Consider the following 141,061-nt stretch of genomic DNA (forward strand, 5'->3'; position numbering starts at 1 on the left):
AAGGAAATGTCTATTGGTTCGGTCTCCTGGCATTTGCCAAGGGTCTCTAGAGGCTGGGGATAGAGCAGGAACCCCAACCCGGAGGTCAAGTTTATGAATAGATGTCCTACATTCCCCAAGTGCGGAAAGATGAAAGCCTGTTTAGGTGAGTCCGAGTGAAAAACCGAGGAGTCGGTCCAGCTTTCTCTTGGGCCATGTGGAGCTGTCGTGAGGGTGGGTGCAGAGCCACGTCAAGGCCCTCGACGCCCCGTCGGAGCTGGGGGCTGCTCCCAGCATCAGAACACCTGGACCCAGGCAGCTGGAGCAGGGGTCACCTCCACTGCCTGAGCTCCTGGCTGCTCTGCCTGTTGTTCCAGAACCTTCCACGCTGGTGTCTGCCCCCAGCCGGGAGCATGGACCTCCTGTGTGAAAAGCTCGGGTCAGCTGACCCTCCCTGGCTGGGGTGCTGTCAATGCCTGGCCCTGGCACGCAGGACGGACTGCAAGCCTACCTAGCGGGCATGCACCTGAGGCCGGGAGCTCTGATGGGGGGGCCACATTGCTGTCCCCAGGCCCCAAGTGGGGGGCCCACAGCCAGCCCTGGGCTGAAAAGGACATGGAAATGTGGCCAGGTGAACCTGACCAGTCAGTGGCTGTGGCCCAGGGACGTGGGTGCCGGGGGAGACCTGAAAAGAGCCCACAGCTCTGCCCACACTCCGGGTGCGGCTACGCTAGACCCCAACCCCTGCACGTCGCGCTGGGTCTGGCAAGGCCTGGGGACCGGTACACCAGAGAGGGAGTGAGGAGAAGGGGCTGAGGCCTGACCCCCACCCCAGGCCCCAGTCCTGGGCGCCCGCCCCCAGGTGACAAGAAGGATCCTGAGGATCCGACGGAGTGCATGGACCAGGACTTTGTAAATTGCCAAGAACTAAATAAATGTTGGGGTTATTATTATTACTTACCAACTTAACTACCCACATTCCGTAATTACAAAGTGCTTCTGAGCGGAGCAGATCGGGACACCAGTGCTCATCAAAAATGCCAGGCGACTCCATATCATTTTGCTGACCTTTGCATTAATTCTTGCCTTTTCTCTCCTCATTAAATCCTCTTCCTGGAGCTGTTATTAGCTCCCCAGTCTTTCCCCTGATTAAGTAATGACCCAGGATCACTCACGTCGGTGTTTCCTGTTCTCATTACACCAGCAGCCCGAGGCGCCCCCACTTCGGAGGTATCTGTGTTTGCCGTTGGCACTGGCTGGCAAATCACCCCCACTTGTGTGCACCGAGTATGCCTCTCACACCAATTATTAAAAGCTTGCAATTTGGGGGGGGGTTCACTTTTACAAATAATTAGGTTGGGATTTGATCTTCCCTGCAGTGAAAGAACACTAATGACTCCCATTCTATCAGCCAAATTCTTATCTTGAAGTTTGAGGGAGGACGAGGAGTGACTGACAGCAGACAGGAGGCCCTCCTCCTGGTGGTTTCTTTAGAACTGGGTGGAGGCCACCTCGTTAGCCTGTGGGCAAGCGCCAAATGAGCCTCTAACGCAAGTATCTGCCCCCACACAGCCCCCCACCTCCAGTATTTACTGACTTGTACTCGGAATTCCGGACTTGATTCCTTACAGGGGCAAGTACCACAGTGTAGGGTTTTAAGGTGGGTTTGAAGTTCAAGGTGGGTCAAGAACAAAAAAATAAACAGACCAATTCAACAACAAGCAAAGGACTCAAACATTTCTCCAAAAAAATTAGACAAATGGCCAATGAGCACATGAAAAGATGCTCCACATCACTGATCATCAGGGAAATGCAAATCAAAACCACAATGAGATACCACCTCACATCCATTAGGTTGGCTGTTATCAAAACAACCACGACAACCAGAAAACAAGTGTTGATGAGGATGTGGAGATATTGAAGCCCTTGTGCACTGATACGGGAATGTAAAATGGTGCGGCCTCCGCAGAAGGAGTGTGGTGATTCCTCAGCACCCTAAAAACAGGGCCATGTACACATTCCTAATTCCACCTCTGGGCGTGCACCCCCGAGAACTGAACGCACGGACTGGAACAGATGTTTGCACCCCCGTGTTCCCAACAGCATGGTTCACGGACAGCTGGAAGGGGCCCGAGCGTCCACATGGATGAAGGGAGGAAGGGAGGAGGGTCTCAGCCTTGCGAGGAGCAGCCCCGAGGGCCTGATGCCGAGTGAAAGAAGCCAGACACGGAAGGACCAGCACTGCGTGCCCCACCTTCCTGAGGTCCCCGGGGCCGGCACAGTCAGAGACGGAGACGAGACGGTGGGCGCCAGGGCGGGGGAGGGGATGGGGACCGAGCTTCTGTCTGGGAGGATGAGCGAGTTGTAGGGCTGGAGGGTGGGGCTGGCTGCACAACACGGCGAACGTGCTGGATGCCACTGAAATGTACACGTGAAATGGTTAACATAGGGGCACCTGGGTGGCTCAGTCGGTTAAGCGTCCAACTCCGGGTCTCAGCTCAAGTCATGATCTCAGGGTCATGAGATCAAGCCCTGCATTGGGCTCTGTGATCAGCATGGAGTCTGCTTGAGATTTTCTCTCTCCCTCTGCCCCTCCCCCTACCTATGCTTGCATGTGTGCTCTCTCTCTCTCTCAAATAAATAAATAAATCTTTAAAATGGATGAAGAAGGGTGCCTGGGTGGCTCAGTTGGTTAGGCGACTGCCTTCAGCTGGGGTTGTGACCCCGGGGTCCTGAGATCAAGTCCCACATGGGTCTCCCCCTGCTCTGTGGGGAGCCTGCTTCTCCCTCTGCTTGCCACTCCCCCTGCCTGTGCTCTCTCTCTATCTCTCCCTATCTCTCAAATAAATAAATAAAATCTTTAAAAATATAAAAATAAATAAAATGGATGAAGAAGATGTGGCTCATATATACAATGGAATATTACTCAGCCATCAAAAAGATGAAAGCTTGCCATTTGCAACAACGTGGATGGAACTGGAGGGTATTACGCCAAGTGAAATAAGTCAATCAGAGAAAGGCAATTATCATATGATTTTACTCATATGTGGAATTTAAGAAATAAAACAGATTAACATAGGGGAAGGGAGGGAAAAATAAAGGAAGATGAAATCAGAGAGAAGGAGACAAACCATAAGAGACTCTTAACTCTAGGAAATAAACTGAGGGTTGCTGGAGGGGAGGGAGGTTGGGGGAGGGGGTGACTGAGTGGTGGGCATTGAGGAGGGCACGTGATGTGATGAGCGCTGGGTGTTCTGTGCAACTGATGAATCATTGAACTTTACCTCTGAGGCTAATAGTACACTATATGTTAATTAATCGACTTTAAATAAAATGAAATAAAATAAATGGTTAACATAGGAGTTTTTATGTTACATATTTTTTAAATAAAAATAAATAATTAAATAATTAAATAGTAACAATTAAACAATTGTTTAATAACCAATTAAAATTAATAATTAAACAACTAAAAAATAAAGTAAAATAAAATGTACAAAAAAAGGTCAAGGTGGGTCCCTTGGTCACCCCTGGACAGGCCACGGCAAGACTATTCAGATGAGACAAATATATGGGCTCAGGAGCTATGAGGGGACCAGACCCCCACCGCCCACAGCCCGAGGACAGGGGCAGCCTGTGGGCATGGGTCACCATCCCTGCCCAAACCCTCTGAGCCCTGAAATACTTTACAAGCTGACTACAGAGAAGAATGAATATTGCTTTATGTTCTAACAATAATAAACTAAAAGGTTTAGTGGATGGTATTGAAACTGCCCCAAACTTAGGACCCACCACAGTCTGAGATCATGGCCGACTAGACTGACAGGCCCATGCAGCCCAGCAGGTGCTCTGTCCCTCAGGGCCGCAGAGCAGAGCTGGGGCCTTGCCGCCCCAGGCCAGGCCCACTCTGCCCTTTTACACAGAGGAGAGCACCTGTTTCAAGGTCCTCTTCTAAAAAGGTCTCTATTTAAGGGTGAAGAAGAGCTTCTGTACCCAGCCTGAAGAATTGAGGGGGACCCCTGTTTGGACTCTGGAAATAAGAACCTTTATTTCCAACAATGGAAAGAATAGACTGATACCAGGAAACAGCCTTCTGAGCAGACCTTTGCGTTCCAAGTCCTGGCAGGGGGACTGACTTCCCAATGCTTGCCTGCAGAGCAAAGCCTCTGCCATGGGGAGGCTGTGGGACAAAATGACTCGAGGTTTCTTGAGGAACTGAGGACAAATGGGGATATGAGATACACACATCTGTAATAATAATCACAGTCAATTTTGTCCTAATCCTACATTAATGGATATAAAAAGATTTAAGGGGAGCAGGGGAGGACACTGGAGAAAGGCTGAACTTGCCAACACGGTGAGAGTGATCATTCTATGGCCATCTCACCTCTGGCTGGCCCTTCGAGTGCCCCAATTCTCCCAGCATGCACCGCAGTGGCCTGCCCCCCCATCATGGATGCTCCCAGCATGCACCACAGTGGCCTGCCCCTCTCCCCAATCCTAGGATCCTCCCAGCATTCACTGCAGTGGCCTGCCCCCCCATCACGGGATGCTCCCAGCATGCACCACAGTGGCCTGCCCCCCATCCTATTTTCTCCCAGCATGCACAGCAGTGGCTGGACCCTCCCTGGAGGTGGAAATGCAGACCAACTGCCACAGAAGCTCGTTACTCTTCTGTAAAGAGGGGGATGAGCTCCAAGCCTCGTGCTAGAGTGCATCACACAGTACTATGGCCACATGTAACTCTTACATCTAAATTCAAGTTAGTTAGAATCAGATAAAATTTAAAATTCAGTTCTTCAGCCACACTAGCCACATTTCAAAGGTTCCATAGCACCATGTACCCAGTGGCCGCCGATTTGGACAGTGCAAACCTAGAACTTTCCATCTTGGCAGGAAGTTCTGTTCACAGAGTTCTCGTAGGGGTAAAACTATGATTCTGACCCCGGGGCCACATCCCCCCAGTCTGGGTAGTGAGGCTACATCGAGGATGAATTGCTTCATACCTACTCAGTGGCCCTGAAGCAGTGAGCAATTCCAGAAGCAAGAGAAACTCAAGAGGGGTCCCCTTCCTGCCACATGCTCAGTGGATGTTTCCAGAATGTCCACCAATGCGTAGGCAACCAATGATGCCACAGTCACATTGGTGTTCCAGGAAGATGGAGGGCAGCTGGCTCAAGAGAGTGACGTTGCTGGCGCCTGCTGGGGAGCAAGCTCAGAGCCACCAATCCATGTTTACTAATTACCATCACCCTTCGAAGGCATGGAGTTGACTTCACACCCCTGAGGCCTTCCTAATTGCTTTTATTATTGTGCCGGAATTTTATCTCCGTTGAAATTTTTCTTTTTGCATTTTATTACAAGTATTAATAAGCTATATTTAAGACCCAACCTTGCAATTATGTTGAGCAGAGTAAATAAATCAACATTGGCTCTGACTCTGTTCAGTGGAAGAAAATGAACTGCTGCTAATCCAACAAATATTTTAAAAGTCAGAGCTGATGAACACCTAAATACTGTCCAAAATAAGCATATTTAATTTATGGCTATAAACATGTGAGCCCACTACCTGCAAAGTCCTGTGCTGGGGGGTAAGGAAGGCAAGTGGGTGGGCCCCCTGCAAGACCTGGGAAGGGCGTGGAGGGTATAGGAGGGTGAAGCAAAGCAACAAAAAAGCATTTGATGGGGTGCATGTTTCCTCACATACATGTTCATGGAGTCACCTGAGAGCAGCATTTAAAACACTGCCCCCCTTAACGAACACAGGTCCATGCAGTCTGTGCAGGTGAGATGCGGCGGGAAGCCCAGGGTGATGGGGATCTGCACAGACCTCTATGGGGCCCGAGGGTCTCCAGGACACAGTGTGCTGGGCACTTTCCACAGCTCAGCTCATTGTCTCAGATACGGCTTCTCTCTGCCCCCAGACATGACATGGAGATCGCCTTTAAAAGGACAAATGGATAAAGAAGATGTGGTCCATACATACAATGGAATATTACTCAGGCATCAGAAAGGACGAATACCCAACTTCTACATCAACATAGATGGGACTGGAGGAGATTATGCTAAGTGAAATAAGTCAAGCAGAGAAAGTCAATTATCATATGGTTTCACTTATTTGTGGAACATAAGGAATAGCATGGAGGACATTAGGAGAAGAAAGGGAAAAATGAAGGGGGGAGAATCGGAGGGGGAGACAAACCATGAGAGACGATGGACTCCGAGAAACAAACTGAGGATTTCAGAGGGGAGGGGGTGAGGGGATAGGTTAGCCCAGTGATGGGTATTAAGGAGGGGGCGTACTGCATGGAGCACTGGGTGTTATATGAAAACAATGGATCGTGGATCACTACATCAGAAACTAATGATGTAATGTATGGTGACTAACATAACATAATAAAATAAAGTAAAATTTAAAAAAATAAAAGATAAAACTGACCCTAAGACTAAAATCTAAATCAATTCCCAGGCATCAAGTTTTAACATATTCAGACTGTCACATCTTGAATAAACACAAGTTGGCTTAGATCAGAGGCCTGAATGGCTCCATCTGGGGATGCTGTCCAGCCTGGTGGGAGGGATGGAGGTGGGAAGGGCAAGCCTGCCCAGGCATGGGTCCCAGCTCCATCTGCTTATGGGGTCACAGCCAGGAGGCAGCCAAGGAGGCTGAGGCTCTCGGATGCTGAGCTGTTCACCGTGAAGACCTGCAGGATGACACCTAACCCAGGCCTGCTGGAACTTTCTCCAAATTCAGAGGCAAGTGAACTCGCCGCACAGGGATCTAGGGTGTGGCCTGGAGCTGCCTGCCAACACAGAATATATCCTGCAAGTTCTATTCACGGTTTTTTAAAATTCCAACATTTCACTCTATCTGTAATACACACAGTCATTTTAATACAGAACACAGTGTTTAATTAGCTGCCACGGAGTGAGACGATGCACCAGGAAGATGCATCGTCTTTATCCAGATGTGCTGTATGCTTCTGGGACCGCCGCGAGGCCAGGAAGCCATCCAGCCTGAGCAGGGGAGACTGAAGCTCAGACAAGCAGGAGGAGACTTCGCCGAGGACACAGCCTTCCTTCCGCGTAAGCTGCAGCATCAGGATGAGCTGAGGACAAGCCCTGGCTCCCTCAGGCCACTGCGGTTGTGTGTGGGGCTGGGCACACGGCAGGACGGGCCAGGCCTCAGCCTTCCCCTGTGTGTCCAGCTCACGACAATGACAGGGCGCCATTCCAAGCCAGCGTTCAAGTGCTCAGTATTCTGCCAAGCGCCCAAATTACTCATGGATTGTTACTTATATAATTTATGGAGGCTCATTTTTCTAAATCAATTATTTTCTCCACAACTCTGATATATTGGTTTAAAATGACGAGCGTTAAAATGTTGAGCATGAAATGAGCTTCAAATTAAAGAGAAATGAATCTTCAGGCCTAGCGGCAGAAGTTTCTGGAAACCTATTTGAAATCCGTGTATTTGGAATATCAGACAATTGGGAGATGTTAGAGAAATGGTGGTGAAACTGAGTGAGTTATCATGGTCCCTAAAATAGCCTTCTTCTGGGAACCCTGCTGACACTTCTGGTGAAATGTCGGGCCTCCTGTGTTTATGGCACCAGAGGCTCACTCCTCGGCGACGGGGTCAAAACTCCTCACTGGCCACGTGCAAGGAAGGGCAAGCAGGTGGGCTGGTGGGCAAGCAGGGCGCAGGGGGCGCACGGAGGCTGCTCCCGTCCGCAGATGTGTTCCGAGTCCTCCTGCTTGCCCAGCACTGGGGAGACCGGGGCCCCAGGCTTCACAGGCAGGGGCTTACTTAGCGGGTCCCGCACATTCAGCACCATGGAACGGGGGAAGCAAGGACCCACCCTGGCCCTCAGGTTGTTCACGGTCAGGAGGGAAACACAAGACTGTGTGCCTTGTCTTGGGATACAGTTCGTTCAGTTGTCCAAATGTTTTCCCCGAAGCCCAGCCTCTCCGCCCGACCCCCATCCTCAAGCTGACCACTGGGGGGCCTCAGAGGCCATCTGCCCTGGTGGCCACCCCAGCTGGCGTCCCGTGTCGCTGTGGAGATAAGTCCCGGAGGCCCCCTCTAGCCCTCTGTGTGGCCCTCTGTGGCCCCGCTGGCCAGAAGCCCAGGGCCCTGCAGGTGCGTGGGGGCCCCGCCCTGGCTCTCCTCGCCCACTGACCGTCAGCCATCCCGCCAGGGCACCCTGTGTCACCACCATGCCCAGAACAGCAGTCCCCCTGCCAGACACCAGGCTCCCCTTTCCTCTGGTACCCCCGACACCTTCGGTCCTTCCTGCCTGGTGATGTGAATGGGGGCCGTCCCACACCAGCAGAGAGGCTCCCCGATACTCCGCTCCAAAAGGGAAGGGCTCCACAGCCTGACCCCTGTGCTCCAGGAAGGCTCCCAGCCTTCACGTGCAGGGGGGTCCTGCTGCCATGGGGACCAGGGAGTCAGGGCGGCAGGGGGCTTACCCCCCACCTTGCTCCATTTGTATGATGAGGAGGGCTGGTCAGGGGACTCTTCCCAGAGTGGGACACCTAATGTCATCAACCGGGAAGGGCGAGAGTGAGCCCCTACCCCTCAAGCAGCTCCCTGGCAGGAAGCCAGCCAGCCACTCAGAGGACAGATCAAGTAGGTCCCTCCTGGGAGCCTGGCTGGTGGGCCATCCCTGCTGGGGACCTTTATCCTGAGCTAAGAACGACCCACACGTGGCGGCAAGGTCCTCTGACTTAAAGACAGAACAATTGTAGAAACTGGCCTTGGAAAGGGGGGCTTGGCTCCTAGTGGTTCCGACAATACTCTCAGGCCTGGGCCACTGGCTGTACCGGGAGGAGACCCAGAGGGTCTTTCCCACCCCTCCCCCAACCCACTCCCTGACCTTCCTGTCCACTGACCATCACCCCCTGACCACCTCCCCACTGCCCACTGACCACTTCCCCCCTGCCCCTTGACCATCCCCTAACCCACCCCCTGACCACCTCCCTACTGCCCCCCAACCACCTCCTCCTGCCTCCTGACCACCTCCCCTCCTGTCCACTGACCGTCACCCCCCTGACCCCTGACCACTTCCCCCTGCCCCTTGACCATCCCCCAACCCACCCCCTGACCACCTCCCCTCCTGCCCCCTGACCATCCCCCAACCCACCCCCTGACCACCTCCCTTCCTGCCCCCTGACCACCTCCCCTCCTGTCCACTGACCATCACCCTCCTGCCCCCTGACCACCTCCCTTCCTGCTTCCTGACCACCTTCCCGCTGCCCCCTGACCACCTCCGCTCCTATCCACTGACCATCACCCTCCTGTCCCCTGACCACCTCCCCTCCTGCCCCCTGACCACCTCCCCTCCTGCCCCCTGACCATCTCCCCTCCTGTCCACTGACCACCTCCCCTCCTGCCCCCTGACCACCTCCCCTCCTGTCCACTGACCATCACCCTCCTGCCTCCTGACACCTCCTCTTCTGTCCACTGACCATCACCCTCCTGCCCCCTGACACCTCTGACTATCTCTCTGCCCAGGGAGGCCTGGGCCAAAGGTAAGAACAAGGTGCCCAGGGCAGGCCCACTGTGGGGGCAGGGAGATCACAGAGGCTCTGACCCCCTCCCCCAGGGGAAAGCAGAGGAGCATGGGACCCTAACTCCCCAAGCGTCTGCCGCCCCAGAAGGAAACACCTCATCCACTATGCTTATGTCCTTCAGTGTGTCTCCTCTGTCCTAGAAAGTGGATTTGTTCCCCTCGGGTGCTGGAAATCTAACTAAAACGCGAACCAAATGCAATTTTTCCTAGAAAAAGGTGCTTCAGTGGCTGGTCAGGCCATAGGGTCCCCGGACCCTCCCCAGGGCTCCTCATTTGCAGGGATGGGCCCAGCCCCTCCGGTTGCAGAACTAGGGGCCCACGATGGCCTGGAGGGAGGTGCCCAGCATCCTGCGTGCAATTTCATCGTGATTTGGCAAACTTGCCTCTCTCCATTTCCCGGGACTTGTTCTGTGACTCAGAAACCAGAGGAAGTCATAAACCAGCAGTCCCAGACCTTTGAGGCTCAGCAAGGACGGCGTGTATGGGTATAGTGAGAGAGTATAGTGAGAGAGCCGAGGGGTGTTTGAGAGTGTGCCCCAGGGCCGCCCCGGAGGGAAGACTTATGAGAAATGGGCACCGTCCTGGTTTTCGTTCCCAGGGATGACAGGCAGGGCCGCAGGCTCCAGGCAGGAAGGCAGCGGGCGCCCCGAAGACAACGCCGGGGGGGTAACGGGGTGACCTGACGGAGGCTCAGGATGGATTTCAACAACACCGTGTCTCCTTCCACACGTTCTCTGGTTGTCCTCACCCCAGCAGAAGGCCGGCAAATGCGGGGTTGTCTTGGCCAGGGCCCGAGCCAGCCCACAAAAAAGGGACAGGAGTGCCACCCAGTGGCCCGTCCCTCTCCTGGGCATCCGCGCTCACGCCACACTGTGGATGTCCCTCTTGGACTCGGGGCCCCTCACCTGCTCCTTCCTTCATTTGAAGGCCTAGGAGGCCCGCACCCACCAGCCACACCCCACATCCTGCTGGGAGAGCGCGAGGGGGGGCAGGCCGTCAGGGCTCCCCCTTTCTGCTCCGAAGGAGCCCGGCCACCCCAGCCCAGGCATCATCACTCCCAAAAGTGGGGGCTCCGTGGTAAGGGGCTCTCTTCCCTTTGGAAGAGGCTGGAGCCAAGACACGAGTCATGAATCTAATTGGCCAGAGACGGGTCTACTTGGCCGGCCCTGCTCCTCTCTGCCCCAGGAGGACACAGGGGTGGAGCCCAGGCGGTCAGACCCATACCCTCTGACAAGGTCCTAGGGAAACTGAGCCAGAGGCCATGCCCACCTCACACCTTCAGCTGCCACTGCCTTGGGAGAAAAGGCTGCTTGCTGGTTTTTGCATGTTTTCATTCTGTGGGGGACAGCCCCAAGCCCAGTGACAGGTGCGAGGTTTTGTCTCCCATCCTGGGCTGTCAGCATGACCCCAGCTCCAGTCCTCCAGACCTCCCTGGTCACCCAGCACCCAGCAGCTCCTTCATCCTGCAGGGGTGGGCCTCGGCATGAAGCCTTCAGCAGAGGCTCTGTGTGTGGCTCCAGCTGGGGCCTTGGTCCACAACCCTGTCCCCTCCCCACCAGCCCCAGGGTTAGCGATGGGGGACTCCTTCCCTGGGTGGCTTTGAGGACCCAGGAAAGCAGGGGGCAAAACATTCAGAGAGGTCCTGGCTGGGAAGCACGCTTCCCTCCTGACTCCCCAGGGGCAGGGGTGCTGGGCCCCATCGTGGTTAATTCTGGGTGAGGGTCTGGGCCCCAGGCCCAAAAGTGGACCTGAAGGAGGTTAGAAGCGTGTCCCCTGCCTGTAGAGGGGAGGAATGGGGCTCTTGGCTCCCCTCTCTCTTCTCTGTTGCCCCAGGGGCTGGGAGAAGGAGAGGCCTGCAGGCCTGGCCCCCACCCTCTCTCCCCACCGACGCACACCCTCCCCTGGAGGGGCCGAGCGGGGAGGGGTTCAGCTTGGAGGGGAGAGGATGTCTGGAGGCCTCAGGCTCAGAGCCTGTTGCCCTGTGACCTTGGGAAGGCGTGTCTTCCCCCTGTGCTGACCCTTCACCTGTGAGGGAATCCTAGAAGTCCTTGTAAAAAAGTTTGTTTGAAAGGAAATTTGTGGCCTCGGATGTTTGTAGAACTCTAGAATGATCTAGACTATGAATGCTTCATTTTTGACCAGCGTGGTCCTTTGGGGTCACATGAGGTTTGATATGCAAGCATCTCCGGAGCTGAACTTGTACACATGGCTGCATCCTTAATAAACAGCCTGACCGTGAGACGGACTCCCGGCCGGGACGCCCAGGCCGCCACGTTGCCCTCGCAGGCCGCTGGGCCTGGGGCTTGATTCCTGCTAAGGGAGTCTGTCGGCTTCTTCATGCCACAACGTGTCTTCCCGGGCGTCCCGGGAGCGTACCCCTGTGTCCCTTCCCCACTGCTCCGGGGACTCCTGGAGAGCCGAGGCCTCTTCCCAGGGGAGGCGGTCTCCAGGGCCAAGCTGGGCCCCGAGTGCATGGGCACTGAGCTCATGTCCAAAACAGCACCATCACCCCAAATCCCGCCATCACGGGTTCAGGAGGTGGACACAGAACCCCCAGAGAGGGACCCATCTCTGTTCTGTGCAGCGGCTCCTCTGGGGCGAGGAAGAGCCTGGGGTGGAAGGATGGCTGGTCAGGAGAGGGGTGCAGGGGGATGTGAGCGGCCCTGAGGGAGAGAGGGGTGGCCGTGAGGGGGCCAGCTCTCTGCTGGGAAAGCCGATTGTCAGGAAGCTCGCAGTCCTCAGCTCCCCGCAGCCTCACAGAGTGGCCACGCTCCTCCCCGGTCATCCACACTCTGCCACCGTCCCAATGCCCACCTGCTGAGGCCAGAAGGAGGGTGTGAAATCCCACAGGTGGACCACATGCAGGGGTGCCCCCAGTCCTCCCGGGAGCCCAGCTCAGCACCCAGGATCAGCACCCAGGGCCCGGCCATCCCTGGCCTCTGCACTCTGGCCGTGTGAGCCCAGCAGCTCCTTTCTCGGCTCTCTGGCAGAGGGGCTCCACACCAGAGGGTCCCAGCCGGGGCGCACCTGTGTCCCGGCATGCCCTGCAGACCAGCCACTGGCTGGAGGTCCCCCAGTGATACTGCCGTAGACCCCTTACCCAGTGTTTCTTGGGCACATACTTCCTAGCAGTCTGTGACTAGTCTTACTCTCTTGACGGCATGCTTCACAGAGCGCACGCTTTTTTAATTGTAATGAAATCCAATGCACACATTTTTCTTTCATGGATGGTGCCTTCGGCGCTGCATCTAAAAACTCACCTGCAGGGGCGCCTGGCTGGCTCAGTCGGTGGACCGTGCAGCTCTTGGCCTCAGGGTCCTGAGTTCCAAACTCTCCACACATTAGGTGAAGAGATGGCTTTAAAAAAAACTCCCTGCCAACCCAAGGTCAGCTACACTTTCTCCTATTTTATTTCCTAGAAGTTTTGCAGTTTCACGTTTCACATTTAGGTCTGTGATGCATCTTGAGTTAACTTTTGTGAAGGTGTGAGGTCTGCTCTAGATTCATTATTTTGCAAGTGTTCCAGCACCACCTCTTGAAGAGACCATCTTTGCTCCACTGTGTTGCCTTTGATCCTTTGTCAAAAGTCAGTCAACTGTACTTACGTGGGTCCATTTCTCTGATCCGTTGACCCATTTGTCTACTTTTTCACCAACATCACACCATCTTGACTACCGTAGCTTTACAGGGAGTCTCTAGGTCGGGTAATGCCAGTCCCCCAACCTTGTTCTTCGCCTTCAGTATTTGTGGTGATTCTGGGCCCGTGTCTCCTCTCCATCTAAACATTAGCATCAGGTTGTCGACATAACTTGCTGGGATTTTGATTGGGATTGTGTTGAATCTCTAGTCTTCCCGTCCGTGAACATGGGATTCCTCTCCATTCATTTAGTTCTTCTTTGATTTCACTCATCAGTTTTGTTTTTCTCGTATTGATCCTGTACCTATATTGTTAGGTTTGTACCTAAGTATTTCTTTTCTTTTCTTTCCTTTTTTGGTGCTAATGTAGTGTTTTGTCTTTAATCTCGAATCCTATTTATTCACGGATAGGACAGCAGTTGACTTTTGTACATTCACCTTGTATCCCGCAATGTTGCCAACACTGCCTATCAGCTCCAGGAGTTTCTGTGTCAATTTTTTGGATTCTCTACATAGATGATCTTGCCATCCGTGAACAAAGATAATTTTGTTTCTTCCTTCCCAATCTGTATGCCTTTGTCTCCTTTTCTTGGCTTATTGCATCCACTAGTACTCCCAGCATGATGTTGAAGTGGTGGTCAGAGGGGACGTCCTTCCAGTTCCTGACTCACGGAAAGGACCCAGTTTCTCACAGTTGAGCACGATGCTGCCTGTGGATGTCCTTTATCAAGTGGGGGAAGTTCCACTTATTAAACATTTACTAATAGTTACTATTAAAAGATCCTCTCTTTTAAATCAGTTTAAAAGTTATTTTCCAGAATTAGTGGTGGAGGCAATTTTCAGGAAGAATCTCTCCCCAGTTTCTGCCCTGAAGACGCCCTGCTCTGCCCTCGCTTCTCCAAACTCCTCATTCCAGGCAGACCCGCCAGCTCTGGCTCATGGGACCCTCCCCAGCCCCTCCATCAACCCAGACCCTCACCTGCTCCTTCAACACCACCCCCACCCTCACTGCCCCCTCACCCTCACTCTCATCCCCACTGCCTCTTGAGCCTTTCCTTTAATCTGGAAAAATCACCAGGGCATTGATAAGCAAGTTGGATTTACTCACACCATCTTTTTTTAAAGGAAAAACTGCCTTTCTAAGTTACATTTTTAAAACAAATTCTATATACAAGGGGCGCCTGGGTGGCTCAGTCGTTAAGCGTCTGCCTTCAGCTCGGGTCATGATCCCGGGGTCCTGGGATCGAGCCCCGTGTTGGGCTCCTTGCTCAGCAGGGAGCTGGCTTCTCCCTTTGCCTGCAGCTCCCCCTGCTTGTGCTCTCTCTCTCTATCAAATAGATAAAATAAAATGTTATTTTATTTTAAATTAAAATTAAATTTATTTTAAATTAAAATTCTATAAAAATAAAATATTTTTTAAAATAAATAAATTCTATATACCAAGCAGTGCTATTTGTGGGGCTCCTTCAAGTACTCACTAAGGACCAGGACTCAGGGTGTGTCTGACCAGGACTCAGGGTCACCCCTACCCGGGGGGAGCCCCATGCCCACCGAGGATCTCGAGGTAATGGAAGGTGGGGTTCCTGGCAGTCCCAGCAACAACTCTATGGGGTTCTCAGGATGCCCCTGCCTCAGACTCCCCGAACCTGCTTCCTTCCAGGAACCTCCTGGGGTGGTCAGCACCCACGTAGATGACAGGTTGGCACCAACCTCTGTCCCTGGCAGGGGGTGTGGGGTTCTCAGGACACTCGATCTCAATCTTTGTTGTTTTATGGGCTCCCTACTTTCTCTGCCTCAGATCTGGGGGAGTCCTGCTCCCTTTTAGTGGGGACTGTTATTTAGAAGCCAAAATTCAGGCACAGAGATGCTCATGCCATTCAAGAGTCAGCGCTTCTGGGTCGTTCTGCGGACAGAGTCAGGAAGCGTGTGTGTGTGTGTGCGTGTGTGTGAGGCCACAGGCATGTGACATAACTTGACTAACAGGTTTCCATTTAACTTCTTTGATTTATGTTTGTATCTCTCATGTCAAAAACCTTCATTGTTATCAACACCCCTGAATGGCTCATTCACTTTGTCCCTGAAGGAGGCGCTGAGTTCCGGCCCTGCTCTCTCAACGGCGCCAGCGTCCCGGCCTCCTGGGCAAGGGAACAGCCGATATTACTGGCTTCCGGGTGGTTGGGGGCAGAACCACCCCCAGTGGCCCTCCCGGAACATATTGCCAGCCCGTGGTTTTGCCCTGGTGACCTGGGCAGCCCGGGTCTCACGGCAGACAATGCCCCCTGCCTGGGAACTGGGCCTGATCACGTCTGACCTTCTCCACCTAAGTCCCAAGCTTTAACCAGGACAGGGCAACTCACGCCTTCTCCTTCTGGAGTCTAGGCTTGATTTTTAAAATTCAAGTAAGAATAAATTAAAGAATGCCTTTCTTCCCAGGATGTGTATCACATTTATCAAAACATCAAACTCAAGGGGGCACCTGGGTGGCTCAGTCAGTTAAGCGTCTACATTCGGCTCAGGTCATGATCCTGGGGTCCTGGGATCGAGCCCCGGGTCTGGGATCCAGCTCCCTGCTCAGCGGGGAGCCTGCTTCTCCCTCCTCCTCTGTGCTTTCTCTCACTGTCTCTCAAATAAATAATCTTTAAAAAACAACCTCAAACTCACAAACACTTGGCAAGACATTGGCCGTGGGGCCTGCAAGCTGCGGCTGTATTTCAAGAGCCACACCCTTGAAAGCGGTGATGGGAGGACATCCTGTGCCCCACAAAGGGCCAGCCACAGCACAGTCCATGGGGAGGTCCCGTTTCTGCTTTGCTACAACAGTTGGGCACAGGGCAGCTGTTAGAGACAACAGATGACCTGTTCGCTGCCACGCCAGGCCTGGTCCTCACCTGTCCCAGGGCCAAGGTCCGAGGGCTCCAGAGCATCTCTGGTTAACACGTATCCTGACGGCCCTCTAGCCTCCATTTCAGAGGCAGAGACAAAGTGCCCCACCCAGGCGCTCACAACCCCGAGGGTCCTGGGGGCCCCCGTAAACACACACGTCCACGTGGTGCCGGGAGCTCAGGGCATTAACTGGGATGGGCTTTCCATTTCCAGGATGATTTTGGGGGCACAGAGTGACGGCGGCCTCCCTGGAGCGCCCCCTCGCCCGTCCCCGCAGGGCCCTCCTGCTTTCCCTGGCTTGGCCAGCAGAGGGCAGCAGCTGCCAGGGACCCGTCGGCCGAGGCTCAAGCCAAGACAGCCAGGCCCATCTGCCGGCGTTTGCCACGGAGATGTGCACCCCGACACCTGAAGGGCTGGGCCCAGGACGGGATTCTCCAGCTCTCTAAAGCTCAAGGACAAAAACAGGTCACATACATTTAGACGCATGTGACAGTTTTCCGAGCATTAGTCCCTCCATATGACCCTCGGGGCCAGCAGAGCTGGGACGGCCGGTCCTATCTTTCGGGGATGAAGAAACAAACTCAGGCTGGGGACCACGTGAGGTCATCAGGCTGGGGAAGCAAAGGGGGACTGGGAACCTCGTGATGGAGTCCGAGTGCCCGCCGGGGCCCCCCCACCAGCACCTGCTCAGGCTGAGCGCGCCGGCCACCAAGCTCCCCAAGCGTGGATCGCCTGGGGCACGCGCTCCCCCCAGTTGTGTGATCCCAGGAGCTGCTCTAACATGTCCCCCATGTGCATGACCACACGCCGAGCCCTGTTTTCACAGCTCAGACCTGACATGCCCTCCCGTCGAGGAGCACCTGTCTGGGGGGAGAGGGGGAAGGGCACCTTCTTGAATTTTGTGCTTCAGTCGATTCTGGAACTCCGTTTGTTTGAATCTTTGGACGTGAGGTCCATAGCATGCCCCTGAAACGAACCACTCTGGATGATGGCCTGTCTCTGCGGCAGACTCACCGGGGCAGAGAGCACTCGTCACAACGGACCTGACTGACGACACAAGACAAAAAAACAAAGGTGCTCGTCCTGAGCGAGGCCTGTCCCTGCAGCATCTAAGTCATCAGACCCATCAGGCCGACGCCCTCTCCCGCTAGGAGGCAAGAAGCCTCAGACTGGCAAGGAGCCTTTGAAGCACCAAGATATTTTTTCAGTATATGGAATCCCTAAGCTGCTGAGATAAATGGGGGAAGATTTGACATTTATGGTGCATAATTTAAATTCAAATCAGCTCCCAGTGAAGGAAAATTACCAGATTTTTCTGAACTGTGGGCCTTTTGTTCTGAGCCTTTTGCTGACGTGAGGGTACTAACCTGCTTTAGAGCTGCCTTAATTTTTATAATTTATTTTTTTTAAGATTTTATTTGTTCATTTGACAGAGAGAGAGACAGCAAGAGAGGGAATACAAGCAGGGGGAGTGGAAGAGGGAGAAGCAGGCTTCCCACTGAGCAGGGAGCCCGATGCGGGGCTCGATCCCAGGACCCTGATATCATGACCTGAACTGAAGGCAGACGCTTAACGACTGAGCCACCCAGGTGCCCCAATTTTTATAATTTAGAGGGGAAAAAAAACATATCGTGGAATATCGTGAACCTAATGTCTTTATTTTTGAAGTGAAGTTATGGCCATCTGTGAATTATTTCTTTAAAAAAAAAAGAACACTTAAATTGGGCAAGTGTTTTCCCACTTTTAAATACCTGATTTAAAAATAAGAAGCACCAAATGGTTGACAGGGATCCAAACCACAGAGAAATACACAGGTGCAGGTGACTGTTGATTTAGGAAGGAAAGATTTTTGCCCGAGGGCATGTGCAGATTTCTTGCAGGCCCCCGCCGCTCCTGGGCCCACGGAGATTGGGGGCTGGTCACCTGCAGGCCCACGGCCTCACTCTGTTGCTGCAGAATACAAAGCGTACAGAAGCCCGGAGGATTTCTGCACAGGGCCGCGGTGGGAAGTCCCTCTGCCATCTCTGAGCCTGGATGTGGACGTGGAGGGACCACGTGGGCCCCGTGGGTAGTGCCAGGCCAATCCCCGCGAGCCACTCTGCCTCCTCCGTCTCCCGCATCAGAAATGAGGTGCCGTTGCAGCAGGGCAAGGGGAAGACAGCACAGTGTGGTCCTCCCCGGGCTCCCTGGAGCTCAGGAGGATGTGGTGGGCCGCAAAGGCCGGGCTGATCCTACCCAGGAGCTTGTCTGACCCAGTTCCCCGCCTCTGCTCAGTGGAATGTCCCAAACCACCTGACGCTGGAGGCACCATGGCCGTGAGAGTTAGCGACCCATCACACAGCCACACGGGGAGGCAGGTGGGGTCGGGTAGCCTAGGGTTCCAGAGGAGCGGCTCAGATGCCCCCGGGAAAGGCCCACAGCCGGTAGCTCCCTGGGGCCAGCCAACTTCCCAGCGGAGGGGCAGGGAATGAGGTTGGCGGGCAGGGCCCAGCCGGTCACCCCCACAAGGGCTCCTCAAGGCCGTGTGTGCCCTGCAGGTCCTGTTGGGCTGCCGCTGGGCCCAACACCCATCCTGCTTCCCGCCATCTCTTCCCGAGGCCCGCTGCTCAAGAAACTCCCGCATCTTGACCCAGACTCGGGGCCTCAGCCTCGGCTTCGCAGGGAACCCAACCAGGCCCGGAGGCTTCCTGTGTCTGCAGCACCGTAGCTCATCCTATTCGGGTCCCAACGCCTCAGCCTCACAGCAAAAGGGGAGAGTGTGAGCAGCCCAGGTTCACGTGGTACAGCGGGAAAGGAGAAGTGAGCGGGCTGCTTGCAGAGGTAGGTCTCATGGGGCACGCACGATACGGCAGAAGGAGGAACAGGGACCTCCCAGCGAGTCACCAGAGCCTGCCCCATCTCTGCTGTCCCCCTTTATGGGACACCCATCAGCCCCCATTAGAGCACAAGGCCTGGGTAGGGCTCCTGGGACCGGTGTGCCTTCACAGTGACCAATGGCCCCAGCTTGGCGACAGGGACTGTGGGCCTGATGCTCTCTCACCTGCAGCCTGAGACCGCTCAGAAGCAGAGGACTTGGCCATGAGCCCTCGGGAGGACACTCCTGACCTCTGACAGTATTCCCTGCTCACAGACTCGAAGACCAACAGGAGGGTGAGCAGACAGAAGTTTCGTTTTGCTGAGATAACAAATTGCCACCAATGTAATGGCTTAAAACCACACCTATCTAGCATCTCCCACCTCTGGAGGCCGAAAGTCACCCCGGGGGCAGGTCGGCAGCTCTCTGCCAGGGCTGAAACCGAGGCCCCTTGTGGTCCTGTGGTTGGCTGTAGGACTAAGGTTCCGTTTGCCTGTGGGTTCACAGCCGAGACCGGTCTTTGCCCCTACAGGCTGCTTGCATTCCTTCTAGCGCTTTCCACGGGGTCCCTGCCAACAAGGGCAGGTCACGTCCCTCACGCGCTCTGAAGCCCTCTGACCTGCCCTTCCCTGTCTCTCTGACTCCAGCTGGAAAGTCCTCTGCTGTGTTAAAGTACTCTTGTGATTCAATGGGGCTCACACAGATAATCTCAGATAATCTTCCTACAGGGCAGTCTGTAACAGTAATGCCTTCTGCAAAGTCCTTTTTACCCGTAATGTAACGTAGTCCTTTGTTTATCCCTTCCTTCCCTTCCTCATCTGGAGAAAAATTCAGGGAAGAGTAAAGAAAAAAATACGGGATAAAGTTTAATGCCTTGCAGAGCTCCAGCAGGAAGGAGGCAGCGGATTGTGGAGGGAAGGATGTTTATAGCAGCTTTATTCATGATTTCCAAAACCTGGAAATGACCAAGATGTCTTTCGGTAGGTGAATGGATAAATACACTGTGGTTCGTCCAGACTATGGAATATTATTAATGATTAAAAAAAGAAGTTATTTACCAAGCCATGAAAACACATGGAGAACCTTAAATGCATGTTACGAAGTGAAAAAGCAAATTATAAAACATTCTGGAAAAGGTAAAATTATGTAGACAGTAAAAAGGATGAGTGTTTGCAGGGGTGAGTGGGGGAGAGGAACAGGCAGAGCACAGGGGATTGTTAGGGCAGAGAAACTGCCCTGTATGACACCATAAGACACATGCATTCTGCATTTGTCCACACCCAGGGAGCGAGCAGCATGAAGAGTGAACCCCTATGGACCTCAGTTTAATGATACGCCAAGGCAGGCTCGTCCTGGTAAAACACATACCATTCTGATGAGTGACTTTGATAGTGGGGGGGGTGCTGTGCAGGTGCTGGGGCAGTGAGCATGTGGAAAATCTCTATGCCTTCCTTCCCATTTTATTTGTAAGCCTGAAAAACCTGCCTTAAAAAATATTAAGTCCTTTTAAAAAAAGAATCAGAGACGCAACTCCAGGCACTGCACCCTGTCAACGACACGGCTGTGCATCGAATGATGAGGGGAACAGCCAGTGGGACACACACTCTGGGGCTTCCTACGGCCGCTCCCTCTAGCCCACGTGGCCACCCGAGCAGCCCACGGAGGGTGGACCGGGACTCCCTGCACTTGAACAAGTCTCTAAATCCCATGCATTTTACAATGGAGGCCTGTTCTCTCTGCTAGTAGGGCACGTCTCTGAGCTAGCTACTAAATCTGAACTTGAAAACAATCCACACTCAGCATTCTAAATGGCAGGTAGTCACTGAAATCTAAATAAATCAAAGACATTTTAAAAATAAAGGTGTCCAGGGAAGAACAGTGAACAGGGTACCTTCCTCTGTGATTTCCTTCAAACTATTAAGATATATGGTTCTTGTTAGGTTTGGTGGAAAATTAGATGTATGTTAAATTAGACTTAAAAATCAACGTATTGAGACATAACTCACGTAAAATAAAATGGACCCACTTTCAGTGTATAATTCAATGGGTAGTCCGACAGCCATTTCTCCAACAAGATATGGAACATTTCCATCACCCCAGAAAGCTGCCTTGCTTTGTCCCAGTCGATCCCCTCCCTACCCCACGGCCGTTCCTGCCCCATCACTGTAGAGCCATTTAGCTTCTTCTAGACTTCTAGACTTCAGCGTTCTCCAGAGAAAGAGAGCCAACAGGGTCTATGTGTATGTGTTAAGAGGCTCTTATTGAGGAATTGGCTCACATGATTGTGGGTATGCAAGTGTGATATGTGCATGGCAGGCTGCAAATTCAGGCAACAGTTGATGTTGCTGCCTTGAGGCAGAACTTCTTCCCTGGGAAAACCTGTTATGTGTTCACGATGCCTTCCACTGATTGGACGAACCGCCCCCTGCCCCCCATTCTCAAGGGTAATCGCTGCTAATCAAAGTCAACTGACTGTAGGTGTTAATCGCATCTACCAAGTACTTCCATGGCAACATCTATATTGATGTGCGATTAAATAACTAGGTACTGTGCCCTAGTCAAGCTGACCTAAGACTATCACTCATGATAATACAAGTGGAATTACACATCGTGTATGACTTTGAGTCCAGCTCGCTTCATTCAGCATGACATTTCTGAGAGTCATTCCTGCTTGTATCACTACCCCAGTCCTTTTTATTATGGAATCATATCTCTTGCATGAATATTGCAGGCTAGATTCTTTTTTTTTTTTTTAAGATTTTATTTATTTATTTGAGAGAGAGAATGAGAGAGAGAGAGCACATGAGAGGGGGGGAGGGTCAGAGGGAGAAGCAGACCCCCTGCTGAGCAAGGAGCCCGATATGGGACTCGATCCCGGGACTCCAGGATCATGACCTGAGCTGAAGGCAGTCGCTTAACCAACTGAGCCACCCAGGTGCCCTGCAGGCTAGATTCTAATACACGCCAGGCATTTCACAATTTGGCCACGAGATCTCAAAATAATCAAACAAGAAAATTGCCACATTCTGCATGGAGCACTGGGTGTTATGCACAAACAATGAATCATGGAACACTTCATCTAAAACTAATGATGTAATGTATGGGGATTAACATAAGAATAAAAAAAAATGGCAAAAAAAAAAAAAAAGAAAATTGCCAAACGCCAATGAGACTCCAGAGTAACTCACTGAGATATTTAAACCTCTTCAGATCATAAAAGAGCTAAAAATCTCTCACTGGTCAGTGGGCACACAGGGGGACACAAGGAAGGCAAGCACACTGCTTTTGGGAATATGGCGCCTCTGTGTGTTTGTTATTCTGATGCTTGTTAATTCTAATTTAACGACCGCTAATTCATGAAAGAATATGGCCTAAACTGAAGCCAGACACCGTGCTATTGCTTCAAAAGACCTATCTGTAACATGCGTTAGAACAGCATTTTGTGGGAGAGCCTGAGAGTTAGCTAGTCTTCCGACCGCTCAGAGGCGGACTGGCTAAATCTACACATAGAAAAGGAGACTGCAGCCCGTGTCTCTGCTCCTCTTCGCAGCCAAGTGTTGTTACTGCCTCCAACGGCTCTCCTCTCACTTTCTCTGGAACCCTCTCACAACAGATTTGCACGGTCCACTCCACAGGAACCGCTCGTCCCCTCAGCCATGACATCCCAACTGCTACAACCAAACGGCCCATCCTCAGCATTCATCATGCGGCGTTGAGAGCCAGCCACTCCTGCCCCTGTCTTCACTGGGCTCGGGACTCCGTGTGCTTCTGGTTCACCGTTATTCCTCCTCAGCCTCCCTCGGGGTTCCGTCGGGGTCCTCGTCCCCATCCGCCCTCTCTTCTGGGGTGAGCTCGCCCAGTCTCTCCTGGTTTGAAATGCCCGTAGACACTCTCATCCTCTGAATTTATGCCTCCAGGCCCCAACCGCCTTGAGTACCAGACTTCTATGAGCAACTGCCTTTGCCTCAGCTCTGCAAGTTCTCAACCAACCTCCACCCCTGCTCAGCTGCTCCTTCTGCAGCCGTTTCCATCTCTGGGCAAGAAACTCCTTTCCACCAGGTGCTCAGCCCACCGAAGCGCAGCCATTCCTGATTCCCTTCTTTCTCTCACACTGCATCTACCTCATCTGTAAATCCCAGGGGCTCTGCTCTTCAGGTGCTCATCCCTGATATCTGACCTCTTCTCAGCCCCCACCAGCACATTCATGACCACCCAACCCTCATCCCTTTGCCCAGGATGACCCAACAACCTTGTCAGGAGGCTCCCTGATCTGACCGTTGGACCCTACAGTCTCTTCCCTAAAAAGCAGCCACCACACTGGCCCTGTTAGAACCCAGTCATCACAACCGCCCTCTGCTCATGGCCCCACGGCCTCCTCTCCTGTGTGGAGTCCATCCCACTCCCTGGCACACCCTTCTGCGCGTGGCCCCACGGATCGCGCCCTCATTTCCCTGATGTCCTCTCCCATCACCTGCCGCTACACTCCAATCCCTCCTCCCCTGCTTCATTTTTCTATGCAGCCCCCCCTGACTTACTACACATTTTGGGTCTTCTCTCCGTTATTGTCTGTCTACCTGAGACGTACAAGCTCCCTGAGCGCAGGCTTTGTTTGCTCCGTGTACGGCCACATCCCGGAGACGGTGAACAGCCTGTGGCATGTAGCAGGAGCTGACCAGTAAATAGTATCTTCAGAGTGGACAGATGTTCCTATTTGGGAATGATCATCTTCTAGTGGTGTGATACGGTCCCTGCCAAAATTCACAATTTACAATGAAAGAAGGTATGTTTTCAGATTCATAAAACCCACAAATGAATAATCCCTCCACAGGCCACAAAGACAACCACGAACGAGAGAACAATGGGTCACATCGCACTGAAACGCCAAAAGTTTCCCTAAGATTGCATCCCGGGCTCAAAGAACCTCTGAACTAACAACTTGGTAGGCAACGTGAGATCTGTGCAGCGCTGCGGTCAAACGGGGGACACAATTCCCGGGGAGCTCTCGGTGCTCGCGAAGAAGCATTCGCAGCGGGGAGGACGCGCCCCCCGTGCGGCGCGGGGCTCCGGTGCTCCGTGCGCCGGCCTCCGAGCGCGCCCTCCATTGGCTGCTCCGCCCGGGGACCGCGCTCCCCTTGGCCGAGGCTCAACTGGGTGCGGGCCCGGCTCGCGCCGGGGGCGAGGGCCTCCTCGAGCCCTCCCACGACCGCGCGAGAGAGGCTGGCGGCGAGCGGCAGCCTGGCGGCTGGTCCGCGAGGGCGCACCCACCGCGAGCCCCTGCAGCCCCGCCGCCCCAGACGCCCCCGTCCCGCTCGGGACGGTGCCGGGCTCGGGCCGGGGGGCGTGGCGCAGCAGGAGGCGGCTTGCGCAGGCGCAGTCGGCGCGCCCCGCAGCCCCCGGCAGCCCCCGCGGCCGCGCGCCGCCCCGCCCTTGCAGGGTAGCCTCCCGGCGGCCCCGCCCCCGCCCGGGCCTGCGGAGGAGGTGGAGGGGGATGACGTCATCGAGCGGGGCGACGGGCATTGGGCGCCATTTTGAAAAGGGAAAAAAAAAATCCCTCCCCGGCAGCCGCGGCGGCGGCGGCGGCGGCGGCGGCGGCGGCCGGGCTGAGGTGCTCGGGCGGCAGCAGCGCGGCGGCCGCCTCCTTCGTGCGCCGCCGCCTTGGTGCCCGCCCGCCCGCCCGCCGGCCGGCCGGCCATGGCAGGTGAGGGGCCCGGCGGGGCGGGGCGGGCGCCGGGCGGGGGTCCCGGGCGGGGGCTTGGACGCGGGGCGGGAGCGGGGCCCTGACGCGCCCGGTGTGTGTTCGCAGGCGCCGGAGGCGGCGGCTGCCCCGCGGGCGGCAACGACTTGCAGTGGTGCTTCTCGCAGGTCAAGGGGGCCATCGACGAGGACGTGGCCGAAGGTAAGGCCGCGCACCTGGCGCGGGGGCGGCCGGGCTCGGTCGGCGCCCCTCCCCCACCCCGGCCCCCGGGCGGCCGGGGGGCGCCCCGCGGGGTCCTGCGAGGCAGCCAAGGTCACGGAGCCTCGCGGGGAGCGTTCCGGCTCGTCCCGGCCGCGTCCGCTGGAGCTGCGGCGGGCGGGCGCTTGCTCGCGGTTCTCTTCCGCGGGGCTGGCTTCCGAGTTCCCTGGTCGTGACCTTCCAGGACGCGGGCGCGGGGCGTCAGGGTGGCGGGCGGGGAGCGCCGGGCGGTGTCCGGCCCCGGCCCGCACGCGGCTGCCTGTCCGCTCCGCCCGCCTGGGAGCCGGGCTGAGTGTGAGCGCTCGGAGGCTCGGCGGCTCGGAGGCTCGGCGGCTCGCGTTTCGTCGCAGCGACCCGGCGGCCGTCCCCTGGGCGTCGAGCCGTCCCTCGCGGAATTACCCCCCCTTGCCCCAAGTAACGGGACCCTGCCGGGGTTTGTCGCCTTCGCTGAACGTCGGGCCTCCGCGACCTTCGCTCCCCGCCCCTTCACCTCGCGGGCAGCGTGACGTCGGGAGATTTTCGGGCCTGAGACAAACCGCGCTCGGGTTACTAAGCACGTAAAACTGCACTTGAAGAAATTTGTAGGGACGCGTACGGTTTGAGGTTGGGAAGCAGGTGGCTTTGCATGACGTAAGTAATTGGTTTCTCCTCCATTCATCGAAGGCGTGCTGAGGGGGCGACCGTCCAGGTCAACTGTCTCTACCGGAGTAAAGGAAAACGAACTCGTTCGAGTTCGACGCCCGTCTCAGCCTCTGGTTTCCCTTTTCTAAAAAAGTTGCTGGCGAACTGAATGAACTGACGGTGAAAGCTGACTGAAATGGTGTGTTTTCAGTGGCATGTTGCACTTTGAAAATGGTATTCTTCAAAAAATCTTCACAGAAATAATTTTGTTCACTCAATCAAACTGATTGGAGCCTTTTGCAGCTTTAAATCCCTACTTTACAGTTGTGAATACATCTGAAAGTTGGGTGTTGCAGATTACCTTTTCTGGTAAGGTTTCCTTGTGGTCATTACTCAGGTACTTTTTGATTGTTGTGTGTATGGAGCTTTCTCCTGTCTTCCACGTAGGCTTTGGGGCAGACGCCTTGATGACTCCCGTTTTTGTCACGGAGCTGGGGCAGTGTCTGCTGAATTGTGTAATTGCTGTAGAATCAGTGATAAAGGAAGCGGAATCGTTAGCAACTGGGGATTGTTGAGCAAGGAGAATAAAGAAGCTTGTGCGCAAACCCAGCTGTGATGGAGAAATGTTGGGAGGAGATAGTTAAGGTTGGGTAATTTGAAGGAGGTTCTCGCGCCCTGATGTGTGGCACCCTTTATTTGTTGAGATCTGTGGCTTGTGATGGGTTTGTCCTGGTCTGCGCTCCACATGGAAGAGCTCCGCTGGAACCCTACGGGGTGGATGTCTTCCTGCTTCCCGCCACCACGACTGAGGCGCAGGCAGGGGCCCGTCCCCACCTGAGTGAGGGCGGCTCCTGGCAGCAGGAGGCAGTCCAGGGCTGTGCTCAAGCAGTGCGTTCAGTGGACAGAGGCTTTTGATTTCCTTGTCGTTTTTGAAACTGATAGTTCGGGGGACTCGAATCGTAACTCCTGAAGGAAGTATGGTACTGTGTAAAATTTGATGGTTTTTTCTTTTCTAAGAGTGGGGTTTTGCTTAGGCACGGGCCAGGTCAGCATAGCACTGTCAGGGATTTCTCATCTCCTGCAGGTAGGAGTAGAGCTAGGCTCAGAGGGAAACTGGTAATTTTCCTGCTGGTGACAGGATGCAGGAGTGACGGTCACTGCTCCTTCCCCTGCGGCTAGCTGCTTGTGGCTGTAGTCATCACCCTTTGCAGGTGGAATAGGCAAACTTTGATGCCCAGAGAAGCAAGAGTCAAGAGTAAAAACTGGGGGGAGGCTTCCGAAAGGAAGTGAGAAATGGTTTGTTAGCTTATGTTCTAGGTAGTGAGCGTTGTGTGGAAGCTGTTAAGTATTCGTGTAGATTTCCATGTGTGGTGCTCAGTCACCATTGCCCAGTCCCCAGGCCCTACGCCCTTTCCTTGGGCAACTTCCACTGGACAAATGCCTTTTGCAGATGCCACGCGATATTACAGTCCTTTGCTAGTCTGTCTCCTCCAGCTTGAAGTCTGGCTGCCCGCCCCCCCCCCCAAAAACACCTTGTAGAGGACGCCGTCTGCGGTAGTTATAGCCAACAGACATTGAGTGCTCACTGTGCTCCTGATGTGCCTCTGTTACCTGGATCCATTAGTTCCCTCTTCACACAGGCCTAGGAGAATGGGCCTGTTCTTCCCAGTTCTAGATGCAGAAGTTGAGGCACCGAGGGCCGTTAAGTTGGTCAGCAGCCACTGTAACGGCAAAGCCAGGGTTTGAAGCCAGGCCGTCTGGCCCCAGACCCCGTGCATGCTGAACTGCTTCAGGGACCGTCTGTGGCCAGTCCTGCTGCAGCCCTTGCTGGGGGATGTGGCTGCCAGCCTTGGGACGGCTCTTCTAAAGCTCACAGGAGCCCTCACTGGCCGGAATTGTAGGAGATGGCTTCTGACTTCTGAAAGCAAATGAAAATGAGATGCCTTGAGAGGAAGTACCTATCCCAGGGTTGGAAGGTTAGGAACAAGGGTTAAAACATGGCCACCAAAGAGCAGATGTCACAGAGATGATTTGATGGGAAGAGCCTGACACCCCCGCACACCCAGCAGATGATGCAGTAATTTTGCGTGCGAGTTACTTCAGCATGATTGTACTTGCCTTCTTGCAGGGAAGCTTTGGGTCCTGCTGCCTTTGCACATTGATTGCTTTTCCAGAGAAACAGTGGGGAGGGCTGGAGAGGGCTTTGTAGCTATGACCTGGTTTTATAGCTTTCTGTATAGCTTGATGGCCGCTGGTTCATCATCAGTAATTTCATGTGTCTTGACTTTATACTTGATGGTTTTGTTTTAATCTGTTTCTTAATCCGTGATCTGGTCTGTGGTCTTGAATTGGACGTTAATCTTTTCCTAAAGAGATAAAACTAAAGGTTCATCTGTAACTCCAGCTTAAGTCTGGGGAGTTGTATAAATCCTATGGGTATCTCGGTGACGTGGTACGGCCTTTCTAAAGGGGTTTATGGAGATATATTATTAGAGGAAAACCTTGAAGTTGGGGAAGGGAAACAAAAATTAAGGGCACAATACCAGGAAGATACTGTGTTTCATGGGATGTGAGCTACATCTGATTTCAGAAATGTTAACATGTAGGAACCTGTGCTCCCTAGAATCAGTGAAATCCAGTATTTGTGAATGCAAAACTTTTCGATCATATTTATTATTTTTAGGGTATTGTGGGGTTTTTTTCCTGTACATAGAAAATGATCCTTCAGTATTTATCATTGCTTTTTTTTGAAGTTGTGATGGGACACTGTGTCTGGTTATTTAAAGTATTCCTAATCTGATACATTGTCTGCATTCCATTGTAGGATTCCCATTTACTTAATATTTATATCTGTGCCATTGAAAAAGTCTTCCAGGAAAGCATCTTGTGGGGGAAAGCCATCAAACAAGAAAACGATCTAGTAACATTCTTGCTGTTTAATTTAGGTGAGCACTTCATGGGGAGATTGTGTCATTAGGAAATCAGGTATATGTGGTTTTCTTAAGATTAAGGCATTTCACATACTTAGGAGCACAGCTACATTGTAATGCTTCTGAAATCAGGCTGCATGTTCAAGAAGCTGGACTGATTTTAGTTATATAATCAGATGTAAGTGTAAGATTTATGGTAATATTAAATCATACTCCTCAATTTTCTTTTTTATTCCTTGGTTTTAAAAGTCTTGTTTTGATGGGAAATTCTCGGTTTAGTTCATGTCTGCCATTTATCAGGTGTGAAGGCCCATTCTGAACCTCAGCTCACTTATCTAGAAATTATATCAAAAGATTTTTGTCAGGGGGCGCCTGGGTGGCTCAGCTGGTTGGGCATCTGCCTTCAGCTCAGGTCGTGGTCCCAGAGTCCTGGGATCAAGTGCTGAGAGTTCCGAGTCGGGATCCCTGCTTAGTGGGACGTCTGCTTCTCTCTCTCCCTCTGCCCCCCATGCTCACGCTCTCTCTCTCAAACAAAGACATAAAATCTTTAAGAAAAAAAAAAAGAAGAAGAAGATTTTTGTCAGGATTAAACACTCTGCAGTGCTTTTGTTTCCTGCAAAGTGTTGTTTGAGTGTTAGGTACGACTGTTAATTCTCATGTATTTTAGGGTGTTTGGGTTTGGTTGTAGCTATATGTAGACCTAAAAATCAGTTTCTTGGCTTTTCCTGATTTCCCCCGTCTCTTCACTCACCCTAGATCCCTTCAATTAGGCCTAACCTCTTGGCTTTTCCATGATTACTCGGTGCTCCTTTCTTGCTCGTATTTCTTGCTCATACTCTGTGATCCTTGCTCATGTTTCTTTCCCGACTGATAATGTTCTTTGTTTCCTGCCTAACTTCCACACTCTACTTACTAGTCCTTTTCACGGTCCACTTTCTTTACGAATCACTGTTCAGCCACTCTTAACACCTCATGTTCTGTCTTAGAGTGTGACCTTTCTGTTTACTTAGCATATCGTAGTATTTAACCCTCGGCTTTATCCTCCTTGTTGTTCCCCAGTTTAGCACATGGGTTAGGCTTGTCTCTTCAACTTGTTACTCAGGATATGGAAAGGCATTTGGTACAAATCCCAATTCAACCCTCTTACTAGCTTTGTGTTAACTTGACAGGTTACTTCCCTTGTGGTGTTTCTTCTGTACAACTGGGATACTATTCCCTGTGGCCGTTACAGGTTGTTAGGAAGGTTCCACATAAATGCAGGGAAAGCTCTGGCAAACAGGCACACACAGTAACTGATAACTGTGGGAATGTTATCCTAGGAGATGCTCTCGCATAGAAGAGCTTACTCTGTGTTGCTCCCGGGAGCCAAGTGAAGAAAGTGAAGGGTGTTATGGGGACCGGCTTTCAGCTTAGTTCATCTGAAAGTTCACGACTGTGTCCTGAAGGGCAGCCGGTGTGGATGTTGGAATAGAGAAACCCCGTTCCTGTCTCCAGAAGCCCTCTCTTGAGACAGGTCATCGCACCCTCCTGAGAACAGAGCAAGTAGAGGGAACTTGCTTGAAGTATCCCAGACACAGACTTGGGTGGGGAGTGAAGGGGAGGAAATCAGGGTGTGGCAGGGGGAGAAAGGGAAGAGAAGAAGAATGTTCCAGATGGAGGAGGCTCCGAGAGGAGATTGGAGAGAGCATGGTGCATTCTGGGAAACCAGAGTGCTTGGCCGGCTTTCTGCAGAGAGGGGAGTGGCCGGCCGTGTTGAGGGGCTGAGTGGGAGGGCCAAAGAGTGCTGAGTAACAGCCTTGAGCACCATGCTGAGGACTTCAAATTGTATCTGGAAGTGATCTCCTGATCGCAAGCCTTTGAGATTCTAAGCAGAAAAGTGACATCAGCTTTACCTTTTTTAGGGAGGTCACTCTGGCCCTGGGAGAATGGTTGGTGAAGGGGGAAGAATGGAGGCCAATAGGAAGTTACTGCCTGAATAAAAGCTGGAAACGTGGGCTCACTCCAAGTCAGAGGTCTGCAGATTTTTTTTTGTAAAGGGCCAAATAGTAAATATTTTAGACTTTGCAGGCCAGGTTGTCTCTCTTGCAGCTACAGAGCTCAGCTCTGCCTGTGTAGCTGGAAAGCAGCCGCAGACCCCATAGAACCAAGGGGCGCGGCAGTGGGCCAGCATCCCTGTTAAAACAGCGGAGACCGGGTTTCACCCTCAAGTTGTACTTTGCCAGCCCCTGTGCTAAACCAGTGGTTCTCAGAGCCTTTGGTTGCAGGAGGATCAGAAAGCTTTGGTTTGTATGGGTTATATCTGTCAGTATTTACTGTATTTGAATTAAAACAGAAGAACTTAAAACATTTATTATTTCACTTTAAAATAATAATGAGTCTGTTACGTGTGAACATAACATTTTTAATGAAAAACAACTTTCCCAAAACAAACAAAAGATTTAGTGAGAAGACTGGCATTGTTTTACATTTTGGAAACCCTTAAGTATAGGGGTTAATAGAAGACAGCTGGATTTTCAGATGCTCTGCTTCTGCGTTCCGTGTGTTGAAATTATTTTATTGAAATATATGAAGAAAATTTGACCTCACACTTGTATGTAGTTAGAGTAAGAATGAGTTAATAGCCTTTTCATAAAATTCTGGATCTTCTTTAACACTACTGCAAAACTGAGCACGTGGTGGTTTCTTCAAGTTCAGTTATGCTTTAGAACCTGAAACTGTCATTGAACTTTTATTCCCTGTTATGTTAAAATCCATTACTTCTGTCCTGTACTTTGAATGGATCTCTTGTTCATGTATGTGATTTGGTAACATCATACTTTGGTCATTTGGATCAAGTGTTCCAAATACTGGTACACTGGGTTATTCAGATCTTCAAAATGTTGGTCCATTTCATTATAGAAGATCAAAGAAAATCACGTTTGTTAATGTCACAGCTGATTTCCTCAGAAAAGTCTTGAATCGGGAAGTAATAGAAATAGATACAAGTTTTCCAAAATTCAAATTTCTTCTTGAAAGTGTGGATATTAACATTGGCAACAAATGCTGTCAGTTATTTTCTGTGAAGTGAGAGGCTCCCTTTGTTCATTTTCAGGAAACTTCTCTGCCAGATACCCAAGTCTGAATAACCATAGTTGGTGAGTTGTTCTTTCACGTAAAAATGGCATTCCATGGGAAGAGTGACTAGTTCAGCTTGCAATACAAACAACTATGCATGTGCTTTTCCTTGAGACAGTCCCTGTACTTGGAGGTGGAGCAGACGTGATGTATGCATAGTGACCATCTTACCGCAAAGATATTAAAGAAACTCATACCAAAGGATTGGGACTGAGTAAAATTAATGAGTTTGACTGTTTATCAGGACAGCCCTAGGTGAGACTGGCTTGCTTGCTTTCGTGCCTGTGCATGTGCGAGCGTGTGTGCAAGTGCGTGTGCACGCTCCGCTGCCCAGTCGTGCTCTAAGCGAAGGTGCCACCAGTTTCCACCACCCTTGCTTTTGTTCATCCGTGCAGATGGCAACACGTTAGTAGGAAGATAATTTTGATCTCAGGGACCTCTGGAAGGTTCCTGGGGGCCCCCAGGGGTCCACAGACAACACTTTGAGAACTGCTGCTTTAAAGTGAGCTCTAAGCAGTAGGAATAAAAGGGCAGATTTCAAGATGCGCTGTCCTTTCTCATCTTTACTGGATTTTATTGTTTTTGTCACTATGAAAGCAGAGCATCCAATATTTAAAGAAAAATTAAATGACATGGATGTATAAAGAGTAAAAGTGAAATGTCCTCTTCACTGCCGTCCAGGAATCCTCCCCAGAGGTAACTACTCTTAACTGTTGTGTGTGCATTTTTAGACCACTTCCTATGCATTTATTCATTTCTATTTTAAAACTTAGTTTGTATATAAGCAGTTTTTTTTTTTCCCCAAAATGTGAATCCTGTTATAAACGTTGTTTTGCACCTTTTTTGCATCCCTAGTATGTAATTTAAGATTTTATAGTGACCCGGGCTTTCTGCTGATCTGTGTACATACCTGACCTCATCGACTGCGGCAGCCACTCCGTGAGATATAAGTGCTCCTCTTGCCTTTGTCTGGTAAATGAGAAAACTGACTCTCGGGAACATAAGTCACTTTGCCCAAGGTCACAGAGCTAGTGGGTGCTAGCGTCAGGATCCATCCAGTCCAGGTGTTCTGAGTCCAAAGCCCATACTTAAATAATTTTAACCATGCTGTCTTGTGGCATAGCTCTGTTTGGTCTCTTTTGATGGCTGCATATTGTTGCATTATACTAATTAGCTCATCTATTTAACTAGTCTCATTGGTGGTTTCCAGTTTTTGCTGTTACTAAAGATGCCACAGTAAATAGTCTAGTCGCCCACCTGCCCATGCGGGAATTTCTGTGGCTAGATTCCTAGGAATGGACACACTGGCAAATCTTGATGCTGCCAAATTGCCCTCCCAAAGACGATGCCAACTTAAACCTTCCCCAGGAGTTCTCTTTACCCCATTCACTGACTGAGAACATCAGGCTTTTTCATGTTAGCTGTCTTCACGGCAAATCTAATGCTATAATTTGTGTTTCCTTACCAGTTAGCAACAGAGACTTTTTATTGACGATTTGTGTCTTCTGTGAATTGTTAGATCACATCATTTCTCCAGTTTTCGCCTGAGCTTTTTGAAAATCAATTTTTAAATTTTTTTTTTAAGATTTTTTTTTTTTATTTGTGAGAGAGAGAATGAGAGACAGAGCATGAGAGGGAGGAGGGTCAGAGGGAGAAGCAGACTCCCTGCTGAGCAGGGAGCCTGATGTGGGACTCGATCTCAGGACTCCAGGATCATGACCTGAGCTGAAGGCAGTCGCTTAACCAACTGAGCCACCAAGGCACCCTGAAAATCAATTTTTAAAAGCTCTTTATACATTATGAATAGTAACCTCTAAATATTTTTTACTATAAACCTTGAATTTTAATTCTTCTGCCCCCTAGTTCATATGCTCTCCTACCCAGAGTTCAGTTAAGTCTGCTAAACATGGATCTTTTACAAGGGGATTTTTTGTTGCTATTGCTGCTGTTGGAAATTAAGGAAAGTCAGATCTGTGTGTGGGTCAGTAGCGGTTTAGACTGCGAATGGTAAGTGGGACAAGAAAGGTGGCTCATAAATTGAACATAAATAGAAGCTGGAGTTCAGAGCTCAGAGGCAGGGACCAACCCTGAAAACAGAAATCCTGGACAGGGCTTTGGGCTCAGAGCGTGGAACAGACTGTGGCCTGCTTGATCTCCATCCGTCAGAAAACCACAACTAAAATAGGGATGCAGGTGTGTGAATGCACAGAACACGTTTGTCTTTCTTTTTTTTAATATTTTATTTATTTGACAGAGAGAGACATAGTGAGAGAGGGAACACAAGCAGAGGGACTGGTAGAAGGAGAAGTACGCTTCCCACGGAGCAGGGAGCCCGATGTGGGGATCCTGGGATCATGACCTGAGCCGAAGGCAGATGCTTAACGACTGAGCCACCCAGGTGCCCCACGTTTGCCTTTTTCTCAATTTTGCACAATACCGAGCACAATGTTGGCCCACAGGACATGTTTTAATAAATTGTGAGTTCTCAGTGAGTCCTCGTCCTTGCCCCAAAGGTAGCAAGTTCCCAGATGATAATTAGGAAATTTGGGGTGAAAAAAGCAGATGAGAGGTCTTCATCTTTAACCTTATCTATAGGCATGTAATTCATTTTTAAAAGGGATAAGTGAAAGAGTTAATATAAATCATCAAAGAAATGGTATTGAGCAAAGAAATTTTAAAGTAGTGGTGAGGTTTTACTTTTGTTTGACATTTCTGGAAAGAGTATCTATGCTCATTTTTTGGAGGGCAGTTTAGCATATGTGTCTGTTAAACTTTTTTTTTTTAAAGATTTTTAATTTATATATTTGACAGAGACACAGCGAGAGAGGGAACACAAGCAGGGGGAGTGGGAGAGGGAGAAGCAGGCTTCCCGCGGAGCAGGGAGCCCAATGCGGGGCTCGATCCCAGGACCCTGGGATCATGACCTGAGCCGAAGGCAGACGCCTAACGACTGAGCCACCCAGGCGCCCCTGTGACTGTTAAACTTTTTTTTTTTTTTTTTTTTTTTTAAAGATTTTATTTATTTATTTATTTGACAGAGAGAGACACAGTGAGAGAGGGAACACAAGCAGGGGGAGTGGGAGAGGGAGAAGCAGGCTTCCCGCAGAGCAGGGAGCCCGATGTGGGGCTCGATCCCAGGACCCTGGGATCATGACCTGAGCCGAAGGCAGACGCTTAACGACTGAGCCACCCAGGCGCCCGTGACTGTTAAACTTAAAGCCAGGTTGCAACCCCATGATTCCACCTGCAGGAACCCTGCAGGAGCATGCCAGCACTGCAGGATCATGTGTTTACAGAGTTGTGCACTGTGCAGCAAGCAGACATCCGGAAAAACTGAAATGCCCAAAAGTGGTGAAGTGATTAAAAGCATTATGGTAATAAATGAATGAATGAATGAATAAAAGCATTATGGTATGCCCATATTGTGCATTAAAGGGGTCCATACCTGTCGGAAAGCAGTCTGTGACATGAGGTTAAAAACAGCAGCTTGGGGCGCCTGGGTGGCTCAGTTGGTTAAGCAGCTACCTTCGGCTCAGGTCATAATCCTGGAGTCCCAGGATTGAGTCCTGCATTGGGCTCCCTGCTCAGCAGAGAGTCTACTTCGCCCTCTGATCCTAACCCCTCTCTTGCGCTCTCTCGCTCTCTCTCTCTCAGATAAACAAATTCTTTAAAAAAAAACAACAACAGCTTGCAGAACAGCATTCCCCTGTAAAACGGAGCGTGGTTGTAAATGCATAGTGTGAAGGTGCCCTGCCCAGTGGTTCACAGTGGGGGCCTGTGGAGAGCCAGGGCTCACATTTACACGGACGAAGGACGTCTGCTTTTATGCCGTATTCTTCTGTATTGTTACATGTTTCACACCAAGGATGCATTGTGTTTTGTAATGATAAGGAGAAAAGGGCCCCTAAGAAAAGGAAAAGACTAGCTCTCTAAGAATGAACCCAGGAGAGTTCCCCTTGCTGCTCATGAGCACCTGCTGTTTGGGCTGGTCTCACTGTGTGCGAAAACTCCCTGAACACTGTCGCTGACTTTTCATGTTTCAGCTCCCGGCATCTCGAATGGCAAAATAGATATCCATAAAAGCACACCCTTTAAAAAGCACTGGTATCATTAACTAGATATAAAACAAAGCCAAACAATAACCTAGCTAATAATTATTGAAAGGTTGGGGGGGCTTCAATGCCTTTTGTGCGTCCCAGTGCATTCGTAAGTACACCTAACTTCATAAAGTGGTGGGGGCTACGTCCAGCTTTGTTTCTGCTGTTCACAGTAAGCCATCTACCTGCATGTTTTAGAGAAATGTTATGATGTCATTGTTTTCAGGATACACCTTACATGTAGGAGAAGTATTTTAAATCTTCAGACTGTTTGCCACCTCATATTTTGATAAACTCTGTAAGTTACCTTTAAACAAAATAACCTACATACATATTATTAACATGACACAATAATAATAAATAGTCATGCTTTCAATATCTGGCTTATTTGCTTCAGATTTTTTTCTTTTTTTAAAAATTTTATTATGTTATGTTAGTCACCATACGTTACATCATTAGTTTTTGATGTAGTGTTCCATGATTCTTTGTGTGTAGCACCCAGTGCTCCCTTCAGTACGTGCCCTCCTTAATACCCATCACCAGGCTAACCCATCCCCCCACCCCCCTCCCCTCTAGAACCCTCAGTTTGTTTCTCAGAGTCCATCGTCTCTCATGGTTCGTCTCCCCCTCCGATTTTCCCCCCTTCATTTTTCCCTTCCTATTATGTTCTTTTTTTTTTTTTAAGATATAATGTATTATTTGTTTCAGAGGTACAGGTCTGTGATTCAACAGTCTTACACAATTCACAGCGCTCACCATACCACATACCCTTCCCAATGTCTTATCATCCAGCCACCCCATCCCTCCCACCCCCCACCACTCCAGAAACCCTAAGTTTGTTTCCTGAGATTAAGAATTCCTCATATCGGGGCGCCTGGGTGGCTCAGTCGTTGAGCATCTGCCTTCGGCTCAGGTCATGATCCCGGGGTCCTGGGATCGAGCCCCGCATCGGGCTCCCTGCTCGGCGGGAAGCCTGCTTCTCCCTCTTCCATTCCCCCCTGCTTGTGTTCCTGCTCTCGCTGTCTCTCTGTCAAATAAATAAATAAAATCTTTAAAAAAAAAAAAAATTCCTCATATCAGTGAGATCATATGATACATGTCTTTCTCTGATTGACTTACTTCACTTAGCATAATACCCTCTGGTTCCATCCACGTCACTGCAAATGGCAAGATTTTGTTTTTTGTGGGTTTTTTTTTTTGATGGTTGCATAATATTCCATTGCATATATATACCCCACATCTTCTTTATCCATTCATCTGTTGACGGACATCTTGGCTGTTTCCATAGTTTGACTATTGTGGACATTGCTGCTATAAACATTGGGGTGCACGTACCCCTTCAGATCCCTACATTTGTATCTTTGGGGTAAATACCCAGTATTGCAATTGCTGGGTCATAGGGTAGCTCTATTTTCAACTTTTTGAGGAACCTCCATACTGTTCTCCAGAGTGGCTGCACCAGCTTGCATTCCCACCAACAGTGTAGGAGGGTTCCCCTTTCTCCACATCCTTGCCAACATTTGTTGTTTCCTGACTTGTTAATTTTAGCCATTCTGACTGGTGTGAGATGATATCTCATTGAGGTTTTGATTTGGATTTCCCTGATGCCGTGTGATGTTGAGCACTTTTTCATGTGTCTGTTGGCCATTTGGATGTCTTCTTTGGAAAAATGTCTGTACATGTTTTCTGTCCATTACTTGATTGGATTATTTGTTCTTTGGGTGTTGAGTTTGATAAGTTCTTTATAGATTTTGGATACCAGCCCTTTATCTGATACATCATTTGCAAATACCTTCTCCCATTCTGTCGGTTGTCCTTTGGTTTTGTTGACTGTTTCTTTTGCTGTGCAAAAGCTTCTTTCTTGATGAGGTCCCAATAGTTCATTTTTGCCCTTGCTTCCCTTCCCTTTGGCGATGTTTCTAGGAAGAAGATGCTGTGGCTGAGATCGTAGAGGTTGCTGCCTGTGTTCTCCTTTAGGATTTTGATGGACTCCTGTCTTACATTTAGGTCTTTCATCCATTTGGAGTCTATTTTTGTGTATGGTATAAGGAAATGGTCGTTTCATTCTTCTGCATGTGGCTGTCCAATTTTCCCAACACCATTTGTTGAAGAGACTGTCTTGTTTCCACTGGACATTCTTTCCTGCTTTGTTGAAGATTAGTTGACCATAGAGTTGAGGGTCCATTTCTGGGCTCTCTGTTCTGTTCCATTGATCTATGTGTCTGTTTTTGTGCCAGTACCATACTCTCTTGATGATGACAGCTTTGTAATAGAGCTGGAAGTCCGGAATTGTGATGCCTCCAGCTTTGCTTTTCTTTTTCAACATTCCTCTGGCTATTCAGGGTCTTTTCTAGTTCCATACAAATTTTAGGATTATTCGTTCCATTTATTTGAAAAAAAGTGGATGGTATTTTGATAGGGATTGCATTGAATGTGTAGATTGCTCTAGGTAGCATTGACATCTTCACAATATTTGTCTTTCCAATTCATGAGCTTGGAACGTTTTTCCATTTCTTTGTGTCTTCCTCAATTTCTCTCATGGGCATTTTAAAGTTTTCTGAGTACAGATCCTTTGCCTCTTTGGTTAGATTTATTCCTAGGTATCTTATGGTTTTGGGTGCAGTTGTAAATGGGATCGACTCCTTAATTTCTCTTTCTTCTGTCTTGTTGTTGGTGTATAGGAATGCCACTGATTTCTGTGCATTGATTTTATATCCTGCCACTTTACTGAATTCCTGTATGAGTTCTGGCAGTTTTGGGGTGGAGTCTTTTGGGTTTCCCACATAAAGTATATCATCTGCAAAGAGTGAGAGTTTGACTTCTTCTTTGCCGATTCAGATGCCTTTTATTTCTTTTTGTTGTCTGATTGCTGTGGCTAGGACTTCTAATACTATGTTGAATAGCAGTGGTGATAGTGGACATCCCTGCCATGTTCCTGACCTTAGGGGGAAAGCTCTCAGTTTTTCCCCATTGAGAATGATATTCGCTGTGGGTTTTTCATAGATGGCTTTTATGATATTGAGGTATGTACCCTCTATCCCTACACTCTGAAGAGTTTAAATCAAGAAAGGATGCTGTACTTTGTCAAAATGCTTTTTCTTCATCTGTTGAGAGGATCATATGGTTCTTGTTCTTTCTTTTATTAATGTTATCAATCACATTAAATTATCAGTCACATTGATTGATTTGCAGATGTTGAACCAACCTCGCAGCCCAGGAATAAATCCCACTTGGTCGTGGTGAATAATCCTTTTAATGTACTGTTGGATCCTATTGGCTCTATTTTGGTGAGAATCTTTGCATTCATGTTTATCAGGGATATTGGTCTGTAATTCTCCTTTTTGATGGGGTCTTTGATATTGGGATCAAGGTAATGCTGGTGGCCTCATAAAATGAGTTTGGAAGTTTTTCTTCCATTTCTATTTTTTGGAACAGTTTCAGAAGAATAGGTATTAATTCTTCTTTAAATGTTTGGTAGCATTCCCCCTGGGAAGCCATCTGGCCCTGGGCTCTTGTTTGTTGGGAGATTTTTTTGTTTTGTTTTTTAATTGGGAGATTTTTGATTGCTGCTTCAATTTCCTTAGTGGTCATAGGTCTGTTCAGGTTTTCTATTTCTTCCTGGTTCAGTTTTGGTAGTTTATACATCTCTAGGAATGCATCCATTTCTTCCAGATTGTCTAATTTGCTGGCATATAGTTGCTCATAATATGTTCTTATAATTGTTTATATTTCTTTGGTGTTGGTTGTTCTCTCTCCTCTTTCATTCATGATTTTATTTATTTGGGTCCTTTCTCTTTTTGATAAGTCTGGCCAGGGGTTTATCAGTCTTAATTCTTTCAAGAACCAGCTCCTAGTTTCGTTGATCTGTTCTACTGTTCTTTTGGTTTCTATTTCATTGATTTCTGCTCTGATCTTTATTTCTCTTCTCCACTGGGTTTAGGCTTTATTTGCTGTTCTTTCTCCAGCTCGTTTAGGTGTAGGGTTAGGTTGTGTACTTGAGACCTTTCTTGTTTCTTGAGAAAGGCTTGTATTGCTATATACTTTCCCCTTAGGACCGCCTTTGCTGCATCCCAAAGATTTTGAACAGTTGTGTTTTCATTTTCATTTGTTTCCATGGATTTTTTTAATTCTTCTTTAATTTCCTGGTTGACCCATTCATTCTTCAGTAGGATGCTCTTTAGCCTCCGTGTATTTGAGTTCTTTCCAACTTTCCTCTTGTGATTGAGTTCTAGTTTCAAAGCATTGTGGTCGGAAAATATGCAGGAAATGATCCCAGTCTTTTGGTACTGGTTGAGACCTGATTTGTGACCTAGAATGTGATCTCTTCTGGAGAATGTTCCATGGGGACTAGAGAAGAATGTGTATTCCATTGCTTTGGGATGGAGTGTTCTGAATATATCTGTGAAGTCCATTTGGTCCAGTGTGTCATTTAAAGTCTTTATTTCCTTGTTGATCTTTTGCTTAGATGATTTGCCCCTTTTAGTGAAGGGGTTGTTAAAGTCCCCTACTATTACTATATTGTTGTCAATGTGTTTCTTCGATTTTGTTATTAATTGCCTTATATAATTGGCTGCTCCCATGTTAGGGCATAAATATTTACAATTGTTAGATCTTCCTGTTGGATAGACCCTTTAAGTATGATATAGTGTCCTTCCTCATCTCTTATTATAGTCTTTGGTTTAAAATCTAATTTGTCTGATATAAGGATTGCCACCCCAGCTTTCTTTTGGTATCCATTTTAAGTGGTTTTCCACCCCCTCACTTTCAATCTGGGGGTGTCTTTGGGTCTAAAATGAGTCTCTTGCAGACAGCATATCGATGGGTCTTGTTTTTTTATCCAGTCTGATACCCTGTGTCTTTTGATTGGCATATTTAGCCCATTTACATTCAGGGTAACTACTGAAAGATAAGAATTTAGTGCCATTGTATTGCCTGTACGGTGACTGTTACTGTCTGTTGTCTATGTTACTTGTAGGCTCTGTCTTTGCTTAGAGGACCTCTTTCAATATTTCTTGTAGGGCTGGTTTCGTGTTTGCAAATTCCTTTAGTTTTTGTTTGTCTTGGAAGCTTTTTATCTCTCCTTCTATTTTCAGTGACAGCCTAGCTGGATATAGTATTCTTGGCTGCATACTTTTCTCGTTTAGTGCTCTAAATATATCATGCCAGTCCTTTCTGGCCTGCCAGATCTCTGTGGATAGGTCTGTTGCCAGTCTAACGTTTCTACCATTGTAGGTTACATATCTCTTCTCCCGAGCTGCTCTCAGGATTTTCTCTTTGTCTCTGAGACTCGTAAGTTTTACTACTAGATGTCGGGGTGTTGACTTATTTTTACTGATTTTGAGAGGGGTTCTCTGTGCCTCCTGGATTTTGATGCCTGTTTCCTTCCCCAAATTAGGGAAGTTCTCTGCTATAATTTGCTCTAATATACCTTCTGCCCCTCTCTCTCTCTTTTTCTTCTGGGATCCCAATTATTCTAATGTTGTTTCATCTTATGGTGTCGCTTATCTCTCGAATTCTGCCCTGGTGATCCAGTAGTTGTTTATCTTTGTTTTTCTCAGCTTCTTTATTCTCCATCATTTGGTCTTCTATATCACTGATTCTCTCTTCTCCCTCATTTATCCTAGCAGTTAGAGCCTCCATTTTTTTTTTTTTTTAAAGATTTTATTTTTATTTTTTTGACAGAGAGAGATATAGCGAGAGCAGGAACACAAGCAGGGGGACTGGGAGAGGGAGAAGCAGGCTTCCCGCGGAGCAGGGAGCCCGATGTGGGACTCGATCCCAGGACCCTGGGATCATGACCTGAGCCGAAGGCAGTCCCTTAACCAACTGAGCCACCCAGGCGCCCAGTTAGAGCCTCCATTTTTGATTGCACTTAATTAATAGCCTTTTTGATTTCGACTTGGTTAGATTTTAGTTCTTTTGTTTTTCCAGAAAGGGTTTCTCTAGTATTTTTCATGCTTTTTTCAAGCCCAGCTAGTATCTTCATAATTGTCATTCTGAACTCTAGTTCCGACATCTTCCTGATGTCCACATTAAGTAGGTCCCTGGCAGTCGGTTCTACTGCCTCTTGTTCTTTTTTTCTGAGGTGATTTTTTTCCGTCTTGTCATTTTGTCCAGAGGACAATAGATGAATGAGAGAAGAAAATGTTGACAGGGTTACAACGACCCCAGAAAAATATACACTAAACCAATCAGAAGAGACCTTCCAGAAAGTGGTCGCTTTTCTGTTCAGAGAGTTGGGGCTATTCTTTTCTTCGATCTCCTGTTGAGTTTGTAGGTGTTCAGAATGGTTTGATAACTATCTAGCTGAATTCCTGGGACCAGACAGAATTTAGGTCTCCTACTCCTCCAACATCTTGCTTCTTCCTACTTCAGATTTTTTTAAGAAGTAAAAGTTACAGGGGCGCTTGGGTGGCTCAGTCAGTTAAGCATCTGTCTTCAACTCAGGTCATGATCCCAGGGTTCTGGGTTTGAGCCCGGCATTGGGCTCCCTTCTCAGCGGGGAGCCTGCTTCTCCCTCTCCCTCTGCTGCTGCTCCCTCTGCTTATGCTCTCTGTCTCTCTTTCTCTCTGTCAAATAAATAAAATCTTAAAATAAAAAAAGTAAAAGTTACAGTTCAAGTTGAAGTCCTTTTTGTTAACCCCCAAATCCATTGCTAGCTCCTCTCTCTGTTGCCCAGTGAACTGGGGAGACCCTGGGCCATGGGGCCTCATCCTAGCCTGTCCCAAAGGAGTTTCCAAAGGTTCTTGGTCTTGTCCTGAGAAGGAATTCAAAGACAGACACAGCCCGGCAGACGGGGAGGAGAGCCACACAAGCAGGAAAATCTATTAAAAGGAAAGCACACTTTGGAGAGCCAGGAGCTCTAGGGGGAGAGGGGGCTGTGTGACATGGGGGTCAGCTTTCTGTCTTTTTTGGACAGTTGTTAACAAGGGGGAGGAATACATGTCACTTGGGATAGGGATTTCTTGGAAGGAGGTTTGCACCTTTTCTTCCTTGTTTTCTTCCTTGTCAGAGGTCCCGTCCTAGCACCCACTATCTTGGGCCTGTCTGGTTTGATCCAGCTTCTTGTGGGGTCTTGCAAGACAGACCTCTGACCTTCCCTGTTGCTGACCTCTGGGTACCCCATTAGAACCTAACTACCTGCCTCATCCCCTTCCCTCACCAGCAGCAGCTTCTGCCATGAAATTGGCATCTAGACTATCCCCACTTACAAATTTGTACCAAAACCAGATGCACAGCTCACCGTTTACAGTGTTTTATCAAGCAAAGATGACTGTATCCACTTTACCCCCACTGTTGCTGCTGTTTGTCTAGCTCTCTCTTGTCAGACCTCAGTGATCTGATTGTTAGAGATCACATTTCTTAGGTTTTGACTTTATGGTACCAGAAAGGATGTGTCTGTCACTTTTTGAAGTCTTTGGAAATGTCAGAGATAGTCCTGATAGGAGTAGTAGTTACCAAAAATATTTTTTTTTAAGATTTATGTATTTATTAGGGAGAGAGCGAGCAGGAGGAGGGGCAGAGGCAGAGAGAGAAGCAGGCTCCCTACTGAGCAGAGCCCTATGTGGGGCTCAATCCCAGGACCCCAGGATCCCAGGATTATGACCTGAGCTGAAGGCAGATGCTTAACTGACTGAGGCACCCAGGCGCTCCTACCAAAAACATTCTTTTGCCACAGAGCCCAGTTAAGTTCAGGTAGTAATTGTAATCACAACTGGAAATTTGAGAGAACAAGAAAGTTTAACCATTCTCAGTTTACTTAATGTTCACAGAGGAACAGTGGAATTCAGTGGCAAAAGGAAGAATTGACTTGAGTTATAAAATTAACCACTTAGGACTTTCTGTGTACTATTTAATACCATTCAGGATAAAGTGTGTCAATAGGTAAAGTGGTAATCATATAAATTGTTGCTTTAGAAATCCATTGACAGTTACCTTTGGGGTTGGTGGCCATGAGGGCCTGTGGTATCCTGGTGGAGGAGCCAGCTGGCTTGGAGAGAGTACATGCCACTGCCTTGAGAACTGGCCCCTGGGGTTGCATCTTTTCATGTCATTTGACCTACAGAAAAATACAGAACACTCAGGCTAACGTTGATTTGGACCTTGTTTTTTGAGGACTGGGTTTTGGGTTTTGGTTTTTTAGATTTGATTTATTTGAGAGAGAGAGCATGAGCAGGGTTGGGGGGGGTAGCAGAGGGAGAAGCAGACTCCCAGCCCAGCAGGGAGCCAGATGCAGGACCCTGGGATCATGACCTGAGCCAAAGGCAGACGCTTAACTGACTGAGCCACCCAAGCACCCCGAGGACTGGGATTTTTTTTTTAATTGAAATCTGTATTAGATTCCTATGTTATATTCTAAGCTTATTTTTATTTAATTTTTTTGTAGAGATGGGGACAGATAGAGGGAGAGGGAATCTTAAGCAGGCTCCATGCCCAGTGCGGAGCCTGACGAAGGCCTTGATGTCACCCACCCTGAGACCATGACTTGAGCCAAAATCAAGGGTCAGATGCTTAACCAGCTGAGTCACCCAGGTGCCCCCCTAAGTTTATTTATTTTAATGCCCATCACCTACTTCACTCATTCCCCCACCCACCCACCCACTTCCCCACCTCCCCACTTCACTACCTCCCCACCTCCCCCTGGTAACCATCAGTTCTCTATAATTAAGAGTCTGTTTCTTTTGTTTGCCTCTCTCTGTTTTTCCTTTCCTGGTTTGTTTTATTTCTTAAAGTCCATGTATGAGTGAGATTATATGGTATTTGTCTTTCTCTGACTGACTTATTTTGCTTAACATAATACTCTCTAGCTCCATCCATGTTATTGCAAATGGCAAGATTTCATTCTTTTTGGTGGCTGAGTAATATTCCATTGTATATATAGACTACCTCTTCTTTTTTTTGTTGTTTTTTTTTTGTTTTTTTTGTGTTTTGGTTTTTGTTTTGTTTTTTTGTTGTTTTTGTTTTGTTTTGTTTTGAAATAGACTACCTCTTCTTTATCCATTCATCAGTCAGTGGACACTTTGGCTATTTTAGATAATGCTGCTATAAACATCGGGGTGCATGTATCCCCTTTAAATTAGTCTTTTTGCATTTTGGGGTAAGTACCCAGTAGTGCAATTACTGGATAGTAGGGTAGCTCTATTTTTAACTGTTTGAAGAACCTTCATACTGTTGTCCACAGTGGCTGCACCAGCTTGCATTCCCACCAACAGTGGAAGAAGGTTCCTCTTTCTCCACATCCTTGCTGTTGTTGTTTCTTGTAAGTTGTTGATTTTAGCCATTCTCACAGGTGTGAGGTGATATCTCGTGGTTTTGATTTGCATTTGCCTGATGACGAGTGATGTTGAGCATCTTTTCATGTGTCGGTCATCTGGTTGTCTTCTTTGGAGAAATGTCTGCTCATGTCTTACGCCCATTTTTTATTTGGATCGTTTGTTTTTTTGGGAGTTGAGTTGTTTAAGTTCTTTATATATTTTGGTAACTAAACCTTTATCAGATATGTCATTTGCAAGTATCTTCTCCAATTCCATAGGTTGACTTTTAGTCCTTTGCTGTGCAGAAGTTTATTTTGATGAACTCCCAATAGTTTATTTTTGCTTTTGTTTCCCTTGCCTCAGGAGACATAACTAGAAAGAAGTTGCTGTGGCTGAGGTCAGAGACATTACTGCCTGTGGTCTCTTCCAGGATTTTTATGGTTTCAGGTTTTCACATTTAGGCTTTTAATCCATTTTGAGTTTATTTTTGTATGTGGTGTAAGAAAGTGGTCCAGTTTCATTCTTTTGCATGTGACCAGTTTTCCCAGCACCATTTGTTGAAGACACTTTTTCCCATTGGATATTCATCCTCCTTTGTTGAAGATTAATTGACCACAGAGTTGTGGGTTTATTTCTGGGTTTTCTATTCTGTTCCATTGATCTCTGTGTCTATTTTTATGCCAGTATCATTCTGTTTTGATTACTACCTCTTTGTGATTTAACTTGAAGTCTGGGATTGCAATACTCCCATGGTTTTGTTTTTCAAGATTGCTTTGGCTAGTTAAGGTCTTTTGTGGTTCCATACAAATTTTAGGATTATTTGTTCTAGCTCTGTGAAAAATGCTGGTGTTATTTTGATAGGGATTGCATTGAATGTGTATATTGCTTTGGGTAGTATAGGCATTTTACCAATATTCTTGCAACCCATGAGCATGGAATGTGTTCCCATTTCTTTGCATCATCTTGAAATTCTTTGATCATTGTTTTACAGTTTTCAGAGTACAGGTTATTCACCTCTTTAAGTATATTCCTGATATTTTATTGGTTTTGGTGCAGTTGTAAATGGGATTGTTTTCTTAATTTCACTTTCTGCCACTTCATTATCAGTATTATAGGAATGCAACAGATTTCTGTGCATTGATTTTTGAATCCTGTGACTTTACAGAATTCATTCGTCAGGTCTAGTAGTTTCTGGTGGAGTCTGTAGGGTTTTCTGTGTATAGTATCATGCCATCTGGAAATAGAGTTTACTCCTTACCAATTTGGATGCCTTGTATTTCTTTATGTTGGCTAATTGTTGTGACTGCGACTTCCAGTACTCTGTTGAATAAAAGTGGTGAGGGTGGACGTTCTTGTGAGGTCTGGGAATTTTTTTTAATTGTGGTAAACTATACAGAGTTTAAGATTGATCGTTTTAACCATTTAATTTAACCATTTGTAAGCATATAACTCATTGACATTAGTTACATTTACAATATTGTGTGACTATCAGCACTATCTATTTGTACCTAAAACTTTTTCATCATCCTGAACAAAAACTCTATTCCCATTAAATAATAAATTTTTAAAAAACCCTTTTCCTCTTCCCCCCAGCCCCCAATAATCTCTATTCTGCTTTCCGTTTCTATGAAAATTCATATGCCTATTGTAGGGACCTCGTATAAGTGGAATTATACAACACTGTCCACCTGTATCTGGTTTATCTCACTGTGCATAGTGATTTTAAGGTCTCTACGCATTGTAACACATATCAGAAATTTTTTTTAAGACTTGACTTTTTTAGAGCAGTTTTAGGTTCACTGTAAAATTAAGGGGAGGCTACAAAGATTTTCCATATACTCCCTGCTCCCCTCCCCACCATCACACACAGCTTCTTCCACTGTCAACATCCCCCACCAGATGGTAGATTTGTTACAACGAAAGAACCAACACTGACAGTTGCCCAAAGTCTCATTATCAACCTGTTTATGTTATAGTTCAGTATGGGTGTTAAACGTTCTGTGGGTTGGGCAAATGTGTAATGACTCATGTCCATCATTATAGTATCATGCAGAATAGTTTCTCTGCCCTGAAAATCCTCTGTGCTCTGCCTGTTCTTCGCCTCCACTTGCCCCTGCAACCACTGATCTCTTCACTGTCTCCAAAGTTTGACCTTTTCCAGAGTGTCATGTCGTTGGGGTCACACAGTACGCAGCCTTTTCATTCTGGCTTCTCTCACTTTGTTGTATGCATTTAAGGTTCTTTCGTGTCTTTTCATGGCTTGATGGCTCATTTCTTTTTAGTTCTGAATAATAATATTCCATTGTCTGGATGGACCACAGTTCACCTACTGAAGAACAAAGAACATCTTGGTTGCTTCCAAGTTTCAAAAATTATGGGTAAAGTTGCTTGTAAACATTTGTGTGCAGGTTTTTGGGTAGACATAAATTTTCAGCTCCTTTGGGTAAATGCCAAGGAGCACAATTGCTGAATCATATGGGAAGAGAATGTTTAGTTTTGTAAGAAACGACCAAACTTTCTTGCAAAGTGTCTGCACCATTTTGCATTCCCACCAGCAGTGAATGAGAGTTCCTGTTGCTCCACATCTTTACCAGCATTTTGGCGCTATCAGTGATGTGGGGTTTTGCCATTCTAATAGTTGTATAGTGGTATCTTGTTTTAATTTGCATTTCCCTGAGGATGTGATGCTGAGCATTTTCTCATATGCTTATTTGCTATCTGTATATCTTGTTTGCTGAAATGTCTGTTAAGGTTTTTGCCCATTTTGTAGTTGGGCTGTTTTCTTACTGTTGATTTTAAGAGTTCTTAGTACATTTTGGATAACAGTCCTTTATCAGCTGTATCTTTTGCAAATATTTACTCCTGATGTGTGGCTTATCTTCTCATTCTCTTGAATAGGTCAGAATTTCATTCCATTTTATGGCAGAATTAAATGTGGATTTTTTGAAGTAGGAAATTCTGCATCTCTAATGCTGTTTTTATTTATTTTTAGTCATTGAAAATTGAAAAAATTTTATTCTTAAAGAATAAATATATTCCTCAAAAGCTATTTGGAAATTGAATTATTTATATTGCACTGAATGAACTTACTGGTCAAAAATAACTTGCTACAATTTTTCTAAAATCACAAACTTGGGGGCACACCTTGGTGGCTTAGTCAGTTAAGCGTCTGCCTTCGGCTCAGGTCATGATCCCAGGGCCCTGGGATCGAGTCCCACATCAGGCTTCCTGCTCAGCAGGGGGAGTCTGCTTCTCCCTCTCCCTCTGCCTGCCGCTCTCCGTGCTTGTGCTTCCTCGCGTGTGCGTGCGTGCTCCCTCCCCCCTCTACAAGTAAATGAAATACTTAAAAAATAAATAAAATCACAAACTGGGGGTGAGTAATCATTGTTTGCTTAAAAGCCGATAAAACTTTGACTTCTTTTATCATTTACCTGGTAAATATATCACTTATTTGATAATCTTACCTATTTCAGGATTTCTTTAACTTAGAACTATCTGTGAGTTCTTCCACGTGTGTTTAAATAGACTGGACTGGGGCGCCTGGGTGGCTCAGTTGGTTAAGCGACTGCCTTCGGCTCAGGTCATGATCCTGGAGTCCCGGGATCGAGTCCCGCATCGGGCTCCCTGCTCGGCGGGGAGTCTGCTTCTCCCTCTGACCCTCTTCCCTCTCATGCTCTCTGTCTCTCATTCTCTCTGTCTCAAATAAATAAATAAAATCTTTAAAAAATAAATAAATAAAAATAAATAAATAAATAGACTGGACTGTGCTTATTCAGTATAAGGAAGACTCTCAGGGCTGTGCGTGTACCTGACAGATACTAATAAAAGATGACACATAAGGGGGCACCTGGCTGGCTCTGTGGGTGGAAAGTGTGACTCTTCACCTCAGAGTTGTGAGTTCAAGCCCCAAGTGGGGCATAGAGCTTACTTTAAAAAAAAAAAAAAAAGGTGGCATATAAGGAGAGAAATGATCGCAGCCTGTTTTTCTAATATGACAGACTAGGTTTAAAGATCATTACCCAAATTTAGAGAGGGATTCTTCCCCTTTGGTACCAGTTTCTCAAAATAATGGCCTTTTTTACGTCTATGACAGAAATGCTAGTCATTGTCTTCTTGCTGGTCTGAGTCTGAAATACCAAGGAATAGTTAGTTGTGTCTGGCTATGCAACAGGAAGGGGAGTTTTGCCGACCAATAGCTAGTGACCACGGTTAACAAAGGAACTCTGAGCTCCTGTTTCTTTTGCCTCTTGGTGCATCCGTTCTGCAGGTATGCGTCCCTACTGCTAGCAAAAGCACTGCTCTACCACACACACGGTCCTGAGACGTACCCTGCTAAAGCTGCCATTGTGTTGAGGGTCCCGGAAGAGGTCAGAGGGCCTCACTGAACAGTGGGATCTTGGGCTTGGGTGTGAAGGACAGAGAGATATGGACAGGGTCCAGGGATAGGAGGAGCTGTCCCAGCACAGTATAGAGCATGGAGGAGGGCTTGAAACAGGAAGAATTATGACCAGTTTAGGAAACTAAGGCCTGAGGGCACCTGGGGGGCTCAGTCGGTGGTCAGGTCAGGGTCTTGGGATCGAGCCCCACGTCGGGCTCCCTGCTCAGTGGGGAGCCTGCTTCTCCCTCTACTCCACACTTGTGCTATCTCTTGCTATCTCTGTCTCTCTCTCTCTCTGAAATAAATAAACACAATCTTAAAAAAAAAAAAAAAAGAAACTAAGGCCTGGGTGATCAGACCGTAGAAAGCAAAGGGGAGAATAGAATGAGGATTTTGATCTTTATCCTAAGGGCAGTTGAGAATTCACCTGATGCATGTTAAGTAGGAAAATCACACGATCACATTTGTGTTTAAAAAATAAAAGCTACTCCAGCTGCAGTGTGTGGGGGTAGGCTGGAATCATTTGCGGGGCGAGATTTTCAGTTGGAGAGTGTTTATTTTTAATTTTCTTCGAAAGTTCTAGTAAGTACTTTGATGATGGTGTTACAAAGATTAATGTTCTGTCATTGGTAGTTCCAGAGTGCTTTCACTTGCCTTGGATCAGACTTATGCCATGGTCCACACAGTGGCTGTTTCCTGAAGGAGTCACTGTTCGGGAGAGTAAGCATAGAATCTCCTAATGACCGTTCACGTTATTCAATGTGTCTGCAGGAGAGGGGGTTGTATTCTGTCACATGGCCTTTGAGGATCAGAACTTCTCATTTTTTAGGATGGGGTGGAGGGGGATAGAGCATGGAATAATACTCTGTATGAGTCAGATTTTCCTTGAAGAGTGGCTAAATCTCTGAGGGGCTTTAACAACAGAAGTGAAATGTGGTTTCCTAAGTTTTGGAAGTCCACTGACATTGGTCTGACAAGACTTGTAGTTGGGGAATGATGTGAACACTTATTTTCCTGATCTCTCTGATCTTTGCCACCTTACACACATGCTTGCGAGAAGTAGCCAAAAGAAACAAAAGCTCTTTCGGTTTAAGTGAAATGGGATTAAAAATAGTGTTTTGTTGAACAATTCATAGGTTTCTGTGTGCTTAGAAAAAACGTGAAATAATCCGGTCTACTTTCAGAATACAATTGAGAAATGTTACAAGTTGTGAGGGCCCTTCCGGTGACTTGGTCCAATCATTTTTACTGTATACTTGTAAAAATAACAGCTTTACTGAGGTAATGATTCATTCGGCGTAAAACTCGTAAAGTTTGCAGTTGGGTATTTTTTAGTATGTTCACTGACTTGTGCAGCCGTCACCACTGTCTAGTTCTAGAACATTTTCATCCCCCCAGAAGAAACCTCATTAGCAGTTCCTCTTCATTCCCTCCTCCCCACCTCCTGGCAACCACTGACCTCCTTCCTGTCTCTGTGAATTTGCCTATTGTGGACATTTTGTAGAAATGAAATCATGTATTAGGTGGCTTTTTATGTCTGGCTTTTTCCACTTAGCGGAATGTCTTCAAGGTTCACCCACAATCTAGCACGTGTCAGTATTTCATTCCTTGTTTGGCTGAATGATATTCCATCGTGTGAATATAGACCACATTTTGTTTTTCAGTTCATTTCATGAACGCTTTGGGCTGTTTCCATTATTTGGCTGTTTAAATAATGTTGCTGTGAATATTCTTGTACAAGTTTTTACATAGACGTGTGTTTTCAGTTTTTTCGGGCATAATACCTAAGAGTGGGATTGCTCAGTCATTTGCTAACTCTGTTTACCTTTTTGAGGAGATGCCAAACTGTTTTCCCAAGTGGCCGCACCATGTCACAGTCTCACCAGCAATGTATGAGGGTTCGTTTCTCTACATCCTGGACAGCAGTTGTAGGGTGTTTTGGGTTTTTTGTTCAGCCGTTGTAATACAGACATGCAGTGCTATCCCATTATGCTTTTGATTTGCATTTCCCTAGAGACTAAGGATGTTGAGCATCTTTTCCTGTGCTTATTCAACATTTGTATATTCTCTTTGGAAAAAATGTCTATTCAAGTCCTTTGCCCATTTTTTTAGTTGACTTTTTAAAAAAATTATTGAGTTCTTTATATATTCCAGATGCTAGACCCTCACCTGGTACATAATTTGCAAATATTTCCTCTCACTCTGTGCATTGTCTTTTCACTCAGTGTCTTTAGGTGCGCAAGAATTCTCAATTTAGATGATGTCCAACTTGCCTGTTTTTTTTTTCTTTTGTCTGCAGCGTTTTTGGTGTCTTATCTAAGAAACCATTGCCTAATCCAAGATCACAAAGATTTGTTCCTGTGTTCTTGTGAGGGTTTTATAGATTTAGCTCTTATATTTAGGTTTTTGTCTCATTTTGAGTTAATTTGGTATGTGGCATTAGGTAAGGGTCCAATGTCTTTCTTTTGCATGTGGATATCTAGTTGTCTCGGTCACCATTTGTTGAAAATACTGGTTTTCTTCCCCCCTTGAGTTGTCTTGGCACCTCTGTTGAAAATGAATTGGCCATGGATGTAAGGGTATCTTTGTGGACTCTGAATTCTCTCCCCTTGGTCTGTATGTCTGTCTTTATGTCAGTACCACACTGTCTTAATTATTGTAGCTTTGCAGTGAAATTTTGAGATCAAGAAGTGTGAGTCCTCCAACTCTGTTCTTTTTAAAAATTGTTTTGGCTATTCTGGGTCCCTTACAGTCCCACATGCATTTTTAGATTCAACTTGTCAGTCTCTGCTGTGGGGTGATGGAGTGGGGGAGACTGCTGGGGTTTTATAAGGGTGTTGCCTGTACTCTCTACATTGATTTGGAGAATACTTCTATTTCCACATGAAATCTTTACATTTCTTTAGGTTTTCTTTAATTTCTTTCAACAATGTTTTACAATTTTTAGTTTATAAATCTTGCAATCTTTTGGTTAAATTTATTCCTAAGTATCTTATTATTTTTGATGATACCTATGTAAATGGAATTGTTTCCTTAATTTCATTTTGGGTTGTTCATTGCTGGTGTATAGAAATACAGTTGATCTTTGTGTTTGTTCTTGTGTCCTGAGTCCTCACTACACTTGCTTATTAGCACGGATAGTGGTTCGTGGATTCCTTAGGATTTTCTGCGTACAAGGTAATGCCATCTTCGAACAAAGAAAATTTTACTTACTCCTTTTCAATCTGGATGCCTTTCGTTTTCCTTGCCTAATTACCCTGGCTGGAACCTTCAGGAGAAAGCTTCCCAGAAATGGTCAGGGTGAACATCCTTGTCTTCTTCCTGGTCTTAACGGGGAAAGCATCCACTCTCACCATTAAGTATGATGTTAGCTGTGGCTTTTTCTATGGGTGCTCTTTATCAAGTTGAGGAAGGTCCCCTCTATTCTTAGTGTATTGAGTGCTTTTATCGTGATCAGGTGTTGGATTTTGTCAAATGCTTTGTCTGCACAGGCGATAACCATGTGGTTTTTGTCTGTTCTATTAATATGGTGTATTATTATGTTGGTTCATTTTCAATCTTAAACTATCCTTGTATTCCTAAGATACAGTTTACTCTTCCTTTTATTAAAATACTGTTTATTCTAGAGCAGAGAAAATGACTTTCAGTTCTCTCTTCTGGCTTTTCCAGTTTATTTAGATAATTTGCCACAAACTATTTTTTTTAGTGATTAACTAGAAAACAATGTTCAGATTTTTCTGCTTTGTCACATTTTTTTTTAAAGATTTTATTTATTAATTTGAGAGAGAGGGAGAACTTCCAGAGGGAGAGGGAGAAGCTGACTCTCCTGCTGAGCAGGGAGCCCGACGCGGGACTCGATCTCAGGACCCTGAGATCATGACCTGAGCTGAAGGCAGACGCTTAACCGACTGAGCCACCCAGGCGCCCTGCTTTGTCACATTTTATCCAGCCTACTCATAATTTGGAGAAACTCAATTTTGAGTGCTTTTAAGATTATAGTGTCTCTAGTTTAGAACCTTAGTATGTTTCTTACAGGTGGTTTTCCATTTTTTATGTTTGGTGGAGGCTTATAATTCACTTCTATCAGTTCATGTCTGGTTTCTGAAAGAGAACTTTGCCTTTGGTGATCTGCTTTAAAAAGATAGTTAAAAATGCCATACACACACATTTATTTATTTGTGTCTGTTAGTAGAAAATTTTCCTTTTTTTTATATAAGTGTGTAATGTTTTTCACCATAATAAGCGGAAATTCTCTGATTTATCTGACATGCTCATTAGATTTTTTGTCCTTGGAGAGTAGATAGTACTTCTAAATCTGAATATATAGTAAAGCATCTTCAGTATTTTTTAGTGTGATTTTCCCAAAGCCTCTTGTCACTGGATTAATTTTCTGTGTTATTGTTGGAGTTTCTACAATATGTATGCATGCACTCTGACATGCTGTGGAGCATGAGGTAAATGGTGTGGCCAGTGCCCTCGATACATGTCTTACACATTCACAGACAGAGGAGAGAATGGGTCTGGCCATGGTGGGAAAGGACCTGGGTGTGTTGAAGCAAGTGACCTTGCCCAGTGGTGGAGGCAGCCACTCCTTAGAGTGAGCTCCAGAAGGAGTGGGAAGAGAGGAGGCAGAGACCGTGAAGACAGAGCACTGTCCAGCTTTGCTTTAAGAGGATGAAGTGGAGGTCAGCTTTCTTTTTTTTCTTTTTTCTTTTTTTTAAGATGAGAGATTACAGTATTTCTGTGTGAAATTAGGACTCATCTGTTAGAGGGGAGAAAATGAATGGTGCCACAGAGAGTGGGAAGGTTGTCTTCGGAGCAAAGTCCTCGAGGAGGGTGGGACAGGACCTCTTGGTGGCGCGACTGTGTGGAGGATCTGTCCTGGGCGCTTCTGGCTTGAGCGAAATAGGCAGAATCACTAGCAGAGTGAGGCGGGGGGCTGGCGCACAGGAAGCGTGGGCAGAGGATGAGGTGTGGAGAGCTGGTTGCCCGGTGGTCTGGGGGCGCCGCCCGAAGTCCGTGGAGGCAGGGGAGCGCGAGCAGAGCACCGCCGTCCGACAAGGCTTCGGGGCAGCTCCGGGCTTCAAGGCCAGGGCTGGGGAGGGCGGGCTCTTGAGTCAGACTCGGGGAAGCCCAGGACCCAGTGGGGATGGGAATCCGGGAGAAGGTGGACATCAGTAAACAGGATGTAGGGGAGGTGCGGTGCGGTGCGCTGCTGACGGAAAGCACGCAAGTATGGGGTGCACGTTCCCCGGGGCCAGTGAGCCAGCACCTTGGGCCCTCCTACCCTTGGAAGCACTCACACTGTGGATTAGATCCCCCTGCTTTTGGACTTGATATAAATGGGATCCCACTGTAAGTGCTCCTCAGTATTTTCTTGGTGAGACTAATCCGTTTTGTTCGGTGTATAGCCGAAATCCGCTTCCATGGCTGGGTGGTGTCACCCTGTGAATGCTCCACCGTGGGTGCATCTTCCTCCTGTTCGTGGGCACGCGGGTGGTTTCTTCTGTGAACGCGCCGCCGCCGAGTGCCGTCGCACTGACCGAGCGGCCGGGTGGCTGGTGGCCTGTGTCTGCAGTGGGGTTTCTGGGTCATGGAATGTGTGGCTGCTGAGCTTTGGCGGGCACGGCCCGTCCAAGCGCTGGTGCAGTTCCCCCCGCCCCCCAAGCGGTGTGTGAGGCTTCCTGCTGTTCCCCATCGGCCGGCGGGTGTGTGGTGGTTTTCACTCACACCGCTTGAGAACCTTACTGGCCAGGGATTCTGATGAGACTTTAAGGGGAAGTAGATGATTGGCTTTCATCGTGAGCCCTTCTTGAGACTGGTTTTCACGCAGTCCTGGCAGTGAGGGGAGAAGGTCAGGAAGGGGACAGTGGTCTCAGGAGGAGCGTGTGCACAAGTCTGGGTCTCCCCCACGTCCTGCTGGTGCTGTTGGGGTCCACGGAGCTTCCTTACCAGGAACAGACGGGTCCCTGGCCAGAAGGTGGCGTTTAAATTAGCCTCCACAGCTTGAGCTACCTGGGGAGAGGAGAGAAAAAATTAAATGGCTGGCGACTGTATTTCCCTCGTCGTCCTTGTGGTTTCTTTTGTTTTGACAATGACTCAGCAATTTAGGTGGTAAGTTCCGATTCCCTGTGTTATTTATTTGGTAAACAGATGAGCTGTGATAGTTGGGTATTGATAGGGCGTTAGGGTGCTGATGTGATTCGAGCCTTCAAGAATGTTCCTCTGCTTTGTGCAGCTAGAACTCTGACGGGCAGCGCAGGACGCGGAGCGGGCCACTCGGGCGGCTGTCCCAGGAATTCAGCCTGAGATGATGGTCACGTCGGACGTAGGGCGGTGAAGTAGAGGAAATGAAATTTTCACACTTGCATGTTTAGTTTTGAAAAGCTTAGAAGTTTGGGGAAGTACAAGACTAATACAGCAAACTCGTGTGTACTCAGCACACACCCGAATCTGCTGCTAGAGCTGTCTCTCCCCATCCCCTCGGTCGGACCCCAGGGCCTGACACCGTATCACTCCTTGCTCACTCTTCACCTCCTTGTCTCTCTCAGCCCCTGTCCTCATAGTCCTGGCAGAGCCCCACACCTGGTCTCCCCATCTGCCTGCCGAGCAACCCCAGAAGCTCCACTGAAGGGCTCGTTTAAAGTTACTCCGTTCACAGAGATGTCGGTCTCCGGGAGCTCTGTGTCCCCAGCACGCAGGGCACTGCCCGGCCTACAGTAGTCACTCAGTGTGCTTGCCGAATTTTAAAAATAAGCTGCTGCCATTGATGCCGTGACACAACCCTGCATTTCTCTGGCGCAGTTCCCGCCTGTTCCGAGAACACGTCTTCACTGGCCCCCCCACATCACCTGTGCTCTGCGCAGATGAATCTTCTCTCCTGCCCCTGGAAAGAAGAGCTGCCGTCTGGTGAGACCACTTGTCAAGCCCAGGTCCGCTCCTGCCTCTCCTGGGCTGTGCCCTCCCTGACCCCCCCCCCCCCAAAACACCCCCCCCCCCCAGTGCAGGTGCCCCTGCTCCCACCTGGCTGCTAACCCAGCTCTCCTGTGTCATCAGCCCCCCTCGGCTGTGCTATGCCGTGGGCACATGAATGTGACTTCATGTTCTCCATCTTTTAAAGCCTTGTTGACGATGTTTTCCCTCCGGGCCCCCTCCCCGCACATGTCCTGTTCCTGCTTCCTTATGTCGCACGCAGTACACCCTCTTAGGGCCAGCGCCTCTTACCCCCTGCCCCTCCCAGCCGTGAAGCATCCTCAGCAGCCCTGAGTGATGTCTTAGGCTGCTAACTTCCGATTTCCTGGTTTTATTTGGAACAGTAAGTACTGACTTCCCGTTATGGTAATTGATGATTTAGCTTTTTTTGCTAACATCACCTTCCACCCACATGCACCCCCCCCCCGAAAAAAAAAGAACAGGAAAGGAAAGAGTTCAGAGGATTCTGTCAGGAGTCTCAGTTCCCTCCACACTGTGCTGCCTGTTCGTTACTGAAGTGAAGTATCCATTTTCTTTTTCATACAAACTTCATTTTCCCCAGAGCTAACGATTGCCTGGTGGCTCCATATGCTTGGTTCTCTGTGTGGTGCGTGTGAAGAGATGCTGCGGCAGCTGTGCACATACCTTGCCCTGCGGGTCCCAGACACAGCGGGCACCGTCTGTCCAGCCCTCCTGTCCCCCGACGACGTCCCCCCAGCCGGGACTGCTGCTCCCGGAGCCATTGGCTCCTATCCTGTCTTCACCAGCGTTGGCATGTCAGGTCCCCCACCTTCCTTTCCCTTGGTTTATTCTCATTTTGCCAAATTGCACCTTACAGTGGTTTGCTGAGAAAAGGGGTTTTAGTTGTGTGGTTTTTGCCTTTTTTTTTTTTTTTTTTTTTTTGCATGTTTGAAAACATCTTTACCCTCCCTTTTAAACGCGATTGAAAATTTGGCTAGGTGTAGGATTATGGGTTGAAAATTATTTGTTCTCGGAATTTTGAGGATAGTAGGTATTCCAGCTACCATTTTCTGCGTCCTGTCTGCTGCCATCTGATTCCTTTGGTGTGTTACCTGTTTGTTTTCTCTGGAAAATTTTAGAATCTCCCTTTATCCTCGGTGTTGGAGTTTTCTTAGTGAGGCACTGTGGGTGAGGGTCTGCTCCGGGGTCAGGCTCGGCCCTCACGGACCTTGTCAGCCTGGAGGCCCCTGTGCTCCTGCCCTGGGACACACTCATCTTAGTCCTTTGACGTCTGTGTCACTTCCTTTTCTCTCATCTTTCTGGAGCTTGTGGCCTGGTGATGGGCCATCTACCCCGATCCTCTGATCATCTTTTCTCTCCTCTTGTCCATCTCTTTGTCTTTTGTTCTACCCTTTGGAAGACGTGTTGAGTTCTGAAATTATTACCGTTTGACTTTCGAAGCTCACATCCTTGTTTTTCCTTTCCCTGTAGTAGCATGCAGCCCATCCTCCAGGGAGCCCGCTGGATGAGGTGGCTGGCAGCCTGTGCCCTGATGACAGGCTGAGGCTGCCACACGGGTGAGCTGGATACAGTGCCCAGGGCCTGCTTCTCCCTCAGAGAGGGGTGACAGGAGCCCTGCTTCCTAGGCTGTTGGAGGTTTGCTAGCTTCACACAGGGCCGTGCTCCGTTAGAACAGCACCTGGCCCCTGGCAGGCGCCCGGCCAACATTGCTGAGGTCGTTCCTGTTGGCAGGCATTAGCTCCCTGAGGACATTAATTGTTTCTTTGACATTGTGTTGATGCGCTGCCCCTCTTTCCTCCAACTTCCTTGTTTCGGCGTTGTCTCTCACCTGTCTGCGACCCTGAGTGATTAGTTCATGTCCAAGACGCAGCCACTTTGGAGCCAGGAGGCAGTTCCGTGAGCAGGTGGGCTTTCCAGCTGGAGGGCTTCCCTGTGGTTGGTCATTTCTTTTCTTTTCTTTTTTTAATATATATATATATGTATATATTTAAGATTTTATTTATTTATCAGAGAGGGAGAGAGAGAGGCAGGCAGGGGGAGAAGCATGTGGGACTCGATCCCAGGACCCTGGAATCATGACCTGAGCCGAAGGCAGAGGCTTAACCGACTGAGCAACCCAGACGTCCTGGTTGGTCATTTCTTCAAGGACCCCAAGTGTTTGAATCTTGAGGCCTTTTCTCTGGAGATTTATCATTTCGGAGAGGAGCCCTGGAGATGGTGGGAACCCTTCACTCGTGGCAGCCGGCGTTTGGGAAACAGGAAGGGGGAGTAACTGTGTGTTCCCACCTGACAGGATGGGGACAAGCTTGGGGACCCAGCAGTTCGGGAAACTGACCTTCTGCCATCTCCATGCCCAGCACCTGGTGTGCAGCCTGGCCGAAGCCCTCGGCAGGTTGAGACATCGCCCCCCCTTAGATTGTCACCTACCACGCCTCCGCCCCTTGCTGTCATCTGCGTGGCAAAGCCTGCCCACCATTGTTGCTTTGTGGATGGACACCTTTCCAGCTCTCCTCGGCACCTTAGTGGTGGTGGGACGGAAAGGCCCGTGCCCACAGTGGGCCGCACTTGACAGAAAGTCTGAGCTGGGTTCTTAGGGGCTGCCAGGCATGTGTCATGGTTTCGGAATCTGACTTAGAGATTTACTGAGTAAGTTCTGCATCAGCCAGAGGACCCCTGCCGGCAGAGTGCCTCGGCGCAGACGGCGCACAAGCGCATGGGAGCCTTGCGGCCACTGCCCAAATGCAGTGTCGCCCCCTGTGGCCAGCAGGTGCTGACGTGGGCCCTGCGCAGGGGCCTCTGGCTGCTCAGCCAGCCAGAGCGGTGTGCCTGAGCCCTCGTGCGGTGCGCGGCAGGTGTAAAGGCCCCACTGGGTGCCCTCAGTCAGTACCATGGTTTCGCTTTAGCATGACACTAGTTTTGTAAAGTAATGGCCATCACATTAAACTCATGTTGGTAATTTAAATTTCGTTGGTATTTAGTTTGTATATTTATTTTGACTTTAGAGCTCTTCTAAACTCTGCGGACAACATTTTCTAATTTTAGATTCATACATATTTGCACAGCTTAATGACAATAATTTCTCACCAGTGGTAGTCATGGGAGTTTCTCTTTTAAAAGATTCAGTCCTTTTTAATTAAATTTAAAAATCACTGACAGAGCTAGGATGCCATTAATTATATAATATCGTACACCCCCTGGGTATGGATGACAGAGACTTAGTCCCGTTTAGTCCAATACAGAATATTTTAATTTTATTTAAACAAATTGGGTTATTTTGAGTAATTTAATTTAAAAAGTGGCACTTCTAACAAGAAGCCTAATTCTTTTCACAGCTGTAACTGAAGGGGTGTTTTGTGTTTTTGTTTCTTAAAAAAAAAAAAGGAAAGGAAAGACATCCAGGCAAAACAATTCAGTGTGTGTTTAAAAGTCGTACACAGGGGACGCCTGGGTGGCTCAGTCGGTTACGCGGCTGCCTTTGGCTCAGGTCATGATCCCTGGGTCCTGCATCGGACTCCCTGCTGGGCGGGGAGTCTGCTTCTCCCTCTGCCCCTCCCCCTTCTCCTGCTGTCTCTCAGTCTCTCTCTCTCTCTCTCTCTCTCTCTCTCTCTCTCTCTCTCACAAAATCTTTAAAAAATTAAAAAGTCGTGCCCAGTGCAGGTGAGAGCCTGTATCGCAGGAAGTCCTGTGTTAACAACTATTGGACTAAAATGTGCACACCTTTAAGAGTTGTATCATGTTATGGCAGTTTCGGGAGTGGCGAGGGGAGTTCTTCAAGTACTTTGAGTATTGGGGTCTGTTTCCGAGGACTGGACAAGCTGTTCCAGGAGCCGTGTAGCAGTGTTGGTCTTTAAACACTCCGCCTCTTCTGTGGGGCCGTGTGTGTGCAGAGCACGCACTCCCATCTGCCAGTCGGACAGGCCCTTTCTGTCGGTGCTGCAGCAGCTGGGACGGGTGTGTACTGATCCAGCCTGTCCTCGTCCTCACAGCAGCCAGAGATGAGATGGTCTGGGCAGCTGGCGAAGGTGAAGAGTCCCTGTGCTGGATGGAGCGGGCTGACAGCAGCCCATGTGGGACTAAACCCACGTCCTTGTCCTGATTGAGCCCGCACTCTGTGCCCCCGAGCAGGAGAAAACTCTTTTCTAAAACTTTTCCTCGATCCAGGAGTCCATTTCATGAATTGCGACCTGTTCCCTCGAGACCTTAGCTGGAGAACTCCCAAGGACTTTTCTTGCAGTTGGCTTTGTTGCTTGTACCCTATGGCCTTACCCGTAGTGAGCTGATGGCCAAGATCTTTGTGTGCTTAGTGTCAGAAATCTCAGGTGTCCCACAGCAGTGCCTCGCTAGGTAACGATGATGTCGTTATCGATGGTAATGGCTGTGTCTGGTCAGCGAAGTGGAGTTTGTACTGTGTATAATGTACAGAAGCCAGCGAAAGTTATTGCAAAGAATATTAAAACACCTGTTAATGTCATGTAAGAATCAGATTTATAAGTTAATATTAGGCATGCATCATAAAATCAGACAACAGTCTTCTAGGACCAACTCTTTTTTTTGTCTTTTCAAAATTAATTTTCTAAATTTTCAGTCGATATCTTTATATTAAGACAATGCAGTCTAAATAAATCCTGGTGACCTAGGGACTGAGCATTCAATCCACTGAGCAAAACCCGTAAGCCCATACGTGCTCTTGGGCTCTGGGTGCCGCAACTGGAATTGGCTGCTTGGTAAAGACAAGTTTCCCATGAAGATTTTGCTTTATCCAGGGAGAAAGTTTTATATGTGTCTGTCTTTCTTTTGAACCTTTTTTATTGATCTTTGATATTATGACTCCTTCTAAAATCATAATCTGGTAAATTGCTTCTGTATTTTATTGACAGCTGACATCATCTCAACTGTTGAATTTAATTACTCTGGAGATCTTCTTGCAACGGGAGACAAGGGCGGCAGAGTTGTTATTTTTCAGCGGGAACAAGAGGTCAGTGATTCACAGTGCACAAGCCAAATGAAAGCCAGCTTTTCTCATGTCACTTGGAAGGAGGGAAACACAGGCACTTTCTCAGCCGCTGACTTCACTTAGATTCGGTTACGTCACACTAACCGTATAGAAGCTGCTTATCTTGGGTGAGCAAGAAGATCTGTGTTTCCGCCCACTGACGTCCAACCACTGAGCTCCGATGGAGTCCCCTGTGCCCTTGTCTTCGGGAGAGGAGAGTCCTTGCCCTACCCCCAGGCTGTCGTGAGGACCAGATGAAGGATGTGGGGTGGTGGAGCGCTGCATCTCTCTGCTTTCGTCCTGTAATTAATTAAAGTGGCTGTGGGTGAGAATCACTTCAGTAGCCCTGGAGGTGCTGGCCCCCAGCCCTGTTGTCCAGCACTGCAGTGTGCTCTGAATGGCCCCTGGGGAAGAGTCTGTGTGTACTGGGGGGCCATGAATTCTCTCCCTCCTCAGTCAGAGGTGAGCAGCCTGCTTCTTCCATGCCCTCTGAGGGCCCCACTGTCAGTGCTGAGAGGAAGGAGTCCTCAGAACGGGGCCTGGAGGGCCCACAGATGACTCGCACTCATGAGCCGTTTTGTAGGTCACTCCCTCTTTTGGGGGGAAAGGGCAGAGAAACCCGTCTTTTTCAGTTATGCATAAGAGGAGAATGGGAGGTAGAACCAGGCTTGCCAGCCCCCCCCCTTATTTCTGGGGAGCCTCATTAGAGTTTGTGACGAGTGCTGAGGAAGGAAGCGAGACAGCCTGTTGCTCTGCTGGTCTGTTGTGCACATATCTGGGCAAGAACCACGGCGCGGCCCAGCCTCGGTTCTGACAGCTTCACACACAGGGCCCCTTGTCTGTGTCCAGGCAGGTCTGCGGGCAGTTACTTTCCCATCTCCAGATTCTAGCCCCTCATTTTTGTGGTAAAACTTTGGTATGGCATCTAGTGGGCCCTTGTTCCCTTCCAGTAGATCTGCATGGCAGCAAATGTCAGCCCTGCCGTGCCAGAGAGGGGCGCTTGGGGGGCATGTGTGGAGGGTGGGCCCTGGGGCCCCCCAGTCAAAGTGAAGGACTGCGTTGGTCAGTGGGAAGAGATTTAGGGAACGCCAACATCTCATCGTTCAAATATACCTGTTGCAGCTCTAATTTTGATTATGTCCACGTAGATTTAAAAACTTTTTTAATCCTATTTTTTTTCATTTGAGATGGTGAGAATTCTTTTGTGGAATATATTGTCATTAGTCTTCCTAGATCTTCACAGATGATTTGATAAGTTTATAATTTTGCATTCTGTCCCAGAGGTAGACTATTACATGGTGCTGCTTAAAAAGAACTATGCTTATTACTTTTAGCAGAAGGATTATTTAGCAGATTGCTGAGTCATAACTGTCTTAAATTTAAGAGTTCACTTTTAGCTCCTTAAAGTTTGCCATTTTAATGATATTCTTATAGAAAATGAAATTTTTCTCATTTTTGTGAGTCATCATTTAAACCTAAAAAATACTAGCTTCAAATGTGAGATAGATTATAGTAAAACTTGAGCATCTTGTTACAAAATACGTTGGGCGTCACAATTTTGAGAACCTGTAGCATGAAGTGTTTAGTTAAGATGTATTAAATCATGGTTAATAATGTGAAGCAGCAGATTCATACAGCAGCGGGTTGTTGACATTGTTGGTAAACCCAGCCATCTGCAACTTAATAAACCCCGGGCAGCTTTTTACCCCATCTTTTTCTTCATGTTTTCGTTAACATAAAAAGAGCCTTCATATTCCATCTGCTTTTAAAGTATTTTGGTGGTTGCCATATATAACCCTCACCGTGGACTTGGGTTTTTCCAGTGCTCTCAGTTCAGCAGCCACTGCCCCCTCTGCGGAGCCCCAGGGCGCAGGCCTATGGGAGGCACAAGGGTGTGAGGACAGCGCAGGGCCGTGCTGGACTGCGGAAGGTGGCGTGGGTGTCAGGCCAGGAGATTGGGGCGAGAGGGAGTCATCAGAAAGTTTGGGATGTGCACATGATGCGAGGCAGGGACCATAGTTAGCAGTGTGACGTTCGTGCTTTTTTTCTTCTTAGTGGCAGAGCCCTCTGTTTCGGGAAGCCCAGCGTTGTCAGTGTGAGGTGAGCAGAGTTTAGGGACATGCTTCCGCTCTGCAGTTCATCGTGCAAATTACTCAATTTGGGTAGTTCTGACACCAGCACTCAGTGTGTCTGAAACCAAAATGCACTTTCCACCATCTCCCTGTCCTTGCCCATCCTGTTCCCAGTGCCCCAGGCTGGCAGCCTCGGCGGCCCTGGCTCTGCTCTCTCCTCGGGACCCAGCTGCCATGGGCAAGCAAGTCTTCCTCGAGGCCCTTCCTCTCGCCTTATCTGTTCTTACCTCTCCCTGGACAGAGCGTGGAGACCACTCACTGCCTGGGGATCCTCGGAGGCTGACGCAGGGCCTCAGCCTGTTGGATGGAGGTTTTAGGTGTTGGGGGTGGGGGTTGGTGCAGTTCACAACAGGAAGACGGGCCTGCAGCATGAGGAGCGTCTGTTGCGGTTCTTGGGGAGCATGGCCGGGAAGGGCAGGTGGCCCATGGGGTGGGTGCCACATATAGTTGTTAATATTCTGTTTTCTCATCGTTCTCACAGAAACACTCATTGATGCCACAGATGGTTCTTTTTTAAAGATTTCAATTTCTTTCTCATTAGCAAGGTAGACCATCTGCTGGTGTTTTCTGCTTTCTCGTAGAGAGGCGTGCGGGCCTGAAGAAAGAGTTAATGCACCTAACACAGCCAGGCGTGGAAACCATGTCCTACATCCTGGGGTCCATGCATGGTTTCCAGGAGTGTGCGGCACATAAAAAGCCACGTGCTAGAGAGTTTCAGGGAGCTGGGGGGATGTTTTCTCATAATAGGTTATCTTAATTCAGAAATACGAAGAAATCTAGACATAAATGTTCTTCTGTTTCTTTCAATTTCCTTGACACACAGCCTAAAGTATAAAAACGTAAGATTTTAGATGCTGATTATATAGCAAGAATTAAACAAAATCTTGGTGTCCTTGGTTTTTAGTTATGTGATATTTTTACTGTTTCATAGAAAATGTCATTTTGGATACAAAAGATTTCAGAGATTAATAAAAATACATTTATGAACCCACCACCTAGGTTTTCCTCTTTCCTAAAAGAAAAGCAAGCCCTCAGCAGGTAGATGAGGCACCCGTTGTGCTCTCCCTATTTTGGCTTCCAGCTTTGTTCCCAAATTTACCTTCTCACTCTGCCTGCCTTCCCAGAGTTGGTTACTATTTTGAAGACATCATGCATCTTCCCAAGCATGTTTTTCTACTTTTACTGTAACATATAGAATTGTTTTACGTGTGTTAAAAATTCCATCACAGGGGTCCTCTGCTGGTGCTGGTCACCGCCCAAGCACCATTCAGTCGTCCTCCTCCAGGGGTGGGGGTGCGAGTGTTGTCTTGGTGGGCTGTTCCAGGGCTCGGCGCAGACCGCTCGGCGCCACGCTGCACGGTGCTGCCCCCTCCATGGGCCCACCAGCCCCTCCAGAAAATGCGCGTACGTGATGGAGCCTCGTCCTGTGCAGGCAGCAGGCTGATCCGCAGACCCTGCCCGGGAGTGCGCGCCCGGGAGCAGGAGAGAAGGTCTGCGAAATCATCTGTTACTGTTTTTTTCCAAGTAAATTAATTCGGAGTGTCCTCTGTTTGATAATTTTTGACCCAGGATTTCTTTAACTTTTAAAATGTGTGTGGTCATTTTATATTCAAATTGGTAGTACTGCATTTTTCTCTGCACTGTGCTTTGTTCATTAACCCAGCTCATGTTTCCTTGCAGAACAAAAGTCGCCCTCACTCTAGGGGAGAATATAATGTTTACAGTACCTTTCAAAGTCATGAACCAGAGTTTGACTATTTGAAAAGTCTAGAAATTGAGGAAAAAATTAATAAAATTAGGTGGTTACCACAACAGAATGCTGCTCATTTTCTACTCTCTACAAATGGTAAGAGCTTTTTTTTTTTTTAAGTGGTTATTTGATTTAGGATTTTATTTTTAATTTGCTGAGTGTAGCACATTTTTACTTTACTTTTTACTTTAACCCATTCTAGAAGTCGTTTCTGCTTTAAACTTTGGGGAGAAGGTAAATTATTGGCTAGGTAGCGGGTGGTTGGCTGAAAGCTTAAAGTATACGAAAGTGAGCGTGCACACATACTCCCGTGTGGTTCTGCCACGGCACAGGCCTGCACACTTTACTTACTGTGCAGAGAGAATGTCCAGGTTCATCCGTAACTGGAAGTAACCTTCAGAGTCTCGGAGCTTACCAGTCAGCATAGAACCACACAGTTTTCTAATGTAATACTCGACTAATAGTGGCGCATGATACAGTCTTTCTTTTAATATGGACACTAAGGTTTTTATTTGCAGATAAAACTATTAAATTATGGAAAATAAGCGAACGGGACAAAAGAGCGGAAGGATATAACTTGAAAGAGGAAGACGGACGGCTTCGAGACCCATTTCGAATCACAGCACTGCGGGTACACGCTGCCTTTCCTCAAACTACCCAGTTCTCTTTAGTTAATCGGGGACGGTGCGTAAGTCAGCTGTGTAGAGAAGACCGCTGAGTAGGACTGCTGTGACATCTGCCCTCTCGGTTCATGGAAGCTGTTTGTAATTGTAGTCATCAGTGTATCTGTGTGTTAGAATTGGGATTCTTCATATTTCACATAAGTAGGAAGTTACACAGTAACTTCAGAAAATCTAATGATACTAAAGACTCAGGTCTAATCCTACAACACATCTTTCTTAGTGTATCAACTGCCTTTCACTGCAAAGGTTGTAAGTAGCACATTGGTGGTGGTGAGGTCCCCGTGGGACTCAGAATGGTGCCCGGGATGAAGCCGCGTGGACTGTGGATGCGAGATAAGCTGCGCACTGCCGGGGCTTTCGTGGCATTTCCTCAGTTAGCTGAGGCACACTCTAAGCTTTCAGAATCCTTTGCCTGTCAGTCCAGAGTATCATCACTTCCTTTTCTAATTGTTAATTCTTCACTCCCTTTTTGGTATCCCTGGGCACCCTGTGACACGACCATCTTCATCAGTTCTGATACCTAGATTTGGTTCACATTGTAACATCTGTGAAATTGAGTCAGGTCATTGCCCAGTGGTGCACACCCTGGAGGGTGTGTGAGACGAGATGAGATACGGGAAGGGAGGTGGGGCGCCAGGACGTGCTGCATGCACGGGACGGGAGCAGGAAGACCAGCACTGGCCTTAGTCCTGAGGTGTTCCCTAAAACCATTGCCCCATGCATGTGAAAATTGTTGGTTGGCTGGTTTATTTTTTAACAGGGTTTAAAAGCTTTGCTGAATATTATTTATCAAGTGAAGACCTCATTGGTGAACACGTCACGGGTTAGTAGTGAGGTGCTCCAGGGAAGGACACCCCATTGCAGAGGCCATAGTGACACTAGGTACAGAGCACCCGGGGTCTGTCTCGGTTCCGTTCCGGGTTAGTAGTGAGGTGCTCCAGGGAAGGACACCCCATTGCAGAGGCCATAGTGACACTAGGTACAGAGCACCCGGGGTCTGTCTCGGTTCCGTTCCCCAAGCTCTGCGTGCCGGGTGCACACAGGGTGCTGGGATGGCAGGCGCACAGGACTGCCACAGCCCAGGCATGGGGGCAGTGCTCCCCAGAGCGTGGGGGACAGCAGCGTTGCCAAGGGAAGCGCAGGTGGGTCTGTGTCTTCGTAGACTTTTGCGTCCAAAGTATCACTGCACGGCCAGGGGGTTGACACGGAGAAGCAATGTGATTGACTCAGGGCGAGTTTCTAAAACCCTGATTTGAACCGGGATGTTTTGATCTGAACACCGGTGATTTCTCTGCCACCAGGCCCTTCCACATCCGTGTGGCAGTGATAAACCACAGGGAGTGACAGTAGCTCTCGCACTCCGGCTGCCAACATGTGAAACTCCGAGCGTGGCCGAACAGAGCAGGCTTTGGATGCCCTGGTCTCTGTCTGTCCCCCACCACTTTCACGGCCTCCTGCCGAACACACAGCCCCCGCTCTCAGCCTTCTTCGCCACACCAGATGCTCACGTGCCTGCTGGAAAACCCACAGGTCTTGGTGGGCTCAGTGTCCCCTTTATTCAGAGGCTCTTTGATACAGTCTCCTAGATACACTTGGTCTAACTGGGCCGAAGTGTCGTTTCATTAGAAACAGCTGTTAGGAACACACTGAGATTTCAGAGTCACAGGCTGTAAGTTGACCTTTGTCACTTTAGGCCCGTATTTGATTTCTTAATTGTCTCTCTAAAAGCTAAAAAAAGGACTATTTGTCTAAGCTTAGCTGAGTAGGAGTCAAAATATTGCTCTTTTTAAATTGTTTTCCTCTTACATTTTTAGTGCCAGAACAGGGATTTAGTTAGGAGGAGCCTTTCTGTCCTAGCCTGAGAGTTGTCCTGTGTTTTGATCACTTAGAGACTCGTCAGAGGGCTGTGGTGGTCTGCCCTGCGCCCTGCAGGACAGACACCTCCGTGCCAGAGAACACCAGCGTGGGGTCAGCACCTGGCTGGTTGAAAATGAAGGGAGTATTTATGCGTGTTCCCCCACGCTCATTCTTGCAGACTTTTGGGCAGAGAGGTCAAGAGGAGAGCTTTCCTCCTAGCCTTCCCAGGTGCTCCCTTTGGCTCTTAATTAGAAAAGTAACAGAGTTACTACTGTTAATTTTTCATCTTGCTTTTAAGCTCCTGCCTTCTTTCCCACTAGATGTCAGTGATGTTGGGACTCTTGTTCTCCTTTCTCACGTGTGGACGCGATCACCCACGATGGCGCCCCTGCCTCTTGTGGTGATATAGGTGTGCTCAGGCCGGGCTCTTGCTCTCACCTGTTGCCGGGCTGACTCCACGGTCTGCACAGTGGTATAGAGGTCCTATTCCCTGACCGCAGTGCCCAGCACAGACATGGGTTTTTGTGTCCCCTTTAAAAAACACTCTCACTGAAGCGTATTATGCATACCAGAAGCTGTCTCTGCCAGAGAAGTGAACCGCTGCATGAGCTCTCAGGCTGACGAGCCCACGTGGCCAGCAGCAGATGGAGCAGGCACCTCACCAGCTCTCCGGGGGCCCTCCTGTGCGCTCTCCCACCCCTGCTCCCCTCCCTGGCGGCACTCGGCATGTGCACTGAGCAGCAGACCACCAGGGCACTGAGGAGGCTCAGACTGTCACTCTGCAAGGCAGCAGCTGCAGGGAGGGGCAGGGGTGGTCCTCGACCGCGTCCCACGAGCTCACCGTGGCTTTGGGACAGACAGTGAAGCCCCACCATTAGAGGCGCCCGCGCCCCGGAGGCGGTCTGTTTCCATGCCCGTGTGGCCTGCCCCTCAGCAAGAACAGACCTGCCGCAGGAGGGACAGGACCCCATCCGCAGCCTGTTCGCACGGCTCTGCTCACGGCTTATTTGGGGTAGTGTGCCTGTACAGAACTCTCAGCTCGCTGGGAATATAGATGTGTTGTTTTTTGCTTTCTGCTGTAAGTGTTATAATTTTATGTTCTGGTGATCTTTGTTTTGAATTCCTATTTCCTTCCATTTTTAGGTTCCAATATTGAAGCCCATGGATCTTATGGTAGAAGCAAGTCCACGACGAATTTTTGCAAATGCTCACACATATCATATAAATTCCATTTCAGTAAATAGTGATCATGAAACATATCTTTCTGCAGATGACCTGAGAATTAATCTATGGCATTTAGAAATCACAGATAGAAGTTTTAGTATCCTTCATCAGATGGCTGTCTTGGCATCATTCATAGGTTTGTTCTTCAGGGAAGTTCTCAGTGCATGTGTGTTTCTGCATCTGAGTCTGCACCTCGAAACATGGCTTGCTGCATGGTAGCCTGTGATGTAAGTTCTCTGATTTAACGTGTCCCTAAGAATGGAAACTGCTTTCTACCTTTGGGGAGAGTTCCCTACAAAATGAGAATGACCTCAAGTCCATTGCCCTCCCAGGTTCGTGAGAGACGATTTTAAATAGTGTGTAACTGGAGGTTCAGTGTTGCCTGGTCCCTTGCCCCCAACACAGACTGGCTAGTAGATACTAGAATAGAAGACATTGACTTTGGTTAGAGTGGTGGTTAGTTACACAGCCCGAGGAGTGACTGATCATGTGAGTTCCCTTATAGAAGACAAGCTGTTAAGGAATATTCAAACCTTCATCTCTCTCAAGAAGGCTACAGCGGTATGGTTACCGTTACGGTGAAAATCTACATGCGACTGGTTCTTCGCTCATGTTAAAAGTTGTTGATTTCTCCAGAAATGAGAGCCCTGTCTTATGTGCACATCGAGGGGCATCAGTCAGGATTTCCCACGTTTGGGGGCGATGTCGGGCCGACCAGAGTGGCACAGATGTCCTCGGGTCGCTTGGGCTGTAGCCGAGACGGGGCATGGCATGTGTGCGCGCTCCCTTGTACTCCAGAAAATCCATGAAATGAAGTGTATGTGGTGTTTTAAATTCTATCATTTCACACTGGATTTTTATTGTCTGATGTCCTTGTACAGCTGTGGTTATGTACTTAATGTGATGACTTAGTTATGGAAAGAGCGTACGACGATTCTGCCATCCGTGCGGCGCCGCCGGGACACGAGGCGCGGACCGCGTGCTGACGGCTGCCTGCTGGGTCTCCCTCCTCCTTGTGCAGCTTGGCACAGCTTCCTGTCTTCCAGGCTCCTGCCCGTGCTCCCTGCTTTCGCTTTATTCTCCTTAAACTCTTACATCTTAAATCCTTCTTTCTTCTATTAGTATGTGACCATTTTGAACAAAATGCAGATAATTCAGAGGAGGTTCTCCCCCCACACACACCAAATCCCACCCTCCACAGATAACCGTTGTAGGCAGTTTTTATGTCTGTATTAGGAAGTTTGTGTTTTAAGAACAACGGGGCTCATCCTCTACACGGTGGTAATGAAGTTCCAAGCACTCGGGGGTGTCGGGGGCCCGAGTTCTGCTCGAAGACCTTAATTACATGACGGCCCTATGTCAGCCCAGGCCTTTCTCTTCCTCCGTAAACCCGCACTCCTGGGGTGCCGCCTGCAGTTCTGTGGAACCCGAGAGCCCGTGGTGCAGAGCTGGTAGCACAGGGCCTGGGGCACGTCAGAAAGCCCCTGCCCCTAGCCTCGTTGTTTCTTGACGCATTAGAACCATCTTTCCCGCTTGCAGCTGCAGGATGGGTTGTACGCACTCGGAGCCGTGGACGCGGTGCCCCGAGCCGCTCCGCTGCTGCCCCTCCTGCGCATCTGTGAGCCTCGGTGCGCGGGACACCAGCCTCCATGCAGGCTTTGAGACGCGGGGGCTCCCACTGCCTCGGAGTATTTGTTTTAGCAGAACCCTGGACCCTCTTTAAAATAACTTTTCACATCAGTAAAACCAAAATAAGGCCATTTTTAATTTATCTGATTATAGATGAGTTTAAGTATCTTCTGTTAATTTACTGTCCGTTAGTGTGAATTTTTTTTTACTGTCCTTTGTGATTTTTCTCCTGTTGGAATCTCATCCTTTTTCTTCATGATTTGTGAGAACTGCAATTCATAAATGATTTGTGTATGCAGTCATACTTCTCGTTGCCTTTACAAAATTTTGTCGCACAATCATGTTTTAGATGCCCTTCCTTGTTACCTAGGTTATGAAACACAGAACGCTTTCATATACGTGCTTGTATTTTTTAATACGGTTACCTTAGAAGTACCTTTGGTACCCTGACAAGCGCTTTGGCAGCAGGTCGTGCCTCTCCCAGAGCCACAGCCCCCTGTCCTCGCTCAGCTGCGCCTGTCTGCACACGGACAGCCATTCCCTCCGCGCACCTTGGGCTTCTTGCTTCCTGGTTAACTTTGCAGACCGTGCCATGTGTGTGACTGGGGGCGCTGCTCGGTCTGTCCAGGAGCCTCCAGCCCCTCGAGGGCCACGGCCTTGCTGTCTCGTGTCCAGTGATGAGCTGTGGTGTTAGGTTTCTTACTTGTTTCAGTGGAACTGTTCATCTGGACCCTCTTGTTCCATCCCGACCCAAAACCAAATTCCACTCTTTCCTTGTTTTCTTCAGTTGCGTGGTTTCTCTGCCTGGCAAGCTGTAATGTTAACACTGTTCTAACTGCTTAGAATGAGCTCTTGATGGCAGATCAAGAAAAGATTCTTGAAAAAGCAGAATCTTTTGGAATCTGGCAATTCTCTTGTGTGTGTAATTTATGGATATAGGTATGGGATTTTTGCACAAGTGGCCGCTTGCTTCCTTTTCTTATTTACATCGTTGAGCTTGTCTGATCTTGCTGGGGATGTCCTCCCGTGGAATGTTCGTGGTCGCGGCAGGACGCAGGCGGTGCGTGCGTGTGCGTGGGCCCGGGACTGGTGAGGCGCACGGCGGTGGTGTGAGCAGTGCGGGGACGCGGCTTCTCCTACCAGGAGCACCTGCTGTGCGTGTCTGCTCGCACCCCTCGCTGCGGGGTGTTGCACACCTGACGTTGGCTTGAATGTGGACTAAAGCCCGCCAAGCGCTCTGCCTTAACTGTGCGCCTCCAGACATCGTGGACATCAAGCCTGTGAACATGGAGGAGCTGACGGAGGTGATCACCGCGGCCGAGTTCCACCCGCACCAGTGCAACGTGTTTGTGTACAGCAGCAGCAAAGGGACCGTCCGACTGTGTGACATGCGCTCTTCAGCCCTGTGTGACAGACACTCCAAGTGTAAGTGCCTGGAAGGGCCGGGATATCTCCTGTTAATCCTGGTTTCCAGGCTTGAGACCATCTCCAGAGGCTTAGCGTTTCTTCTGGTCTCCTTATACCCATGCAAGCGTAGGACTGGCTTTTGACCCTAAGTCCCCGGGTGGCTCTTTGGTGGCCCATTGTTGGCACCGCGTGGGCCGTGAGGCGTCCCATGGTGGGGCAGCCTGTAGGGTTCCTCCCGCCCAGAATCCCAGGGCTTCATCAGAGGACTCCCTAGCTGGGTCCAGCCGAGAACCATCTGTTGCCTCTACCTCTGTGCATTAGGACCTCGGCTGAGGCTGCCAGAACGCATCTCACCCGTGACGGTTCTCGGCTGTCGGGATGGGCTCTGTGCGCAGTGAGCTGTGCTGGACTTGGGCCAGTTCCCTCAGGCCAAGCTCTAGCGCTTTAATCCTCTCTGAGCCTTGGTTTCTTCTAGGTGAGGAAAGTTTTGTTTTTATGTTTAGCCATAAAGAATAGGCCCGACCTTATAGGAAACCGGAAGTGTGTGTGTCGTGCATTAGGTCCCGTGGTGGGGACTGGACTGTGTACTGGGAACTCTGCTCATGGGTCCTCACAGTCTGTTGACAGGTCAAACCAGCCTGTCCGAGGAAGTACCTTGGATTTTCACTTCCTGTGACACTTCTCTCGTCTGGTGAGATCCATTCATGGATCGTTGTGTCCGCAGTGTTTCCCGTAGGACGTGTAGCAACGCCAGCGGCGCCCGGCATTAGATGTGCTGCGCTCACCAGTTCTCAGTAACCTTTTGCCTTGCTCTCATTTTTCTGCAGCTAACTGTGTTTTAGAGAATTCCTCCTATAGGACTCCCGCAAGGAAGAGTGAGCCTCGTGTAACGTTGGCCTGTGTCTTTCAAGAGAATATTCTTTTGTTGTTGCTGTTGTTGTTTATAGTAATCTACACCCAACGTGGGGCTTGAACTCAAAACCCCAAGATCAAGAGTGGCACGCTCCACCAACTGAGACAGTTGGGGGCCCCTCAAGATAATGTTCTTGAGTAAACCATTTTTAGATACCAAAAGTAGTTTTTGTCAGGAAAATAGTTTGAGTAAATGCTTGGTATTGCCACTGGCTTGCTTAAAATTAACTTCAAATGCAGAACCAAGAAACATGGGCTTCTACATTAAAAGAAAAACTAAAGCAGTTTAAAATGAGGAAGTACTCACTCGAAGTTTCCCGAGCTGAGGGCATGATGGTGCGATCAGGCGTCTGGTGGAGCCTCTGAGGTCCCTACTGCGGCGCAGGTGGAGGGCTATTGAGCTTCTTAGAAAGCAAAACCTGTAGGAGAAAGGAAGGTCTGCTAAAGAAGCATCTGGAATCTTTCTAAAAGTAGTAATTCGGTTTTGTTATGTGGAGCTTGACTCCTGAACAGCAGAGACAGACCCCTTTTCCTGATGGGCTTCGGTATATGGGACCATTCTGGAGGTTACAGTCTGGACCCGGTGTTCCCAGGTGACGCCGCTTCATCATCCCATGATATGGACGGGACAGGTCTGCACGTGGCTCGCCAGGGCCTGGGCTGCTCAGACTCGCAGGTGTTTGTGTGGTAGCAGCCTGTGGTCAGCACGGGGGTTCTTGACCAAAAGGCACATGGGAGTGTCCTGAGGGGCTTTTTCCAGGCCGCAGCCCGGGGCCTCAGGCATGGATGTAGTGCTCCAGAGTCTGAGTGAGATTGGGGGGCCTGTGTTTCTGATGCTGTCCCTTGGCAGTAACTGGCACTGGGACGTTTCATCTAAGTCTCTCAAGCTCAGAAGTTGAAGGCCAGAAAACATACTGAGATTAGAAAGATCAGAAGCGTGAGTGGAGTGCGGTCTGCAGCCCCCAGGGAGGGCCTAGGGACTTGAACGTGGTTTGTTCTCTCGGTTTGTTGTTTTGTGAAGGTTTTTTGCTTTGTTTTGTTTTTGTGGTTTTTTTTTTTTTTTTTTTTTTTTGAGAGAGAGAGTGAGCGGGGCGAGGGGCAGAAGAAGATGGAGAGAGAACCCCAAGCAGACTCAGTGCTGAGCGCAGAGCCTGACACAGGGCTCGATCCCACAACTCTGAGATCAGGACCTGAGCTGAAATCACTTAACCCAACTCCGCCACCCAGGCGTCCCCACGTTAAACAGACACTGAAAACTTTGTTTTTTTCAGTTTTTGAAGAACCTGAAGATCCCAGCAGTAGGTCCTTCTTCTCAGAAATAATCTCCTCCATCTCCGACGTAAAATTCAGTCACAGTGGTCGGTACATGATGACCCGAGACTACCTGTCGGTGAAGGTGTGGGACCTCAACATGGAGAGCCGGCCCGTGGAGACCCACCAGGTGAGGCCGCCGCGCAGGCCTGGCGCCACCCCTGCGCACAGCGCTTTCTAACCTTCCTGTGCTTTCGTTAAGGTCCACGAGTACCTGCGGAGCAAGCTTTGTTCTCTGTATGAAAATGACTGCATCTTCGACAAGTTCGAGTGCTGCTGGAGCGGTTCGGACAGGTAGGGCGTGTGTCGTGGTGGACCGGCCCTGGACGCAGGGGGGCTGCCTCGGGGGCTGCTGGGTTGCGCTCTCCAGGCCACCTGCCTGCCGAGCGGCAGGTTCTAGGTGGAGACGACAGGGCGTCTGAGCAGCTGTTCCCTCGCTTGGGTCCCATCTGTATTCAGACAGTACATGCGGCACTAAGGTTCTTTTTGGTGGTTTTTAAAATGCTTTTAAAATATTTTCAAAATACATGTATTTTTTGTATTATTTCCAAGATGAGTGAGAAGGAAGGACGTGGGGTAATGATTTACCACTAAGCATGTGGAGTGGCCGTGTTCCAGTTTGCCATTTCCTCTGGAGGGAACAAGAGGGGGAAACGCCCTCCGAGTTCACTGGTGGCTGTGCTCGAACAGCAGGTGGGGTGGCTGACGTGAAGTCCTGGTGGCCTCCAGGAGGTGGCATCTCTGGTGTCTTGGTAGTTTATTTCGTGCACATTCTCTGAGGAGGGTAATAACGGCAGTATTGCTGAGGGCCATGTCTTCGATCTCAGACAACACAGTGCATTTCTGTTGCTGGAAAGAGACTGTCCGCCCATCGTCCCTAGTAGAAAGGTGAGTCAGGTAGGGCCTCCCTGTGGGACGTGAGTGGCAGAGGGCCTGCGCATGTGGGTCATTGAGCACACACATAAACGAGGGAGAGTGCACGATGGCCAGGGTGAAGAGGGGGCGGGAAGCAGAAGGCCGGGGAACCTGGTTCACTGGGCTGGCCTGGGAGCATCTGGTCCCAGGACCCGGCTGGCCAGGTTTCACAGCAGAGGGCTGGTGCACTTAACAGCCTTGGGTCCACGCGCAGTGAGACACTCCAGGATTATGGAAAAGGCATCATCCATCTGCGTCCAGATGGGAGTCCCAAGGGAAACGTGTCTGACACCTTAGGGGGTAGGGGAAGCCTAAAAATCCCCTGAGATGTGGAACTGTCAGCCTGCCCTCCCTCCCAGGATGTGGAGTTCGTGTCTGGACTGGCTCCATGATCTAGAAAAGCTAACGAGGAGTCAAGCACTACGGAGCAGTCAGGGCTCTGGGCATCAAGAGGAGCAGACTGCTTCAGATCCAGGCTTTTACCCTCTTGACACACCGACTGCCACCTCTTTGCGCTTCGTGGACGCTGCGGCAGACGGGAGCCTCCTGGAGCAGAGGCAGCACCGGACTCCCGGCCCTGCGAAGCAGTGTGTGCTTTATGCGGTCATCCGTTTCCCAGGCCCCCCAGCAGCAACACCAGGGGCCTAGGCAGTGCCACATGAGCAGTGGGTCTGGGGTCACAACCAGCGCACCCTGAGCTTCTGCAGAGAGGTGTACGCACGCCCGCGCTTGGACACTGCAGGGCCCTGACGCTCAGCCCAGCGAGAGAGCACTCGGCAGTCACACTGTCGGCAAACCCTGAGGCAATCTGGCCGTGTGCCTCTCCCGTTACACCCAGGACTCGGGATTTCCCCAGATTAAAGTCCGTTAAACATAAGCATACAGGTAAAAAGTACCAACCACGTACCCATAGGAAAGCTACTGTGAACAAGTCAGAAACAGCAACAAAACTTAACCTCTGAGGATTCAGATACTGGAACCGCAAGTTGCAGAGTATAAGATATGAATGCTGAAAATATTTTCTGATTAATGGAAGGAACCATAAACAAGACCCCTAAAAACGACCTGGGAGGTTTGTCAGAGACTCAAACAGAACTTTTAGAAATGAAAAACACAGTGGTTGAAAATCGCTGTGGACTTGGTAGGAGATCCAGAGCAGCAAGAGAGACCTTGGGTTAGTGAACTGAAGAACATTGGGGGTGCCCAGGGCGCAGCGCGGAGTGGCTGGTGGGACCTGAGAAAGGTCAGGAGCACCCTGCGGGGGTGGGGGTGGGGCCCACACAGCAAAATGTGGAGGCGTGCCCAGGAGGACGTGGACACGGCCAGGAACTTTCTGTAGCTGACGGAAGACTGAGCACACGGATTCAGGAAGCACAGAAATCGACATCTGTGTCAGAATGAAATCACGGGGCACCAGAAGCAAAGAGAAGATCTTAAAAGCAGCCATGGAAAAACTGACACACTACTTTGGAGAACGGACGGTCAGGCTGAGCGTGGCCTGCTCAGCATAGCAGACACACAGAAGGTGGCATGACGCAGCGCCTTGTGCTCGTTTCAGCGTGCTGGGACAAAGCTGCTGTCAGCCTGGGGTGTGTGTTGAGACAAGGATCACTCAGAACGTGTGTGCGATAAAGGTGCTTTCAGATGGAGAGCAGTTCACCCTGATGGGAGCTCACGAAACAGATCTAGAGGGTGCGCTTCTGGGAAAGGACGCAGACTCAGAAAGCAGGTGTGAGACCTCAGGGAGGCAGGCAGCCATCGCTGGCCCCGGCCCTGCGAGCAAAGCTGAGGAATGTTGACTCTGAACGATACTGATTTGTCTAAATTGGTTGTCTGTGTTGGGGGGACAGGTTATAGCTCTCCCTCAGCCAGAGTAAATAAGCTCTGAGTGTTGTAAAGACTGGGCCATAGCTGTGGGAGAGCACCGCCCGCATGCGGGACACTACGGACTTCTTAAGCTCCAGATCCAGACGGTGAAGAAAACAGTAGGAACTTCACCTACATTTACATGGTAAACTTTTTTATATTGGAATACAACAATAAAAATGAAACCTGCAAGAGCAGATATAACTGGCAAAGAGAGAAGTATCCAGAATATGCAAAGAATTCTTAGTCTATAGGAAAGTGACAGCTCATAAATGGGAAGAAAATGGATAAAAATGCTCGTCCTCAGTAGAAGTCAGCAGGTCAGACCAACCGGGATGCCCTCTCAGAGCTTTCACAACCACGGGGATGTCAGGCTGAGGGGTGGCCGCCAGTGGCCTTGACCGTGGCCGTTTGGAGACTGGCAGCGGCCTGCGTGGGTCAGGAACCTCATGCACATACAGGTAAGAAAACATGTTCAGAAACAGGAACTAGCGAACCCCTGAAGGAGCCCAGTGTTCACCGTCAGGTGAGTGAACAAGGAACTTGTTGTTTGTTCATAACCTGCAGTCATGTGGCACCGCTTGGCTGTGCTCAGGTTGTCTAGCAGAAACGGACATAGCCACTTGCTCCTGGGTCCACTTTGCCACCAGGGGACAGGATGCCACCTGGCCAGGTGCTTGGGAAGGTGGTCATTTGTGTGGTTTGGGTCACTGGACCAGTGCAGTGGGAACGCCGACCTCCCACCTCCCGTGCTGCCGTGGCGGTCAGAAAATCTAAAGAAATAATGAGTCTGTATTGAAGTTGGTCCGCTTTCGTTTTTACCAGGCACCAGCAGTTGTAATCAGTGCCGATAATAAAATAGCATCTCCTGAAAGAATCTTACCGGTCTGTGTTCTGAGGAATTGTGGCGAGTTCAGTTAAGTTTGAGGAGCGTGGACGGAAGCTCCACATGGGCGCGCTTCCTGCTCAGCCTTCCATGGACGTCGTCTGGCCCACGAGGCTGAGCCGGAGAGCGCCCTGGGCTCCCGGCATTCGAGGGCAGAAGCGGAATAAGGGTAGCTGCGAGTAGCCTTCTGAGTTGATCCTGTTTTCTGGGTGCAGTGTAGTCAGACCATGATGAGGGGTTTGCCCGCAGTCAGGGTCAGCCACTAGCCATGCCTCGATGAGACAGGAGGCCGTGGGCTCCTCGGAGGAGAAGACTGCAGGGAGCTGCCGAGACCGGGCTGTGCTGCCAGCAGGATCCGCCCCATCCGCGGGGCAAGGTCTGAACCCCCTCCTTGTCTGCGGTGGCCACGGGCCAAATCATGGCAGCACTTGCTGAGAGCCATTTTCTTCTCAGTTTTGTAGAAAAAGACCGGAAGTTTGTACCAGTGTAACAAACGTTTTCGACTATAGAGACGGCGGAAGCCATTAGAATTAATGCTGGAGAAATGAGACCGTGGGCAGCACGGCAGCATCTGAGACCCACACTAAGGTCTAGGACTTTTCCCCTTTGTGTTCTTGTTGCTTCCTGTGAAAGAACTTTTTGACATCAAAATGAATTAAAAAGTATTCTTTGAGCTACTGTGTGTTGTGCTGGGAAAAGTCTGACTAATGTCCACTGAACACAAACCAACTTTGAATCATTGACAGAGTTGGAAATGTTCAAGACCTGAAAATAAATCAGTTACTCATGGCTGGGACAGATGACTGTGTCGGGTTTTTTTACTTTTTAAAAATGCATTAATGTGGGGCGCCTGGCTGGCTCAGTCAGAAGGGCACAGGACTCTTGGTCTCCGGGGCATGAGTTTGAGCTCCATGTTGGGTGTAGAGATCACTTAAAAAAAAAGTGTAAATAAAAGTGTGGCTATTCCTTTTTTCCTTTTCTATTCTGTACTGTATATTTTTGCTGACATGATGGCACATAAGCAGTTCAGGAGGAAATTTTCATTGCATGTCTCTCCTGACCGTTCTTAACTGTTGTTTCTTATTTCTAGAAATGGTCTTGTCAGGTAGAGGAGGGGTGAGGGAAGGTGACCCCACTGGGCGTCCAGGGCGCTGGGCCCGCGTGCTGCAGGGGTGTTGAGCGCTTCGTCCTTGACAGGCGTTACTCTCTCTTCTTGTCTTGAGCAGTGCGATCATGACGGGGTCCTACAACAACTTCTTCAGGATGTTTGATCGGAATACACGGAGGGATGTCACGCTGGAAGCTTCCCGGGAGAACAGCAAGCCTCGAGCCAGCTTAAAGCCTCGGAAGGTGTGTACAGGCGGTAAGAGAAAGAAGGACGAGATTAGTGTGGACAGTCTGGACTTCAATAAGAAGATCCTGCACACGGCCTGGCACCCGGCGGAGAACATTATCGCCGTGGCTGCCACCAACAACCTGTACATCTTCCAGGACAAAGTCAACTAAGGAAGCCAGCACGGGGACTGAGCCCGGCTGTCTTCTCCAAGGAGGGGCGCATCCTCCTCCCTGTGAGGAGCAGCAAGGCGCTGACCGCTCCCCCTCACAGACTGGAGGGGCCGGCCTTCCGCCTGCGGCGAGGCGGGCCGGGTCGCTGCTCCGCGGAACACCCACTCACCCACTCAGCGCAGCATTGGTGGACAGTGCTCAATAATGGCCATTACTCAGAATAAATGTATTTATTTCAGTCTGAGCCTTGCTTTCCAGTTTGTAGACCAGAAAGTTAACACCCAAGAGAAAAGTTGTCTGATGGAACATCTCTCTCTCTGCAGCCCCCCCCCCCCCCAGCGCCCCCATCACACTCGGGCCTTCACGCGCGTGTGCCGCCGTGCCCCCCGCCCCTCTGCCTTCCTCCGAGCCCGGGCGGCCCCCATTGCAGGCGTGGGTTCGCCAAGCGGGCTCAGGCAGCTTTACTCCCCCACACACCTGTATCTACCATCACGCCTTCTGGTGTGACCACTGAATAAAAGCAACACACTCTAAAACGTGTTTTTAAATCCAAGATAAGTATCGGCTTTTTATTTGCTTTCATGGCACATAATGGAATTCTGCAGAATCGAGCTTTGGAACAATGTGAAAAGCCTCTGTCCTCCGTTGGCAGAATGGTAGCACGTGTGCTCTGAACCCGTCCGTCCCAAACTCACTCTGTTTCGTTTCTGTGGAAAGAGTGCAGGTAACGCGCCAGGTAAGGTCTGCGCAAAGCCCGGGACCGCCTCTGAGAAGGAGCGTTCGAGCAGCAGAACCGCCGCTGCGGACGTACAACGTCTGGTTTCCAGTACAGCCGGGAACACGGACGTGCTTTCTCTTTAAACCTTTTTAAAGAGTACTTGTGGGAGGAATATTCTTTCTAAAAATTGCTGAGATTACATGCATGCTCAATTTCATACTGCGTTTCAAGCCAGCAGAATTAACCAACTGCAATTACTACGTGATGCCGCCAGTATCCCGGTGGCGTATTTTTAAAGTAGGATCTTTGATACCCGAAATCAGCATTTCCCAAGACAAACTGGAGAGGTGTAACAATGCTACGTGACTGGCCCTCACTGGGATTTCACACCCGGCCCCAATCACAGCGACCTCCAGGGGACGGGAGCACCGGGGTGCGCGCACCGCTCTTGAAATTTTAAGGCATATTTTGATTACTAAAGATACCGATCTGTAAGAACAAATGTCTTGATAATGAACATTCTGTTCATTACCCTGAATTAACGTTAACAGAATGCCACTTCCATTCACATTCAGCTAGAAATGGAGAATTTCAAAGTACAATTAATTTAAAAATAATTCTTACTGTATATCCGTCGTGGCACAACTGACAGATCTGAGGTGTGGCGCAGGGGTCTCATGTTAGTCCACCCTGGTCCTTCAGAAAAAAGTTCCAATGGGATTGTATATACGTGTTCAACTATTTTGATCAAAAGGTGTAATAAATTTTAAGTGTCTAACTGGATTTGCACCGTGTGTTCGGACGGCTTCTCCCAAGTAGAAATCAGGCCTGCCGCTGCATCACGGAGGGGACCCCGCCGGAGGAAGTGCTGTCCCCGAGGCCCCCGCAGCGTTCCCCTCCGCATTCCCCTGTTCTCTCGTTTACAGTTACATTGTCTCTGTTCCTGAAAGCCAGCTGTGTGAGTTGTTTTCATCCTTAGAATTCTGTGCTGCCATTTTCCTAAAGCTGTCGTGCTCTCTAGGCTGGGGACCTGGATTGGGGTGAATACGCTTTATTCATGTGTGGATTTAGACAGGCTTTTTCTTTTTTTTTTTTTTTTTTAAGAAAAATTGAGCTTCTACTAAGCTAGCGTAAGACTCAGTCGGGTGGTCAGCTGTCCGCAAATCCTCGGCGTTCACGGTGAGACAAGAGCAAAGGCCATGTCTCTGCCGCTCTTCTCGAGGAGCTAAGTGGCCCCGTTTGCCCAGCTGCAGGCTGTCCCCAGAGCTCCGTGCTCCGCACGTGTGGGCAGTTCCTGCTGGCCAGGCTGAGTCTGGGGCTCTGGGTCGCCACGTTGCTTTCCCAGAAGGAATTGCTGCAGGTCTTTGCTTGAGGGGGTTGAGAAGAATGTCCAAATTGGCACTTGGGCTTTTGTCTTTCAAACCCGTGCTCTGTGCGCAGAGGAGTCCTGAGTCGGCCTGGGTGACGGCGACACCTCGGCTCCGGAGGTGAAGGGCCAGCAGGCGCCTGTCGTCTGGGGGATGTTCTGTGCACACCCCGGTCTGAGGCAGGGGTTGCCCTAGGGCCGTGTCGTGGGGGTTACGCAGGGATGGAACCACCATTTCATTATGACCTGGCTCCGCTCTGGCAGGGGAGTGTCAGAAGTCAAGAAAAGCCTCGTACGAGCTGGTGTGATAGCTGACCAAGACCCTGGTCCTTGGGCCTTCCTGGGGGGAAAGAAGGCAGCGTCCGGGGCCCACAGACGGCAGCCTTCAGGCCTCGGCCTCCTGACCCCGGGCTCCTTCCCTCACCGGAAGGCCTGTTGTGTGGTCAGCTCATACCTGCCTGGCCAGGCTTGACTGTGCTTGCCTTGGGTCCCATCCTCGGTGCAGAGGGGCTCCTTTGTGCCCACAGCGGGGAGCACCCCAGGAAGCTGAGCATGTTCCCCCACGAGGCGTCTCCACACAGGCTGGGGGCGGGGCCGGGAGCCAAGTATGGATGGGGTAGGGATCACATGGGGGTAAAAGGCAGCACCCTCCCCCCCAACAAACACAGGGATGTCACAGGCCCAGTGACAGGCCTGCCTGCTACTCCTGATGGTGACAACCCCCTTCTACTGGGTGCTTGCTGCACGCAGGCCCTCGGCCGAGGGTTCCCCTCACACCAGTGTGGTGGGGTGCAGGTGGGTACCCTGCGGCACGCAGTCATGGTCGGGGGCTCCGGTCTGCACTCCGTGCCTCGGCCCCACACTGCGCCCCCGTGGAGCTGGCGAGGGGTGGGAGCGTACAGGACGCTGGGACACTTGCACGCCATGGAGCTGTGGCCCCGAAGGGATGAGCGGGGAATCCCGGACAGAAGAACGTGTGGAGGTGAGTGTCATCTGGGCCTGGGCCGCTGGGCTCATCCACGCCTCGTCTGGCAGCATGTCCCTTCTTGGGGCGTGAGCGCAGGTGGGGTCTGTTTGAGGAACCTCTGTACTGTTTTCCAGAGTGGCTGCACCAGCTTGCTTTCCCACCAGCATCGGGTGTCCAGGGCAGGCAGCAGCCCCGCTGGCTGGGAGTCTGGGCTGCTGCCATGCGGGGGCACCTGGCCTGTCCTTTCCTGCCTCGGGTGGCACTCCTTCCCCAAGCACGGCCCTGCATTCACTTTCAGCTCCCTGCACTCGAGGCCGGCGAGAACCAGCGACACCTGCCGTGTCTCCGACAAGCCTGTAGCTGGTAAGTCACCGAAGGAGCCCCGCCCCGTTCCCATGGCCGAGTGCAGACGCGTCCCAAATGAGATCCCTCCAGGCCGCCAACCTCTGCCTTACACTCATCAGCGCCATCGGCACTCTTGGGGCCCCACTGACGCCTCTAACAGGCTCTGCTCCTGGACCAGGAGTCAGACGGACGCCGGGTCCACACAGAGGTCCCCGCGCCTGTGCGGGAGGCCGCCGGAGCGCAGCGGGGCCCAGAGGTGCGGGCAGAGCCCTGTGCCCTCGGGGCCCCCCACGCGGCATCACACCCCTCCCCAGACTCTCAGGTGTTCCTTTGGGATTTATTGAAACAATTCACTTGTCTGCCCCAGAGTTCATTGTTAGTGTCTTTGGAGATCTCGAGACATCTTTAAAAATGTGTGTTCCATAAGGATGAGGAGCATGAATTTGTTATTCCAAGAACTAATATTCAGAGGAAAGTATGTTCTCTAAAATCCAAGTATCTTAATGCAATATAATTCTATGGTTCTTATTAGAAATGGTGGGGTTTTTTTTAATCGTTGAGGTATAATGAACGTAGACAAGTTTCAGGTGGATAACATGATTCAGTATTTGCATATACTGGGAAGTGACCACCACGGCGACTCTGGTTAGCATCCGTCACCACATACGGTCACAAAACGCTCTTTCCTGTGATGAGAACTTCTAAGATTTACTCCCTTAGGAACTTTCAAATATACAGTGTTATTACCTGTAGTCGCCACGCCCTGAATTACTTCCCCTCGGCTTTAGTTTATACCTAGACGTTTGTGCCTTTTCATTCCTTCTACCCATTTCTCCCACCCCCCACTCAACTCTGGCAACCACCAGTCTGTTCTATGTGCCTATGCGCTTGATTTTTTGTTTTTGCTTTGCTTTGTTTTTAGATTTCACATGTAGGGGTGCCTGAGGGGCTCAGTTGGTTAAGCGTCTGCCCTCGGCTCAGGTCACGATCCAGGGTCCTGGGATCGAGCCCCGCATCGGGCTCCCTGCTCCGAGGGAAGCCTGCTTCTCCCTCTCCCCCTGCTCCTCCCACTGTTTGTGCTCGCTCTCTGCCTCTCAAATAAAATCTTTTTTTTTTTTTTTAAAGATTTTATTTATTTGACAGAGAGTGAGAGAGGGAACACAAGCAGGGGGAGTGGGAGAGGGAGAAGCAGGCTTCCTGAGGAGCAGGGAGCCCGATGCGGGGCTCGATCCCAGGACCCTGGGATCATGACCTGAGCCGAAGGCAGACGTTTAACGACTGAGCCACCCAGGCGCCCCTCAAATAAAATTAAAAAAAAAAAAAAGGGGCGCCTGGGTGGCTCAGTCGTTAAGCGTCTGCCTTGGGCTCAGGTCATGGTCCCAGGATCCTGGGATCAAGTCCCGCATCGGCCTCCCCGCTCCGCGGAAAAGCCGCTTCTCCCTCTCCCCCTCCCCCTGCTTGTGTTCCTTCTCTCGCTGTGTCTCTCTCTGTCAAATAAATAAATAAAATCTTAAAAAAAAAAAAAAAAAAGATTCCACATATAAGGGGGATCATGCAGTATTTGACTTAGTTCACTTAGCATCATGGCATATCAAGGTCCACGGCTGAATAATATTTCTGTGTGTGTGTGTGAGTGCAAGAGAGAGAGACAGACAACACATTTTATTTATCCACTGATGGATACTTGGGTCGTTTCTAAATCTTGGCTGTCTTGAATAGTACTATGAACATGGTGGGGTGTAGATATGTTCAAATTAGTGTTTTTGTTTTCCTCGGATATGTACCTGGAAGTGCAATTGCTGGTCATAGGGTAGCTCTATTTTTAACTGTTTGAGGAACCTCCGTACTGTTTTCCAGAGTGGCTGCACCAGCTTGCTTTCCCACCGGCAGTGTATGAGGGTTCCTTTTTCTCCGCATCCTTGCCAACATCTGTTGTTTTCGTGTTTTCTATTTTTAGCCATTCCAACAGGTGTGAGGTGATAGATCATCGTCGTTTTGATTTGCATTTCCCTGATGAGTGATGTTGAGCATCTTTTCATGTGTCTACTGGTCGTCTGGATGTCGTCTTCAGAGAAATGTCTGCTCCTGTCTTCTGCCCATTTTTAATCCAATTGACTTGTTACCATGAAGTTGTAGGAATTATTTTGAATATTAGCCCCTTACCAGATATACGATTTACGGATGTTTTCTACTATTTAGTAGGTTTCCATTTCATCGTGTTGATGGCTTCCTTTTGGTGAGCGTTAAGATTTTTAGTTTGGTGTAGTCCTACTGGTTTATTTTTTGCTTTTGTTGCTTTTGCATTTGGTGTCAAATCCAAAAAACCATCACCAAGATCAGTGTCAGGGAGGCCACTGCCCATTTTTTTCTAGTTTATGATTTCAGGTCTTAAATTCATTGTTGGGTGGTTTTAACAATTTTTTTGAAGATTTTTATCTTATTTTAAAGATTTATTTTAGGGATGCCTGGGTGGCTCAGTAAGTTAAGCATCTGCCTTCGGCTCAGGTCATGATCCTGGGGTCCCGGGATCAAGCCCCATGTCGGGCTCCCTGCTCTGTGGGGAGCCTGCTTCTCCCTCTCCTTCTTCCCCTTCCCTCACTTGTGCTCTCTCAAATAAAATCTTTTTTAAAAAATTACTTTAGCATGCAAGCAGGGGCAGAGGGAGAGGGAGAAAGAATCTCAAGCAGACTTTCCGCTGAGTGCAGAACCTGATGCAGGGCTCCATCTCATGACCCTGAGGATCATGATCTGAGCCCAAATGAAGAGCCGGCCACTCCAGCACCCCAAGATTTTAAAGCCATCTCTATGCCCCATGTGGGGCTTGAACTCTCAACCCCGAGATCAAGAATCACATGCGCCACCCACAGAGCCAGCCAGGCGCCCTGCATCGTGCTCTGCGGTAGCACAGGGGTCCAGATCTCCGCAAGAGACAGTCCTCCCCACCACGGGCTCTGGCCGCCTTTCTCGTTGGGTCATTGACCGTGTGCGCATGGGTTTATTCTGGCTCTACGCGGCTTCTTCACCGTCAAGCTCCAGAGTTTTCACTTTGTGATTACTCTCCCATGGGGAGGCCTCCTGCTCTTCATCACACCTTTACCCACTCACTCCAGCATCCACGATTCGGCAGCTGTGTTTGCCTGATGGTCAGTCATCCCGTCAGCCCCTCTGTACGCAGCTGGAGTTGAGGAAGAACTATGCCTTTCTCCCATCTGCTGTCAGCGTGGACTCGGGGATGCCCGCGAGTCTCTGGGTCAACGTCCATCACTGTAGCGGCTTTGCTCCTTGCCTGTCCCACTTTGGGCCACTGTGGGTTCCTTCACCTTGGCTTTTGAGCCCTTCCTGACTCCCACCCCTTGTCCTGGAATCACTGAAGAATAGCGTGAGGAACCAGATCCAGGACCAGCCAGCCTTCTGTTGACTTGGCATTGCTCATTAGGCCCTGTGGACAAAGCTAGAAACCTTCGTGTTTGCACACACACTAGTATGGATGGCCATGATTGTCTAGGCGTTTAAGACTGTGAGCTAATGCAGAAACCCCCCATGACAATCCACCGCTGGCTCTGGCCCACCCTCTACTCCTTTTGCTTTGTCCACCTCCCCTGCCCCACCAGCGTGCCCTCCTTTACTTGTAGTGTTTCCCTACTTGCGTTGCATTTTGAATTCCCTTGAAAACATTGGCTTCGATTATGGATTTTGGCTTCGAAGCATTGCTGTGGTTCTGAGTCCATCATGAAAAAGGCACACGCCTTCCTTCTCCTGCCTACTTCCCACGCCCCCTAGCTGCCACCCCCCACCCCTGGCGGCAGCCAGTCTCCCACATTCCTGTATTCGGGGTTTCTTTTTCCACAAGTGAGCAGTTGTGTTCTTTGGCTCTTTTTTGCAGTGATAGCACACCATGTATATTCTTTTTTCAAATACTTTATTTTGTTCACCAGTCTGCAGTTTGGGCAGCTCGCCTGATACTGGAAAGCCCATACGGAAGCTGGACCACCCTCCCCAGGTAGGCCTCTCCCCTCGGCACTAGGAATCCCTAGTACATGCAGCGGGCGGAGCAGGCCAGTCCTGGGGAGGAACGGATGGGAAGACCGACCAATCAGAAACGTGGTGGCCACTCTAAGCTGCCTGCCACCAACTCCAGGTCCTGTCTGTTGGGAAACCAGTACACCCCAGAAATCCCCAGCCGTCTGTTGAGCCCTCGTGGTCGTTTTAAGCCGCACTGGGCTCCAGCAAGGGAGCGCCACGGTGCAGTCACCACCCGCCTGCACACGGGACCACACTGCTTGCAGGTGTCTCCAACTCGACCCACGTTTATCTTCAGGGTAGATCCCTACAAGTGTGTCCTCGGTGAGAAGGAACAGCAGGTGGTTTTCCAGGTGATGCCTGATTTTCCTCCGGAGCCCCACCAGAGTCTGCAAGTGTCTGGATCAGGAAGCTGCATTCAGAAGCGCAACTACATGTTTTACGTCATTTACCATAATCCAAACATGTAAACCTGCTATTCCGTGAATACAGTGAAAAGTACAAAGGGCTATTATCCTACCCAAAAGGAAGACCACCACACACAGAGATCCATGCAAATACAGCACTTGAAAGAGTCAAATGTCCGTCTCCATGCTGAGTGTGAGGGGGGGGCCTCTAGAAAGCCCAGGTCTCTCACAGAAGAGCACTTTCCTAACAGTTCTGGAGGACTTCCAGCCAGTTCTGCTCAGTTCAGTGCTCACTAATGCCACCAAGAGGGGGACAAAGGAACTGCCTTGCAGAGGGCCCCAAATTGCCCAGGCGATGGTTCAGAAGGCACAGGGTAGTCCCTATGCGTGAGGGGTGCAGATCCCAAAGACGCCGGACCTGGCTCGGCCGTGCACCCCACCGTCGGGGCCCTTGGGACAGAAGCAGCAAAGGAACGAGCCCCTTTGTTTCTGACAATAGGCAAATCCATCTACTGCAAGTCACAAGGGATTAGCTTGACCACAGCATGTCCACATGACTTGGATCTTTATCTTTTCTAGAGAGGTTACATGAATTCCGATGCCGTTCAACCAGCTTTCTCCCAATAAGGCAGCTATCTGCTGCTAGGTCCAGAGTAATCATTTAAATATAAATGGAAATTTTAAAAACTTAGAATGTTATTTTAACACAACTGAATGAGGATGGAAACGTTAACAGATAACACAACGGGGTACACACAGGATGTCCAAGAGGCAGGCTTTAAAATATGCTGTCCAATAGGTAATGGTGACAACGAGGCCGACGCCTGGTTTAATCAAAAAGATTTTTGACATTTCATTTAAACCATCTGTGACTACAGTCATCTCTGAAGGATTTGGCAAAGATTTATTTTTTTCTATTTCCAGTCTTTGGAAGTAGACACAGGTTTGCTTAGAATGAAGCTGATTCTAAGAGCACAAAAACCGAACACAAAAAGTAGGACTAAGTTCAGCAATCCAGAGAGCTAAGAGAGGAAAGATACTTAGCAGGTGCCCAGGACAGAAGACCACCTGCCCGGGCAGCTGTTAACACCCTGCAGGGCCCGCGGCTTCGTGCTGGAGCAGGACTGAGTCTGCATCTGCCCCTCGGATTCCGCCGCGTGACCGACTGCAGAGCTAAGCGTGATCTTCAGTGATGACGACCTGCATCCGCTTAAACACAGTATTTCCTGGGACAGTGTGTAAGGCCACGAATAATTCATCTGGGGTAAACCCCTTATGTAGTCTTTTCAAATATAAAGTATTTTAAACTGAATAACTGGTTACAGATAATTTTTGTTAAAATACTACATGTCATATCTAGTGTTAAAATTATTTATACTTCGATATTTATAATATCCAAATTTTACTACCAAATTATTACAGTAGATGTTAATCAGTAGGACATGCTTATTAATTGATCCCATAGGTAGGACTACAAGTTGGCATGGTTTTTTTAACTCTTCTTCCGTTCTACTCAATTAGGGACGCAGCATTTACAGAACAGACAGACCAGACCCATCAAGTGGCGCAGCTGCCCCAGCCTGAGGCAGCTCCTCGCCCCGCGCCGCCTCCAGCTCCGACAGAAACCCCGCTGCAGGGCGAGAGCCGGCTTCCAACGCTTCATCAAAAGGTGCTGGTGGAAGTTGTCAGACGCCTTCCGATGTAGATCCTTCACAGAAAAAGCAATCAGCAGTTAGCAGAGACAGGGCCGCTCGGGCTTGGTTAGAGCTTCTGTGGTTGGGACTGGCTACCTTCGACCCGCTTTTAAGAACTCTGTGACAAATCTATCAAGTGCTTCATGATTTGTCATTATGTATTTTATAATCTAATTCCGAAAAACCCCAACTGTGCTCCATACCCATACAGAGGCGGCCACCAACCACCACAAATGCTCACAAGACACAGCCTGACTCTGCGTTCATGCAGTGACACGCTGCTGGGGAGCCGGCCACGGGGCACCACCACCCACCTCACCAAGGCCTTGGCGGAGTAACAAAGCCCTGCCCTCGGGCAGAAAAGAGCCCACAAATCCTGCTGGGGTGGACTTCATTCCAACCACCACAGGCAGCCCTGACGGGTCCGGGCCACCAGCAAGCTCCGAGTCTGGCAGGGAAAGGCAGGGACGCTAGGTGGGAGCGGGCTGCAGAAATTTACCCTGAAATGAAGGCCCAAGCCAGGTACTGAACCTGCACCAGGCCCTGCTCCCACGGAACCTAACTTGCTAGTTCTGGAAAAAATTCCAAGCCCGGCTGAGACACATGGGCCAGAATAAAGCTGGTGACTCCGAGCAGGAAAGGGGACAGGGTCTGGCCCAGGACCGTGGAGGACTTTCACATTGGACACTGACGTCCAGGAGCCTCTGGCCCATTGGGAAGCCACATCCCAGGCACAGTTCCCAGAACGAGGGTCTGAAGCTCCAAGACTCCGAGGTGGGGGGCAGGGAAGGCAGCCTTGCGCTCACTTCCCACAGGGCTGGTGGGCCAGGAGGAACCTTGCAAGACCAGGAAGCGCCCACCTGCCCTACAACTTTGAACAGCCCCATTCACGGGATCTGGGAAAATGGGGGGCTGTCTCCTCCTGCTTCCCTCGGGGCCCTGGAGGCCAGCCTCCGTCAGATGCCCGTGAAGACAATCCGGTCTGTCCGGCAAGCTGCACGCACACAACACCGTGGCACACCATGACACACCACGACAGAGGCTGCGGGAAGCCCGGCCCACGGTACGAGATGCCAGAGACACATGGGGCTCGCTTCCCTGCGACTGGAACGGGGCTGCACTGTGGGAGGTGTGGCGGGTCCCCGAGCCCAGCCAGCTGCAGCGGGAGGGACAGTTTAGAGCATCCGTCCACAGGGTGAGAACGGAAGGAGTGAGCCTGGGGTCCGCGCCAACACGCGACGACCCAGACTGGAAGCCAGGCATCCAGGAAGCACCAGGCAGATGTGATCTCAGTGCGGCCAGCAAGGGGACCCGCGCCCTCCCAGGGTCTGGTCCACATTCTGGGCCTTGTCCACATGCTCACGTTACCCAAACTGACTTACGATCTGTAACTGAACAAGGGTTAACAAGTTCCCCGTACTCAGGACTATCGGGACGCAGGCCACGCGCGGCCTCACTCACCCCAACCCGATGGCCAGCAGGTGAGAGAGCAGCAGGGACGGGAGGAAGACTTTCAGGAACTCCGCGGAGAAGATGCCCCCCTTCTTCATGACGCTCGTGTTCCTCATGCTGAGCGTGGCCGTGCGCTTCGGGTGCTTGAACAGCAGCTCCCTAGGGAGGAAGACAAGCCAGTGAGCCGTCTGCTCGTCCAGGAAGCCCCCGCGCCACCGAAGACACTCACTTGGGGGGGATGTTTTCCGGCCGACTTGACCAATCCCAAATCCAGTCTGAGTTTTTCTTCAAGATGCTCTCGACTTCTTTCCTTCTCTCAATGTAATCTTCCTCAGACTACGACAGAACCGTGAACACTCAACACAGCCACGCCAAGCACCGCCCGTCCCCCCGCACACGCGTCACCAGGCCAGTGTGGCCTCCGCTCACGTCCCTGCTTCCCAGACAGACGCGGGGCTGCCGACACGGTCCCTTAAGGAAGCAGTGAGGACACGGCGTCCACACGCAGATGCTGACCGCGGGGAGGGCTTTCAGATTAGACGACAATCTGCAGACCCCATGCGTCTGTGGCTACAGGATTGGCAGCCAAAGCCACAGTCTTTGGAAAAGGACAATTTCGTGTTCAGTGGGAGGGAAAGAACCGAAAACTTACACACCTGTGTTTTCAAGCTACAACTAAAACGCGTTAAGACAACACGCTAATTATAGGGAACTTTAAAAAGGAGGATCACAGGTAGTTTTGTTTTGTTTTCATTTAAAAAACTGAACCAGGGGCACCTTGGTGGCTCAGTCAGTTAAGCGTCTGCCTTCGGCTCAGGTCATGATCCCGGGGTCCTGGGATCGAGCCCCGCGTCAGGCTCCCTGCTCCCTGGTCAGCGGGAAGCCTGCTTCTCCCTCTCCCACTCCCCCTGCTTGTCTTCCCTCTCTCGCTGTCTCTCTGTCAAATAAATAAAATCTTTAAAAAAAAAAACTAAACCAGATTATGTAATTCCTTTTGAAAATCAGCAAAAGCTACTCTAGAATGCAGTAGACAAAACCAACCAGCTGCCCTGCAGCTACCATCCGGGCCCCTGGAGGGCCTGGGTGGGAGGGAGGCCCAGAGGGATCCAGCGCATCAGTGGTACCAACCACAAGACCTCGCTTCCTACGCGGTTTTTAAATACGGGAAAGAAGTTGTCAACTGTTTGTGTTCTCATCATCACTGAAAACACCCAAAGGAAACCTGGCCCGTGCATCCCAACGTGCGCCGGTCCGGTGGTCCTGGGGGGGCCAGGGCCTCAGAGCCCAGCACCGGAGGGCCCCAGGTTCTCAGAGACAGGCCTCCCTGACAACAGAACGTAGCCCCGGCGTGTAAGACCCAGGAAGCATTTGAGCACATGGTAGGACGGTGGCCTCCGACTGAGTAAGTGGCCAGTCTGCTCCTAACACTGAGCCACGCAAGCGCCATTAGCAAGCCAGAGGCTCTGGCAGCCAAATGCGGCATGTCCACGCCACCCCCACACTTGGCAGAGCCCCCGAGGGGCTCCGTGCATCATGCCAGGCTCTCCAGAACCCACTCACCGCTGACCGCTAGCCAAGATGGAGACCGGCCACAAAGTGGCTCCCAGGGACCCTCCCCACCGGCCACGAGGGCCCGTCGGGCTGCAGGCCCCGCAACACGTGCTAAGCAGAGCCCGTACTTGCTGTGCTCAGCTCAGCGAGGCCTGCGGGGGGGATGCCCCCACCCCACAGCTTTAGAAAAAGCCAAGAGACCCCCGTACAAAAAACACACTTTTCCCTCCTCAGTCCCACCGGCCACGTTCACCATGTGGACAGACCGGCACCTGCCACAGCCCACCTGAGAGCTGTTTTTCTCTCCGATGCTGTGCGTGTCTATTTCCGAAGCTCGGGTCGTGTCTTGAGGGGTCTGTGAGCGAGGTGGGCTGGTAGGCACGCAGAAGGGAATGCGAGAAATCACGGGATGTTAACATGCTTTGTCATGAGAAGCGAAGGCCCCCCAGGCCCGGCTCCTCAGCAAGGAGGCACGGGCGCCAGCACCCACGTCTCCCCTCCCACCATCCCTGCTCCCCTTTGGCCAAGCCTGGCGGGCGGAGGGGAGCCAGTCCCGGGGGGTGGGGGGTGGACTCGGCAGGCCCTTCTCACCGGCTCTGAGCTCCGAGGCCCAGCCCGAGGGCACCTGACCTTTGCTTTCTGACTCAGCTGCACCGTCGTCTGCAGCTCACCAGGACGCGCCGGGGCAGAGGCACGGGGACTGGCTGCGCGCCACGTCCCCGCCAGCTTTTCCACACACCAGGCCCCATCCCTCCCACCGGAGGGCCAGGCTCCCGCAAACCGGGGGGGCGGGGGGGGCACTCTGGGATTTGGCCCGCATGCAGGATGAACCAGCACCAGAACAGATGTGCTTATTTACCCACCTGTCACAGTGAGAGCTCTTCGAGCTACTCCGTCCAGACTCATGCTGGGCATCCAGCAGTATTTTTTCCAGGTCACCGTTATAAATAGAAACAGAGGCTGGAACGCTGCTCCCGTTCCCGTTATTGCTGAAGTGCAATTCCACCCAGGAGCCTGATGGAGACACAGAAGGGCACCGTTGGGATTTTCTGCCCACTGCGGAGCCTAGTCCTGACAGACCACCAGCCCGCCCTTCCATGTCTAAGAAGCGCCGGGGACACACAACAGGCCGACTCCTTGAAACTTGCCAAAACACACCCCTGGCGCCCATCTCCGGCAGGTGCATCCCAGTGGCTGGCCTGGCCTCACCCTCCCAGGGACCCGAGGCCGGCCCCTGGCACCCAGACACTCCTCTGCGGGTCTCCTGCCATTCCTGGACACCAGACAGGTGGTGCCTGGTAACCTGCTGGGCCAGCAGAGTCCAACAGACCACAATGCTTTTCTCCCACTCAACTTCTAGAAGAAAAAGGGCATCAACAAGAGCTTAAGAGATTTAAGGTTTTTTTAAAGGTTTATACTATCTCTTATCCACTTATTTCCACACCAGCGTCACATTCTGATCCTGAGGCCCCACAAAACTCGTCTCTGCTATTCTGTATTTACTTCCCTCCGAAGCCAGAAGAACACACTCTGCCTAGAACAAAGGTAATTTCTCACTGACCGTGACTGACCGGAACAAGCCATCCCCCACGTATTCAATTAGCCACATCTTCACAGGAAGAAGTCAGCCTTCTTACTTGAACTAAAAATTGACAATTGCTATCCATCCCAAACTGCTTCTACCCAGATTTTGTGGATTCAGAGAGCTGTCTTGGCACCAGATCATCTGCTTACCAAAATAGAACCTAGCACCTACCGCCCCCGACCCACCACCACGCCCCCCAAGTGAAGCCTGCGTCTTCAGCGAGGCTGCTCTCTGGCTAGCCCACCGCTGGACCTCAAACACTGCCCTGGGCGCGCCGTGCTGCACGGCGGAAGCCTGCTTGCTAGGAGAGGGACCCCCCCTCACACACACGTCAGCACCCCAGTCAGGGGCCCGGCAAGGACTGGTTGGGGAGCAGCAGCCGCCGGCTGTGCCTGCGTCTGGGGAGGCCGACAGGTGGGAGGCTCAGGAACAGTCCGGCCCGTCCCGAAGGGTGGATGCGACCCTACACGCAGACATCCCGAGCACACTGCCAGCAGCAGGCTTGGCACAGCTGGGGGGGGTGGGATCCAACCGCAACGCCCGATGGGGCTGGACTTGGGGGCCCACCAAGTGCTCGTGGACGAGCACACCGCGTGTTGGGGCTGCGGCCCAGCATGCACCGGACGGCTCCGCCACCAGCTGTCCGTCTGTTAGGTACGTGGCAGCAACCACTGGTGCTTCTGACTGCTGGTAGGTTTTTTTAAGGCTGATTTATTTGCAAGACAGAGACAGCGTGCACCCGGAGGGACGCTGACCATGACCTGAGCTGAAACCAAGAGTCAGACGCCTAGCCAAGTGGGCCACCCCGGCGCCCCCATAACTGCTCATGTTTCATGGTGGCCACACTCTCGTTTCTGTCAACAGACCCAGGAGCAGGACTGCAGCCAAAAATAGTAGCACGTGTAGATTCAGTGGTATTAGGAAAGGCCTGCCCTCTGACACAGCTGAACCAAGGTATGGTCCTCCCAATAAACCCGTCTTTAAATTTAGCCATTCTGTGACGGTGTCTTGTGTGGTTTACTTTACATTTCTCTGAGTTCCAATGGAACTGGCCATCTTTTCCTATGTTTACTGACCATTTGGACAGCATCTTTTTAAATTAGCTGTTCAAGGGGCGCCTGGGTGGCTCAGTCGGTTGAGCGTCCACTCTTGGTTCGGGCTCAGGTCATAATCTCAGGGTCCTTAGATCGAGCCCTGTGTCAGGCTCCATGCTCAGCGGAGAGTCTCCCTGAGATTCTCGCTCTCACTCTGCCCCTCCACGCACTCTCTGAAAGAACTAATAAATTAGCTGTTCAAAAATCTCTTACTCTTTCTGTAGGAGTTCAATATTCAAGACACAAGCCTTTCTTCGTCTGAACATGCTGCAAGTAACTTTCCCTGTGGCTTGCCTTTTCAGGTTTAAGGTCATGTTCTAATAGAAGTCTTCGATTTTAATTCACAGTTTCTATTTCTTCCTACTCTGTAGCCATGGAGACCTGTCTGGTGGGGACCCTCACGCAGATCTGGGTTTAATGAGCCTGGGTTCAGTCTGTGCACGTGGTCCCAAACGGGTGAGGTTTTCCCTGCTGACAGCCAGCTGCCCGCGCTCACTGACCAGACTGCCCTTACCCGCCCCCGTGCCGTGCACTTCCTGTCAGTAATCAAGCTGGCGACGTGTGCAGGTCTGTTTCCGAGCACAAGACAGACAGTTTCTGTTTTTGTCACAGGTCTATGTATTTCCAGCTCCATCTGTTAGAGGCCACTCTGGTGGCCTACGGCGGGACGGGCAGGGGGAAGGCGGCCTATACGGACAGAAATGCAGAGACCAGAGACATGCAATGAGCCATGTTCGTAGCTAACTGTCTTACAACTATCGTGACCCAGAACTGCCCCTCTGCAGACACCAGCACGGCCCTGCACACCACCACGCGATCTCCAACACTGTGCGGGCAGCAGGGACGGAGCCCCCCACTCCGCTCCACCACGTGGACCGAAGCACCAGCAGGCCTCCAGCTTCCCAGCACGCCAAGCGGGCATCTCTTCAGTCCTGACCTGCCCTCGGTTGTTGCTTGCATAGGTCACCATCAGAAAAAAGCAAATCAAAGACCCTGTCCCTCAGCTTCCCTCAGCCTCCCAGTTAGCTAACAAAACGATCACACAAGCTCTCTGGTTAGCACAAGACTTCTCTCCTTCGTCTCAAGTGCTTCACGCTGGCCCGGCCCGCACGAGGAGGCCCGGGCTGCACCCCCGCGGCACGCAGCGGCTGCAGGGGCCTCAGGCGTCCCACACCCCGGCGTCCCTGACACGGCGCCCGGCTCTCCACCACCACCCACCACCTCCGGTGCCACCCGACCCCGAGGCATCATGATGAAAGCTCTGGCGCGGAGTCCGGGGCCACTGGGCCAGCTAGACCAGCTCGGCACGGTTCCATCCTCCTAGGCTCCACCTGTCACCCAGACGCCGGGCCTGGCTCCACTTGTGACACGCAATGGGGGGGCGTCGTGCAGGGGTTCAGTCCCCCCAGCACCCAAGCCGGAGCGGGTCCGCACACGCAGTCCCAGCGCACGGCAGCTCTCGAGCAGCTGACGCGGGCTGTCCGGGCCCCTCACGCTCCCGCTGCAGACCACCCGTCAGGGGCCCGACGACACCTGGCCGGGGCGGTAACTCCCTAGGACGACTCACAGAACTCAGGAGGGCACTTTACGTCCACCTACCCATTACCAGACAGAATACGACTCAGGAAGAGCCCACTGGGGAAGCCCCGCAGGACCGGCTGAGGAAGGGGGCTCGTTCAACGCAACTGACCCTTGCTGTGGGAAGGTTTTCTAGCCCATCTCCAGCCCCTCCCATCCCTTGAGGGGGCTGTCCGCCCTCTTACCCCACCCCCCAAGTCACCTCACTACCAGACACCGTGTTCCAAAGGGGCCCCTCACAAAAGGGGCTCTTGATCAATAACCCACTAGTATCACTCAAGAAATTCCAAGGGTTTTTGGAGCTCTGTGCCAAGAAGAAGGGAAAAAGATCACATACAAACATTTTTTTTAAGCAGATGTAACTGGAACACCTAGGGGCTCAGTCAGTGTGTGTAACTCTTGATCTCGGGGTTGTTGAGGTCACACTTCGTGTTGGGTGTAAAGATTACTTACAAATAAAATCTTCAAAAAAATTTAAAAATAAACATATAATTAACATGTAACACTATGAGATGCAGGTACGTATTTTCTGTTACATCACAAGGGCCAACTTAAGACTCCAATGAGACAAATTCATGTTTTTTAAAAATCACATCCTAAAAAGCCCTAAGCATCCTGAGAAAGTAAAAAATCCCATTCTGGACTGTCTATAGCTTTGAGTCCAAAAGCTGTATTCCAAGAATGATTTACCAGAACGAGTGTTTTATTATTAACCTGCAACAACTGAGCAGGAAGCGTACTTCCTGGCAAGGGAACACAGGGCTGGCTATTCCTCCAACTACATCACGCGAGCGTTAAAATCACTCATCTTTTTAAGCAATAAAGGTGGGGATTAAGGTGGCTTTGTGACCTCAGAAAGCTTCCTCAGAATCACAACTTATCAAGTAACTTGGTATAATCAAAGAAATAGACCGTGGTGTTACAGACCCAAGGCAAGCCCTCCTTCCTAACTTCACGTCCCTCTCCATGTCTCCCCCCCCACAGAGCAAGGCCACGTCCCATCTCTCCACAAGTTAGACATGAAGTGCCCAGCACAGCTCCTGCCTCCCCTGTGACAGAGGACAGCGACTTCCCTGGCCCCAGCGCCTGCTCCACATCCAGGCAAGTGTTTGTCTCCAGCCCCACAAGGAAGGCCACAACCCACTGCGTGGCCCTGGCGGGTGTGGAGAAGGCCCGCCCAGCGCTCTGAAAATTCTGGTCTGGAATGCTGATGCAGAATCCCAGCCCGTGGATGTTTTGAAAAAGTTGTAATGGCGATGTTGGGCAGCCAGGGTGGGAGAGAGCACTGATGAGGGGAGCGGCAGGCATCCCAAGAAACTTCCAGACAGCAGGATGAAAGTCAACAGAGGGGTGCTGGTTCCGGAGCGGGCTTCTTCCCTGGGAGAGGTGGGTTTTATTTACAAAATTGCAGGTGCTAAAAGCTTTCTATAAACACAATCGTTATTTATAAGTAAATAAAACAGTGTTTTAGAAAATAATAACAAAAGCTTCTCAAGTTAGGTGAGACAGGAACAAGAGACCTGATGAACCCATAACTTTGAACTTCAGTGTCGAAACGGGGTGGAGCACTCAGGACCCCGGTTCCCAACGGGGTGGTTTTTCCTCCACCGGTGGTTCGGGAGGTGCACCAGGCCCCGGCCGTCGGAGATGTTGTCATTCAGGCTCCCAGCATCCCACTGGCCCTTCATCGTACAGGTCGCCTCCCCTCCTTTCCACTTAGCCTCTGGGCCGCACAGTGACCATCTGTGAGATGTGAGGGTTGGTCTAGGATCTAGGTGGCTGAAACCCCTTCACTGTCCAACTTCTCGATCCTCCAGTTTCCCTTCAAAAGAAATTCAGTTTTTCTCTTCAGACACCTCTGCCCACGGTGGGCTGCCTGCGACAACCAAACCGTGGGGCTGGCTGCAGAGAAAGCATGGAGGGGAGGGGGCGGTCTCGAAGCAAAGCGGCGGGCACCTTACTGAAGGCTGGCACTCACGAGCAGCTCAGCTTCATGCTCAGGGGTCCCGCGGGAAGTCAGTGGTGCAAGCCCCTCCCTGTGATACGGACACCATCGGCACACAGCTCCCTCTCCCACCCGGACCGAGGCAGGTGTAGGTCTAAGGGGGATAGAAAAGCACACACAGTATCCTGCTAGACAACAGCTCAAACAGAATGGACCAGGGGGCAAAAAGAGACCAGTTCTGCTCTTGCCTCCTCAGGGAGGATGTTGTCTGCAGGCTGGGCTCACCCGGGCTTGGTCAGTACTTGGTTCAAATATAAACAAGAGGTAATCAAATCAGGACAGACGGGACAAGCACTGCCTCAGCCAGGAACCAGGCCCGGATTCACATTTCTCAGGGCAGCTGTGCGGCCCCACGTGGGGTGACGCAAGCGACTCCACCCACGAGGGCTGGGGCCGAGCTAGTGCCCTGCAGCACGTACACTCCAGAAGGGCCCAGAGGAGCCTCCACGCGAATTTCCACTCAGTATGTAACCATCTTTTTATAGAATAGGCAAAACACAGGAACAAATCTTTTAACTCAGAAGCTGGCAATTTTGTATGGCCAATGACTCAGCAGTTTGGGGTCAGTCAAGGAACGGAGATCTGAGCCCCCCTCAGGAGGACTCAGAACCACTGCAGAGACTAAATCCCAGGCTGTGAGTAAGATACAGTGCTGGGGAAGTAGCTTGATAATTAGAAAAAGGACGATCCCAAGGCAAAGAGTCCATACAACTGTATCTTACGGAAGAGACAGAAAATTTAAACCCTTAATGTGTTCATCTGTTTCAAAGAAAATCAGTCGATGTAGAATTTTAAAGAGCTTACAGAACTTTTAAAAAGTGGTTGGTTACACACAGCATGAGACTATGTCTTGCCCAGTAAAATCATGGTAAGGAACAAGAAAGATAATCAGCAGCTCACTAGATGTTTCTGAATAGAAGGATTTAACAGTCCTAATGAGCTGAAAAATTCATTCCCAAATGTTTGAACAGCCCTCTCCAAAGCTTATTTACATGCTCCTTTTGCTTACTGAACTTCTGCTTCAGAGAATACAAAGGTCGTGGGTCAGCGGGCTTCTCCCGGGCCCTGGGGATCACTGCAAGGGGCCCGGAGAACAAGGCCTGGGTAGCGGCCCTCCTGAGGCAAGACCCCAAAGCTGCTGCCCACTTGGCTGTGCAAGTGAGCAGTGCGCTTACGGTCTGGGCCCTACGGTCTGGGCCCGGCTCTCTGAAATGCAAAGGAGGGTCTGCGGATCCACACACTGGCAGGCGCAGGACGGAGGGCAAGCGCCTGCTCAGGAGCCCTGCATGGACTGGGACGGTGTCCCTCTGCTTGTGTTTTCCTTAACCCACAAATCAATTTCCAGCTCTGTTTGGAATGACCGGCTAGTACAAGTGGAACCTGAACTTAAAAAAACAACACAAACCCTACTACCTGCCGGTACCATTTCTTAAGCTGCTTATCTTACACTGAAGAGGTGGGTGGGTGGACCTGAGCCCCGAACCACGAGCAACCCCCTTCATCCTTTCCTTCCTCCCAAGGATGGCCTAACGGTCCCCACGGACAGAATAATGGTTTAAATCGGAGAACCACACGATTCAACCTGAACCACCCTGGCTTCTCGCTAAAACCAACGCTGAAGTACCGGATAGGGAATAAAACACGGCCTTTCAGAAGCTATGCGGACACAGGGGGCTGGGACTTCAAGGCAGGACGGCCAGTCGCCGATCGGAATTGAGGCTTGTTGGTGGGATCCAACCTGCGTCCGGGCCCGCGAGCCACCCGCCCCGACCGAACCCCACAACTCGGGTCTGGCCCGCCAAGCCTCTGGCCCGCCAAGCCTCCGGCCCGCGAGCCCCCAGAGCGGGTCCTCCCCGCCAGCCCCGGCCCGCAGACGCCCAGCCCGCGAGCCCCCCGCCGCCCCCCGCCCCCGGCCCGCAAGCCCCCAGCCCGCGAGCCCCCGCCGCCCCCCGCCCGCGGCCCGCGAGCCCCCAGCCCGCGTCCTCCCCGCCAGCCCCCGGCCCGCAAGCCCCCAGAGCGGGTCCTCCCCGCCAGCCCCGGCCCGCAGACCCCCAGCCCGCGAGCCCCCCCCGCCCCCGGCCCGCAAGCCCCCGGCCCGCGAGCCCCCAGCCCGCGTCCTCCCCGCCAGCCCCCGGCCCGCCAGCCCCCGGCCCGCAAGCCCCCAGAGCGGGTCCTCCCCGCCAGCCCCGGCCCGCAGACCCCCAGCCCGCGAGCCCCCGCCGCCCCCCGCCCGCGGCCCGCGAGCCCACCCCACCCCGGCTCCCCCGCGGCCTCACCCTGCAAGTTTTCCTCCTGCAGCCCGGGGGCCCCGCTCTGCGACATGGCGCCAGAGGGACCGCGCTGCAGCAGCGGGTCGGGGCCGGGTGGGCCCTGGGAGGCGGGCAGGCCGCGACCGGAGCTCGAACGCTGGCCCAGCGGCGCAGGAGGCCTCAGACGACGGACTCGATCGACTGAGGCGCGTCGACGGGCGCACGACAGATAAGCGGCGGAAAAGCCGCGGCGGTGCCAATTGGCCGCGGGGCGGGGCCTGGGCGAGCGCGAGAACGCGGGGCGCGCGGGGCGCGTGCGGCGCGTGCGACGCGTGCGCGGGGCGGGCTAAGGGCTCGCCTACGGAGCGCAGCGCGCGTGCGCGGAACGGGACCTGCGGGCGGGGCGCGCGTGCGCAGGGCAGGCGCTGAGGACCAGGACGCGCGTGCGTGAGGCGGGGCTCTGCGTAGCGGGCGTGTGTGCGCAGGCGCGGGAAGGGGCGGGGACTGAGGCGGTGTGGTGGGCGCACTGAGCGGGGCGGGGTCGCAGGCGGGTAGCGGTCTGCGGAACCGGGATCTTGGCTCGCCTGACTGGCCACCCAAGGCGCTTCGGGACGGCGGATGCACTGAGTACCCGCCCCTCACCTGCAGAGACCACCCACCAATCCAGACCCACACCAGCAGAGACCACTCACCTGCAGAGACCACCCACCGGTCCAGACTCTCACCTGCAGAGACCACCCACCGATCCAGACCCTCACCTGCAGAGACCACCCACCGATCCAGACCCTCTCACCTGCAGAGACCACCCACCGATCCAGACCCTCTCACCTGCAGAGACCACTCACCTGCAGAGACCACCCACCAATCCAGACCCACACCAGCAGAGACCACTCACCTGCAGAGACCACCTACCGGTCCAGACTCTCACCTGCAGAGACCACCCACCGATCCAGACCCACACCAGCAGAGACCACCCACCAATCCAGACCCTCACCTGCAGAGACCACCCACCGATCCAGACCCTCACCTGCAGAGACCACCCACCGATCCAGACCCTCTCACCTGCAGAGACCACCCACCGATCCAGACCCTCACCTGCAGAGACCACCCACCGATCCAGACCCACACCAGCAGAGACCACCCACCGGTCCAGACCCTCACCTGCAGAGACCACCCACCGATCCAGACCCTCACCTGCAGAGACCACCCACCGATCCAGACCCTCTCACCTGCAGAGACCACCCACCGATCCAGACCCTCACCTGCAGAGACCACCCACCGATCCAGACCCACACCAGCAGAGACCACTCACCTGCAGAGACCACCCACCGGTCCAGACCCTCACCTGCAGAGACCACCCACCGGTCCAGACCCACACCAGCAGAGACCACTCACCTGCAGAGACCACCCACCGGTCCAGACTCTCACCTGCAGAGACCACCCACCGATCCAGACCCTCACCTGCAGAGACCACCCACCGATCCAGACCCTCTCACCTGCAGAGACCACCCACCGATCCAGACCCTCTCACCTGCAGAGACCACTCACCTGCAGAGACCACCCACCAATCCAGACCCACACCAGCAGAGACCACTCACCTGCAGAGACCACCTACCGGTCCAGACTCTCACCTGCAGAGACCACCCACCGATCCAGACCCACACCAGCAGAGACCACCCACCAATCCAGACCCTCACCTGCAGAGACCACCCACCGATCCAGACCCTCACCTGCAGAGACCACCCACCGATCCAGACCCTCTCACCTGCAGAGACCACCCACCGATCCAGACCCTCACCTGCAGAGACCACCCACCGATCCAGACCCACACCAGCAGAGACCACCCACCGGTCCAGACCCTCACCTGCAGAGACCACCCACCGATCCAGACCCTCACCGGAGTGGCCAGTCAGAGAGCCAGCCTGCTACAAGTCAGACTCCTAGGAAGTCAGCCCAGGATCTGTAGCAACTGGTCCAGGAAGCCACAGGGCAACCCCTGTGACTATGAGCCCCAACCTGCTCGGTCACTGAGGGCTTCCCCGCTTCCTGTCCCTGCTTCTGCCTCCAACTCAGGACCAACCAGAGAAAGCCAAAATGCTCCTTAGCCAGTCCTGAGGACCCCTGCTCTAGTTCCCCACCCCAACCTCCATCAGGACCCACCTGAGCTCCGTTCCCACGATGACATCTCTCACTCCCCTCCCTGCCTCTGGGTCTCTGCCACACACAAGTGCCGTGGGACCCCTGCTGCGGCTGCCGCTCTGTCTGCTCGTGGAGAGGCATTCATCTTTCTAGCTTTCTTTCCGGATGCAGCGGTGCTGGCCCTTCCTTCAGTTTGACTTCTCATTTATTCAACAAGTACCACCTATCGCAGCAGTGCTGTGGTTGAGTAGGGCAAGGGAACAAACAAAACAGCCTCCCCACAGGGACACAGATTGCAAAGCCCCTCAGGTCAGGTTCCCACCCCACACCTGTCCTCCTGGTGCGTCCCTCAGCTCCTCAGGCCCCCTGCCTGAGAAACTTCCCCAGAACAAGCTGCCAGTCCTGTCTTCCGACCCACAAATAGAGCATGCTGCACCCTTATTTAGGTGTTTTCTCTTGGTGAAGTTTCGTAGTTTTCAGCATGCAAGGCTTGCCCATCTTTTGTCGCAATTATCCCTAAATATTCATGTTTAATGTTATTATAATTGCTATTAAATTTCATTTGATTGCTTATTGCTAGTATAGAAATATGACCATTTTTGTGTATTGCACAAAATTGCACATCCTGCAGTCTCACCAAAACTTACACATTTTTTTAAATAAGCCTTCTGAACTCTCAATAGGCAATTACCAGGAAATGTTTAAGGAAACATGTTTCTTCCTGCAACCTGGTTTTCCCTCTCCATGTGGGACCTTCTAGCAAGTGCCATCGCTTGGAGAACCCCCCCCCATGAGAGCGGCCAGAGGAGCCCCAAAGTGGAGTCGAGGGTCCAAGAAAAGCGCAATGGGAAAGGGACTCAGTGATGTGAAGATCTGTGCACCTGACCCCTGCTCTCACCTTCCCTTTCCCAGAAACAGGGCTGTTTTTAAGGCAGTGGTCAAGAATTGTGAAAAATAACCTTCCACACTTAAAGTGGATGTTTAACTTCATTATAAATGTAAGCGGTTGCAAAGGATATTATTTCTGGCATACCGTCATTATTATTGTTTTAATCAAAGTTGCTTGTGTTCAGTTTGCAGGGCTTCCGGAAAAAGGGCAGTTTTTATTCTGAAATGATTCTAAGTCAGAAAGGTGAGAAAACAATGTTCAGAATTGTAGCCAGGCGGCGGAGGATGCCTGAGGAAATCAGTCCAGTTTACGATGAACAACGTTAGGAGCAAATTTCTACAATCTATAATCACCCTCATTTTTACCAGAGATATTCCAATTGACATTAATTTGTTGACAAAGTAAGTTTAGTTTTGAGGAAACCTGACCTGATTATTGACGTAAGTGCAGCAAGAATAGCGATCCGTAACCAAATTTCCACCTGTGTCCTGTTACAAAGGGAACAGATTCTTGGTGAACTTATGCACATAAATAGGCTCGCTGAGTTCCTGAACTCTGGAGGGTGCAGGTGCGGAGAAAAGGTAAATGTTTCATTGTTCACAAAGGAATATGTTATCAACTTGCTCTAAGTCGGCTGAAGATAAAAAGTTGTCTTAAGTCTGGAAAAACAAAACACTTTTTAAAAGTCAGCAAAAAGTCATAAAAATTAGAATGGTCCTCCTTAGTTCATTCAGTCCCAGGTAATTGATTCTTGTTCTGCTTAGATACAGTTTTTTCACTAGTTCTGGAAATTTTTACCCAGCTCAGTTTTATGATCTTCATGTTATTAGAAACCTGTACTCACTGAAGATGAAACAGGGTTGCAGGAGGCTTTTATAAAAACATCTGAGTAAAAGTAGGGATGACAGAGAGGCGTACAAATGCCCTTGATTACAGATCTGATGAGAGCTCAGAACAACACAATGAAGAAATTTGGTTATTTCTGTGACACACAACACTTCAAGATAATAACATCCCAGGACATCAGACTTCCGAGAGTTTCATACAATTTTTAAAACACTTGTTTTAACGACATATCTACATAAATACATTCTCAGGGTGTCTAATATCACCTGTTCAACGATACTTCCATGTATTTTAACATACGAATATGCCTGATTAGCTTAATTTCTCAAAAAATCTTTTAAATGTTCCAGGAGCTCTCTGGAAGATTTCAGTTAGATTGGAGTCAAAATACTTTATTTCATTTTTTAAGAACTATATTGGGTTGTGACTTTATATTTTTAAAGATTTTATGTATTTATTTGAGAGAGAACGCACGCGCACAAACAGCGGGGCAGGTGGGGGGGAAGCAGGGAGCCTGCCATGGGGCTTGATCCCAGGACCCCAAGATCATGACCTGAGCCGAAGGCAGACGCTTCACCTCTTCACCGCCTGAACCACTCAGGTGCCCCTATGTATTTATTTTAAGTAAGCACCCCCCACCCAGGCTCAATCCCACAGCCCTGAGATCAAGAGTCACATGCTCTCCCAACTGAGCCAGCCAGGTGCCCCACCAAAGACTTTATTTCAGAACTTGATTTTAGGAAGTGTTTCCAAACAAAACATTGAAAGGTTTGAACATTTGATTGAATAGAATTACAAGTCATTATGAACACGTATCCCATGTTCACTTCACCACGGTGACAATAAAGATGTCAAAGCCAAATGCAAGACCTTTCCATAGCGTGGAGCACAATGTAGCTCTTCTAATACTGAGACTCCGTTTCCTTAGGTCATCAAAGACGTGGTAAACAGAAGAAATTACGTTGCCAAAACATAGAATCCTTTGTATGGGGAAGGGGGGATAACTTTCAAGGAAAAGAAAAACTTTCGTGTATAATTCTTCACGAACAGCAGACCAACAGTTCAGGAAAACGTCCTTCTTTTAACAGAGAAAACGCAGCACCACTGAACCTCCTTGACTTACTTAATTGATCTTGTTTTAGCCCGTCCTGACCACACAGGAACGCCTTTCCAAAGATTCCTTTTCCATAAGCCTTTCAAACTTTCCTATTTACATCGAGATGTTGTCCTAGTGCTGTAGTTTTAGAATGTGGGTGAGGTTTGGTGGGGTGAGGTCCAGAGCCGACGGCCAAGAAAGAATTCTTGAGACCTCTTTGGTGCAAAAATGGTGCTTTACTAAAGCACGGGGACAGGACCCTCGGGCAGAAAGAGCTGCTTCCCCTGGGTTGTGAGGGGTGACTGATTATATACTTGGGATTTGGGGGTAAGGAATAAAGAAGGTTTTCAAAAGAACTTTTATAGGCTACAGATGACCTACAAGATACTGGAGACCTTGCTATTGTCAAGTTCAGGATCTTCTTCCCTCTAGCGAGGCATTAACATTAAGACCGGAGGAACATTATACTCTGCCCCCCTCAAGTACTTCTCAATGGGCTGGAGATTATAAGGACATTTAGATCATTTAGTTTTATCTACATTTTCTTCTGGAAGTTAGGTTATTGATAAGAATGCTTTTTTTCTTGTAAATCACTAAGACCTTTGTAAACTGAGGGAGACTCAGGTCTTGCAGGACTGTAATCTCTACGTTGACCGTTTGTTTTTCCTTTCCTTAGCTTTCGGGCGGGCAGGAGTGCCCAAGAAACACCACACAGATCCCACCAGGGAGTTGGGCGGGGGGGTTGTGGGGTGTCACCCTGTGCTTTGCCCTCAGCTTGCCTTCTGCTCCCTCATCACTAAGTCTGTCCCCAAACAACCAGCCTCACTTAGGACAAAACCACTTTCTTCTCCCTAAACAAAAAATACATTCCCGCTCCTCATACCTTTTTTTTTTTCCCTGACAACTTTTGCAGGAGGTAACATAAATTTATTTGACTTCTGGTCAACGCAAGCAGAAGAAAAGTCTATTTAATGCCGATAATTCTAAAGACACGTCTCTTTTCATTGAACCAACAACCCTAAATCTGCTTTAGGAGCGACTAGTTCCCAGATCACGTGAACTTGACACCCCCCCCCCGTTAGTTTTTGTCTGAGTTTTGGAGTACCCCCTCTGCACCTGGACCTGCCTTCAGACCAACTAACTCGAGCTCTCGGCCCCCGAGTTCCTGCAGTCCCAGCTGGAGGCCGAGAGCCCCCCTCCCATTTAGGACACGCACAGACGCACTCAGACGAGATAGCAAAAACCCCACTCAGGCCTGTGCACAGGACACCATAGGCCCAATTTTCAAATACCTCCCTCTATTTTTCTTCCTCCGGAGGAACACGTCTCCTTGAAGTTTTCAGGGAGCGTCTCCTTTTCCTCCCGGGGGCGGTGGGGGGGCTCTCCTCTGCCGGCTCAGGGAGGCGCTAGAGTCTGGGACCCTTTTAGCAGATTGCAGTTTAAAAAGGCCTCTTCCTCCTTTCCCTTCAGTCTCAGGTGATTCTGAGCTGTGTTTTCGTTTTAAACATCTATAATTTTAAGGGACAGAGAAAGTATGTAAAAACACTTTTTTCTCTAGAGTTGCAGAGTAATTGCTATTTAGAATGTTTCCTCCTTTTTCTTAAGTACAGGACCATTTTGTTCCAATACCCTGGTCTTTTATAAAACCCACAACGTTCTGAGAGGAGCAGGTGAGGTGTGGGGATGGGAAAGGCCTGTGGGCTTGGACTTGATTTCAGGGCCGCATTTCTGGTTTTGTAGAGATTTGGAAGACAAAGACGGTTGTGTCTAATTCCCAAAGAACTGGATTACGGCCTGAGTATCAAGAGACTGGCCCATCTTTTTAACTAATTTTTATTTTCTGTCAGGCAGAGTTTTAGCTAAAATGAGAATCAGAAGATTTATATCTTTATGTGTGTGTGTGTGTGTGTTTTTAAGATTTTATTTGAGTAACCTCTACACCCAGGTGGGGTCTCAGCCCAAACCCCGACCTCACGAGCCACAGGCTTTACAGACAGAGACAGCCCGGTGCCCCAGATTATGTCTTTGTAAAGTCTGTATGAAGCATTTTAACAAAAGCCTTCTTTCTGGGTACACAGCTGAACCCTAGCTTTTGTTGAATAACCGGCCTTTGGAAGATCATTCGTCGGAGGGCCTAGGGGAAATCGTGCTCCTGTTTTCTCTGTGAAGGGGAATGAGCAACTAGTCACTAATCTAATTTCTCTCTAAGGTTGGCAGGATATCTTGAAAGCAGAAGTAAAGGGGCTTTGTACGTTAAAAGCTGGGTTGCGGTCTGGGGGGCTCTCTGGCGGTGGGGTTCCGGGACGCAGTGGCCAGCAGAACCCGAGCACACGGCCTGGACGGCAGGGCTAACGACAATCTCCCGTGTTCCTGTTAAATTCGTTTCCCGGCTTTCAGCATTTACCTGAGCAACCTGGACATGTTGAACCTAGAGGTTACTCGAGTGCTCAGAGGGAAGTTAAAACAGGCAGATGAGGCTGAGTTTTAAGAAGAGGAATTTACATTGAATGTGATTTATTTTTTAAGTCTACTTTCTGTTCTTTCATCCTGGCAAGGGAGTCCCTTGGACCAGCCATTACACTAATGAGATACATTGAGACCCCTTTAAAAAGGAAGTTTTGCTTTCAAATGTAGCCAATTTGAAGGATCCGTTGTCTGGCCATTGTTGAGTAGCATCTATTAACAGGTGCTCAAACCAAGAAGCCGTTTAACGGCTTAGCCAAAGACGCCGAGAGGTGTCCAGATTGGGCATAGAAGATGCAGCCCCCACGATCAAAAGTTTACTCTCGAAATTGGTCTAAGAAAGCAAAGGCTTCGAGGCCCAGGTGGTGAAAACAGTGTCTCTGGCCCCAAACCTCCGCCCGCAGACCTGCTCGTCTATGGCCCCGGGCAGGCGCTCCCGGAATGCGCCTCTCCAGCACTAACAAGCAGCGGAGGTTGAGACCACAAACGTTCCTACGTTCCTACGGGCCGGACGCTCTCATGACAAACAGCCCGAGAGCGGGCCCGGCTGGGGGAGGCAGGCTGCGGTCCTGGGTCTACTCCACAGGCCACGCGGGTACACCTGCAGCGCGTACCCTGCAGACCGGGAGACCAGACGCCACGTCCTCACTCACGCCTGGGGCCTCTTGGGCCACACTAGACCGAGGACGGATGTGCCTCGGGGTTGGGGACGCGTACCTCACTGCATGGACGTTTTCTTGAGGTTGGCAGGTCACCTACTGTCAACATAACCCGTTCTGTGACCAACTTATCCTAACCCGGGGTCTTCTTGAGAGGGCGAGCCCTCTAACAGCTGGGCCACCACGTCTGTGGCTTTGGCTTCCACAACGTCCCTTAGCAACAGCCTTGATCCCACAACAAAGTCTGTCCCAACAGATGGCGGAGCTGGCGGGAACGTGAACTCACCGGTCTGTGGGGCCGGCTCCAGCAGCGGCGGCGAGGGCCTGTGCCCGCGTTCTGCCCCGTGGCAATCCCTTCTCGTGACAAACTACATAAAGGAAAACAAAGAGCAGCTCTGGGAAGAAACGGATCAGACACCAGAGTCCTCACCAAATCTAACCGGGGTTGCTAGGCCCCAGGAGCTAGCTCCATAGGTATTTCCTCCTGCGAATCTGAATTTAGGAGGAAAGGACAAGGACTGCCACCCCTCTCTCGCCATCCGACGCCGCAGACAAAGATCCTGGGAGGCTCACATGGAGAGAAATCTTACCTCCTGCCGGCTGGTGCTTTCCACCTATCCCAGCATCTCTCAGCTGCAGCCGTGTCCTGGGCGAGCGGAGTCCAGCGAGTTCAAGGATCTTGCCGACTACCCCATCTGTCAGGGAGCAAGAACCCCCGTCCCCTTCTGGGTCCGTTTGGACGGACTAAGAGTCACACTGACATGAGCCAGATTCACGGGGGAAATCAAATGTAATGGGGTGCGTGCAGGGAACTCCCACACACGTGGAAATTCCAGAGACCCTCGGACACAAGGAGGTCCCGCGTCATCGTGACCTCAGGAGAAGGGGCTGGGGGTCTGGGACGTCAGAGGGAAGGAACGTGATGCCCAGGAGGGTGAGAAATTCAGTGTTTGGTTCACAGACGTCTGCTGCTGCTGGGATGTGGTGGGACTCTGAGGACTGCGATCCGACAGGCCCTGCCCGGTCCCCCCCCACCCCATCCACCTGACCTGGTTCCCCTCACAGTGTGGTCACCCACGCTGGCTGCGCTCCTCCTGGAGCAGGTCCTCTATCAGAATTCTTCTTAGGCGGTTGTGGGGGAAGGAAAGAGCTGGTCCTGAGGCTGCTGGATAGTCTTCCTGCCCAAGTGGCCCGTCCTGGGGCTGCCCAGCAGGGCCCCAGCAGTAGAAACTCTGGAGAGGCAGAAAAAATAGGAACATAGTTAAAAATCACTGTCCACAGAGGCGTCCAATGGGGACAGCGTCCAGGTGACCACTGTCCACAGAGGCGTCCCATGGGGATGGCGTCCAGGTGACCACTGTCCCCAGAGGCGTCCGACGGGGACGGCGTCCAGGTGACCACTGTCCCCAGAGGCGTCCGACGTGGACGGCGTCCAGGTGACCACTGTCCCCAGAGGCTTCCGACGTGGACGGCGTCCAGGTGACCACTGTCCCCAGAGGCGTCCGACGTGGACGGCGTCCAGGTGACCACTGTCCCCAGAGGCTTCCGACGTGGACGGCGTTCAGGTGACCACTGTCCCCAGAGGCGTCTGATGTGGATGGCGTCCAGGTGACCACTGTCCCCAGAGATGTCCAACATGGACAGCATCCAGGTGACCACTGTCCCCAGAGATGTCCGACGTGGACGGCGTCCAGGTGACCACTGTCCCAGAGGCGTCCGACGTGGACAGCATGAAGGTGACCACTGTCCCCAGAGGCATCTTATGTGGATGGCGTCCAGGTGACCACTGTCCCCAGAGACGTCCGACGTGGACGGCGTCCAGGTGACCACTGTCCCCAGAGGCGTCCGATGTGGACGGCGTCCAGGTGACCACTGTCCACAGAGGCATCCGACGTGGACGGCGTCCAGGTGACCACTGTCCCCAGAGACGTCCAACGTGGACGGCATCCAGGTGATCACTGTCCCAGAGACGTCCGGCACGGACGACATCCACGTGAGTTCTGCGGAACCTTCGCAGTCTGGGTGGTCCCCGTGCTCTGAGGCTGGGGTCACACAGAAGCATGTTACCAGTTCATCGTACGACACTGGTGGGAGCCTGAAACTATAAGGTCGGATCGTGACAGCATAGTAAGAAAAAACACTGGACCATTTTCACTGAGGAACGCAGGTGCAAAAATACTGAATTGAATGATAGCAAATTAAATTCTAAAGAAGATTTCCACCTCACAACCAAGTAGGGTCTCTCCTGGGAACGCAGAGACGGTCTAATGACATACTAAAAGCTAAAGAAAAAAAATACTTGATCATCTTCAGGAATACCTGACAGATCAAAGAGCACAAATAATCATCATTTCAGAAGCAAGAATAATTCACTAAAGCATACATGACACTCGCCAAAAACAGGCTTCACAGGGCAGGAGAAGAACCGGTGTGTCCAAGACCTTTATTCACTTCTGTCGGCTGCTCAGCATGGGGAGCCCCGCTCAGAGCCCCAATGCCCGGCCCTTCATCTACAGAAACGCAGCGTTCCAGCCCGCCGCCACCAGGCCGGGGCGGTGACACGGGGATCTCCGTGTCCTGCCGGGCTTCGCGCTAGGCTTCCTCCCGAACCACCGCTGTGTGGCTGCCCTCAGCTCCCACCTGTTTTCAAGGCTAGTACATGGGCCTTTCTGGCAATTCCACGCACCCTCCGATTTTCCATCCACATTTTCCTTTCCCACCTGCATCAGCCAGGGCTGGTTTCGGCTCCTTGCAACTAAGAAGCCTTCCTGGTAAAGCGTGTTCATCGGAAACCCACAGTACACGTCAAGCGTAACTGTGACATACCAGGGCGTCTCCTTATGTCACCAACAAGCCCGCCCATCACCCGCGCCACTCCCGAGGGTGAGGCAATGCAATCAGACAAGAAGGACAAATGACAGTTGTTTAAAAAAATTTTTTTTAAGATTTTATTTGTTTATTTGAGACAGAGAGAGAGGGACAGCACAAAGGGGAGGAGAGGCAGAGGGAGAGGGAAAAGCAGGCTCCCTGCTGATCAGGGATCCCAATGTGGGACTCGATCCCAGGACCCCGGGATCACGACCTGAGCCGAAGGCAGATGCCCAACGACTGAGCCCCCAGGCACCCGAGGGCAGGGGTTTTGTCTTTTCGGCTCATGATGTATGTTGAACCACACCTGATATTTAGTAGGTGTTCAGTTCATATTTGCCAAGGAAATCAATGGATTAACCAAGAATAATAAAATTGAAGACAATACATGGAGAAAATCTGAACAAATAAGACATCAATAAAATGTGTGCTGTAAGGTAAGCTCATAAAATCGGGGTCTTTCTCAAATACTAGCAGTAACTAGTTTCAAAGTGGAAAACTTCTCACTCGTAAGAGCACAAGAACAAAATACCTGAGAATAAATATAATAAGACTTGTTCAAGACACCAAGACATGTTTGGGTTTTGCAGGAAGGCATGAGAAGACATCATTCGTGATTGCAAAGACACGACGGACGGGAGCTCCGGGTTTGCTGAGAGCCGAGGCCTCCCCTTGGCCCAGAGAGATCCATGGCCCCGCCTGAGCATCATGGCGCCCCGCGCGCACACACAGCATTACAGGCTTTTTTTTTTTTTTTAACAAGGGTACGCTTTACTGAAATAGAGCAAATTTGTGTGCACAAAGTGACTCAGACGGGAGGAAGACATGGGGGTTCCGTGGGGGAGGTGAAGGACCAGCATTCGGAACAGGTAGCGGGTCCCAGGAAAACCGAAGAACTACAGACATCCCAGGGGTCAGTGGCCCAGGCCAGCGCCTCACAGAGAAGCCCCTGAACATAGGAGGAGGCGCCAGGGAATCCAGTTGACATAATGAACGCCCGCCCGTGGCCCCCCCAGTTCCAGCAGCCCCTCACGGCACCCCCACTGCCCCCCACAGCCCCCACGTGCTTGGTCACCCATCACTCCCTGCATGAGCCCTCAGTGCCCTTGCCCCCACCCCCCGCAGGGTCCCCACCTTCCTCGCGGCCCGGAGTGCGCCACAGGACACACCACTGTGACTGGTTTCATCTTCAGCTCCTGCGCCCTCGCCGCGGCCGGTGGGCCCCGGGGCCCCGGAGCGCGGTTCCCACCCGGCCCCACACGCCCAGAGCCTCCGTCGCGGTCACAGCACCCAGAGCTGGACACCGCTGCTGGCCTTGCCCCACGTGCAGTGCCCCGCGCACCCCATCGCCGGGCCCCTGGAGCTCGGGGGGTGGCCAGCGGGGTCACCCGGGAAGGCAGGCAAGGCCTCTGATGGGCAGTGCCCCACAGGGGACCTCAGGGGACAGGGGCTCAGCATTCCTGGAGCCTCCAAAGACCCCGAAGGAGCATCCTGAGGGGACGGTCCGATCTGGTCCCCCCACCGGCCCCGGTCGTGCAGGGGAAGGGCTGCAGCCCCTCACCCGCCCACATGCAGCTTTCCTGGGGACCGCGGCCCCGCTGGACGAGGTTCTCAGGGCTACACCGGGCACAATGTTCTGGAGGCCCGGGGGTATTTTGGAAGCTCCTGAAGTGACTAGGAAAGCCGCGGCCATGGTCTCCCTGGGGGAATACAGGCCCCCTGCCTGCCGCCGACCCCGAGGACAGCTCATCCGCTGCCTTCCTAGCCCGCAGAGGAAACACGTCCCGGGGAATGAGCCGCCAGCCGAGCACGCTGCTCTGTTGCCCCTGCTCTTCCAGGAGAAGGCCTGCCCGCCCGCGAGTCCCCGGGGCCGTCTGACCTGTGCCCGGCTATTTGTGGGCCTCGGTGTGACGAAACCGTTAGAGTTGTAAACAACCGGCCGTCACCGCGTGTCCCCGGGCTTGCGGAGCAGGCTCCTTCCAAGGGGAAGGGTGTCCTGTGACAGAGCCTGGCCGGCGCTTGCCTGCAAACGTCCCAAACAGGACGGCGTTCCCAGGGCAGAGGCTCGGTCCTGCCAAAGGCTCGTGGCCCGATGGCCTCCGAGCGGCAGCTGCTGTTTATGCGCCTCCGGCCGGATGCATGAAGCAAGAGTTCGGCTGCTCCTCTGAGAAGAGACTGCAGGCCGCTCTGCGTGCGACGGCAAACACGGGGCAGGGACCCGCATGCAAACACTGTCACGTGGTGGCCACAGAGGGAGGCCACGGAAGCACAAACGTGGCCGGCAGGCCCGCTCAGAGGCTCAGGCAGGGGCTTCAGCTCCCGGAGCTCAGCCGCTGTGCCCACCGCAGGGGCCCTTGGGAAAGAGGCCGAGGGGCTGGTGTGTCCTGGAAGGGACGGGGCTGGCTCCCGAATGACCTGAACATGCTGCCGGCCCCGGGCTGCCCTTGGCTGAACTCTGCAGCTCGCTGTGAGCGGCACCCCAGGGTCAGGGCGCCACGCGGATAGGCAATGTCCTGTAGGGAAGGGGCAGGCCTGCAGGTAGCCGTGCCCCCAGGCAGCGGTGGGAGGTAGAGGCTCCTCATTTTGCAAGGAGGACATAGACAGGTGCAGTGATGAGCTGGCTCTCAGCGAACATCGGATAGCTGAGACAGGGTCAGTGATGAGCCTGGGGGGCTCACTAAGGGGGCATCAGGGGCTTTGCACCTTCAAGGAAGCCTCCTGGCCATGGCCAGGGTACAGAGCTCTGACCCCTAAGCACTGAGACATGGCCCCAGTGCTTCGGCCCCGTTTAGCCAAGCTCTGTCCCTGCATCCAGAGCAGTGGGGCTCTCTCTGGGTTAGCCTGGAGGGGCCAAGGTTGGACTCCACAGGGAAGGCCATGACATGCCCAACAGAAGAAGAGGGACCAGCCAAAGGTGCAGGGATGTCTCAGGTGGCTAGAGACAAGGTGGTCACGCTCTTTGCAAGTGTGGGATGCAGAAAAGGAGCCCACTGGGCGGTGGTCGGGGGAGGGGAGGTGGCTTCATTGGCGCTCTGGGGGCTGGGGATGGCTGTGCCGTGACACCCAGGTGCAGCCGGACACAGACTTGGGAACCACAGCAGGCTCCTCCGGGACTGGCGGCCCGGGACTGATCGAGCAGATTCCCCAGAGGGCACGTGAGGGGCAGTGGCTGTGTGGACTAGAAACTGGGCGGGGAAGGGTTTGAGGATGGGAGCCTGAGTGCCCAGGGTGGAGCCGGGCTGCACATGGGCGGGAAGCCCACTCAGCCAGCACCGTCCCTTAGGAGGATAAAACCAGCCACCAGTGCTTTCCCAGGACTGGGGTGGGTGGAGTCTGCAGCCCACGGGAGCTGGGGACCACCCACCCAGGAGCACGAGGGTGGTGTCACTCCCAACTGAGAATGAGCGCTGGGCGTGGACGACCGCAGAACTCACTCCCGAGCCAGCCCTCGGGCTCTCGCATCAGCCTGGACGCCCCGGGCCCAAGCCCGCCTGGGGTTAACCTTCTCTCCTCCTCGCCCGCTGGTTCTGGAAGTGACCGTCTGGTAATGGACACACACCCCATTCCATGGGCACCCCCCCAATCAAGAGTTTCATTTTTCCTTCTTTGATTTCCCTCCCTTCCCGTCCCTGACCACCTTGAATCCACTGCCAGAGGCATTCTTCCAGGCAGCTGCTAGTGTCCAGAAATTAAAGCGAGCACCCCGCCCCACTCAAGACTGTGTGAGTACCGGCCACAGCCACAATGTCCACTGGCACACTGTCCACACCATCCCATCCACGGCCACACCATCCACGGGCACACTGTCCACACCATCCCATCCACAGCCACACTGTCCATGGGCACACTGTCCACACCATCCCATCCACGGCCACACTGTCCACGGGCACGCTGTCCACACCATCCTACCCATGGCCACACCATCCACGGGCATGCTTTCCCATCCCACCCACAGCCACACCGTCCACGGGCACACTGCACACCATCCCATCCACAGCTACACCGTCCACGGGCACGCTGTCCACACCATCGCATCCACAGCTACACCGTCCACGGGCACACTGTCCACACCATCCCATTCACGGCCACACTGTCCACACTGACAGAGGACATCTGCCAGCCAGCGTCGTGGCCCAGTGGCCAGCTCCCTCCCCAAGGATGAGCACAGACTGGTGCACCCAGGAAGACTCCCCAGGAGGGCTGTGGTCACCCTCCACAGGTGGTCCAGGGAGGTCCAGAGGAGGCAGGTCCAGGGAGGTCCAGAGGAGGCAGGCCATCAGGAAGAAAGGATAGAAAGTCTGAGCAGCTTTCTTACACAGGATGGGAAGCCCCACTAGCCCCTCTCCTTCTCTTTCCGTCATGGCCACACTGTCCACACTGTCCCATTCGTGGCCACTGTCCACGGCCACACCATCCACGGCCTCCACGGACAATCTCCCCAGGGTGGTATGGCCGTGGATGGGATGGTGTGGACAGTGTGCCCATGGACAGTGTGGCCGTGGATGGGGTGGTATGGACAGTGTGCCCATGGACAGTGTGGCTGTGGACGGTACTCACACAGCCTTGAGTGGAGGCGGGGCGCTCCCTTTAATTACTGGACACTAGCAACTGCCTGGAAGAATGCCTCTGGCAGTGGATTCAAGGTGGTCAGGGACGGGAAGGGAGGGAAATCAAAGAAGGAAAAATGAAACTCTTGACTGGGGAGGGGCACATGGAATGTCCACACTGACCCATCCGTGGCCACACCATCCACACCGTCCCATCCACAGCCACACCATCCATGGCCACACTGTCCACACTGTCCCATCCGTGGCCACTGTGCATGGCCACACCATCCACGGCCTCCTTGCTGGCACCCTCCTCACCGCCCCTCCCTGTGCCAAGCAGGAGCCAGGGTGCCCCTCGGTGTCTTCCCTCCACATCCACTGCCATTTTCACTCCTTAACATTATCCCTCCAGGGAAAGAGAAGGAGAGGGGCTAGTGGGGCTTCCCATCCTGTGTAAGAAAGCTGCTCAGAGATTCCATCCTTTCTTCCTGATGGCCTGCCTCCTCTGACCTCCCTGGACCGGCCTCTGCATTTTCCCACCCCTGCCATCCTGTCCGGTGCGTGGCCCACGCCACTCTCGTGCATAACACCTGGACCTCTTCCCGAGCCCCCTTTGGGGGAGAAGGTGACCACAGCCCTCCTGGGGAGTCCTCCTGGGTGCGCCAGTCTGTGCTCATCCTTGGGGAGGGAGCTGGCCACTGGTCCACTATGCTGGCTGGCAGATGTCCTCTGTCTCTCCCGACCCAGGGGCCCTTCAGCTCCCTTGGACCCTCTCCTTGTGCTTTGCAGGAAGTGCAGTGGACCAAGCAGGCTGCTGGGCAGCCCACCTGCCTGGAGCACCATCTGGCCTCAGGTTCCCGCCCCTCTCTGTCTGCCTCTGGGCAGAAGCTGGCCAGAGAGTTGCCCCAAGGGGCCCCATTGTCCCTCCCATGAGACAGCTCCAAGGTCTTCTGCCTGAGGTCATGACAAAGGGGAAACCAAGAGAGAGAAGAGCATTCCTAGGCCTCCCCCCACTGTTCCCATCAGTCACCTGCAGATAATGGTAATCCTAACACCTCCCTCAGAGACGGGAGTCACGCGCTGGGAACACGGGGGACGATGGCAGCCCGAGGGGGATGGGGGGGACGGCGGCGTGGCGGGCCCGAGGGGGACAGCGGGGAGGGGGGGATGGCGGCAGCCCGAGGGGGACGGTGTGGGGGACGGCGGCATGGCGGGCCCAAGGGGGATGGGGGGGGAAAGGGGGGACGGTGGCGTGGCAGGCCTGAGGGGGACAGTGAGGGGGGGGGGACGGCAGCAGCCCGAGGGGGACGGGGAGCGACAGCGCTGTGGTGGGCCCGAGGGGGACGGGGCGGGGGGACGGCAGCGTGGCAGGCCCAAGGTGACGGGGGTGGACAGCGGCGTGGCGGGCCTGAGGGGGATGGGGGGAGGGGGACGGGGGGGGGGGACGGCGGCATGGCGGGCCCGAGGGGGACAGGGTGGGTGGATGGCGGCGTGGCGGGCCCGAGGGGCACTGGGGGGGGACGGCGGCATGGAGGCTCCAGGTAGAGGCCGTCCTGAGTCCTTCAGCAGCCCAACGGCAGGCCTCTCCTGTACAGTAGATCTGACTCCCAGTGGTCTGCATCCTGGCTTTTTTTTTCTTTTTTAAGATTTTATTTATTCATTTGAGAGAGCGAGAATGAGAGAGAGTACATGAGAGGGGGCAGGGTCAGAGGGCAAAGCAGACTCCCTGCCGAGCAGGGAGCCCGATGCGGGACTCGATCCCGGGACTCCAGGATCATGACCTGAGCCGAAGGCGGACGCTTAACCAACTGAGCCACCCAGGCGCCCATGCATCCTGGCTTTTTAAAATGGTAAGCAGGCCTACCTTCCCCGTGGGGCTTCCTGGAGGAGGTGCTGGGCTCGACCTACCTCCCTGCGTGCTCCCTGCGCTTATGGGGCTCAGGCGTCCTGTAAGGTGTCAGGTTAACAGGAGATCTTGCGCAGCTTCCTTTGTGTTTCAAACGTCTAAGCTCAGCCACGGGAGGAAAGCCAAGGCGTCTGGGACTCCCGTGGGCTGCTGTGGGGACCCACTTGCCTGTGTCGCTTGCATCCATGTGATGTCCCGCGGGAAGATGCCCCCCGAGTGTGGGTGAGGCCAGAGGGGCCCCACCCCTCCCCTCGTCCAACCAGCTCGGCAGTTGGTGAGGTGAGTCCTGACGCATCCGTTGATGTGTGGTATGATGACTTTCAGCCCCGGGCAGGGTGTTTCCTCCCTGTGGGCACACCTGCGTCCCCTCCACTGGCTCGCGGCCACCCCCTGCTGCCAGGACTTGGAAACGTGGCTGCGCCCCAGAGGGGAAGCTGTGGGTCCTAATGCCGGCGGGTTTTATGCCCCAGAGACCCAGATTGGAAAGATCCTGAGTGGCCTCAGCAGGCGGCTAGAGGGAGGAGCGTACAACACAATGACGTCAGCGGGAAGTAGGAGCACGTTAGGAAGCCTTCCACAACGTAGCACGCCCTGGGCATCCACTTACACCAGCTTCCAGGCTGAACTAGTCCGTGCTGAGAGGTCAGGATGGTTGCTCTGGTATGTGGGGCAGGGCTGGCTGGGAAGGGCACTGGGAACCCTCCAGGGAGGGGGTCACATTCTGTGTCCTGGGGGGTAGGGTCTGCGTGGACCCCACTGGCCAGACTCACTCCACCGTGCACTTAAGATCTGCGCCTTTCGCTGGATCCCCCCTTTATCGCTCCTTCGCCAGAAAGAAGCTAGGAATGAATCTTGAGCCCAGTGAGTGATGAGCAAGCTGCAGTGTTCATGGGTGACGGGTCTTGAGGTCTGCAGCTTACTTCTAAATGCATCACAAAGTAGCGTAGATTGGTGATGGACAGAGGGACGGAGAGATCCTGATAAAGCAAACCCTGCAACATGCTGATCCCAGAAGCTAGACGCAGGTGTAAGTGTGGTCACATATGATTCTTCCAACTTTCCTAGATGTTTGGAAATGTTGGGGGAGAAGGAAAATGCACACTTTCTTTAAGAACTGAACTTCGCTGTAAAGGGAAAGAAAGGCGAGTGTCTCCTTAGCATGGGGACCTGAAGACGTTTCTGCCCACAGCACTGAGAGCATGCAGGCCGAGCAGAACTTGTCTGGGGGTGTCATAACAGGGCGCCTGCACAGGTCTGTTTGGGATGGAAGGAGCCCAAGCGCCCGTGGTGCTGGGGGGGGCACTGGCTGACCTTAAGGACACTTTTCCCGATGAGACTTGTCCTCTTCCGGGGACATGGGCATGTGTGTTTGCTGGCCTGCCCGTCCCTTCATCTGCTCTGGTCGTTTGTTGAGCACATGGTTTTGAGTCCTTGGGAGACCCCAGCAGCTGAGGTGTGGCTCTGGTGGAGGAGGAAGACTCAGGAGGAAAACCAAGCCCTGGAGGGACTGTGTACACAGACAGACAAGGGTTCCCGGGAAAAGACAGACAGACATAGCTTTCTGGACATAAGTCATCGCAGGCCCCGTCCGTCCTGCGGAAGCAGAGAAGGACAAACAGCCACGTCAGGTGGGAGAGAACCTAGTCACACGAGGGACAGTGGATCAGGGGCACGACCCCCAGGGCTGGTTCCGAAGGGAAGCCGGACCCTGGAGCCATGAGCTCTGCAGGATCCAAACCCCTCTGAGCCCTCAGATACGGGACCGACCCGAGCCAGAGCATCGACGGTGCTGACCCTGCCGGCCTCGTGACTCTGACCTGCACTCGGTCACCTTCAGATGGCCTCTGCCCCGATTCCATGCTGAGTCTCGTCCGCGCAAGGCCCTCGGTGACTATCTGCTCCCTTTGCTTAAACCCTCCCCAGTGTTACTGTTAGGGGAGACCCGCTTTGGGAGGGCCCCCCGGTGTTCTTCTTCCTTGTTGCAGGTAAAACCCTTTCTTTTCCTGTTCTCTGGCCTGGTTGTCTCTTGGCTCGACGCCCCCCCGCCCCCCTGCCGAGGGACCCCAGTCTCGGGTGGCAGCTGTGGTCTCGGGGGTGGGCCTCGGGTGGTGGTGCAGTGAGTCGAGCGCATGCAGCGGTCACCGGTAACGTGTGAGTGCATGTTCTGTGTACAGGCGTGTGCAAGGAGCCGCAGAGCGCCCAGGAGTCGGTCCAGCCCGGGCTGAACTGTAGGCCCGTGAGGGGGTCTGTGGGGTGAGTGAGGTGAGTTGGAGGCTCAGGGTTGGGCGTGCCTCCTGGGCAGACGTGTGCACACACGGGGGGTGCTCAATAGTGTTTTTTGACGGAACTGAGCAAAGGCACATAACCCATGCACAACCACGAAAGAGAGGTTTCTCCGTCAGCTCAGGCGTCTGTAACAAATCATCACAGACCAGGTGGCCCAAACAACTTATTTCCCACAGCCCTAGAGGCTGGAAGTCGGGTCCTTGGGGGGCCCCCTTCCTGCTGCAGAGGGCTGATTTCTCGCTGAGTCCCTCAGCCGTGGAGACAGGAAGCTGCTCTCTCGGGATGCTTATCGGCCACTAACCCCATCATGGGCCCCATCCTCATGACCTCTGCCCCTAATGACCTCCCAAAGACCCCACCCCCTAATGCCATCACAGGGGGGGGTAGTAGGGTTACAACATAGGAATTTGAAGGTGGGGTAGCATAAGCGTGCTTTCCTGGTTACCTGACTTTCAGAGCATGTGTATCTTTCCAAGAAACCTAATCCAGAAACAATGCCTGCATTTACAAGAAACTGAATGCAATTAAGTGCAGCTTCATTTATTCATCTACCCATCCATCCCTCTATCCGTCCTTCCAGCCCTGCATCCATCCATTCATCCATCTCTATCTATGCATCCATCCCTCCATCCTTCCTTCCAAAGTTCCTTGAGAGAGTAACTTTAAGTTGAGTCAGAAACAGAAGAAAAGGGGCACCTGGGTGGCTCGGTCATTAAGCGGCTGCCTTCGGCTCAGGTCATGATCCCAGGGTCCTGGGATTGAGTCCCACATTGGGCTCCCTGCTCTGCGGAGAGCCTGCTTCTCCCTCTCCCACTCCCCCTGCTTGTGTTCCCTCTCTCGCTGTGTTTTTCTCTGTCAAATAAAAAAAAAAAATCTTTAAAAAGAAAAAGAAAAAGAAGAAAAGGTGTTTCTGTCAACTATGAAGAACACATTCAAAGGTCCTGAGGCATAGAAAGTAGGATTCGGGGAAAAGATACCTGTTCATCATGAAACAGAATAAGCAAACAGAAGAGGGTGCTGAAGACGGGTTGGGGGGGGAGAAGAAGAGAGCAGGTTGTAGAGGGCCTCATGGCCACATGGAGCATTTTGGACTCTATCTGAGGACAATGAGATGCTTTCAGTGCTGGCTGAAGGCTTATCAGCAGGGGATGGGCGCCATGAGATTTGTGTTTTTAGAAGCTTATGCCAAAGGACTAAGACGGGGGGAGTAGTGATGATTTGTTACAGATGTCTGAGCTGACGAAGAAAGAATGGAGAAAGAAGGGGGCAGGTGTTTGTCATGGTCCTCGCCTGCATCCATGTGTCTGTCAGTTCATATAAGGGAGAAAAAGTGGAGTAAGGACACAGACTGGGGAGGGGTGTGCTCTCTCACCTGGGCTGTGTAGGGAAGGCTGCTGGGGGTGACAGCACACACACAGTCTTCAAGGAAGTGAGGGACGAGGGGAGGAGCGTCCTCGACGGGCAATGCAGCAGTCCCAGCAGACAGGGAGGAGCCAGCCTGGCGCCGGCCACCAGCAGGGATCCCCCGTGGCTGGGGCACGGAGACAGGCAGCCAGGGAGCAGAAGCCCAGCCACTGGGTGGGGCTCGGGCAGCGGCCGGAGGGGACTGCCCACGTTCTAGGGCCCCTCTCTGGCGGCTGCTGGGGGAGGGCAAGAATGTGGGATGCTGGCCTGTCCTGGGCGGGGGCGGGGTGAGAAAGCTGGAACTTTCCATCTGAAGGTAGAGTCCTGCTGAACTGCAGCAGCTGTTCCGGATTGGGCACAGGTGTGAGAAAAGAAAGGATCGAGAAGACTGCTGGTCTGTGGGCCACGCAGGGCTCGAACATGCGGCTCCTGGAGGAGCGCAGGACAAACAGGCTGGCGGGAGCCGCGTGCAGTCAGTGTTGGCCGGGGCATTTGAGACCCCCTCTTCCAGGGCACAGGTGATGGGGGGAAGGGGCGGGGAGGGGAGGAGAAGGGGGTTTGTGATGGATGGGTGGGGTCAAGACTGAGAAGGACAGGGGCATGTGGCTGGTCAGGAGGGAGCCCGCAGCCATCCCCTTGTCGTGGCCCTGGTGGTGGTCCGGGATGTGTGGCCACTGATCCCACCCTCTCCGCCGTCCCGCCACATGCCTCCATTATCCTAGCAAGCGCTGGCTTGGCTGGGACGGCAACCTCGTCCCACCGGCAGCATGCTCTCACGCGGGGCCTCTGCGTTCGCTGTTTCCTGGTGGGCATGCTCTCTCTCCAGAGACCTGCATGGCTCCCTCTCTCAAACTGAGCTGACTAGGTCACCTGCCCTCCTTATATGCGATAAAAATATAGAGTTGTGCTTATATAGAAATATAAGGTCCTCTCCCTGCTGCTATTGCTGGAATGTCCTAACCTGCCTTACCCTGCATTTATGTTTTCTGCAAACAAACCTGACCTCTTAGAAATGCCTCACTGTGTGTCTCTACCTGCTGGAACAGCTCCGTGAGGACAGAGGCTAGACCAACGTCTGGTATCCCGCGATCTTCCACGAGCATTTGCCGAGTGCGCTGACCAGGCAGACGACCAGGTGTTTTCGCTCTGAAAGGGCCTCGTGGTGATGTGGGGGTGGGGCTGCCAGAGCCGCCCAGGTGGCCGATGATGTTCACTGTCCTCTGTGTTAATGACAGTGACGGACACTGAAAAGTGGGTCACGCAGGGCCACTGAATGGACGCGAGAACCCATGCGTGGCTCTTCTCTCTCGCCGGTCCCCGGGCGGACATCTGCAGTCTCGGCCTGCCGGGCAGCTTTCTTGCCCGATTTGGCAGCCTCTCCCCGGTTTTCCTCCGGAAGCACTGTGGGCCCGGGTGGCTCGGACGCGGTTCGCAGGCGCTGTCCCGGGATCCGTGGGAAAGAGGAGCAGACGTGGTGCTGGTGTCGCTGAGTGGTGGGTGTCCTGGGGCTTCAGTGCCGTCCTCCCTGCCGTCCTGGAGGAGCCGACCCGGGACTGAGGCCGCAGGGGAGGGCAGAGGCCAGAGGGCCGGGCGGGGAGAGCGTCAGAGGGGTGCACTCGGCTCGCGGCCGCACACCTGCTGTGTCAGAACCCAGCCCAAGCCTCCGACCCCTCAGCCGCCTCGCCCAGCTGTCGTGCGCCCACGGCCTCCGGGGTTGGAAAGCTCGGGATAATCTCCAGATTACTGAAAGCCCGCCACCGTCCCCGCTGCATGGTTCCTCCTGATGGCGAGGTCACTTCCCTGAATTGTCCCAGAGGCTTCCTTGTTTTCTTGCTTCTCCCTTAAATATTGGTTCTTGGTCTTAAAGCCTCGGGCCTTTGCTCTGTGATGGGTTTCAGCAGGTGAATTCTCCGTACTAACAAATCAGTGCTTCCTGCATTAGAAGAGCTCTTGTCTGGGACGCCTGAGCTCCAGGCAGGCCAAGCCGTCCCTCTGGGCCTCAGCCTGAGCCTCTGAAGGTGACGGAATCCTTTCTCTTGATTCTTCCCTAATGTGGAAGGTTTCCTGTGTTCTGTTGGCATTTTTGAAAATTGAGATAGTTAATGTAATACAGAAAAGTCTATGGAATATATACATGCGGCTTGAAGAATAATTATGAAATAAATACACTGTGACCACCACCCAAGTCAGGAAGGAGAACATGCGGGCACTGCAGAAGCCCCCTGTGTGTCCTTCCCATCCCCGCAGCCCCCAAAGGCAACATCGGCCCGATTCGGACTGTGAACAGTCCCAGCTTTTCTTCACACTTGCTTCACCCTGGGTACGTGAGCAGAGCTCTGCTGGCTTAGGTCTGCGTGTTGTATGATGCGAAAGGTGAAGGGCTTCTATGACCTGAGGAGCACCCGGAGTGCGCGCGACGGCTTATATAAGCAGGTGCGGGGCATCCGCCGCGTCTTGCTTCTAAAGAAAACATCCTGCGCTGTAATTCACAAATGGGAAAGTGCTCGGATCTCCAGCAAACAGTTGGATGGGTTGTGACCGAGGCTGACACCCTGTGACCCACACTCCAGCGAGACCCCGCTCATCCCGGCCCATTGTTCCGGTTTGTTGCTGCCATGGGGCCAGCGCGTTCGAGACAGGGTGTGAGTGACGCCAGGGCCCTCAGCGCCGTGTGGCCCATGTCAGGAGAATCCGTGTGGACTCAGGGTGCAGGTACTCACGTCCCAGCTGGGGACATCAGGCTGGGTGCGGGCGTGCCGGCTGTGAGTGAAGCTGGTGTGAATGCTCTCTGGAGAGTAAATAGAGGCACAGTTCACTCTTCAAGAAACTGCCTGTTTTCCGGAGCCGGGGTAGCTCCTGCCAGCCATGGGTGAGGGTCCTATTGCTCCTCGCCGTCCCCAGGACGGGGTGCTGTCAACGTCTCTGACTTGGGCCACGTGGGTGCGGGCTGCTCACTGACCTCATTTTAAACCACTTCTCCGGTGCCTTCTCTGTGGGGCAGGGTTCTAGGTCCTTCTTGGCTACTCAGGTCTCCTCCGGGGAAGAGTCCATTCAAATCTGTTCGTGGTTTGTGTGTGTGTGTGTGTGTTTAATATTTTATCTATTTATTTGAGAGAGAGAGAGCACGAGCAGGGGGAGTGGCAGAGGGAGAAGGAGAAGCAGACTCCCCGCTGAGCAGGACGCCCCATGCGGGACTCGATCGGATCATAACCTGAGCCGAAGATAGATGCCCAACCAACTGAGCCACCCGGCGTCCCTAAATCCGTTCATGGTTTTATTGGGTCATTTTCCCTTTTAGGCAGATGGAATGCGAACACTCTTCTAATCTGTCTTGCCTACTTATTGTCTCAACGGTGTCTTTCGGAGACGTCTTCTGGGCATTATGAATGTTCTTGTTTTTCAGAGAACCAATGCTTGGTTTTCTCGACTTTCTCCGTTGTTTGTTTTCTATTCTACTGACGTCTCCTTCTCTGTTCTTTGGTTTTCATTTGCTCTTCTATTTCTAGAGATACCATGCACCTTCTTTTTCTAGGGTAAGCATTTCCAGCCATAACTGTCCCCTCAGGAGTGTTTTACTTGTACACTCAAGTTTTGCCATCCAATGTTTTCATTATCATTCAGTTTAAAATAGCTTCTCATTTCTCTTGTGATTTCTTTTCTGATCCATACATTATTTACAAGTGTGTTGTTTAATTCCCAGATCTTTGGGATTTTCTAGATACCTCACTTTATTTGATAAAAATCTACATGTTTATAAATTTAATACCCTGTGGTCAGAGAATATACTCTTCATGATTTCAGTTTTTCAAAATTTCTGGAGATTTGTTTGATGGCTCAGTGTATGGGAGACCCTGGGGAATGTTCTAGGTGTGTGTGAGAAGCGCATGGACCTCACTGGTTTTGAGCGTGGTCTATAAACTCAAACGGGTGAGGTGCCCAACAGTGTCATTAGCGCCCCTGTCCTTGCAGCCTGTCCTGTCCTCTGGTCCGTAACTGACCACAATGGGCTGTGGAGTCTCTGGTTGTGGATTTTCGTTTTCCTTTAGTTCTGCCAATGTTTGCTCCATGTAGTTGGGAGATTTACTCTTAGACGTATATACATTTAAGACGGTGGTGTCTTCATGATTAATTGACCTTTTTATCATTCCAAAATACCCATTTTTATCTCTGGTAATACTCTTTATCTTGAAGTCAGCTTTGTCTGAAGTTAGTATAGACACGCCAGAATCGAGATTGGTTGTTTTTCCCTTCTTCTCCTTTTGCTCTCAACCTGTCTGTGTCTTTTTCTTGTAAATAGCATGTCATTTGGTCTTACTTTTTACCCAACTCTAATGATCTCTTTTAGTTGGAGTATTCAGTGCCTTTCCATTTATAGTATTACTGACATGTTTGGACTCAACCATTCCTGTACTGGGTTTTCATTTATCTCATTTGCTCCTTGGTTCTTTGATCTTCTTTTTTTCTTTCCTACCTGCTCTGTGACTGTGTATGACTTCAGAAGTTCATCTAGAGAATAGGACATACCTTTAAATTATCAAAAACTTACCAAAAACAGCATATTATTTAACAAGGAAAATGTCAAGAAGCTTAGAATTCTATTCTTTCCATTTCTAGACCCTCATCTTTGTGCTAGCACGTCCCATATTTCACTTGTAGAAGTGACACAAACCTTCCAGGACATTATTGTTTGAAACAGTCAGTGGCCTTTAAGAAAATGTAATGCTGTATATTATATGTATAATTTTTAAAGATCCTTTATATTTACCAACATACCTAAACTATTTACCATTTCTGGTGTTACTCCTTCCTAAGAATGAAGATTCTATCTGGTATTGTCATGTCTCCTTCCTACAGAACCTCTCTTAGCATGTGTGTGTGTGTAGGGTGGGTCTGCTGGGGACACATTTTTCAGCCCTCATGTGTCTGAAAATGTCTCTTCCCTCAAATTGTGGAAGGATATTTTTGTTGCATATGGAATTCTAAGTTAACAGGATTGCCCACCAGCATTTTAAAGCTGTTGCTTCATTATCTTCAGTCTTACATTGCTTTGGATGCAATTTAGGCATTGTTCTTTTTTTGTTCTATTGTATATGGTGTATTTACTTTCCTCTGGGTTGCTTTCAAGATTTGTTCTTTATCTTTGATTTTCAATTTGATAATGATGTGCCTAGGCATGCTTTTCTGTATTTATTCTCCTCAGAGTTCTCTGAGCTTCCTGGATCTGTGGTAAATATCCTTCATTAATTTGGGATATTCTCATCTATTAGCTCTTCAAATATTTATTCTTTTTTTTTTTTTAGATTTTATTTATTTATTTGACAGAGAGAGAGAGTGAGAGAGGGAACACAAGCAGGGGAAGTGGGAGAGGGAGAAGCAGGCTTCTTGCCGAGCAGGGAGCCTGACACGGGGCTCGATCCCAGGACCCTGGGATCTTGACCTGAGCCGAAGGCAAACGCTTAAGGACTGAGCCACCCAGGAGCCCCTCAAATATTTATTCTGCCCTGTTCACTTTCTCTTCTCCTTCTGGGTCTCCAAGTGTATACCTTGCATGTGTTACAGTTTGATATTTTCCATAGATCTTGGGTACGATTTTCCATTTATGTTTTTCTTTGTGCTCCAGTAAAGATGATTTCTACTGATATGTCTTCAACTTTATCAGTTTTTTCTTCTTCATTCAGTCTGTTGAAAATCTCACAAAATAGCTGATCTTTGATGTATTTTTCATTTCTAGCTTTTCTCCCATTTCCATCTGACTCAGAGATACATGTGCATGCCTATGGAAACTTACCGTGGGCATGGGCGGGACCTGGTGACTTGTGTCTTGTGAACAGAGTATGGACAGCTGGGGGATGCTACTTCTGAGGCGAGGCCTTACTAGACCGTGACTTCCATCTCACACACTCTCCTCCTGTGAGCTGGCTCTGGTCACCATGCTGGGGCCGTCTGCTAGAGAAGTCTCTTTGGCAAGGAGGTAAGAGATGAGGCCCCGCATCTAACAGCCTGAGATAAAAGCACAGCCAGCAGCCTCATCCAGCACCTTGATTGTAGCCCCACGAGAAAACCCGAAAAGGAGGGCCCGCCTAAAGCTGTGCCCAGGTTCTTGACCACAAATATTGTGAGATAAATAAAGGTGTATTGTTTTCCTCTAAGTTTTGGGGTCATTTATTATGTAGTGATAAATAATGAATACACACACCCCTGGGATTCTTACTGGGATTGTATTACACTTTCAGCTCACTGTGAGGAGCAATGACTTCTTTCCTACAGTTCAGTCTTCCAGGCAAAGAACATAGTAAAACTCTACATTGTTTATGTTTTCTTTAACATCTCTCAATACATTTTTATAATTGTATCCATAAGGATCTTGCAATTTTTATGCCATTGTAAATGGTTCCTTTTTCATTTTAAAAATTTTATTTTCTAAATGATTTTTGTGGATAGATTTTAGTTCAGCTAAGCTCTTTTATTAATTCTTATCTGTGAAGACTTTTAGATTTCCTACATGTACAGTGACACCATCTGCAAATAATAGTAGTTTTTTCTTTCTTTTTCAATCTGTATCTATTTTGGTTATGTTTTGTTGCATTACGATGATGTGTAGGGCCCCAAGTACAATGTAGAATAGAAATCATGATTGTGGGCATGAGTGTCTTATTTCTGGTCTTATGGACATTTCTATCAATCATGATGACCTATCATTCCACTAAGATGATCTTTGGTATAGTTTTGTTTTCCTTTTTTTAGAAGATACCCTTCACCAGAGTTGAGAAATTCCTCTCAATTCCAAATTTGCTTAGATTTTTAAAAAATTATGAATCAGTGTTGAATTTTATCTGCTTATATTTCCTGCATTTATTTTACCACTCACATTTATTAACTGCACATTTAGTAATTGCATATTTACTAATGTAAGATTGACTGATGACTCCTTTCTTCTCATACTGTTCTTAAGGGGTTTTGCTATTCTCACGAAATAAGGTGGGGATTGTTACCCGTTTTCCTGTTATCTGGAAGAGTTTGTATCCGATTTTATCTTTTGTTCCTTGCACATTTGATGAAAACTGCCAATAAAGTCATCTGTGCTTAGAGTTTTATTGGGGGGAATTTTTTTTTTAAATCACATTTTTATGAGTTAATTTTGCTACATTTCTAGGAATTTGTACATTTCAGTTCAAATTTCAAATTTATTGGCACAGAATTTATTTACATATTCTTATTATTTTAATATCTGAAGGATTTTCAAAAATTTGTCAGAAGCTTGTGAATTATATGGGTATTTTCAGAGAATCTGTTTTGGCTTAGTTTATCCTCTCTGTCGTATGTTTCCCCCATTTCATCATTTTCTCTTATATTTATTAGTTTCTCCTTTTATTCATTTGGTTTTGGTTTGTCATTTTTCTAGATTCCGGAGGTAGATGCCTGGCTCCTTCCCTTCCGCTGTTTCCGTTGCCATACACAGCCAGGCATAGAAACACCAAGTATACTTTAACTGCATCCCACAATTTGGTATTTAGTGTTTTCACCTTTGCTTATTTAAAAGAACTGTCTGATTTTTATCAGACAATTAATAATCAATTAATAATAAATTAATAAATAAATTATCAGACAATAATAAATAAAACCTTTAAAAAAAGATTTTTTATTTATTCATTGGAGAGAGAGAGCACAGAAGGAGAGGGAGAAGCAGACTTCCCACTGTGCAGGGACCCCGATGTGGGACTCCATCCCAGGACCCTGGGATCATGACCTAAGCCAAAGGTAGATGCTTAACCAACTGAGCCACCCAGGTGCCCCTCAAATTTTTTAAAAATATTTTATTTATTTGACAGAGAGAGACACAGCGAGAGAGGGAACACAAGCAGGGGGAGTGGGAGAAGCAGAAGCAGGCTTCCCGCCGAGCAGGGAGCCTGATGCGGGGCTCGATCCCAGGACCCTGGGATCACGATCTGAGCTAAAGGCAGACGCCCAATGACTGAGCCACCCAGGCGCCCCTCAAATATTTTTTCTTAACCACACTTTCCTCTTTTTCCAGGAGTTTGATAACACAAATGTGAGCCCTTTTTATTGTGCCACAGGTCCCTGAGTCTCTGTTAATTTGTTTTTCAATCTTCTTTTCCTCTCTGTAATACAAAAGGAATCATTTCTATTGATCTGTTTTCAGGTTCACTGCCTCTTTCCTCAGTCATCTTCATTCCACTATTGAGTCTCTCTAGTGAGGTTTTTATTTTGGTTATTATATATTTTTTTAGTTGTAGTATTTCCATTTGATTCTTCTTTATATTTTCTATTGCTTTTTTTTAAGATTTTATTTATTTACTTTAGAGGGGGTGGAGAGGGGAGGTGCAGATGGGGAGTAAGAGGGGAAGGGAGAGAATCTCCAGCAGACTCCACGCTGAGCACGGATCCTGACTTGGGGCTGGATCCCATGACCCCAGAGATCATGACCTGTGCTGAAACCAAGAGTCAGACACTTAACTGACTGAGCCACCCATGTGCCCCCATATTTTCTATTTCTTGGCTTTCCACTTTCTCAAGAGTGTTTACTCTTACTGGTTGAAGAATTTCTATAGTACTTGCCTTGTCAGATAATCCCGATGTCTGTCATTTCGGCATTGGTGACTGTTATCTCTTCACATTCCAGTTGAGATTTTCATGGTCCTTTGTTTGCTGGGTAATTTTGGATTGTATCCTGCACATATTGAATACTATGTTATGAGACTCTGGGACTTTCTAACTTATGGAGAATGTTAATATATTTCATTGTATTAGGCATGTGACTCACTTGAGTTCATGCTGAATGCTCCATCCGATCTGTGCAGTGCTACTCGAGTCTGTCCTTTGGGTGCATCTCCCAGTGGGACCGGGGCAGTGGCCATTGTGTCCTCTTGCAGTCTGTGGTAGGCTGTTTAGGGCCAGATGCATGCCTGTGCAGCCCAGGGGTGATGCCAGGAGATCACACACAACTTTCTCAAATCACTTTTCTTAGTTACCCCCTTCTACAGTCTCCCGATACTTTCCAGCTTCCTAGAGCTTCTCTTTTGGGGCATTTTTCCAGAAAGCTTTGTTACATACTTTTTTTTTTTAAAGATTTTTATTGATTTATTTGAGAGAGAGAGAGCACAGAGGGAGAGGGAAAAGCAGACTCCCTGCTACAGGACTCGATCCCAGGACCCTGGGATCACGACCTGAGCCAAAGGCAGACTCTTAACTGACTGAGGCACCCAGGGGCCCCTTGTTACATACTTCTGATGACTGCACCTGCATCTTGGGCCACATGAAAAGAGGAGGAGGTTATAAAGCAATCGCGATTTGTCCAAGTTTTTGGAGAACAGAGTCCCCCAATTAGAGAGGGCGATGTCCCCCCCTAGAGTGTTAGGCTTCTGTAGTCCCTGTTACGGCTGTCACCACCACTGGGTTATGTGGGGCTGGATCCTGAGAGAACAAAGAAAGGAAAAAGTTAGAGGGAGGATGTCCTCACTAAGCATGAGGGGAGCCCTTCCCTATTTCTTGAGCTGAAACTGCAAGGTGTCTCCTGGAATGATCTCTGTTCGTGCCCATGCCCACTTCCCGGTTTGGGACTGGATTTAATCTATGCTGGGAAATAAGAGAAACTCACCACCAGGCTGGTGGTGCTCCTAATTCTAGTCTTTTCCCCTGATCTATCTGCTACCATTTACCTTCCAGAATCCTTAAATAGCTACTCTGCGCTTTCTGTTCAGATGTTATAGCTGCATTTGAACAGAAATGGTGGGGGGAGGGGGATGTAGATTGGGGGTGTACTTACTCCGTTTTACCCAGAGCCAGAATTTTCTGTTGATGAGTGCTTTTCCAACCCTAGTGGAGTTTCCACTTTTATTTAGACTTTTGGCCTGGTAAGTCCTCATGTTTGAAGTGTTTTTATGTTTTGTTTTGTTTTTAATTTGCTCCTAGAGACACTGAACTGGTACAATTTTATGTCATAAAATGTTGTACGCTTTATATAACCTTCATATACATATTTAAGTTTGGTTTTGAAAAACATTCAAATGTATAGAGAAGTTGTAATTATAGTGACTTTTCTCACACTCTTGCCTCATTCAAGATTGCCCACTTCATGGTGGCCCCTTTGTCCGTGCCCCACAGGAAAGAGCCAGTACGGTGCTTCCCCAGGATTTGGGCACCTGCCTTGCCAATGTCTGTCTTAGTGCCTTGGGGAGGGGAAAGCCTTTGGGCTATTCTGGGGGAAACAGCCAAGGGTGTGGGTAGGGTGCACACGATAAATCCCCTCCAACTTGCCTATCTCCCTCAGCCTTCAGATGGGAAGCCCCCCAAGGGCTTATTGCCCCATTTGACTGAAATGACAAAGTCTAAATTAGTGAGCAGACTGGAGTCACTATCCCAGAAGTCACAACCTTCACACAGTGGTCAGATCCAAATCAGTTCACAGACCCCAAATCCTTGCAGTTAAGGAAAGGTTGGGTGTCCCTGGGGAAGGATCCATGCTAGCACCATGACTATTAACATTTCCTCCTGGGCTGAAAAGGACCTGCAGCCACACTCCCCAGCCCGTTTGCTGGGAAAGGAAAACACTCGGACCTTCAGGGGATCCTTGCACCCTGGGTCTGAACCAACATGAATCAGGACAGAGGCCTCCCTGGAAACCAGCCCTGCCAGCACCTCGATATCGGACTTCCATCCTCTAGACCGTGAGAAATAAATGTTTTGTTATGGCAGCCTGAGCAGACTGAGACAAGATTAGTCTCAAGCACATCCTAAATATATAAGTAAGCTGCCTGGGCAGATAGCTGATCCTCTGAAGGCACCTTCCCTCCACTGGCATCTTTACTTTCATGGGAAGCTCCCTAAAAGCAGCCGAGTGATGACTGAGAAGTAGAACCTGGGGTGCACGTGGCTCTGTGCCGTGACAGTCTGGCGGGGCGAGGACTGGCAGCGTCGGGGCATGGTGGGAACCGGCCCTAACGGGGCGGCGGTGATGGGGAGGGAAGTCCACCCAACGGGAATTTGCAAGCAGTATGTTTGGTTATCCACTTTCCTTGGAAGGAAACTGAGCTGGGATGTTCACCTACACTGATGCCCTGGGACTGAGAAGGAGCAGCTCTGGAGGATTAGGGTTAAGGAGGTCTGGGAAGAGCAGGTGGATGGAAGGACCTTTTGGAGTGGGTTCAGATGTGGAAATTTTGTGTTCCACATGCATGCTCAACAGATGCTCCTCCTGAGAGTCAGGTGGAGAGGATCCATTCTGCAGATGCCAGGCAGCTGCTTCCCTAGTCTGCACAAAAAGTTCATGGAAGACATGCCAGTGGCAGCATGAGGGTGAGTCCGCACGGGCTTAACGACCTCTGTCATCCCAACCAAGGTCGCTGCGGTGCCTGCTGCTCTGTGTCTCAGCAGCTGAGACCAGCACAGAGCCCACCGCACACGCCCGGGACCAGCCAGCCCTCTGGTAGCACGTCGATCCCATCGGACCCCATTGCAGTAAAGACTTCCCTGGGGATAACCCTATCCAGGCCACCAGGTTTCTACCAGGAACGTCATCCGGAGACTTACTGAGGGCTGTCTTCTCCTTCACACTGAGCCCCCACCTCTGCCTCTGGCCAAGGAGCCAAGGGCGTGCAGCAAGGGGCTGACATTGTGGGACTCACAAATCTGACTCGGTGTCTGTCACCCAGATGGCAGAGAATGTCGGAATGGACCATTTTAAGGTGCCACAGGGTGTCTGGGGGGAGAACAACCCTTCGCCCCTGAGTTTCTGTGTTATCAAGTGTGTTCTCAGCCAACGGCCAAGGAATGGTGTGGCTTTCCTGTGGCCAGAGTGCAGGGGTCCAGGAAGACGGGATCAGAGGGGTCAGGCACCTCTCCCCTGCACAGGGAATCATCCACTTGCAAATGTCTTTGCTCTCTATGCACAGAACTTTGGGATCTGCTGATTTAGAAGTCTGGCTGTGGGGGGAGGAAAGGCCTCCCTGAGGGGACATTTTACCCTATGCATAGGTTTTCATGGGACACTCACCCTGCCTGCCACGTTTATGAGCTCCGTGAACCCCTCCAGCGACTCTAAGAGGGGGCACTTTACAGGCGAACCCCCAGCGCCAGAGCAGTACCAGCGGCGGGGCTGGACCCTGAGGCCAGCGGCCCCAGAGCCCCGGCTCAGCGATGGAGTTGTGGGTCTGGACCCGGAGCACTGAGGGGCCTGTTCCACGCAAGGCTCCACAGAGCACTTGCCCCTCATCGGGCGGTGGAAGGCCGCGTTTGGAGACAGAAGCCGGGAGGTAGTGCTTACAGCACGCACGTGCAACCCTTCCGGGCCGCTCGGCGGGCCTGGCCCCCAGCGCGACATGCGGGTGAGCGACTCCCCGCGAGCGGCCGGCAGCCCGCGGCGCCGGGTGGGGGCGGTCGGTGCGGGTGCGGGTGCGGGTGCGGGTGCAGCCGGCCTCCGCCTCCCCCTCCCCCGCCGCTCTGCGCGCAGCCCGGGCCATTTCCAGCAGCATCGTCGCCCGGTCTTCGCGGACTGCAGCCTGCCCTTGTCGAGAAGGAGATGGGCAGAGACGGAGAAGAGGTGGGGGCCGGGTGTCGCGGGGCCGCGGGGCCGCGCCCGGCGGCGGCAGCGGGGAGTGTCGGGGAGGGCCCGGGTTTGGGGCGCCCGCCCGCGGTGACGCGCGCCCCCCGCCCGCCGCAGCGCCTCTGCATGGCCGAGCCGGGCGGTCGGACGCCGCCCGCAGCCCGCCGCCCGCGGGGAGCCTCGGTGAGCAGCCGCCGGCCGCCCCCGGCCCCCGCGCGCCCCGAGCCGGGCCTCTGCGCTGCGCCCGCGCCTGGCACCGTGCGCCCGGGCCCTGCGCCGTGGGGTGGCGGGTGGCGGCGCCCTCTCGTCCTGCCCGCGGCCCGGGCATGGCCCGGGGTGGAGTCCGGAGGTGGCGGGGGTGGCGGCAGAGCGACGTTCCGCTGGCCGGGGTCCCGCTGCGCCGCTGCCTGGGGCGGGGGTCCTCCATGCGTCTCCAGGTGACCCCGCAGGCCATCGGCCACTCGGCTCAATCGCGCCCATTTCCGGGGAACTCCTGGGAGTGGGCGGCAGGTGCACGGGCCTCCGGGCTCACAGGGACGCCGGCCCTGGGTGGGCGCGCAGGGGCTCACGCGGCCAGGGGTCCGAGCGACTTGGGCGGTTCCGCATCGCCGACTGAGCTGCGCCCCCCTCCCCCCTTGGTGTCTAGTGTTTTAATTTCAGATGTTCCTGTTTCGGGCGTGGTGGCATAGCTGTCCGAGGCTCACAATATTGGAAGCCACAGAATGAAGGGTTTGATTGGGGTCAGGAGTCAGAGGGGAGGCCCGGCCTGGGCAGTTTTCCTAGAAAACACCTCGGGCCTGTCCCTTTGACCTTGTCTCTTGGGAGAGGCGGGATTGTCAGCAGTGCCTTCCTGCCCTGCCCCTGAGGTTTTGGTCCAGTATTCTCTTCTTGCGGCGAGGAAGGCCTTAAAGATTCTCTGTGGCATGTTGTCTGCAAATACAAGGAGGAGGGTGATGACTGGCAGAGCAGCAGGAACCCCAAGCTCCTCTCTGCCTCAGGTGCCAGGAGGGAGCAGGGAGCCGTGGGTGCTGGGAGTGCCTGCCGGCGGATGCAGAGGGCTCCCCACCACCTCCGGTGGGCGGAGGGGAGAAGGCACCAGGCGCGTGTCTGCCAGGGTTTAGGATTAGAAGGAGGGGCACGGGACCCTTCACTGCCTTTCTGAAGGCTGATTTGTGCCCATAAATTAAGATGTGCTTTGGCAACTGCCTGCAATGTTTTTTTCCCCGACATTAATGACACACAGACCTGTTTTCGTCCTTGTAAACTTCAGTACTATGGAGTATTATGTCCCCTTTAGAAGTGTTTCCAGGATAGGTCAGCAGAACACTGATGTGCTTTCAGGAGCAAGAACGCTGGCCCAGCCAGTCCATCTTGGGCTCCCGTGCCTGGGCGGGGGCTCTGCTCTGTGGCTGTAAAGAACGGTACCACACACAGGCCTGAGCTGGTTGGGGCCCTCACAATCAGTGGGGAAGGGAGTAAGCAGCCCAGCATCTTACTCCTTACCTGGACACACCTGCTGTCTCCCAAAAAAGAATATGGTTGGAAAGAAAGAACTTTTATAATGGTGCCTTTCAGTTGGGGGCTGATGGGGGTTACGATTCCAATTCTAAATAGGATTTTCAAGCAAACCGATGCATCACTGTACATGCCTACTGCTTTGGAACTTGATTTGTATTGAAAAGACTTACACAAGCGTGAGTGTGACGTTGTCAGTAGTGAAAGTGGCCGCTGAGAACCAGGTCGGGCGGGGGGGGGTGGATGTAGGGGCTGCGGCGTCCTGGGCAGTGCAGGCGCCTGGGGCCACACGGGTGCTCCTGCAGCCATCCGCTCCCGCACGCCTGCTGCCCCAGGAGCCCGCAGGGCCCGCCTTTCCCGGGGGCAGTTGGTGGTCCGTGGGGTCAGTGAGGTCCAGGGGCTGGGCTTGTAGTCCCAGCGCTGCGTTCCTGATACTCTCAAGGTCTGTGAGGCCATGAACAATGGCATAGCGATAAAAACAATGACAAAAAAGAGGAAATAGTGATGATAAAAAAACTCACCGTGGTCCATGCCAGGCCCTTTCTGATTTCTCTCCCTGTGTTCAGGTGCATGGGAATGACTTTGAGAGGAGGGATGGGCTGCAGGAAGCCTGGGACCAATTTTGAGGCGGGTGGAGGAGGTGCCTCCGTGGCGGGGGGGACCAAGCTGGGGCCACATCCTCAAGGAGCCTACAAAGGATGAAATGACAACATCACAAAGTTCATCTAGAAGTGAGGAGCCCAAGACCCAGAATGGGGAAGGGTTTTGTGCCTCGTAGTCCTGGCACATAAGGGTCCTCCCCTGGGGCTGGGATGCGTCCTCGGCTCTGCCCTGCCCGCCCCTCGGGTCTGAACACCCTACCTCCGCACCCGCCATGTCCCCGGTGAGGCCGGGAGCCAGGCCCTTTCCACCAGGGCTCAGCCTGGACGGCGGGTCACCAGTCAACGGTGCTGTGCCACAGTCCCGTGTGGAGTAATGGTGCTGTGTCCTCTGCCAGGACTTCCTGCTACAGGCTCCCTGCTGTGGCTGACTGCAGGGAAGGGCCGCGACTCCCCAGCTTATCTGCCCCTGGAGAGGCCTCTCGGGTCAGCATCATGTCTGTGCACTCCGGAAGTGACCGCGGGCCTCATCCCGCTGGCCCAGTGGCCCCCAGAGATCCTGTGATGCGAGGTCCTCCCTCTGGGCGCTGGGCCAGGTTAGGTGCCGTCACCCCGGGCTGTGTCTCCCCCATAGTCACGTGTTGGAGCCCCGTCCCCCGTGTGATGATGTGAGGACCCCTCTGGGAGGTGATGAGGGTTGCATGAGGGTGGGGCCCCCGTGGTGGGATCGGAGCCCTTCCCGGAGGAGACAGCAGAGAGCTTGCTCTGCCTTTCTGTGTCTGCCGTGTGAGCTCACAGCTGGAAAGCAGCTCCCATCAGAACCCCACCCACCCACAGGCACCCTGATCTTAGACTTCCAGCCTCCGGAGCCATGAGAAGTCATTCCCGTTGTCCCAGCAGCCCGGCCCACGGCCCTGCGCTAGGGTGGCCCGAGCTCCCTGAGATGGGTGCTCTTCCGCTCCCCACATCTAGACATCTGCCGGCTCCTCCTGATTGTCAGTGGGCAGAAAACACCGCCTCCAAACACACACACAGTTTGGATCACACTATAATCATTTTATACGTCATATTCATGAGTATTTTAAAAAATCAGTGAAAAAATGATTTGTCGTGTCTGCATAATATTAAACTGTCTCCTTAATCGGTTTCTTTTTTTTTTTTTTTTTAAGATTTTATTTATTTATTTGACAGAGAGAGACACAGCGAGAGAGGGAACACCAGCAGGGGGAGGGGGAGAGGGAGAAGCAGGCTTCCCGCGGAGCAGGGAGCCCGATGCGGGGCTCGATCCCAGGATCCTGGGATCATGACCTGAGCCGAAGGCAGTCGCTTAATGACTGAGCCACCCAGGCGCCCCAGGACCACAGTTTTTGTGTGTGTGTGTGTTTTTTAAGATTTTTATTTATTTATTTGACAAAGAGAGACACAGCGAGAGAGGGAACACCAGCAGGGGGAGTGGGAGAGGGAGAAGCAGGCTTCCCACTGGGCAGGGAGCCCGATGTGGGACTTGATCCCAGGACCCTGGGATCATGACCTGAGCCGAAGGCAGTCGCTTAACCAACTGAGCCACCCAGGCACCCAATCGGTTTCTTATAATTAGAGCTTTGGGATGGATTTAATCCGCGGCCTTCATGAACAACCCCTAATGAACTTTCTTAACATATGTATTTTATTTTAGGGCTTTACTGTGGTCAGACAGAATAGCGTGGGTGTGTTCCAGGGAAGCTAGAGATGCGTTGGCATCAAGCTGTGCCGGGGTGGGTGTGTGGATGGGGGGATGACCCGTGAGGGGCAGGACAGCTCCTGGGCAGGACCCATGCGCGCATCGCGGGACGTGGGCCACAGAGGGCGGTTCTGGGAGCTGCTGTCCCAGTACCGGACCTCGAGCCGGGCGTAGACCCTGAGTCTGGCGCGCCCACAGCCCGGGTCTTCTCTGGGGTGCTGGAGTGCAGGGAGGCTCACTGGGGTGAAGCACACGGTGCGGGTATGTTTCCAGCAACACCCCGCGGCGCCCGCCCCATCTACACTGGAGGCAGAGGTAACAATGGAACAGGGGCTGCGAGGAGCGGGGCGGCCGCGGGGGGCTGGGGCAGGGTGGGCTGCTGACGCGCCCTCGCTGCCTGGCTCCGCGCGGTTCACACGCTTACTGCGTAAGCGCATTGCTTTCCAGGTCGGATCTGGCCCTGCTGAGGCTCAGACCTGTTTTGGGGTCTGGTGTGCCTTGCCCTCGTCCCTGCCCTGCGTGGCCAGGCCAGGCTGTGTCCCCGGGGTCCCCTCCGTCCGCATTCTGCCCGGGGAAGTGAGTGCAGGCCCTCAGGGACCTTGAGCGCGGAAGGACGGAGGATGTGGAGCTGTGAGTCCCGCCAGGCTTAACTTCCCCTTTGCAGCTGATGGCTGAGCGCCCAGTCTGTCTTCTCTCTGGTTTGATGGCCCCTCTGCAGCCGTAATTTACATCGATCATTCCAATATTGGAAATAATTAGCAAAAACAGGCCTGGCCAGCTTCACTCGGCTGGTGCTCTAAACGGCCTCTCCTCTCTGGGAAGCTTTATGGTCGTTTATTTCTTAATGGGGCTGCCTCTGATGAGCAATGTGTCGGAGGCTTCTGGAATTTTCTTTTGAGTTTGTACATAAGGCCTTTGTATTGAATCTTTTGTATTATAAACGGGGATTTTGCTGGTTTGCAGTTTTTCTTTTCTTTTCTTTTTTCTTTTTTTTTTCCCTGGTTTGCAGTTTCTAATCCAAGGTTTTCTGGGCTGGGCTCCTTAGTGCAAAATTACAGGGGTAATGCAGGTAGTTCCAGGAGGAGGACGGGGCTGGGTTTTCTTGGCCACCGCAGGTCCTCTGGACTCTGAGGTCTTCAGCGGGGGCAGTGAGGAGGGGCCAGAGGAAGGCAGAATGTTCTTGACTGGGAGAGAGGAAGGCGGGGCTCTCCCTGCAAGCAGCCTGGCCTCCAGGGAGACCTCCTACACACCTGCCCGGGGCTCCCGCTCTCCAGGCTGGTTTTCTGTGACATCTGAGTTAAGATCCTGGAAGGAGAATGAAATACTGCAAGTACATAAGCCAGGAGGTAAAGTCAAGCTGAATTTTTTTCCCTTTGAGAGATGAGATGCAAGACCTTTCCTCTTGCCCAGTCCATCCACATTTGATCTCCGCGTGGCCATGCCCCTCTCAGGAGAGGGCGGGACAGCAGAGGCCTGCCCGTGGGATGGGAGCTGCAGCCTCCATGCTGTGCCTGGGGCCACTCGGACACTCGGCATTGGTCAGCGCTGTCCCCTCCTGGCCCTGCCCGATGGCCACCAGACTTTCCTTCCTGCCAAGCATTCATCAGTCACCTCTTCTGGGCCGGCACTGTGGCCCTCACTTGGCTGGGGGGTGGGCAGTGAACAAGGACAGACACGGTCTCTGCCCTCCGGGAGTGGTCAGTGGTCAGACAGACGTGCCTGAAGCCTTGTGAAAGCGCGTGTTCAGTTTCTGCTGTGACCAGTGCCACCAGGGCATTTTCTGGTTCCTTGAGAGCCCCTGACCTAGCCTCTCCTCTGGCTGCTCAGGAGACAGCTGTCTGAGGGGAGGAGAGGCCAGCCCCGGGGGCCTGGAGGAAGCCGGCGAGGGCCCGCTGGGGGCCTGCAGGCCCGGAGCAGGCCGGACAGGCCGCTGTGGCTGTGGACACTTGCTCCAAGGCTGGGCTGCTAACACGGCTTGGCCTCAGAGCCAAGGGACCCATCAGCACGTGCGCGAGGCTAAGGTCAGCTTCGTGGGTCGTAAAATTGACCATTTTAACCGCGTTTAAGTGGCATTAAGCACAAGACAGTGCTTGGAGGTCACCACCGTATGTCTTGAGAACTTTGTCACCTTGCGACCCTGAACTCTGCCCCCACCCCCACCCCTGGCACCACCCCCTTCTGCTTTCTGTGCCCACGGGTGTGACTCCTCTAGGGGCCTCACATGAGTGGGGTCGGACGGGATTTGTCCTTCTGGGATTGGCTTACTTCGCTCCGAGTGACGTCTTCATGGTCCATCCACATTGTAGCAGGTGTCAGGACTTCTCTCCACGTTACTGCTGGAGAACATTCCGGCGTGTGGAAGGACCACACTGTGTTTCTCTGCTCCTCGGTCCGCGGACCCTTGGATTGCTTCCCTGCGCTAGGTAGTGTGAGTAATGCCGCTGGGAACCCGCGTGTACAAACATTTCTTCGAGGCCCTGCGTCCAGCTCTTCCGGGTGCACACCCAGAAGTGGGATTGCTGGACTCCATGGTAATGGTGTGTTTAATATTTTGAGGAAGCTCCCCACAGTTCTCTAGAGCGGCTGCACCGGCCTGCGTTCCCACCAGCAGGGACTGAGGGCCCTCCTTCCTCCGCACTCTCGCCAACACCTGCTGTCCTTTCTCATTTATGTATATGCAGATGGGAGGTGGTATGGCATTGCAGTTTTGATTAGCCTTTCCCATTAGTGATGTTGAGCCTCTTTTTACGTCTTTATTTTTTAAAAGCCTTATTTTAAACTAGCTCCAGACTTACAGAAGAATTGCATAAATAGCACAGAGCTCTGTTTACTCCTCACCCAGGTCCCCCTAGGGTAACGTCTTATGTAACCAGGCTGCACAATCAAAACCAGGACACTGGTACTGGTGGGGCACCATTAACCAAACTGCAGACCTTATTCACAGCCCGCTGGCTGCGCGCGGAAGTCCTTCTTCGTCCAGGGCCCCACCCAAGACCCCATGTAGCAGGTGCTGGTTGTGATCCCTGGGTCCCCACCAGCCTGGGACAATTCCTCAGTCCTGCCTGGTCTCTTAGGACGTTGATATTTTGCAAACTTCTGATCAGTTATTTTGTAAAATGCCCCACAGTTGGAGATTTTCTCACGACTGGAATGAGATTGTGCGTCTTTGGAAGAACCCACGGCACTGCCTGTGCCCCTTCTCGGCGTCCTGCTCCCTGAGCTCTCGATGCCCGTC

At 51.2% G+C, this 141,061-nt stretch overlaps 3 protein-coding genes across 15 annotated transcripts; 2 read left to right on the plus strand and 1 right to left on the minus strand.

The window, feature by feature from the left end:
- The first annotated feature begins 24,466 nt into the window (after positions 1-24,466).
- PPP2R2D (protein phosphatase 2 regulatory subunit Bdelta) lies at positions 24,467-79,537 on the plus strand. 11 transcript variants are annotated; one of them, XM_064595471.1, is made up of 11 exons: positions 24,734-24,823; positions 25,544-25,700; positions 28,326-28,446; positions 61,106-61,203; positions 65,034-65,199; positions 65,622-65,734; positions 68,787-68,964; positions 71,757-71,921; positions 74,087-74,256; positions 74,329-74,420; positions 79,020-79,537. In XM_064595471.1, exons 2-11 carry the CDS (start codon positions 25,698-25,700, stop codon positions 79,297-79,299), a joined length of 1,386 nt encoding a protein of 461 aa, XP_064451541.1. In that variant the 5' UTR covers positions 24,734-24,823; positions 25,544-25,697; the 3' UTR covers positions 79,300-79,537. The 11 variants fall into 11 exon arrangements, with proteins under 11 accessions (XP_045735053.1, XP_045735047.1, XP_064451542.1 ...); XM_045879091.3 differs by lacking the exons at positions 25,544-25,700; positions 28,326-28,446 and adding an exon at positions 24,484-24,625 and having other exon boundaries at positions 24,731-24,823; XM_045879093.3 differs by lacking the exons at positions 25,544-25,700; positions 28,326-28,446 and adding an exon at positions 31,523-31,565.
- Positions 79,538-88,007: 8,470 nt separating this feature from the next.
- On the minus strand, positions 88,008-100,571 carry BNIP3 (BCL2 interacting protein 3). Of its 3 annotated transcripts, XM_064595476.1 has the most exons (8): positions 100,358-100,570; positions 98,055-98,175; positions 97,597-97,898; positions 92,683-92,833; positions 92,106-92,190; positions 90,498-90,604; positions 90,278-90,427; positions 88,008-88,830 (listed from the first exon to the last, which is right to left on the minus strand). In XM_064595476.1, exons 3-8 carry the CDS (start codon positions 97,607-97,609, stop codon positions 88,785-88,787), a joined length of 552 nt encoding a protein of 183 aa, XP_064451546.1. In that variant the 5' UTR covers positions 97,610-97,898; positions 98,055-98,175; positions 100,358-100,570; the 3' UTR covers positions 88,008-88,784. The 3 variants fall into 3 exon arrangements, with proteins under 3 accessions (XP_064451546.1, XP_064451547.1, XP_064451545.1); XM_064595477.1 differs by lacking the exon at positions 98,055-98,175; XM_064595475.1 differs by lacking the exons at positions 97,597-97,898; positions 98,055-98,175 and having other exon boundaries at positions 100,358-100,571.
- LOC135364824 (uncharacterized) lies at positions 100,402-104,029 on the plus strand. The gene is made up of 2 exons (XM_064595550.1): positions 100,402-100,444; positions 100,840-104,029. Exons 1-2 carry the CDS (start codon positions 100,402-100,404, stop codon positions 102,294-102,296), a joined length of 1,500 nt encoding a protein of 499 aa, XP_064451620.1. The 3' UTR covers positions 102,297-104,029.
- The last annotated feature ends 37,032 nt before the right edge of the window (positions 104,030-141,061 follow it).

Source organism: Mirounga angustirostris, unplaced genomic scaffold (genome assembly GCF_029215605.1).
Source record: "Mirounga angustirostris isolate CCGP_5_RB_7025 unplaced genomic scaffold, mMirAng1.0.hap1 SCAF_6, whole genome shotgun sequence".
Lineage (NCBI taxonomy): Eukaryota > Metazoa > Chordata > Mammalia > Carnivora > Phocidae > Mirounga > Mirounga angustirostris.

Bases quoted from the DNA above. Each gene is read 5' to 3' on its own strand.
- LOC135364824 (XM_064595550.1), top strand. From the start codon at position 100,402: ATGGCGCCAGAGGGACCGCGCTGCAGCAGCGGGTCGGGGCCGG. The intron at 100,445-100,839 runs GTGGGCCCTGGG...GCGGGGACTGAG, and splicing joins CAGCAGCGGGTCGGGGCCGG to GCGGTGTGGTGGGCGCACTG.
- BNIP3 (XM_064595475.1), bottom strand. From the start codon at position 100,403: ATGTCGCAGAGCGGGGCCCCCGGGCTGCAGGAGGAAAACTTGCAGG. The intron at 92,191-92,682 runs GTGGGTAAATAA...CGTGCCTACCAG, and splicing joins AAGAGCTCTCACTGTGACAG to CCCACCTCGCTCACAGACCC. The intron at 90,428-90,497 runs GTGAGTGTCTTC...CTTCCTCCCTAG, and splicing joins CCGGAAAACATCCCCCCCAA to GGAGCTGCTGTTCAAGCACC.
- PPP2R2D (XM_064595470.1), top strand. From the start codon at position 56,141: ATGAATCTTCTCTCCTGCCCCTGGAAAGAAGAGCTGCCGTCTG. The intron at 61,204-65,033 runs GTCAGTGATTCA...GTTTCCTTGCAG, and splicing joins TTTTTCAGCGGGAACAAGAG to AACAAAAGTCGCCCTCACTC. The intron at 65,200-65,621 runs GTAAGAGCTTTT...TTTTATTTGCAG, and splicing joins TTTTCTACTCTCTACAAATG to ATAAAACTATTAAATTATGG.